Here is a 144,179-nt window from a genome sequence, read left to right on the forward strand (position 1 = left end):
TTAGTAGTCTTTCCTAAATTATTAATAGATTCACTTAGTCTTTATTGCTATATCTGATACTCCTTTCCTTACATAACTTTGTCTATTCTGTAATGTAGTTTTTGTTTCAGTTTTATTTGGTTTTAGACTTTATACTAAAGCAATAACAACTGCATAATATTTTTCAGATAATCTTCCAGCAAGGCTATATAAAGTGCCATAGTACCTCATGGGCTAATATTAGATTATAAACGTGTTTTCAATACTGTTGCTGTCTCTATCATCATGTCATGTTTCAAACTGTATCTTTAGTTTTTTATAATTCATTGAATCCTTTTTATTGTAACTTGCAATTTTTCAAAGTTTCCCTTCATTCATTTTGTTTAATCTTTTCTTCCATCTTCAGGATTAGGATTTAACAAGAAATAGGAGTTAATTACATTTTCTTACATGCAAGTAAGTATTATATTGATATGTCCAGGTCACTTGCAATGTGGATCTGTCTTATTTTGCATTTGTGGATTTACGTGTGCTGACGTGTTTCACATGTTATATTCAGTTGTCGTTAACTAATTGAATCAAAGTTGACTTTTTCTCCTGCCTGGATCAACAAAAAAATCAAATCACCTGCATTCCAAGACACTAACTCCAGAAAATAACATTTATTTTCCAGTCTTAGGAATTGCACAAGAATTATTATTCTATTGTGTGGAAGTGTTTTAACCCATAAACTCTATGTTGGCTCCTCATCCATCCCCAGGGAGATCATAGCCCTGCAGGCTCGCCCTCGTCTCTAATTCCTCCTGTTTATTCCCCATGCTGCGTGCATTTGTATAAAGGCATTTAAGCTGGGCCTCCAGTAAGGCTGCCTGACTAGCTGACCTGACCACCACACCACCTCTAGGCTCATCTGTAGTAAGCCTGGCTTTATCCCTCACCCCCTTCCAACCTAGGAAGAGTAGGAAGATTTCAGAGTCTATTTGTCTCTAAGTGCCTCAGTCTGAAAGGAGAGGACATTTTCCTAAAATCCTAAAATTTTTTTGTTATAAAAGCAGCAAGATATTTGAAGGAACTTCAGTGTTGTGACTTCTTGGCACTGTTAGGTTTTAAAATGAAAGAAAAACTTCCACTTTGTTCAAGCTTTGTCTCCAGTTTCAGTTTATGGTCAAAACAGTAACGTCATATTTGGGAAAGACAGATGCATAATGAAACAGAGTATTATTTAATCTACAATAATATACATCCGGAATCTTTCTACTAACTTCAGCATGGTACTTGATTTACTTTTGCCTTAAAGGTAGCTTGAAGGCTCATAGCGTTACCACATTGTTTGATGTCATACTTATGTGATAGATGTAGAAAAAATACAGTTTACATGTCTTTCCACATATGATAAGGACTTTTCTTGCATATCATGTAAGCAATACATGAGTGCTGCATAGAGTAGATTATTGGACAGAGTGTACATGAAAGACCACAGAAAACTTCAGACTGATGACATGAGACCTGGAAGTTAAGATAATTACTACTGTTATATACTGCTATTATTACCAGTTAAAGCACAGCTACTTGTTTAAGCAATTAATGTTAGTTCCTATTTTCTTCTTTTTCTTTCCCCTTCTTACTAATAAGAATGCCTTTATAATTATGTAAACATTACCCACAAACAGGACCCATTTTCTTTTTTGGCCTTTGCCCAGGAGCCAGATATTCTCTGCTTTTAGCCAATGCTTATTGATTTGATAGTCCTCCTCATCCCAGAGTGTGTGTGTGTGGGGGAGTTGAGAGGTCATGTGTCTGTTCCTTTTGTAATTATCTTGGCCCAAACCATGACATTAATGGCAAGCCAGGCAGGAGAAAGGGAGAAAAAAAGCCATGACAGTTAGCCACTGGAGGCAAGAGGGGAACTGCACCCTCCATACACACCCTGCTGATGCAAAATGCTGTACAAACTTCTGTGCCACACCCTTCTTACATGCCATGCCCCGTTTGTCCAGCCTGTTTGCTGTGCTCCTGGGTCGCTCGCGCTCCCTGACGGCTGCCCTCGTACATGAGTAGGGATGGGTCGCCATCACTCTGGTCTCTACCCACGCTGAGGCAGAGCTGTTTGCCATTGGTCAGGAGCTGTCTCTTCCCACTCAGGGGAAGGAGGCAGCCTCTCTCACTGTGCTTTTGTGTTCCACGGTTTCATCTGCCTCTGCAATGGTCCCACACTGGGGTCCTCCTGCCTTGGTGACTGTGCCTCAAATCAAGTCTGGTTTGCCCATGGCAGTAATTGGTGAGTGATCTCCCTGTCCTTGACTCATGAGCTTTTCCATTGTATTTCCTCCTCCTGTTCTGCTGAGGAGGAGTGATAGATTGGCTGTGTGGGCACCTGGTGGCCATCTGAGGTCAGCCCACCACATTTGTGTTGAACATTACTCCAAAGACACAAAGGCTTCATTTTTACATTAAGGTCAGAAGCCAAATTAAGTTGGAAATTGATTTTCTGAACAAGTTATGACTTCCTGGACTGTTCCATTTCATTGCTATTTCACCAAGACAATAAAATAAAATTTTTGATACTAAAATACCAACATAAGCACTTGCATTTTGTGACTGAAGTTCCAGTCTGCAATATGAATTTCAACTGTATCAAAGTGTAGAAGGATAAAAAATGTATTGTTTTTCATCTGTGAGACATCATATTTCCCATGTGATTTCCTGCTGATTGAAGGGTTCAGATTTTTTTTCCCAAATTACAGTTTTACAGAAATGTGTGAATTGCTGTATCAGACCCTAAGCTTGGGAATGAACCCAATAAAAATAACTTAAGATGAACAGTTCACACTTATTTGGCATTTTTAGCAAAAAAGTTGAAGGATATAAATAGTATTTTTAGCAGGGATAATAGGTTTTCCAAAGTCAGAGAAAATAATTTTCAAAATGGATCAGTTTTAGCTTATTTCTCCTTAACATAATGTACTGTATTAAACAAAGTGGAGGTGGTGGTTTTTTTTCCTTAAGTACGCAGTTACATATGACACATATGACGATATATGACTTAATGTAAAAAAGTCTTTTTCCTTTCAATGACTTTGTAGGTTTAAAAGCGTAATTAAAATAAAAACTAGGCAGAGATTTTAATCAACTTAAGCTTTATATATCAAGTGAATGATTACTTCTGCTAAAGTTACCTTGTGGCCTTTCTACTCAGACCAAAAGATCTTTGAAGTCATCTAAGACTTTTCTCATAACTACAAATAATTACAACACCTAAGTTTAACCTTCAGGCTGTGAATAAATGTCAGGATACACTGATTAACCTATACCTCTAAGTTATTAAATGACAGAGAAGATCAGCTACACTGAAGTTTGAAAAAGAGGTCATGATATGAAGAGCTCTGAGGACCACTAGCAATCAACACATAATTTCACTGATCTAGATCTTCAGTTGGTACAAATCAATATAATTCTAGTGAAGAAGAAGGCTGCTAAATTGATTTACCTCTTTTGTGAAGATAAGCACAGCGCTTGATTCAGCTCCCTATATAAAAAATAACTTTGGCACAATAAAGAAGAAAAGAAGAATTAAATTGTCCAAGAAGTTTCATTAATGCTGTCTTTTCTATAAATTGTAAAAGTTATTTTAAAGCTTCTGCAGCACACATGCAATGTTATTCAAATATAATTACAATTAAATTATTCCCATTAATATATTTTTATTTTAATTAGTTTGATGATGTATTTTTTTTGACAGACAATATTAATGGATAAAAAGTGAATTAATGAAGAACAAAACTTATGTTCACCTGGATTCTGTTACTCCATGTATGGAACACCAGAGATTTTTTTTTGAGAGTTTAATGCATGATTCACCAGAGCAGGAACACAGAGCAGGAACCTTTGGCATATCAGTAGTTTTATACTCCAGACAATTCACTTAGTCTTTCTTTAAATTTTTAGCTAAAAAAGTACTGCATGAGCTACTATAATATAAAATCCAATAAATCCCAGTTTCTCTGATGATCAGTAAGAAGCTTGGAAACAACATAGTTCTTTTTCACGGTGTTTTAAATAACAGTAAATCTATGTGAAGAGCTGTCTGTTGAATTGCATTACGTTTTGAATATCCCAGGGACATGTTCTACCAAGTGGCTGTTTTTCACAGACAGACATTTCTGTGAAAAATTGAAGTTAATTTACTAAAATATTTCTTCTCCAAGACCCGAGGTCCAAATTATAACCAGTAATTTGTTCAGACTGGGTCTTCATCTGAAAGGGATTTCAGGATTGGCTCAAAGAAAAATAAATAATAATCATGAAATAATTTTCAATTGAGTACAAACATGAAAGAAGTACCTTTGGAAGATTGTATCAGTTTCCAGTTCCCTGAGATTTGCCATTCCTCATAGAAAGGTCTGGTCTGATGCCACCTGAAATAAATGGCAAATCCATTGGCTGCAGGACATGTATGGTGGACTTTAAAGACATGAAGGGCAGTGAAAAGGTCTTTTCATCAAGGAGGAAAGAGAAAGAGGTTTATTTCAGGTTTGTCATCAAAGTATGTCTCTAGTTTATTGTATATAGAAAGGCTGACAGCAAAGGAGATGCCATGATTAATCAGCAGTTGGGTAATTCATGCCTCAGATAACAGAAAAAAACCCAAAACACCTACATATCTGAAATTATGGGAAAATATATTGTTAGACACTTGAAAAGATCTTATTGTGGTTTCCAACTTTCCCTCATTTTGGTTAAAAAATACCTGAACCATAAATGTTCCAATATTTTGCCCAAACACTATAATGATATGAAAGTCTTAGTCATAGTGTGAACATATTGCCATTGCTTCTGCAGCATGTGTGTTGTTTGTGTGGAAGTGCAAGCCAAGCCTGATACCTCTCAGGACCAGCAACAGCCGGGTTTGGAAAAGATCACATTTAAGCTTTACTTCTTACTGAGGAAAAAATGAATTAACTTTTGGAGTTAATGCTGTTAAATTAATGGCCAAATAGATTGTGTGACAGTCACATCTGACAGTTTCACAGGTAGTCGTTATGAGGGGGATTAGGTAAAATGAATTACTGCATTTAGTTTGTTTTCCTGGGTTACCAGAAAAGGTTTTGATTTAATTCATCCTATAGTCATAACTGAAGTAATGTTCAAACTGATACCTAGGTTTTACTACAAGATTCAAGGAAAATCTAAAGTTTATGTGGAAAAAGAGTATAAGACAAGGAGGTTTTATTTATTTATTATTTTATTTTATTTATCTAAATATTGCTTTCATAAAAATGTATTTCTGGTGAGATCTAATTTCATGTAACTGGAATATGAGTACTCTCATTCCAATGGGAATCACTTCTATCCTGCAACAGAAAACTTTGGACTTATTTGCTGTCAAAAAAATACCCTAGAACCTAAGTTTATTTTTATTTTTTCAATTTTTCATCATAATTGCCCTAAAAATGATCTCAAATAAAATTTCTTAAAAAATTTATAGGTATAGAAGTATTTAATAACTATATAAATTAGCATTTTCAGATGAAAAAGATTAGTCCAGTTCTAACTAGTGTGCTACTGCATTAATGAGATTTCTTGGTTTGAGATGCAGCATACCCTGTGAAATTCCTTGCATTCCACTTCTGCTAGTCAATGAAGAATAGAATGTGAATTATGATTAAGAATTAGTGTTACATCTTCTTCAAGATACTATCATTTCTTGAGAGCTGTTACAACTGGGTTCCCCTGAGGCACAACATACAGGACTAGACTTTTACCTCATATATGAGAAAATAGTTTAACATGAAGAATCAAGTGGGTAAGCCTATTCACAAGATCATCCAACCAGGACCATTTCATTTTACATCTGGTGAGAAGGCTTTCAATATTAAAACAAAACAAAACAAAAAAACTAAAACAAAACACAAAAAAACCCCAAAACCAAACCAACCAACCAAACAAGCCAAAAACAACAATAAAAAAGGACTCCATGTCGTGTCCTGAAAAATTACCAGATTCTGGCTGTTGACAGTATTGATATTTATTATTTTCAAGAGGTTTTTACTGGAAATATTTATTTCTGCTTTTATCTCTCTACTATGAACAGTAGAAGACAGCTTGTCTTCTAAGACATTTTATTCACAGTGGTGATTCATGGTACTCTTGTCAAGCAGCTCTATAAAGACAACTAACAATCACAGAATAATTTAAGTTGAAAAAGACCTCTGGTGGTCATCTGGCCCAAATCCCTGCTCCAGTCAGGTCCATCTTCAAAGTAAATCCGACAGAAGAATATTAAGGTCAATTATGGGAGTCCTTGTTTCTAGGATCTCCATGTGAGACCAGCTTAGTATACAACTTCATTCTTATCAACACACATATTTCAAAGTTCAAGTATAAGCATGAAGACATAAATATACACTACAGATCAGAATATTCCTCACTGCTCTCAAGTGTAATTTCCAGATATGAGATTCTTGTCTTTGATTGAATTTTCTCTAAAGGAAAGTTAATTAGCAATGCATTTCAGAGCAACTGGAAGAATCAACAGTTTGCTTTATCAGTATAAATGTATTATTTTACTAAATGTGATACAATTACTTGAGGAATGATCTCAGGAAATAAAATCGTTTCTGCAAAGACAATGAAATGCTGCAGCATATCCAGCATCTAGGGCAGACAACAATCCAGACTGAGAGACTAGAGGTGATAAAAGAAAACAATCAACTTACGTCGTTCAGATCCCATTTTAAGGATAGTGCTTCTGTGGTGGATACTTTAAGGTAAATTCTGATATATGTTGGTAGATATGAATATCTGATTTATTTTTATTTTTATTTTTTTCTCCTTAGTGTCTGGAAACAACTGACAACTCCTGAAATCATATCAGAATCATAATAAAAATCTTTGTGTGAGGATCCTCTTTCTTTTGGTGTGCAGAATTTGGTGTCCTTGTTTCACTGCCTTTTCTTCTTGCATTGGAACAGGTGACAAGCAGATAATCCCTGGACACTTTCTTTGTCTCTTTCACAATTCAATCTGATGGATATGAAGCCCAGAAGGCTTCTGTTATATCAGGTGCTATATAAGCATAAAAATACAAAAATACCCCATCCTTACTTATCACAGAGAAAAATATGCTGCAATCCAAATCACAAATATGTTTAGACTCAGATGCATGGGTTAATTTTGGGATGAACATTTTTTGTGCTTCAGAAAACAGTACGGGGCAGAGACAAGAGGGAGGTAATCCTCTAAAACCCACCAAACTGTTTTTTAAAGAATTCATGCAGCCGTTTCAAAATGCATATACTTTTCAGCCTAATTAAGCATATGCTTAAGCAATTATTGATTTGATGTGCTCACTCTAGGGCTCAGAAGGCAGAAAGTATTTTGTGACACTGGGAAATTTGTTGCTATGCAATTCTAAGAAAACTCTGGAGGCAGCTGAGTAGAGTTTATCTTACTCATGTTGTTTGTAAAAGCAGATTCTTTTCTATCAGATCTAGCAAGGGAAAGAGTCAGACCTAGACACGAGAGTATAGGTGTAGAATATAGACAGAAAAAAAGAACAGTACATAATACCTAAGCCATCCCCTATCCTCTCTGTAATATAGCTCTTACTCACTTGTACTCAATGACAGTTGAATCCATTGACCTCAAATCAAACTCAAATCAGGTTCCAACCATTTTTAATCTAATTTAAGATTCAGTTCTCTTTTGAATTCTCCTTTGCATGTGAAAAAGAGGTAGGCTTGACATTCCCAGGATCCTTTGGTTTTTGTTCTTTCTGGCTTGATGAAACATCCTCTTTATCATCTCTGAAGAAAGATTTGCAGAGGACGGATCCCATGAAGGGTGTACTGAAGAGGTGTCTTTTTCTTGCTGGACTGCTGAAATGAACCCATTTCTATATATTTGATCTATCTTTGGAAATGGAGTTTGGGTTTTTTCCTAACTAGATAGCATATTGACACAGTTTGACATATGTAAATTGTTTAAGATCGTACATTGCATGTGCCCAGAAAGCCCAGGTCATTTCTACATAAAACACTCATGAATACTTCATTTTTCAATGCTTAAAATTCCCATATGTTTTGCATTACTGTGAAAATAACAATAACAATAATAAGATCTTGTTTGAATACCAAATTTTAAATGTGATAGTACTGAGAACAGAAGGTTTTGAGAGACCAAGAGATGGTATGTTTACTTCATTTATGCAGTTTATGTTCTAATAATGTGCTGCCATGAATTCCTTGAGATATTTCTTGACGGATTGTAAATTTACACCAGTGATACCGTCTGGAACAGCAATTTCACGTCAGCTATTATCTGTGGAAACAGATTACAGCATCCCTGAAGCTTTTTTCCTTTACTTGGGCAGAATTTTCAATTCACTAATAACATTCAGAGAAGGGAAAGGAACAGCAACAGAAAATGAGCTGCAACCTATTTTCCTTTTCAAGCATACTCTGGCTTTTGATTATGGGCACCATACAGATCATAGTACAGTATTAATGGGCACTGTTTGGCAAAAATTTCTATCTCTCCTTAAGTATTGATTTTGGAGTCAGTGAAAAGGGAGGAGCATCAGCATCTGCTTTATCAGGATATCACATTACCGTTGCAGGTAACAGAGATTAAAATAAATACTCAACAAAGATGGTCAACTATATAGGCAACACCTTAAAAGTGCTATCATGAGCAGGGACCAAAACAGTCTAAAAGTTCTTTGTGTTTGTAAATACAGAGAAGTAAATTTTATTTTACTTTACATCTTCATTTTCATATTTTTTTCTTACCTAGTTTAAGAATATCAGGATGTACCAACACATAATCCTGCTTCTTCATGGGGATGCAGGGTGTTAAAGGCACATTGGGAATGAAGGGTTTTTTCTGTCCATCATTCTTCAAAGGCATAGACCTCCTAAACTAAATGCAGATTCTGGAGTGGGGCTCATAAGATTTATCAGATTTCAAAAGGGAATTTACAAAATACATTATGTGAGGTCATGCAGATGATAGGATCACTAAAGAAATCATACCAAAAGAAGTAGCTGAAGGAAGCAAGAAAGCTGGGGAGGACAGTGAAAGAGAGGATGCAAGGCTTCGGAAGAGAGAGATCTGACAGGTAGTAGGTGTAAGAAGATGTGGAAGCAGCTTAGAGGAGGATTAGCTCCTGTGGTTGAATGAGAGAAAATCCCATGAGTCGGTATCCTACAGCAAGACTGTTTTAAAACAGGAAGGAAAAAAATGTAACATTTAACTCCAGCAGCAGAATTTTTTCTTGTGTTTTTGCTTACATGATAAAGAAACAGAGATTGAACAGTGACTGACTCACCTCTGGGATGAAATAGAAGCCAAATAATTAGAATACATGTGAAATGACTAGGATGGGGAATAGGTTTTCAAGAACCAACCTCAGAAACAGAGAGACACACTTTGCATCACTGGCTGCCTGAAAGAATGTGTCAGGATATTTTGAGATGATGAAGCAAGCTGTCTGTGAGGGAAGGCCTTAAGCTCTGAAATATCCCAGAATGGACTAAAATGGCTTTTTGGCCACAAAGAGGACAAGTGTGACTTTTTAATTCCATATATCAGCTTCTAAAAAAACACCAGCTTTTAAAAATACTTACTTTGCAGATTAGCTCCAAGTTCTCTGGGCCTACTGATTTAAAAATATTTTCCCTTAGTAACTGCTGTCCAATAATCTTCACAGTTACAGAAGGTATTTCATGATCTTCACATGATTTGAGTACATAACAACTTTTTCAGCTATAGAATTTACATATTTTTTTAAAGATTTTTCCTTCTACATGCCCTATTGATGATTCTCATGAGCTGAAACAAGAAAAACATCCCATGATGACTCATTTAATCTCTTAATTTAGATTTCAAAGACATTTCGGAATCTCCTAAATCTCTGAATAAAAATAATCTAAAATCCTTGATCTTCTGGTAAGCTAAGGATAACTGGTACCAAAAAAAAAAACCAAACAAGCACTTCCTTTCTTAGTAGGATTTTACTGACTCCTAAAAAGCATTGTATTACAAAGTCATTAGCAGGAGACAACAGTTTACAACTGGATTCTCACCAAAGATGTGAACAAAAAAACTTCCTATATTCTCTCTCGAGTGCTCAAACTGTACCTCTAACAACATGGAATATGACTGGCTTTTTCTTAAGACCATTCTCCTAGTACACAATTTTCATAGCTGAGTCTAGGTAGCAACAGTATTTGTCCCAAGGTTGATTTTATTAATTTTAATTTTGCAGACTTTCTGCATTTCATCTCAGATGCCACACATTTATCTTTTAAAAATATTTTGATGCTGTCTTTCAAACTTTTATGTCTTGTGAGTGCTTATGTGCTTCATTTTTTTCTAACATTACTTCAAAATATGTTGCAACTGGTACTTTAAAATGTATTATATGGAGCTTTTATGTGTTTTTTCCCTTTTTTGGGGAAAAAACATGCACTTACTTTTGGATTTAGCTGCCTCACTAGTAACAATAGGAAGAAGTATATGTTAATAGGCATCAAGATTTCTCTTTCCATTATTATTAATATTATAATTTATAAATAAGAATGAAAGACCTATAATATACTCTTGAAATTGACCTATGATGTATCCTCTGCATTTGTATACATAAACCCAGGCACAAACAAGTCAATCCAATACTAAAGCAGCATTGATTGGAAGTCTTAGAATATGTTTCATGGAACTGTGCAGGCTAAGAAAAACAACAAATGTGTACAGGAAGTAATGTTGTATTACTCACTGGGCTGTAGATAACTCCTTATAAGAGTTCAAGTACAGTTAAATCTAGGAATTCTAGAGATATGGAAATATAAAATTGAAATAAAGCTGGTGAATTAGTTCTTCCGTAGACACTATGGTCTCCAGAGAAATAATCTCCTCTTCGGGAGAGGAGGGAAAAGCACCCCTTAAAAAGGGTTTCCGTGGCAAGACTTGCAGGAATCTCTTAAAACAAGAAAGCAGAGGTAGTATGATAGCTTTCTGCAAAGTGATTATTGCCAGTGAACAGGTTGCTATTTAACAACTCCAAGAAGAGGCAGTGTTTTTATTAATTTTCTTCCTGTTCTCCTTAATCAGTTTGAAAATGGCAGTGAACAGTAAAGAGTCTGTAGATGATACAAAATGTTCAGGACAGGGGGATCTAAAACTTCCAGTACAGAATGAATAGCAACAAAATGATGGATGTAACACTGTCAGGAATGCAAAGTAATGTCTAAGGGGAAAATCAACCTTAACTATGTTTACACATTGGCAGGCTCTAAATTAACTATTACCTCCTGGGAACAAGGTCTTTGAGTCACTGTGAATGCTTCCCTGAAAACATCTGTTCTCTGCACACTGAAAATGGCAGAGGTATTTCAAATCACTAGAAAAAAAAAAACTGAGACAAAACAGGTTCTTTTACTTTACTGCATAAATCTCTGAAGCACCTACAGCTAATCTAATGGTATTCAGTTCCAGTCAGTTAGTTTAAACCAATTAGAACACACGCAAGTTCTAACTTTCTATACAGGCAGTGAGGATACCAAGTAAAATAATTAGGGCACTATCTCTCATAAAAAGGGGAAGACTTTTTAAGTGAGGAGATTTTGATTTTGTTTGTTTTAATGTCTAGATGTTTTTTACATAATTATTTTGTGTTTCCTAATTAATATGGTGTTGCAGACTTCTGTGTAAACCAAAAGATCAGAAAGGGATGACATGCAGTCATGCCCATCTTGAAGACAAACTGCTCAGCATGGCAGTCCTCCTCTATCATATGACTAGAGCCTCAAAAGTGCTTTGTGCCAACTGAGATGCCTCAATAACCTTGGATTTCTGCATATATCTTAGGATTTCTTTACCATCTGTCATTATCACTGGAGAGTAAAACAGGAATTTCTGTTTTAGAAGTCTGATTCGGAATGAGGAAAATTGCATCGTAAATTTTGTGGCTATGGCAAGAGTCCAGACAGCTAGTTCTGATGCATATCTCTGCACTGTATATTAGTTAGCACAGGATGTTGAGGACCACAGGGGGTCTAGAAGGCCAAATATTCAGAAAAAGAATGTAATATATTCATAACAAGAAGACTCCTTAATGGCCTTCTCACGTTAGCATATCTAGAGCTGATAGTTACTTTTGATATTATATGTCCTACTAGTGATATCTGGGCAAATCGAGTAACAAATCTGATCATATATGGTTGTCATCTCTAGGTAAGCGAGGACTGAAGACAGAATTGGTTCTGAATATATTGCAGCACAAAATTACTGCTTTGTTACTTTCTATAAGGCAGATACCTAATGTGGAGACACAACACAGTTTTATGTTAGACAGATGTAGAAACACAATTTATGTGCCATATTGGGATGATGATCCTGTGGAATAATATTATTTTTATTCAGTAAGTGCAAGGGCTTCAAGGATAGGATCAAAGTTTGAAGGTTTCCTCTATAAAGAAACCTCAGAAAACAGCAACAGCCTTGTGCTTTTTATATCTATCTGTCCAATATCTTTCTTTCTCACTATGCAAACAACTTTCTTATCCATGCAATCCCAAGTTATAACTGAGGGTCTGCTGCTTTTTGGTTGTTAGAGACCCTGCATTCACTGCAATTCACCAGACAGATGTGTTCCCCTGACTTAGAACAGTCATCCTCTGCTACAAAATGACTTAGTGAGTTATGATAGAATGATAGGTCTTATCTACAGCTGAATGACTTTAATTTAATTAATAAGAATTCATGCTTAAAAATTACCTTGGGGGTTTTGTGGTTTATTTTGCATTACTTCTGGAATGATACCTTCACATAACCATTGACGTGTGTTATTTGTAGCATGTAAATGGCTTCCCTCCAGAAAACCGTCTCAGCTGTTTCTTCCAGCTCTTCCAGCCCTAACGGAAACTTTCCACAAGCAGGAGATTTCTTTCATTACTACAGAATTGCTTCACTGGGCTTTGGTGCCTTGTATATTAAAGTAGATTAGTGTGCTAAATTGAAATCTTAGCAAACAAAATTACTCAGGGTCTCCTTATTTATAGAATTGACTAGTGAGGAATTGAATTAAAATTCACATAAACATACATTTTGCTGAAGTTTACCATCGCCACCACCTTGCTAATTGTCTTTTTAAACATAATATATCCTATTACATCTTCAACATTGAGATATAGAGGGAAGTATTGTTCCTTCCTTTAAATACCCTGCTCTAGCAGCTTGGTTGTTTTGTTTGATTGGTTGTTTTTTGTTTGTTTGGTTGGTTTTTGTTGTTGTTGTTGATTTTAGGTTTTGTTTTGTGTTTGTTTTTGTGGGCTTTTTGCCTGTTTGTTTTGTCTTTGGTTTGTTTGTTCATTTGTTGTTTTTTTCATAAAAGGTCAGACTGAATCCTTGTGATCAAACCTGGCTCATGCAAACAGTCATCTTGAAACTGGTGAAAGTTCAGAAAGAACAAGCAAATTATTTCCCATTTTCTCATATTTTGAACAGTGACAAAATAACTGTTCCCAGCAACTGGATGAACTATAATAAACACAGTAAGTAGCAAATAGTGTACAAGATCCTGTCAGACACACAGCATAGAGAAATGAAGAGAATATTAAGAATTTAAAAATCGATGGTTTGAAACCTTACCTCTTTACACGTTTGTTAAACATTTTAATGGGCTACATCTTTTGATAAATATTTTATTCCTTCCTATTGGCAATTGAATTAAAAGTCTATCCTAATGTACTACAAATAAAAATATTTACATATGCAAATAAAAATATTTGCATAAGTCAAATGTATATTAATGTGGCACCTTTTGTCTCAGGCAGTAATCAAGTAAAGCAAGCATAACAGCAACACTGTATTCAAAATATGCATATGCAAGACTTCATAAGAATATATTTAAATGTTTTAATTTCAAACAATAACTGCTTTTATTTTTTAAGTCAGCATGATTACATTACAGTTTTTGTGGCTTTTCTCTATAACCTGAATGACAGGAGTATTTTCTGAAAGCTTAATTTAATTTGTTTCTGCTAATGAGAAACAAGACTAGAATGCTATTACTACTTATACAAAAAGAAACTATCAATGAAATCAGATGAAACCCTCATAATGATTAAATCTGGAGCTACACTGACATCTAATTTAGATTTAATATGCTAATAAGCTATAGTGTAAAAGAGTAAGATCGAAGTGCTGATGATAATTACTTTGAAAGTTTCAGCATCATATTGCATTCATTTAACTACTTTCATGGCCTGTAGATGACACTGGGAGATTTCTTCTGAAGCAATTTAAAGCTAAAATGATCGCCAAGGTTCATTCATTCATTAAATGAGACTAGACATGGAATAATGGTGTATATAGACTGCATATCATGTGTGATCAATAGCAAGAAAAAGGGCTTAAAATAAACTGAAAACTCTTATATGGAAGATTTGAATTTGGATTATATATTACTGTTCTTGCAGTAGGCACCAAAGCAAAAAAAAACAACGATCTTCACGTTTTGCTATACTGTTAAAGGTTTGTTCTTTTTCACAAAATAAAAATGGAAAATGCTGTACAGCCAAAGTAAAGGCACATCCTCTAAGCAGCAAATTCTCCCTTTAAATGGTCTTCACTGTAAAGAGACATCAGCAGTGATTCAGAGGAAGAGACAATCTGACGGGTCCACCATCTGCTTCATGAGACATAAAATTACAAATCTTCTGTCTCAGGGAATTTATTATCTCAGTTTGATAGTGCAGCAAATAAAAAATATAGACATTAATGCTTGTAGTGAGCAGCTTAAAGAGATAAAAAAGGTGAACGAGGTAGCTCTGAATGAAGAAACTAGAAAATTGTTTACATGTAGTTAAATTAGAAGACAGAATCTCTTTGTGTTGTTCCAATACACAACAAAATACTGCTTTAAGACACTAATTTGATCCTTTGAATAATAGAATGGTTTGGGTTTGGAAAGAATGCTAAAAAATATCTAGTTCCAATATCCCTGCATGGCCAGGGACACATTCCACTAGATCAGGTTGCTCAAAGCCCTGTCCAGCTTGGGCATGAACAGTTCCAGTGATGGGGCATCCACAACTTTCCTGGACAACCTGTTCCAGCGTCTCACCACCCTTAAAGTGAAGAATTTTCCCCTCATTTTCCCTAAGTTGGGGCTATTCAGCCTGGAGAAAAGAAGGCTCTGGGGAGACCTCATAGCAGCCTTCCAGTACCTGAAGGGAGCCTACAGGAAAGCTGGGGAGGGGCTTTTCATCAGAAAAAATAGTGATAGGACAAGGGGTAATGGTTTTAAACTGAAAGAGGGGAGATTTAGGTTAGACATCGCAATAAATTATTCGCCATGACAGTAGCAAGGTGCTGGAATAGGTCGCTTAGGGAAGTTGTAGATGCTCCCTTCGTGGAGGTGTTCAAGGCCAGGTTAAATGAGCAGCCTCCTCTGGTATGAGTTATCTCTGCTCGTATGAGGAAGTTTGGAACCTGATGATCTTTAAGGTCCCTTCCAACCTTCACCATTCTATGATTCTGTGGTTCTATGATTCTATGATGTCTAATCTAATCTACCTTTTTTTAGTTAAAAATCTTTATGCTTTGTCCTATTACTACATGCCCTCATAAAATGTCCCACCTTAGCTTTCTTGTAGTGCCCCTTCAGGTACTGGAAGGCCCTGTAAGTTCTTCCTGGAGCCTGACCTCCTTCAGGCTGAAAAACCCCAACTCTATCAGCTTGTCTTTATAGGAGAGGTGCTCCATCTCTCTGATCATCTTTGTGGCCCTTCTCTGGACTTGCTCCTATAGCTCTGTGCACTTCTTAAGTTGGGAGCTCCAGAACCAGACACAATACTCTAGGTGGGGTCTCACAAGAGCAGAATAGAGGGGGAGAATCATCTCCTTTGACCTCTGGTCATGTTTCTTTTGATACAGCCCAGGACATGGTTGGCTTGCTGGGCTTCAAGTGCACATTGCCAGCTCATGTTGAGCTTCTCATCAACCAACACCCCCAAGTCCTTTTCCTCAGGGCTGTTCTCAATTCATTCTCCACCCAGACTGCATTTGTGTTTGGGATTACATTGACGCAGGTAGAGGACCTTGCACTTTGCCTTATTGAACTTCATGAGATTGGCATGGGTCCACCTCTCAAGCCTGTAAAGGTCCCTCTGGATGTTTACCCTTTCCTTCAGTGTGTTGACCACACCACACAGTTGGGTGTTATCAGCAAACTTGCTGAGGGTGCACATAATTCCACTATCTATGTGAACTTGGAATGCAAGTTCCAAGTTTCAGATCACTTTTGTCGGGGTCTTTCTGTTAGTTTCAATTGAATTTTTATTTCGTGCTTTTGGAAAACTTGATTTTGAGATTGAAATTAATAAAATATATTTCAGACATGCAATTGCCTAAGCTGGAAAAGTATGCATCTGAGGTCCTATTAATACTTATTGAGTGTGATTCTGATTTTAGGTAGCATGAATTGGCTACTGAAGTGCCTGCCATTCTCCTTTCATTATAATGGGAACCAGTAATACCCATCTTTCCTACTTAAATGAGGGGAATGAACCTGGATCTGGAATCAGGACTGCAACTGCTTTTATGACACCATAGATTAAGATAAATTTAGTCAGACCACAGTGTCAAGGAAGACAGCAGAGAGCAGGATCCATGGGATCAGAGTTTTGCTCAAAGGTGGAAAAAACCCAAATGAATCTAATCTTTCTGGTGTGTCAGGTAAGTGGTGCAGAAAGTGAAAGAATCCACTATTGCTACAACCAAAGAGTAGTCTATTTGCAAGTGGGAGGGAATGCCTGTCTGTTAATTACTCACTTGCAAGGTTTTTTTATGTTTAGAGGTAATATATTATTATGTCTTTTGGTGTCCTGGAGCTGAAATGGTGGTGCATTACAGAGCATTTTTAGAGACAGAAATGTGTGCAGTATTGTCATAAGTGCCATGCTGCATCTCTCAACACGGCTTTATGTCTTGCCTTCATACACCTCTATAATTTGGCGAGAAAGATTGTACATAACAATTATGCAGGACTGTGCCTGTTACACTGTATATTTCTTCTGTGAAGTATCCTATTTCCTGTTTCAATAATGCTCCCAAGGATATGTCTACCCCAAGAAATAAAGAGCCATTCTGGTTCCATTTAAGCTTGACTAGTCCTGTATTCAGACCATTGCTCCATCCTGAAAGCCATAAGCCTGTATTAGCACAATTCAGTGCTCAAATACAGTATCAAACCATTTGCTTTCAGAGCTAGTTCAGATATGTCAGTGCTATTCTCCATGTGTTACATAGAAATGTTCCCAGATTTTCTATCTACTTCTCTGGGTATCAATAACTTTCCAAACCTTGTTTTCACAGAAGTCTTCTTCTCATATCTGAAGTGTTTGGATTTGTTTGGATCACTGAGGCTTTGATAATAGTGAGAAAATGCTCAACTTGTGAGTACAGGAAAGGAGTATGAGTTGAAAACCATTAAGCACATCAATAATGCAGCTTGTTTGTGTGGAAATAATCAGGGAATGTAACACAACACAATATTTGCTGCAAACTCAGGTCTCCAAATCACTTTTTCTGAAAGTGTTGTCCTTCATCCTTTTCTGCCGAATCTCTGTCACTGTATAAGAAACCTGAAATACTCACTTACAAAGGGATAGGGGAAGCATGCTTGGGGTTCAAGCTCTGCTGGGCTAGTTGTTTGTTTTCTTTGTACCTATTTCACTCAGCTGGACTGGGTCCAGAATTATGCGGTATTTAAGCTGAGTGAGAGCTAACTGGTTTATTTTCACTGGAGCAGGCTGGAGACTTCTCACAGGAGCAGGTCAGTGGGCAGATGTAAGAAGTCAATAGCCCCTGGCAATAGGGCAGTGATAAGCAAAAGGGTAATCTCTTCCTTGGCACTCTTACAGCTGGAAGAGGTTATGTCCACAGTTTGAAAGGAAAACCACCCCATTATACAGATGCCTAACCTCAGGAATCCAATCTGGCAGAAAAGAGCTTGGTACTTGTTTATTCCATATTTTCACATAAATATACCCAACACTTTAGTATGGACAAAAAAGAATAAAGAACCTTTAAAAATGTCATAATTTCTTGTGGTTTGTTTCTTTTTTTCCTTCCCCCACTCAAGATCCCTTATCCTTGGAGGCTATTTGTAACATGAGGGAAAAAAAAAAAAAAAGGAACAAACAAACAAACAAACAAACAAAAAAACACATTATTAATCTTACTCAAAAGTGCTCTCACGGAATCAGATACATTTATTTTTATATGATTTCAGGCAAGAATCTAACCTCTTATTTTTCTTATCTCTCACATACATTCATAATACATGAACAGTTTAAACTCCTCGGGCTTTGATTATTACAGTAGCAAGTCAGAGTAATTTAAAAAAAGCACGATATTGTATTATCTATGATCAGCATTATCTAAGTTTCTCTTTCATTCAACTGTAGATTAATACTATAGGTGTTTGTTGAGTCACAGTTCAAGGGGCAGGTTTGGGGTTGTTTCTACATTTTTGCGGGTGACATCATATCATGATAGTCATGCAAATCTTCTTCCTGGACAATGCAAAGTGAGGATCTCTTTGTATTTTGATTAATGTCCAATTACTTGTTTAAATCAGATTTTGAAGGAAGTTTTTTTATCATTCTGTTGCTGTCTTGTGCTTATTTTGGAAAAAAAAGAAAGGGAAGAAAGGGAAGAAAGGGAGGGAGGAAGGGAGGAAGGGAGGAAGGGAGGAAGGAAGGAAGGAAGGAAGGAAGGAAGGAAGGAAGGAAGGAAGGAAGGAAGGAAGGAAGGAAGGAAGGAAGGAAGGAAGGAAGGAAGGAAGGAAGGAAGGAAGGAAGGAAGGAAGGAAGGAAGGAAGGAAGGAAGGAAGGAAGGAAGGAAGGAAGGAAGGAAGGAAGGAAGGAAGAAAGAAAGAAAGAAAGAAAGGAAAGAAAGAAAGAAAGAAAGAAAGAAAGAAAGAAAGAAAGAAAGAAAGAAAGAAAGAAAGAAAGAAAGAAAGAAAGAAAGAAAGAAAGAAAGAAAGAAAGAAAGAAAGAAAGAAAGAAAGAAAGAAAGAAAGAAAGAAAGAAAGAAAGAAAGAAAGAAAGAAAGAAAGAAAGAAAGAAAGAGTCCTCTCTTTAATTTATTGTACCCTGTCTGAACTTTTGAAATCACATCCAAGTCCCAAGCTGTGGCTAGCAGCAAAACCATAATCCACAGGCTCATAATAAAAAGGATCTATATATATTCATGCATTTCTGTGAACTCAGAATAGCATAGCTCATCTCTGAAGTTTCAGGAACCCAGAGAAACATAAACAAGTCAAAGTCTCAAAGCTGAGCTACCCTTCACTGAAAATACGAGAAAGATTCCTATGGAGTCATACTAAATAAAGAGATTCTGTAGAAGCTTCACTAATCCTTTTATCTCTCTTCTGGGTTGACATGTGTAGGATATGATGTTAAGTGCTAAGTTAAGAGAAACTGGTGCCCCTGTTTCCAGCACTCACCTCTCAGGCTGGATGGCAAAATATTAGAAAATACACCTGTATTATCTTCTCTTTGTCCTCCTTCTCCAGGTAACAGATTAGGGGAGGTTAAAAAGAAAATAAATAGTCCCCCCTTAACAATATTGTGTTTACCAGTAGAGACTTGTTATTGACAAGGTGGGAGTGGGGTCGGGATAGCTGCAAGAGCATGTCACATGTAGTGACATAAAACCTAAAGTTAATTTTTTAAGGGGGCTATGTGTCTTGACTTCTGTCCAGAGATGTGTACTGCTACACACACAGGACACACGACAGTTAAGGTCCCTGCCAGAGGGTCAGGGTATGCCATTCACCCTTGAGGCACTGGAATGGGGCAGCATCCAACCATTTGGATGCCTGAGTCATGACAGAAGTCTTGTTGCAATGTATGGCCTTCCCATCCCAGGCTCAGCCTGCTGCAGGATGATGGACCTCTGTGGATGTATTCCCACTAAGGGACTACTCTTGTTTGTACTACAGTTGTTTTTTTGACTTAAATGATCAGCAACAACCAGCAATAACCTTGTTGGTCACATATCTCAAATCTCTTTGAATTGCACCCTGTCAAAGTCTATTAGCAGTGGCTGCCTGGGGTAGCATCATCTTCTGTTCTCCTGCCCAAAATTAATTGCCAGTATGTAATGTGGTTAACAACTTATCTCTGATTCTCTCCAGTGCACATGTAAACCATTACAAGAGGGCAGATGTAGATCAGATCTCATCTAGTAGTGCTTTCAGGAAAGCCTCCCTCATGACAATTATCTGTGCTGCTTTGTCTTTCGAGCGCATACCAGAATCACTGAATCAGTTGGAGCTGCGAAGATTTAAACCTTGTTTTATCTGAGCTGTGCATTCAGGAAGGTTTCACCCTGTGACAAGACTATTGACTTTTTAATGTAGCAAACTTTTCAAATTGATTAGTTCAGATACATCAACCTATAGATAACAAAAATTGTAGAGTCAGGGTCATTCTTGTTGTATCCAGGAACCAACTTTTTCTCTCTCTGTGTCTTGCTTTAGCAGGGAAAATTACAAGTAGAAGTGAGAGATCCATACCCTTGGATGCCACTTCAACTCAGTTTGTCAGTTCACTGACTTGATTTCCCAGTTCTTTCCACTCCTGTGCAAGCAGCATACAGAACACATTCATTCTGTCATATGCGGACCAATTTTGATACATTTAGAGAGTTTAGAGCAAAACAAAATGTATTTTATATAACTAAGACAGTTGATTCAGCTAGCCAGGGCAGAAAAATATTCCTGGAAAGATGTATAGAACTAGCTTCTCTTCTTTGTTTCTTTCAAACTTTGAATCCACCATTTAGATAATATCCCTGAAGAACTTTATGAATTTAAGATGTGCAGAGTAGACATCAAGATAGGTCAGAGGAAAATAAAGATGTCTACATCTAGATGTCTTGAGAGACTTAGGAAAGGAAGATCAAGATCTCTATGATAATCTGTGAACGACAGTTTTGTCCTTACAATCTAGGGAAACATTTGTTTGCACATCTTGTGAAATATTCTTAATATTATTATTATGTCATCTGTGCTGGTGCCAAAATAAATGCTGGTAGAAAACGTGTTGCAATGAACAATGTGAAATGTATCACATGGCTCTCCATCTGCTTCCAGTCTTACAACTACAAATCGTAATCATGCTTTTCATTTATCATTTCATATTGAGACTTGACGTTTCATCTTCATTAATGTTTGCTAAAACACATATTCTTATTCATATGAAATTGTATCTATTTATGGAAATGACACTTTTAAGATTTCAGAGTGAGAGAAAAATTAAGAAAAGGTTTCTGTTGAAGTTTTATCAGTTTTATGTCAAAAATAATTTGTGTTCAGTTCATCAGCATTCTTGTTTTTTTTTTTTTTTTTAAAATCTCAGAAGTATATAAGAATTTAGGTGACAGCACGTTTTGCTGTGCAGTGCTAAAATGTGTGTTACCTACTTTGGTACAGCTAACCTCTAATTGTGGTACTGCACAACTATCCATCTGTTGTGGCAGAAGAGAAGCAACAAGAAAAACAGCAGTGAATAAACAGGTGGAAGAGTATTGGTTTCATTTGACAAGGACATAAAATTCGGAATTCATCAGAGGTGCTACCACCACTGCTGATGAGCTTTGACTTGGCGAACGGTGGGTCTGCTTTGGAGAAAACTGGCATTGGTTCTATTGAATATTGGGAAAACTTCTGGCATCTTCTCACAGAAGCCATGTCTGTAGCCCCTCATTGCTGCCAAAAACCTAGCCATGTGAATCAAAGTAAAGCACCTCATCATATCTTCTCAATAGTTACAATGTGTTCCGCATCTTGTCAGTCTACGAGAGAGTACATAAATCTAGATTGTGTCACTGAGCAGTTGGCAAGTAGATGTGTGAGATTATGTTGAAGGTTAACTTCAGTGACAAATCACTGAGTTCTATGGAGTTTAAAGAAATGTTTACAGCACAGTGGAAGTGAATTGTATGAGGTTATTGGGATTTTCTGGGGGAAAGATTCTGCTAATGCTTAAATTGTTGACTGAAAGATGTGTGTCAGGATGGATTTCATCAATTTATTTTAATGTTATTTCAAATTGTCATACACCATGCATCAGATTTTTATTTACCATTTCTTTCTCATACAAAACCTTACCCATAAGATTATGCTTAGCATATACACCAAGTTATATTGACCAATGTCAGTTACAAGATTAATGTTGCAAGTTATTTATTAATGATTATCTGTAAGACAGAAGAACTCATATCACCATGAAAGCATAGGAGCATTCAAGACATCTTCTCCCAGATAGGAACACAGACAGTTCTGGGACTGAGATGCTGTACTGATGCTCTACAGCTCCTGAGATGCCTGATTTTGCTCTACATTCAACAAATTAGCACACAGCAAACCCCTCCCGTAGCTACTCTTCAACACAGTCACTAGCAGCTGAGGGGAAGTAGAGAGCTTTAGCCATCAATTCAGAAATCCTAGCTACATGTGTATGTCCTTTACCAGCATAAATTTTGATGTCCGACATTAATCCCAGATACCAGGCAGAAGGGACACACAAGTATCACCTGGTACTGTGTTTTGCCTCCATACTGTCAAGATTAATTGCATACATAGGGAAGTGCTTGTCACCACTCTGCCAGCAGCCTACATTGCAATAGAGTGAGGGAAAACATCTTGTTTATACAGGGACCGCAGGCAGGAAAAAGGGAACTAAGTAACACCAATAAATAGAAGTTTGGTTAGTGCTCTCTGCCCTAGCTGAAACAGGTGGATGTTGAAGGAGACACAATACTCATACCAGAGAGCATAGGGTCTTAGCTGGCATTTGACAGATAACAGTGGTGAAACATCAAAAAAGGATTTGTTAAACAGGTTGTAGTATGGGAGACTTCATTTTAGAACCCAGCCAAGCATGGAATTAAGATTTCAAACAAATCAAATTGATTTTAACTCACCTGCTTCTTTTGCTTAGGAATGCTCACATTATCAGTCACGGCTGAGAAGGGCTTTAGAAATCTGTTCCTTGCTGCCTGACAGCTCTTACTTGGCTGGTTATGTGAAAACTTGTATTCTTCCCATCCTACTTGGAGCTTTGGTTCAGTCTTTTCCTCTACACAGCAAATATGTTTTTTTAAAATCAGAGCTTGTGACCACTCTAGGTGTACAGTCCCTCTGCTGGTTCTTAACTTCCATTAACTGCATTAAAACATGCAGCAAAGGGATTTATATGGCTGTCAGAAGGCTGGTAATCTCAAAAACTTAATAAGCAATTTCTGAATCTATTGGTGCTGGGGCAAACTTCAAACAGTATTACATATTTTTTTCTGGACATTTGTATCCTCATTTTACAACAGGGTTTGGCAACAATATCTGATTAAGCAGACACTACCACTACTCTCACTAAAAGTAAAGTGTATTTCTCTTTCAGTATCCATATTATTCTTATCTACTAATTCCCTGCAACTACTGCATCTTGCCTTGCAAGTATTCAGTTGCAGCAATGGCATGAATGTTTTATAAGGCAGGCTGTTCATACCAAATAGTCATACAACTGGCTACACCTGTATCATTGTTTGTAGTGAAATATTGCCAAAATGGGTAACAAAATAATTAAACCAGAATTAAAATTTGATTAAACAGAAAAATATGAGGGGAAGAGGAAAATTAGGTCAGCAGACAGCATTCATAATTAACATTTATCTCTCCAACAACCATACAATTAAGATATGGCGGGAAGGTTCAGGAAAATCTAATGATTTCCCAAAAAGACAGGATCAGATGAAACAGCAAATTGCAGGTTCTTATTTGGGATCCAGATGAATACAGAAACTGTAGCCCTGAAAATCCCGGTTGAGGTGCCATGTAACCCTAACACAGGCATTTTATTTTACCATTTTAACCTGTAAAACTGTTTCGGTATTTTCAGTAGGCAGACACATAAGGGGAGAGAGTATCTCCCAAGTAATCCTCATGGCTGCATTGTGCAAATTTTAATACCTCAATTACCCTTGCAGTCTAGCCATATCAGTGCTTTATTGCATTCAAGATAATAAAGTGGAAATGCAGAGCTTTTTAACTGAAAAAGAATATCATACTATAACCAAGATAATGCAGCTAACACATTTAGCGAGTATTCTCTTCTGTGCTGAACTGTGCCACTGGCTTTTTAGAAATCTAAGTATCCATTAACTTGATCATCTTAGTATTCAATAAAAACCAATACAGAACAGAGTCACCTCAAGCTGGGTTCTGGGTTCTGCAACAGGGCTGGACACGTAAAAATTTGCCACTGTGCTCAGTGACCCAGAGAATACTTCCTAAAGGTGAGTGTAGAAGATGGGCAGAGGAAAAATATGAAGTTTGTGAAGCAAGAAGATGATATGGTAGAGTAACAGTGAGGAGGCATTTAGGTCTTTCGGAAGGTGGAGAGGTTAAACAGCATATGCTTTTTCATGGTCTTGATGAATAATCCCTTTACTTTATTATATGGTATTATATAGTATTATACTGTATTATGTAGCCTAATACCTACAATTCTATCCACATCTCTCCCACATTAGATGTTTACACACTTCTCCAAAGGCAGGTGCAGAGGCAATCCCAAGGTTATTGTCCATAGCAATGCATGAACGAGGAGCCTGAAGGAGTGCAGTATAAAGACATTCAATGAATCATCAAGACACCTTTACAGGGAAAAGTTATGTTAAAATCCTTCTCTAGCCTTTTCTTCTCTCTCAGCTGATTTTTTTGTGCTTTAAGGGGCTACAATGGCATTTCTCTGCTTTGCACAGGAGACCAGGCTAAATGTATTAAAATGCAAAATGTGTTTGGATTCTACAGTCATAAGGGCCATATGCTTAAATGAAAGAAGTGATAGAAGTTGAAGAGAGTCTGTAACACAAAAGGGCACTTGCAAATTTTGATAACTTGAGACAAGGACAAGTTATTGCAGTACCAGGGAGCACTCATTTAATAGAATAATGGAATCCCAGAATCATAGAATAGTTTGAGTTGGAAGGGACTTTCAAGATCATCTAGTTCCAACACTCCTACATGGGCAGGGACACCTCCCACTAGATCAGGTTGCTCCAATCCCCATTCAACCTGACCTTGAATGTCTCCAGGAACAGGGTCAAGACTGCCTCCTTAGGCAATCAGTTCCAGTGATCCACCACTCTCATATTAAAGAACTTTTTCCTAATCTCCAACCTAAATCTACCCTTTTCCAGCTTAAAACCATTACTTCTTGTCCTATTGTTACATGCCTTTGTGAGCAGGTCTTCCCCAGCCTTCTTATAGGCCCTTTTCAGGTATTGGAAGGTCGCTATAAGGTCCCCCCAGAGCCTTCTCTTCTTCAAGCTGAATAACTCCGAATCCCTCAGCCTGTCTTCATAAGACAGGTGCTCCAGCCTCTCATTTTCATTTTTGTGGCCCTTCTCTAGACACTCCCCAATGGGTCCCCATCCTTCTTGCGTTTGGGTCTCCAAAGATTGATACAGTACTCCAGGTGAGGTGTCACCACGGCAGAGTAGAGGGGCAGAATCACCGCTCTCAATCTGCTGGCCACACTTCTTTTGATGCAGCCCAGGATGCAGTTGGCCTTCTGGGTTACAATTGCACATTTGTGGCTCATGTCCAGCTTTTGTCCACTAGTACCCCCAGGCCTTTTTCCACAGGGCTGATCTCTAGCATGTCTTCCCCCAGCCTGTATTCGTATCTCCGGTTGCCCTGGCTCAGTTGCAGGACCCTGAACTTGGCCTTGTTGAACCTCATGAGGTTCACCTGGGCCCATTTTTCCAGCTTGTCCAGGTTCCTCTGGATGGCGTCCCATCCCTCTGGCATATTGACCACACCACCCAGCTTGGTGCCATTGCTGAGGAGTGTCTCAATGCCACTGTCAATATCATTAATGAAGATATTAAACAACACTGGTCTCAGTACGGACCCCTGAGAGACACCACTTGTCACTGTTTTCCATTTGGAAATTGAGCTATTGACCACTACCCTCTGGATGCGACCATGCAGCCAATTCCTTACCCATTGAACAGTCCACCTATCAAACCCATATTTCTCTAACTTAGAGAGAAGGATGTTGTGGGGGACTGTGTCAAAGGCCTTGCAGAAGTCCAGATAGGTGACATCCATAGGTCTTTCCTTGTCCATTGATGCAGTCAGTCCATTGCAGAAAGCCACTAGGTTGATCAGGCTGGGTTTGCCCCTGGTAAAGCCATGCTGGCTGTCCTGAATCACCTCCCTGTGTTCCATGTGCCTTAGCATGTCTTCTAGGAGGATCTGTTCTATGATCCTCCCAGGCAGAGGTGAGGGTGACAGGTTGGTAGTTTCCAGGGTCCTCCTTTTTACTGTTTTAAAAAATGGGTGTAATTTCCCAGTGCTTCTTCTCTTTTCAGTCCTGAATAAAGGAAATACATAAGATCACAGACTTTATCTTAAAGTATTTCTTTAAAAGGGGAGCAAGCCTCATTCATTTATTTATAATGGCAGGTGTAATTTTAATTCCATAATTTTTTTGTATGTTTTTCAACGTATTAATTCATCCTTCTTGTTATGTAGAGGTTGTATTTGGTTATTAAAACTTGAATGTGACAGACAAGTTGGTATTTCAGAGGGGTTTATTTCAATCTATGGGTCATTTTATTAGACTTTAGACTGCTTCAAGAAACTTGACACCATAAACTTCAAATTAAAAAGATTTTGGCTTTATGTAATACCAGTCTGATTTACTGTGAGGTCCTTCTTTTGAAAACTTGCTCTCAGCCATATATATAATATAGTGAAAAAAATGAGGGACTAGCTATTTAAATGTGTTTGGAGAACTTCAGTATGAACACAGAATTAAAAAAAAAAAAAAATAAATAGTTAAAACAGATGAGCTGAATGGGTACTTTACATTTCAAAGCCTTTGAAGAAGCATTATTGACACTTCTACTCTAATTGAGAGCTTTTATTTATACAGGTCCCTACATGCTAAGCAGAAGTTAGCATGCAACAGAATAGCATGTATTTTATTTGTTGCCATAATTTCTGTATTCCATATCCCACAAAAGCTAGTGCATTATCAACTAGCAGTGTATTATATTTCATTATTAACATCAATTATATTGTTGCTTCAACACAAAATAATTGTATTATACAACATGTTTCTCATGTCTTCATGGTCTGTTAACAGTCCCTCTGCCTTTGTACAGACTCATAAAAGCCACTGGACACTGGGGAGCAGTTTTTGTGTCTTCTGAAGTACAATTTTGATTTAAACTCTTCCACACTGCCTTTAGTGCTCTTACAGTAATATCACTTCTCTATAAATGGATCAATATAAGCCTTGTTGAAGGCTACACGTGTCATGGAATCGAATATGCAGAAACGCCTATTGCCATGCAGACTGAAAGAAAAATCAAGTATAAAAGAGGGCAATGTGTAAAAGGCAGGATAAATATTTGATGTCAAAATTGAGCACTGAAAGTACTTCATTTTTCCTCCCTCTCATGCGTGAAAATGTTGCTTGTCTAGGTGCTCTTAAGATTTGGCAGCATATAGAATAAAAGTGCAGATTGTGGTCTCTGGGTGCTACATTGTATACATGTTACAGTTTCACTGTCATGTTGTTAGATCGTAACTGCACTTGATTTCCCTTCCTGCTACGATAGTTTAAGATTATTTTTCAACAATGTAAATTCAACATTATATATATATATATATATATGCTAGCTATCTATAAATCATAATATAGAGAGCAAGCAACACCCATCAGCTTCATATATCAATGAAACTCTTGTTTGAATTAGTTCCAGTTCTGTGCAGTTTGTTGTTCACTTCTCGGCACAGAATAAATCAAAACAATTCCATAAGATTTCTTTCATTTCCTGGCACTCCAGTTATTGGATTAATGTTCTTAGTATTTGTGGAAACACACCCATACATTTCTCAGGGCTGTAGGAACACACAGGAGAATTTGGAAATGTTTTTCTAAATAATTTTCAAACATTATCTACCACAACTTGCTGCATTGGTCTGTTACCAAATGGTACCGGGTTACTAGGTAAGGGAGAATCAGAAGGGAAAAGGCACTAAAGAATTTTATACATTCTGGGAAAGTGACAGAAAGAACGTACTACAATTTACTATCTCATATCTCTTACACACTTTATAAAATGTATGGACTTATTCTAATGTTTATGTTTCCTTGCAGACAAAATAAATGCTTTCACAACCAGTAACCTCCTCAGAATTTTATTAGGGGCTAATGAAGCTCTGCAATAAATTAATGAACATCATCTGCAATGAAAAAAATCAGAATTCAATTCCTACTCTTCCACACATATCAGGAAGGATGCAGGAGGAGTGTGTTGCTTTCTTTAAAAATATTAGGATGCATGATACTTACACAGTAGGAAGTTCTAACAGGCCTTCTGTCTTTCAATAGCACCATCTCTTTCCACAAATGCCCAGCAGAAAAGGGATTCAGCCAAAGAGAGGTAATGGTTTCAAATGAAAAGAGGGCAGGTTTACAGAGTCACAGTGGTCAGAGTTGGAAGGGAACTCTGAAGATCATCCAGTCCAAGCCCTGTGCTACAGCATCATCACCTAGAGTAGATCACACAGAAACATGCCCAGATGGGTTTGGAATGTCTCCAGAGATGGGGACTCCACAACCTCTCTGGGCAGCCTGTTCCAGTGTTCTGTTACTCTCACAGTAAAGAAGTTTTCCTTATGTTTAGCTTGAACCTCCTATGCTCCAGTTTGTGCCCACTGCCCTTTGTCCTGTCTTTTGACAATGCTGAAAAGAAACTGGACCCATCCTTCTGACACCCACTTTTAAAATATTTATAAGCATTTATGAAAACCCCCCTCAGTCTCCTCTTCTGCAGGCTAAGCAGACCCAGCTCTCCCAGCCTTTTCTCATAGGGCAGATGCTCCATTCCTCTAATCATCTTTGTGGCTCGGTGCTGGACTCAGGTTGGACATAAGGAAGAAATTCTTTACAGTGAAGGTGGTGAGACACTGGAACACATTGCTCAGAGAAGTTGTGGATGCCTCATTCCTGAAAGTGTCCAAGTTCTTATGGTGAGGGCTTTGAGCGAGCTAGTGGAAAGTATCCCTTCCTGTGGAAAGGAAGTTGGAACGAGAACTTTAAAGGTCCCTTCCAACCTTTAAGTGAACAGGATATGATAGGATAGGATAGAATAGAATAGAATAGAATAGAATAGAATAGAATAGAACTATTTCAGTTGGAAGGGACCCACACCTGTCATCTTTTCCAACTACCTGGCCAATTCAGGACTGACTAGGTTAAAGCATGTTATTAAGGGTATTGTCAAAATTCTTCTTAACACACTGATGAGCTTGAGGCATCAACCACCTCTCTGGGAAGCTTGTTCCAGTGTTCACCCACCCTCTCAGTAAATAAATGCTCCCTAATATCCAGTCTGAGCCTTTCCTGACACAGCTTTGAACCTTTCCCATGCATGCTCTCACTGCAGCGAGAGAAAAAGCATCTCCCTCCAATTCTTCTTCTTAGGAAGCTGTAGAGAGCAATGAGGTTGCCTCAAAATAAATTGACCGTGATGTTTATTGTTCTGTTAGTAGGGGTACTACTTACGAAACTTTCCCTTACCCCATTCAAAACTAAATGGTTTATTTAGGTTAACAACTTTTATTAGCTAAATTATCCTATGGGTATAACAATGCCTCTCAGTTCACACTGGGAAAGTCTGTGAAGGAGAAGCGATGGTGTGGCCTTGGAAGCACAACCAACAATTAAATGGTAACATCAGCTAATGATATTCTTGTGTCTACGTGTCCTAATTTTGTTAAGAGTGTGCCCAGGTCCGAAGTCCCACAGTATGGGTTAAATGACATATATTGTGTGAACCAACTTATCCAGCGCACCAAACTAAACACAAAATGCAAGAATTACTTTTAATCATACTTGGGTGGGCGGGGGGGAGGTGAGGGATTGGATGTTTGGTAAGTAAATTCAAAGTATCAGCCGTAAAAGCTGTTTCATATTTAAGAATCACCTTCTCCAGGCCAAAGAGCGATGCATCTCAACTAAGAAGAAGACAGGTAAAAACATTAGGAGGTCAGTGTGGATGAATAAGTAGCTCCTAGAAAAGCTCAAACTTAAGAAGGAAGTATACTGAGGGTGGAAGGTAGGGCAGGGACCCTGGAAGGGATTACAGAGAGGTTGTCTGAGTAGCTAGGGATCAGGTAAGGAGACTCAAATCCCAGATAGAATTAAATCTAGCCAAGGATGTAAAGAGCAATAAGAAAAGCTTCTAAAGGTATGCTGGGGATAAAAGGACAACCAAGGATCATGTAGAACCTCTCCTGAAGGAAATGGGAGACCTAGCTGCCCAGGATATTGAGGAAGCTGAGTTTCTCAATTACTTCTTCGCAGCAGTCTTCTCTGACAAGTGCTTCAGCCTCATTGCAAAGGCCACAGCAGGTAAAAGCAGGGACTAGGAGAACAAAGCAATCCCCACTGTAGGAAAAGAGCAGGTTCATGACCATTTAAAGAACCTGAAGATATACAAGTTTATGGGACCTGATGGGGTCCATCCATGGGTCCTGAGGGACCTGGCAGATGCAGTTGCTAAGCTTTTGTTCATCTTACATGAGAGGTCATGGTGATCTGGTGAGGTTCCTGCTGATTGGAAAAAAGGTAATATAGCATCTCTTTTTAAAAAGGAGGAAAAGGACAACCTGGGGCACTACAGGCCAGTCAGTCTCACCTCTGTGCCCAGCAAGATCATGGAACAGATCCTCCTGTAAAATCTGCTAAGGCACATGGAAAACAAGGAGGTAATTGGTGACAGCCAACATGGCTTCTCTAAGGGCAAATCATGCCTGACCAATTTCGTGGCCTTCTATGACAAGGCTACAGAGATGGTGGACAGTGACAGAGCAACTGACATCATCTACCTGGATTTGTGCAAGACATTTGACACTGTCCCACATGACATCCTGGTCTCCAAACTGACAAGACATGGATTTGACAGATGAACCATTCCACTCAGTGGATAAGAGATTGGCTGGATGGCCACATCCAGAGAGTTGTGGTCAATGGTTCAGTGTCCAAATGGAGACAAATCACAAGTGGTGTTCCTCAGAGGTCAGTACTGGAACCCATGCTACTAAACATCTTTTTCAGAGACATGGACAGTGGGACTGAGTGTATCTTAAGCAACTATGCTGACCATACCAAGCTGTGTGGAGTAGTTGACACCCTAGAGGGAAGGGATGCCATCCAGAGGGACCCTGACAGACTGGAGAGATGGGCCAATGCCAACCTCATGAACTTCAACAAGGCCAAGTGCGAGATCCTGCACATGGGTCAGTGCAATCCTAGGCACAAATACAGGCTTTGGGGAGATGGCTGGAGAGCAGTCCCGAGGAGAAGGACTTGGGGGTGGTAGTAGATGACAAGCTCAACACAAGCAGCCAATGTGTGCTGAAGCCCAGAGAGCCAACTGCATCCTGGGCTGCATCAAAAGAAGTGTGGCCAGCAGGGCCAGGGAAGTCAGTCTGCCCCTCTGCTCTCATCTGGTGAGGCCAAACCTGGAGTGCTGTGTACAGCTCTGGTGACCTCAGCACAAGAAAGACGTGGAGCCGTTGGAGAGGGTCCACAGAAGGACCACAAAGATGATCAAAGAGCACCTTTGCTATGAAGACAGGCTGGAAGAATTGGGGCTGCTCAAGCTGGAGAAGAGAAGGCTCCAGGGGGTCATTATAGTGGCCTTCCAGTACTTGAAAAGGGCCAACAGGAAAACTAGGTAGGGGCTTTTCACCAGAGAGGGCAGTGATAACACTAAGGGTAATGGTTTACAAACTGAAAGAGGGGAGATTTAAGTTAGACATCAGGAAGAAATTCTTCACCATGGGGGTAGTAAGGTGCTGGACCAAGTTGCTTAGGGAGGTTGTGGATTCCCTTCCCCCGGAGGTGTTTAAGGCCAGGTTGCATGAGGCTTTGTGCAGCCTGGGCTGCTGTGAGGTGTCCCTGCTTATAGCAGGGAGGTTGGATCTTGATGGTCTTTAAAGTCCCTTCCTACCTGATTCTGTTCTACGATTCTAGACATTTACTTTGTGACACTGTATTTGCAAGAGGAAGAAAAAGCAAAAAATCATAAACTGAACAGTCAAAAACTGGCAAAAACTTTCAATTTTATTAACTGATTTTTTGGAAAAGAAGAATTTAGAGAATACTTTAGTACTTTATATTTATATACTATAAATACTTTAAGAATTCTTAAAGTAGACCCTCTTAGATCTAACTTATAACCAGTAGTAAAAAAGTGTAAACTGGCAGATTATTAAATGAGGTAAATTAGCCTAGTTTTATTGAATTAAACGAGCCACCTTAGGTGAAGGTCAAGACTTTAATCCATATGTGTAACTTAATACTTGTGAGAATCTTAACTTTAATAAGTTAATTCTGGGTAGTTCTTTCATTCTTTGAAGGTCCTTTTATTTCACACATGATTAAGTTATTTGCTACATTAAAATCCCAAAGAAAAATAATTAAATGTGGTCAGCTCAACAATGTATGGTATTTAGCACTTTCATTTCTAGAGAGTTCAATTCAGGCTGAAGAATCTCAGCATACGAAGGACCGATGCCTGGAAGTTAATGAGCTCATAATAATAAGGCATCCTATTTTGTGAATTATTTTAATTATGTTATTATCTTTAACATCATATGCATATATATTTTCTTTAATACCTCAATGAACTGTTTCACACACTGAGTTAGATTTCATGTCCTAGTATATGTTGATTTAAGAAGAGCTGTCACAGATATAATATTATGCAGTGAAAGAGACACTGACTCTATCACATTTCACTTGAAAATTCATATAAACTATCCTGCAGAGAACACAGACAATGGACCGAAATCTGAATAAAAGTCTATAACAAAAAGTAATGAAAATTAACGATGAAATAAGTAGATGGGAGGTATCTTATGCTGACTCTAGAGGCCAGAGTTCTGACCTCTATTTAATGTGCTCATTGATAAACTGGAAGAGAGATGAGAAAGTTAATAAAGCATGCAGATGGTATTAAATGAAAGGATCTAAAGTAACTATTCAAGATATATGCCAAATGTTCCTCAGTAAGTGGAAATAAGGAGACGAAATGTGGCTAACATACAGCTTAACCTTTGCAAACTGCTTGTTTGAACATATTCCAGTGATGGCTTTCTGCTGCTTTTACCTACTCTCTTAACAACTTATTGCCTTTGTACTGTCTCTTTCAGATTTGTCTTTATATAGATGCTTTTATGAATCTTCCTTGACTAGTTCCTGCAAGGACTCTACTGGTATTTTTTCAAAATTTACGTTTTGATGGTTTTTTTTCTAAAATTGGCCATTAATTTATAGCATAATAATCTCAAGAACTGTTAATGCATGAGCAGATAATATCAGACTCTATTTTACTCACTGTTTTCAGTGAGCAATAGACATACATTAGAAGGAACACATGAACCATCTAGAGAAAATTCCAGATATTACTAAAGGATAAGAATTTATTTCTCCAGAGTACCAAGAATGAGACATTAGCTGTGGATTTGAGAAGATACTAAAAATATCTCCTTAATTTATCTGAGTTTTTCTGTGCAAGCAGAAACTAAGAATTAGAAAACTGAGGAAAAGACCAGTTCTGTATTTTGAAGCTTTCAGTTCTTAACTTCTGCCATTGGATTGTTTCAAGATTCTTTTTTTTTTAACAACAATATTTTGTTTAGATGCTACTCTAGGTAACATTAAAAAAAAAAAAAGTGTCCTAGAACACCCAAAATAAGATAGTGATTCACCAAGCCAACAATAAATACAAACATCTGACTTTTTCATCTACTTTGCTCCTGTAATCAATGGTAAAAAATAGGCATCTCTGGGGTTTCATTTATCATATTTTAAACTAAGTGTTTAAAATAAGCCAGAAAAATTCTGGATTCCTAGTTCTCTCTTTTTCAAATAGAAAAAATATTCCATAAATATCAAAGCAGATTATTTTGACATTTTTACAGTATTTCTTTCAAGTTTTTTTTTTTAGTCAAATAAAATTTCATTAGAAAAAATGGTTTTATCTAAATAGTTGGCTCATCTCTGGGGAAAATAATTTTTATATACAATTTCCAAACCTTTCTGGTTATTTCTCATATACATAACTGTTTAAGGTAGAGTCATGGTGTTTCTAAATAATTTCTTCTAAATAATGTACTTGCATTCTAAACTATTATAAAGAAACACCAGTGTTGATTTCTATGTTGTTGTGCTTTGTGGTGTGAGTAGGAATTTGTAAAGATCTTGTATGATGTCTGGAATATCTTGTCTCAGACATTTTAGTCATTAGGCTTGTTGTTGCTGGACTTTTATTCACCAATATTTTCCTATTTTCAATAGGATGTTTAAGATGATAGCTTCAATACTGCCTGCTTGTGTTTATTGTTTTTTTTCTCCATTTAAATTCCTTTGCTCTCCAGAGTAACTAAAGTTCAAGCATTTATATGTTTATTGAATCTCTTGATGTTGATTCACTACTTGGTTCTTGGGTGGAAAATTGATTTGGTACACGGAAACAGAGTAATAAATCATTTTATCCCTTTTGTTTAATGTCTGGAAGCGTTTTTGTTCCTTTTTTACCTTTAACCAGAGGTCTTGATCAGTTGTAAAAAAAAAAATATATATATATAAGCATAATCAGAGCTTTCCACAGGCTTCATAGGTCCTTGAAAATTGGAGTGTGAATGATCAGACCCTCATTTTTCAGTTGCTGATGCACTGTTCTAAAAGACAAACAATTCTGAAATGTTGAATTATTTATAACACAAACAAAAATTTACAGGTACTCCATAATGTCCACATATTTAGATAAGGGATTTTGATGAACTTATAAAGATCTTGAAGAAATGCTATAAACAAGTAAAAAAACCTTTTTTCTGTCACTCTGTGTGTTTAAGGAAACTGTATGGTTCAAAATAAAATATCAGAAAGAGAAGACAAAATTTTATCTATTGTTAAAAAAAAAGGGGGGGAAAAAAAAAGGAAAAAAAAAAGAGAGGAATAATTCTTCCCCAAATCTAGCTATCTAAGATGTGATATTCTGATATGAGTTATTTTACTGGCTCTCTACAGAGAACAGTGAGCTTTGGAAGCATGCCTAGTATTTGTGGAATTAACTGTCTTCCAAATGCACTTATTTCTTTGATAAAAGAGGACATCAAGATGGTTAGGTTAGATTAGGCATTGAACTTGCAAATGAATATACAAAAGCCACCCAAAAAGATAATTTTGTTAGATTGCATCACAAATAAATTTGGTTGCAAATTCCTTTAATCTTATACTTCCTCAGGAAAGAGCAAAATGTATATGTCAAAAAGCATTCCTGAAATACCTAGTCATCTCCAGGGATAAAAAAAATACAGCAAGATCTGTATTTTATGGCTTTTGTGTATTCTCTCTCTTGTTCGGTCTGTTCTTGGCTGCTAGATACCGCAGATGGGAGTCATTGAATTACATGAAGACATATTCCATGAAGATTAGTGAACCAGCATTCAGGTGCACCCTGCATATCTCCGCGGCAAACGGAGAGGAACGGCCACTTCTAGTTTGTGATTAGTTTCATCCTAAAGCAGACTTCTTAAATAATATGAATTAATTGTAACCTATTTGCCTGCATTTGATTACAGTGTCAGATAGCTAGTTCAAATGCAGAGATTTATAGTAGAAGCATTTGTTAGGTAATCTTATTCCTCTCCTGTGAGATGTTGTATCTGATGAATGATTTATTTATGATATAGTAAAGATTTTATTATGTCTTGTCTACGTGCATCTAGGACAGGTGTAACCTGATTGTGTGAAATACTAATAGCTGTATTCCCATGGCATAGCAGACCTCATCAAAGAGCTATTTTCCCAACTTCTAAGGCTGGCCTTGAACCCGAGGCCTGATGTAAATGCTGGTTACCTAAAAGTTAGTCTCAGGAGTTTTAATCTTGTCTTAGGCTGCATGCTCACATAAAGCACTAAAGTTTGACAGTGGTTTGGGCATCATGCATTTTGGCAATTTTTGTTTCATGTGATCTTTCTAATAGCCAACCATTTCTAACCTTCTCTATCCAGGTTATTTGGCTTGAATACTGTCTGAGGCCTCCTAGGGTTATAAATTTTTTATTATTATTTTATTTTTTGCTAAAGCATTCTTTAGGAATAGAAGTAAAAATATTTTGTAAATAAGTGAATTGAAGACTATGTAGAAAGTATTTCTGCTGAGCTTCAAGACTGCAGAAACATTCTCCTTTGATGAACTTTGAACATTCGTAAGACTCTAACTAATTAACTGATATTCTTCTGCAACAGCAAGCAAAAAGTATTCTGGTGACAAGTTGAATTAAAAGAGTAATTTTGTGTATTTGAATAACTCATCTGAAGTGGACTCTTAAACCTTATATAGCATTTTAAAATGTAGCATATTAAAAATCCTAACTCTTTTACAATATTTATAAGCCTCCAAATATTTTGTTCTGAAAGAAACCTACCATACCAGTTAAATTTCACTGTGTCTAACTAAAAGTAAAAAATACAAGCAAGACTAGAAAAATCAAAGACAAAGCACATCATCTAGACTTATTTTGTGACAGAGTTTCCATGGGTTCAGTATCTAGGTGTTCTTGTATCTATTTCGAGATGTAGAAAGAGAGTGGAAAGTGCCAGAGGAATGTGGCTTATTTCCTATGCAGTACAAAGAACACCACTTAGTCTCTTCACTGAGGGAGAAAAAGCATCGGTGCACTTTTTCAGTTATTCATCTGAAGCTTGAATTGTTAATATTGTTCCGTCACTTGAAGTCAGAAACAGACTGCGCAGTGAAATGGTGTTGAATGTTCATTGCAAGCCCATGATCTTGCCACAGGAAAGCTTATAAAATCCCTAAAACAATTTTACCTTTTCAGAGACAAATCCTGTTCAGGCATGTTAAGTGTCCAAGTACAAACAAAAGTCATACATTTCCATATGTGTGAGACCACACAATCATACCTGGAAGTATTCAGCTCTTCCCTTGCACCAACTCTCAGCAATTAAATATAGAGGTCAGGTGGGAATGTTAGGGTTATAGTAAAGCTGTTGGTAATAAAGCTGTTGGCAGCAAGGTGTGTGGAATAAGAACTTCCTAGGCTGGTTACTTGGGTTGTGTGAATGAACATGTAAGTATCAATGTCTGAAGAACAGAGAAGCAACAGCAATAGTCTGTATTAATCATTTCCCTTTGTGTCACCATCCCTACATTCACTTGTCATCACGGAAGACAGATGGGAAAGTTCTGCAACTCTGAATATGTATACAGCTTTTATGAGCAAATGACAGTGGTGTAATGTATATCACAGACTCATATTCGGTCCATAGAGCTCTGAACATCTCTTTGTGGGTTTAATTGACTGTTCAAAAAGAATTATCTCATTAAATGCTATCTGCATAGGCCTTGGCTGCAGAGGGAAAAAAAACCCAAAAATAACCCAGGAATTATCACAAGGATCAAATCCCAAATCCATCTAGTTCAGAATACTAATTTTGTCAGGGACAACAGCCATTATCAGATCACGCAAAAAAGGCATAATCCTCTGACTCTAATGGCTAGAGATTGGCTTTCTGCTGTCTGTTGGTGATTCACTTTTTGACAAATGCTGCACTTTAATCCAATGTGGAGTGAGAGAAAGTCTTTCCTTTCCGTCATGAATTTCATATTATTCACAATTGGAAGGAAACTGGTTTATAAATGAAATTTAGAAATCTGCTGGCCAAACCATCTAAAAGCAAGCTTGCTCAAAAGTAGAGTATTATTATTCCAATAAGAATCTACCCTATTTTCTTTCTTTAATACATTAAGTTTAAGAAGGAATAAAACTGAACTCCACTATCTCTTTCTCTTTTTTCCCTGGTTCTACCAATATTGTTGTATCCACCCATCTTTTTATAATAATAAAGCTGAATTTCTTTACAACTTGAACATGATGAATTTTGGTTTAGCATTTGGGTGGCAGCCAAAGAAAATAGAAAAGTTATATTTGTATGTATTTGTTCTAGGGCACTTAAGCCTTGTCTTTTTTTTTTTTTTTTTTTTTCCCCTAGGATAGAGTTACAGCTTATAATTTTGCTGATTTAATTAATGCAAACATGTTTATAAAATGAATCAAACCAGCACATTCCTTTGTGGTGTAAGCATCTCCGTAGAGAATGGCTATGTATAACGTGTTAGAACTTTGAAATGCAGACAGCTGACATATGATTGTATTGTGTGTTTGGTTTCTTAGAAACAGAGTAATTTGATACTATGAATATGTTATTTTCTAGATTTGCCACCTGTAGTCTTAGAGAAGAAAGATACTTATAGTTACATGGATATAATTAGATTCCAGCAATGATAAATTTTCAGATCATATTTTTTTGTCCAAGATGAGTTCAATTTGCACCTAGTTGGTTGGGCTCCTATAATCTGAAACATTAGTCTTATCTTAAACAATGTGTTTTCTCTGCAACAGATTTTCTGTTCCATAAAAAGCTAAAAAATATTTTGCAAAATCCAGCTGATAACAAGAAATCATGAAAGTTCAGTTGAAAAACTTGAAGTCCAAACAGAAGAAAGATTGTGTATTAATTCTGTTATCTGCTCTTTCATTGCATTTGTTACTTTTTCTTTAAACTGAAAAAAAACACTAACCCTAATAAATTAGCAGCTACATTTGAAAATTTTAATTTTTTTTTAAATGTAGGAAAAATAGAGACACTTTTTGGTAGGATAGAGAATGACCAGTGAAAAATTCAATGAGTTCTGTTTCTTCCTCACCAACCACCAGCTCTCCTTTTCCAGCACAGCTCTTCTCCCTTAAGTCCTTCTCTGTTCAGGTGTCATATCAGTTCTTTCGTATGTTAATTGCTGAGGTGCATCTATTGTCCTTCTAATGGCTCCTTGGCTGGTTTTGGAGCAAGGGGAGCTTCTCAGCTTCTTACTGGAGCCACTTCTGTGGCCCTTGTCCTGCTACCAAAAATCCCACTAAATGAAACCAGAACAGTTGGTTGGTTTGTTTGGTTTTAGTTTGTCTGCTGGGTATCGTTGTAATTCCTCTATATTGAAACTTTTTATATTCAGAGCCTCAGGGAATTTATTTTTCTTACTGTTCCTGACAAACTAGGTAACAATGAATCAGCCACAAATGTATTAAACCATAAACCATGAAAACATACAAAGGCATCCAGAATTCTCTGTTCTACTGCCAGGTGACTGTTTTGAGGCAAAAGTCTGAAAGTCTAAGTCATCTTAAGAGAAGATATTAAAAGTTCAGCTGCATGAGTAGTTGAACTGGCCATGAGGCTTTTTTGAAGATGTTCAGAAGGAAGTTGTTTCTGCGAGTTGTTCTGCACCTTGCTGGGAGATGCAACACTGATTTTTTTTTACTAGCAGCAGACCAGTCACCTTTGTAAAAGCCAGGTTTCACACTTATCTTACTTTGCTCAGACACGATCTATTGAGATCCTCAAATCATTTGCTATCTTATTAGTATCCTACTCTTCAAAAATCAGAAGCAACAAGTACTCTAGATAGCTTCTATTTTATTTATAACTGGTATTCAGGTTGCAGGAGTTATTTTTTCTCTAACACAACAGTTTTGAAAAGTGAACCTGGGAATGAGAAACAGAAGTAACTAAATCAGACGCTCAGGACTGAATATGATTCTATGATTCTGTTTTTATAGAAGTATTATCTTTAGTTATAGAATCAAGTTAAAATGAATGCCAATATTTATTATATGAAAATAAATGAGTGATTATTATGAATACGACCACAACTACCATATAGGAAATTATACAAGAAATAAAATTTACCTGTTTCTCAAATGCCTCAGTGTAATAATTTTGAAAGGAGATACGTCCATAAACTAACAGGCTAATAAAGGAGTTGAGATTATGATTATGATATTGCCATGGAAAGGCATAGGGTGCTGGCTGGTACATGTGAAAACTACCAAGTTCTCAGCACAAATCTGAGGGGAAATAGCTGAGTATGAGGGCAGGTTGCACAGTGCTCAATGGTTAATGGATTTTTGTCTGGAGCTTCAGTTTTCACTGCCTGTGTCTTCATTAAATGAATTCCTTCAAAGATCGTGGATGTTGGTGACCCCCTCTAACTTCACAGGCATTGATTAAGCCCTGAATAAATCAGATGGCAGTTGTCCTGATGTGTTTGGCTGGAATAAGTGGGGAAGAAGGCAGAGCTGTGCTAAATCGCAGTGAATATACTGATGATTCACAGTCAATGTGTTTTGTACTTCACAACTGATTTAAGTTTCTGTCAGTGCAGCTCCTGCTCACATGTGATGTAGCCATCTAAGGTCTCATACACTACCATTATGCGGCCATGCCTTTATAACTCTCCTTCTTTCTGTTCTATCCATAATCAACAATATAGAAAAACTAGTTATTTTCTATTCCTGTTGCCCTGTATACAATGATCCATGTTCTCTGCTCCACCTGATAAATGGCAGTCAACTGGGAGAAGGAAAGGGCACAAATGTATTACTATAGAACTAGAGGTTATTTCCCCTTTCACCCTCCTGCCACACCAAATCCAGGCCTCTACCATATGATGGGTCTTTTTCATTCAATATGACAGTGAAACACAGTGCAGGATGGTGGAATAAAGTCAATGTCCTTTAACTTTATTCACAGACTAAAAAAAAACAGCCAAAAACAAACAAACAAAAAACCCAACAAACAAAACTTCAACAGTGTTTGCAGCTGTAAAAAGGCTAGTTTGGCTGGGACATACTCAGTTTCCCAGTCATCATGGAGAGTACAACATGCCCTGGTTCTAGTACACTGCATGCCAGCAAGTAGCAGCTGCCCAAAACAAGATAGTATTTTCCATCTTCCTGCATGTCCCATTGCCTGGATGGCCTTGGTGCCAGCAGCAGCTGGCTGCAGCTTTACACTGCGGTGACTTTCACTCAGCTGTTTAGGGATGAGGTTGGAATTGACTGCTGCAGAAAATAAGATATTCAGTAGGGAGCAGGAGAAGCAGCAGCAGACTGGCTGCTGGAAAGGAGCCTGCATGAGGCTAACATGGCATTCCCTGAAGGCCAGAAACAGCAATAGGAAGTAGGAAAGGCGAGGACATTCCTCAGATTTCATCTTACTCAGAGGCATTTCTGAATATTGGTGACTGTGAAAATTTAGGGTACATCATCTCTGTCAGTTCCTACCATTCCTTTTTGCAATAGTCTCCATGTTGAATTGTGTCCTGAAAGACAGAGAAGTGAACAGGGAGTTTGTACAGCTTAAAGACTTCAGTATCCAAAGATGAGGCTGGAGGAAGAGAAAGCCTTGGCATCACCTCATGAAATTGTCTCCAATATGAAATGAAGTTTGCCTGGGAGGTCTCTATTTTCTGGGGAGAAAAGCACTGCTAGGGGACAGGAAGGGTTCCTGGGACCTCCTACTCAGATATCCAGAGCTATCCCAACCAAAAGTTTAATAGTATCACATCAGTTGTAAATATGATCCTCCCTCTTGCTATTGTGAAAAATTAAAATAATAACTATCATCAATAATCTTCTTTGAGAGAGGGACAGACAAATAGTAACCGAAAGCGGCTAGTAAGTATGTAAAGGAATAAGAAGAGCCAGAGTAGAAAATAGTATACACATGCAAGAAACTCATCTTACTACTTTTAATAGCATAAAGTGACATACCTTGTGCATGCTGTTGTTGAAATTTAACATGATTAATGGAGTAGGTAGAGGCTACAGTTACTAGGGTGAAACTGTGGACACAATGGAAGAGGAGTAAGAACTTTGGGAATAGGAAGAAGTAAAAGAGCAGCTGGAACTTAATGAAGAACAGCTGCATTTCTGAAACTGCCGTTTTTGGACTAAACATTTCCAATTCTCTTGATGGTATAAATGTTATTTTAACAGTCAATGGCTGAACTTTAAATGATAAAGAAGAAATAAAAAGAAAAAAGTTGTTTTCCCTCATCCTACATGACACTTAAAGAACACAATATCCCCTCTATATGTCTTAATTGAGATTAGGAGGGAGAAGGAAAAATTAGTACAAGTAGAAGAAGCCTAACCTCTTATTTACATGTGTTATTGCAACATGTACGTGACTGTTTCGTCTTTCAGCAGACACTTGTCTAGTAATGCCACTGAATCCAAACTATGATGTGCTTAGGAATTCCTCCAGCAAAATTAGCTTTCCTTATTTTGGCAGTCTCTCAAGAAGGTAGCATAAATCCTTTCATTTGTATTTTTAACTTAATTTATAAGCTAGGGGAACTAATGATCGTCTCAATTGTTCATAAAATTCCTGATGCAGGCACTCATTGTTGACTGAAGTTTTATTTCAAATTATTCTGGCAAAATATCTGAATCCCTATATTATTCTCTCTTTATGTAAAATAAAGTCTGACACTTAACAATGGAGTTGGATAGAATACAATGATATTTTTTAAGTTGTACAGAATAATTAAATATTTCCTAATAAAAGTAAAACTTTTTTTATCTTCCACTGTTTTAATGAGAAGTTTAGATTTTCAACAATTTTTTTTACAGTATTTTTTGAAAACTGTGATAATAATTGATCTTGTGCTATAGCAACCACTTTTAAAAAGGAAGTTTGAAAACAATGGAATATGAAAATGGTTAAAAGAGGCATATATATAAATTCAGTTAGGAGCAGGCAAAAATTAGTAAGGTGCTGCCATTTATTGCATGAAATTCCACCTCACTGGGGACTAATATTTTCTCTCCAGGAATTTTTGGAGGGGTTGTAATAGCTTTATTTTGTAGAGAGAAGAAGTAATATTTTGAAAATAAAAATATGATAGCACTCTAGCAGATTTTCAAGATCACTGAATGTGAAGTTTATTCAGGATCTTTAGTGCATATTTACATACATGTCTCTTTTTATTAGGTATAGGTATAGCAAACCTGAAATAATGCATATATGAGCCAGAAACACCTGATAACCACCCTATTTGCCCACACACACAAAAAAATAAGATACCCAAGACCGTGCTTTTAGAGTAGGGTTGTAATTAATTTATAATTAGTATCTTAAATTTCTTTGAGACTGACTTTATTGCAGGATAATATTCCCATCAAGAGACATGATTCAGTTGTTGTCCATGCCTGGAGAAACTAAACATTCTGAAACAGTAAAGTTGTTTAAATTTACTTTTTATGAGGGAATTTATTTTGCTCTCCAAGACTCAAGAACCAGGTAGTAATGTGAAGTAGCATAACATTTGAAATGGATCACATAATTTCTTCAGGTTTGATTTTATTTAATAATTGTAGGAAAAAGAAAATTTTACATCTTCTAAAGTAAGCATTTTTGCCTTGAAGTAGTACTTCATAAGTGCCTCTCATCACTTCTTCATCCTCTCATTGATTCTTCACTTATCAGTGTTCACTAATTTCTGCCACATATCTGGAATTTGCTCTGAGCAAAACTTATCTGAATTGATTTTTTAGAGGACATCAAAGACAGAAACTACTGTTCCTGAAATTTGCCTGTATGACAGCAGTAGTGAGGAACTTTCCTTCTTCATCATCTTGCTCAATGTGGTTTTGCCCAATGTCATGTGAAAGAATAGACCCTAGTCTTCAAGACTGCAGATGAATCTGTTATCGCTGACTCTTCCACAAAAGGTAAAAGAGTGATCTTTCCAACTCCTAGACAAGACTTATCAGTAACACTGGAAGGACATACTTTTCCATACCTTTTAAAAGGCTTGGTTTTTGGTGTTTATTATTCTTCTTAAGTTTCAGTCAAGACCAAGTCATTGTGGTTGAAAAACAGTCCATTCTAACTGAAAAAATAAAACTGGCCTGTACACATTGTAAGTTGTATTCAAAGACACACTGGTCACAGGAAAAAAAAAAATGCATTAGAAGGAAGGGTTCCTCTAACAATGGATTCAGAATCACAGTAGTGCTTTAACAATATAATTATGGGTCTGGTGTATGGAAATAACAGCAAATTGAGGTTGATTGACATTATTATAAAAAATCACAAAATTGGATTATATGATTTTCTAGAAATACTAAATCAATAACCAACAATTTGTTATAACCAAATACAGAAGTTCAATTAAAGATTTAACAAAGTTTGTAAACTAAGTTGCTGGCATACACACACAGACAGAGATATAGAAGTTAACCTGTATTATGATGTTAAATTTTGGTAGCTTATGATCTTCAAACTGTGTGAAAAGAAGTTGCTATAAAATATATCACTGATTAATCCATGGGATCAAATGGTAGTAAATTAATATAATGTTATTTATTTGCCACATTAATGAGAAGTAGCAGACTACTTACTCTTTGCCATTAGATACATCAGCTTCCTTCCTAAGACACAGGATAGCAGTCTCCAGTGATCTCAGAGAGGGCCTAATTTCAGGACCAATATTTATAGGTTCACAAGATTATAGAATCATAGAATCATGATGATTGACTTTGGTCGGTATTTTTCCGCGATAGCCATGATTCTAATTAGGTCATCTTTGGGAACTTTCAGAGTGAGCTTGTGATCTGAGCAGGAGGGGTCTTGGAGACATTTCCCAGGCAACAGAGTTCCAGGCGCAGTTAGGGAGTGCCTGATCATCCTAACTCATTGTGTTTGCAGTAGGACCAGAAGGTACTCAATTGTTTCAACTCACTATGCCAGTAGGCAAGGTCAGAAAGTGCCAGATTGCCTGAGCCCACTGCACTTGTTATCGAGACAAGAACAATGTTGGGCACACTGCCCTTGAAACTAAAGCAAGAGCAATGTCAGCTGGTGTTGACATTGCAACATGGCTCAGTAAGTGAAGGGTCTGCACCACCACATTCCACTTTTCACTTACCTAGTCTTTACATTGGTTATGGAAGACTGTGTCAAAATCCTCACTAAGGTCAAAATAAACAACGTTCACTTCTCACACAGTGAGCAGCTCATCTGTATAAACTGCTGTGGATTTTTCTGCATCTCTGTTTTGATATCACTTCTATGGTTTCTTTAGGCATGATCTAGCAATGTAGTTCACAGATAACTCTCCAGAAGCATCCCTGTAGATATCTGGCTTAAGTTAAGCCTCATTTGTGTTTAATTCAAGTAAAACAATTTCTTTTCTAGATGGCAACTGGGAAAATACAACCCTGGTTCAACTACCAAAGTCTGTACAGCTGCACTGGGAATTTATTTGGCTCACTAACCTATTTTTATTGTTCTATGACATTTAACAATGCTGTCAGGTGTGCATTATAGCAAGAAATCTTTTCTTTTTTTTATGGTTCTACCTGGAGCAGTATATGAAGCTATCAACTATGGAAGCATCAAGACCAAACAATAACTTTTGTTAACTACTTTTCATACAGGTATTCTCTAAAGCTTTTAGTTAGTTGGAATACTTCCACCATCAAGTTTTGGGAAGAGATGCACCCCTACAACTCTCTGGGGTCTACTCAGATTCTTACCTTTGGCTCCGGTTATAGTTCCCAACCAGATGAACTTTAATGTGGAAAATAAAATCCCTTTCCTCTTTAAAAAATTTATTTCCTTTTAAGTTAAACTGTAAGAACATACTGGGACTACAGCAATAACTCCTTTAATTAGTACTTTTTTCCCTTTAACAATTAAGAAATTGTAATATTAAATACAGTAAGAGAAGATATAACAATTCTTGTGCACGTAAAAATGTTGCAGGTTTGGTACTCATGGTACTTTATCACTAAATATCTTTTAAAACATTTTCACTGCTAAATACAAGAACTTGCTGATTTTATTCTGAGGGTTTTATTTTTTGCTTCTTATATGTGTAACAAAATCACAGTTCTTATTCATTTTATTTCAAAAGGACACAAGACTGGCTTATATTTTTAATAACCCCTTGTGCTTTACCTGCCATGTCATAAATTGCAGGAGCAGACTTCAAAAATCTAAAAAAAAATTATTTCTAAATATATTTATTTTCAATATACTTTTTAAAATTTCCCTGTCCCTATAACTGAGGTGATGGTGTAAGAGGGACACGTGTAGCATTCATTACATTAAAACAATGCCAGCTTCAAGCTCTATTTTTTAATATGCTAGCTAAATATATTCTAAACTGCTTGTATCCTCCTGCCATCCTTGCACATTTTTAATGCCTCCTTAGCTGCTTGATTTATCTCCACACCTGCAAATTGCCTTTATAAGAATTCAAACTGACTGAAGTGATACTCATTCATGTGAGCAGAGCAGATAAACTGCAGGCCTCACTACTGTTGAACACAGAGCTGTGCTGATTATGATGCTACAGATTTTGTTTCCTTCCAGTAGGTGAAATAGAATCATAGAATCATAGAATCATAGAATCCTAGGGGTTGGAAGGGACCTCGAAAGATCATCTAGTCCAACCCCCCCGCCAGAGCAGGGTCACCTAGAGTACATCACACAGGAAGGCGTCCAGGCGGGTTTTGAATGTCTCCAGCGAAGGAGACTCCACAACCTCTCTGGGCAGCCTGTTCCAGTGCTCTGTCACTCTTACAGTAAAAAAATTTTTCCTGATATTCATCTTAAACCTCCTATGCTCCAACTTGTATCCATTACTCCTTGTCCTATCACTGGTCTTCACTGAAAAAAGCTTAACTCCATCGCCTTGACACTCACCCTTTACATATTTGTAAACATTGATGAGGTCCCCCCTCAGTCTCCTTTTCTCCAAACTAAAGAGACCCAGCTCCCTCAGCCTTTCCTCATAAGGGAGATGTTCCACTCCCTTAATCATCCTTGTGGCTCTGCGCTGGACTCTTTCAAGCACTTCCCTGTCCTTCTTGAACTGAGGGGCCCAGAACTGGACACAATATTCCAGATGTGGCCTCACCAATGCAGAATAGAGGGGGAGGAGAACCTCTCTTGACCTACTAACCACACCCTTTCTAATACACCCCAGGATGCCATTGGCCTTCTTAGCCACAAGGGCACACTGCTGACTCATGGTCATCCTCCTGTCTACCATGACCCCCAGGTCCCTTTCACCTACACTGCTCTCCAGCAGGTCAGCCCCCAACCTGTACTGGTGCATGGCGTTTTTCTTCCCCAAATGCAAAACTCTACACTTGCCCTTGTTAAACTTCATCAGGTTTTTCCCCGCCCAAGTCTCCAGCCTGTCTAAGTCTCTCTGAATGGCAGCACAGCCTTCTGGTGTGTCAGCCACTCCTCCCAGCTTGGTGTCATCAGCAAACTTGCTGAGGGTACATTCTGTGCCCTCATCCAGGTCGTTGATGAAGATATTGAACAACACCGGTCCAAGTACCGACCCCTGAGGGACTCCACTAGTCACAGGCCTCCAACTAGATTCTGCCCCATTGACTACAACTCTCTGACTTCTTCCTTTCAACCAGTTCTTGATCCACCTCACTGCCTGATCATCAAACCCATACTTGATCAACTTATCTACAAGGATGCTGTGGGAGACGGTGTCAAATGCTTTACTGAAATCAAGATAGACCACATCTACCGCTCTACCATCATCTATCCACCTAGTAATTTCCTCATAGAAGGCTATGAGGTTAGTCAAACATGACTTACCCTTGGTAAAACCATGTTGACTGCTCTTGATGACCCCCATCTCCTTGATATGTCTAGAGATAGTGCCAAGGACAAGTTGTTCCATCACCTTTCCAGGGATGGAGGTGAGGCTGACCGGTCTATAGTTACCCGGGTCCTCCTTCTTGCCCTTCTTGTAGACTGGAGTGACATTTGCTATCCTCCAGTCCTCAGGCACCTCTCCAGTTACCCATGACTTACCGAAGATGATGGAGAGTGGACTAGCAATGACCTCCGCCAGCTCCCTCAGCACCCTTGGATGCATTTCATCCGGACCCATCGATTTATGGATGTCCAGATTATGCAACTGATCCCTAACCCAATCCTCATCTACTATGTCCTCACCTATCTTTACTACTTCTGGGGTTATATGAATCTGGGGCTCATGGGAAAAGCCTGCAGGAGTAAAGACAGAGGCAAAGAAGGCATTCAGCACCTCTGCCTTCTTCATATCCTCTGTCACCAGGGCACCCACCTCATTCAGCAGTGGGCCTATATTGCCTCTGGTATTAGCTTTGTTGGCTATGTATTTGAAAAAGCCCTTTCTACTGTCCTTAACCCGACTTGCAAGGTTAAGTTCCAAGGAGGCCTTAGCTTTCCTAGTTGCCTCCCTACATTCCCTGACAACATTCCTATATTCCTCCCAAGTGACCAGCCCCTCCTTCCATGATCTATAGATTTTCCTCTTCCACTTGAGTTTCCCCAGCAGTTCTTTTTTTAACCACGCTGGTCTCCTAGCTCCCTTACTAGATTTTCTACCCATTGGGACACACTGATGCTGTGCTTGCAAGAAGTGGTCCTTGAATATTGTCCAGCTATCTTGAGCCCCTTTACCTTCTAGCACTCTGTCCCATGGGACTTCCCTTAACAATTGGTTGAGGAGGCCGAAGTTTGCTCTGTAGAAGTCCAGGGTTCTGGTCCTGCTGGAATTTCTGTTCCTCCCACACAGGATCCTGAACTCCACCATCTCATGGTCACTGCAGCCAAGGTTGCCATTGACCACCACTGCTTCAATAAGGCCCTCCTTGTTGGTGAGCACAAGATCCAGCAGCGCTCCTCTTCTAGTCGGCTCATCCACCATTTGCATTAAGAAGTTGTCATCAATGCATTGGAGGAACCTCCTAGACTGTGAAAGGCTGGCTGTATAAGTCTTCCAGCAGATATCGGGATAGTTAAAATCTCCCATGAGGACCAAAGACTGCAGTTGTGAGGCTGCTTTCAACTGCCTGTAGAAAGCCTCATCAACTTCCTCGTCTTGATCAGGAGGTCTGTAGTAGACCCCCACAACTGTGTCACCCATACTACCCTGTCCTTTAATTCTTACCCACAGAATTTCAACTCGCCCCTCATCAGCCCCTGTACAAAACTCAATACATTCTAGTTGCTCTCTCACATAAAGAGCAACTCCACCACCTCGCTTCACCGACCGATCCTTCCTAAAAAGCACATAGCCATCCATGGCCACATTCCAGTCGTGTGAGCTGTCCCACCATGTCTCTGTTATTGCTACCAGATCATAACCCTTAGACCGCACACAGACCTCTAACTCTTCCTGTTTATTCCCCATGCTGCGTGCATTGGTGTACAGGCATTTCAGGAAGCAAGTAGAGCACATCGGTGGGACTAAATCCTCCTTAGCCCATCCTCCTACAGGCCCTGGTATGTTCCTCTTGGGCTTGTCCCTAACAGACCCAGTTTTCTCCCCTTCCCCCTTCACATCTAGTTTAAAGCTCTCTCAATGAGCCCTGCTAAGTCCTGCCCCAAAAGCCTTTTCCCCCTCTGGGACAGGTGCATCCCACCTGCCACCATCAGGCCAGGTGTCTCATAGAGCAGCCCATGATCAAAAAAGCCAAAGCCCTGCCTTTGGCACCAGTCTCTTAGCCATTCGTTCATCATTAAACTCTTCCTGCTTATCTCTCCACCCATTCTTGCAGGAGGTATGGAGGCAAACACGACTTGTGCTCCAGACCCCCTAACTAGCCGTCCCAGGGCCCTGAAGTCTCTCTTCATTGCCCTTACATTTCTTGTAGTAATTTCGTCACTGCCAACCTGAAAAATCAGCAGTGGGTAGTAATCAGATGGATTTACCATACTAGAGAGTTTCCTTTTAACATCTCTAATGCGAGCCCCAGGGAGGCAGCAGACCTCCCTGTGGGATGGGTCAGGTCTACAGATGGGCCCTTCTGTTCCCCTCAGAAGGGAGTCACCCACCACAATTACCCTCCTTTCCTTCTTAGTTGAAGAAGTCCTAAGTCGTGGAGCTGAGCGACAAGTCATAGGCGGTTCACTAGACAAATCTGTCACTCCAGCTTCATTTTCCTTTCCCTGAAGTTCCAAGACCTCGTACCTATTCTTCAAGGGCAATTCGGAGGATGGATGGAGTTGGGAGGGTTTTTTCTTGCCTCTCCAATAGGCTTAGAAACATGTTTTTCCTTCATCCCTCAAAGGAACACATATTAGAGTGACTGAGATCCAAACCCTGGCTTTTCAAATGACAGTAAATCATTCTGAGTGGTTCCTATTTCATCTGACATATCTTGGTCTAGAAAGCTTTTGCCAAAATAACTTACTTTCAACCCTGAGAGACTTAGGCATCAAGTTTTTGTCTTTTTAGTGTAATGTTTAAAGCAACATTCCACATCCACCTGAATGGGTTCCCTGAACCACCCTGGGAAAGCATTTGTGGAAAAATAAATAAGTGTTGTAAAATTTAAATGAATTTTTGAGTAATAAAAACATAACAAACAATTTCATTGAAGATTAAAATAATGTAAGCATATGAAAGCAAATTATTCAAATTTGTCTCTGCTGCCTTGCAAAATAATTAATTTGCAACGATTCAGGGGCAGAGGGAAGAAGAGGAAACACACTTCACCTAGCTGCTACTACATCAGTGTCATGATATTGTAGCTCTATAGTGAATGGAGTTAAAAAAAATCTCTATGGTCACCCATAGAGAACAAATGTGTGTCTGTCTCTTTTTTTAGCTTCCTCCTCCACACACATTCATGCAAGTTTTCTGACTTCCATGCTGTCAGTGTTTCACACAAAAACTAAATTTGTACTTTGTGTCTCGAGTAATTAGCATAAAAAAAGAAAACAAGCTACATTTTTGAAAACCAAGTCACATTATCTCTTCCACATCTTTTCAGAGAGCTGTTAGAGAAGCTGAAAAAACTTGTATGCTGATCTTCACAGAATGACACAAAATCACAGAATGGTAGGGGTTGGAAGGGACCTCTGGAAATCATCTAGTCCAACCCCCCCTGCTAGAGCAGGATCCCCTTGAGCAGATTACACAAGAACACGTCCAGACGGGTTTTGAATGTCTCCAGGGATGGAGATTCCACAAGTTCCCTGGGCATCCTGTTCCAGTGCTCTGTTACCCCCAGAGGAAAGAATTATATTCTTATATTTAGGTTAAACCTCCTGTTTACTAGTTTGTGACCATTGTCCCTTGTTCTGTCACTGGACACCACTGAGAAGAGTCTGACCCCATCCTCCTGACACCCACCCTTTAGATATTTATAAGCATTAATGAGATCCTCTCTCAGCCTTCTTTTCTCTAAGATAAACACACCCAGCTCTCTCAGCCTTTCCTCATAGGGCAGAGGCTCCAGTCCTTTAATCATCTCAGTGGCCCTGTGCTGGACTCTCTCCAGTAGTTCCTTGTCCTTCCTGAACTGGGGAGCCCAGAACTGCAAACAGTACTCTAGGTGAGGCCTCATTAGGGCAGAAGAGAGTGAGATCTGCTGGCCACAACCTTCTTAATGCACCCCAGGATGACATTGGCTCTCTTGGCTGCGAGGGCACATTCTTGCCTCATAGTCAGCCAGTTCTCCACCATGACTTCTGGGACTTTTTCCCCAGAGCTGTTTTCCAGCAGGTCACCCCCTAACTTGTACTGGTATCTTCATCTAGCTCTTTTACTATGCCTAAGAAATGGAGAATGAGAAGAACAAATTAAGTTCTACTTGCTCAGAGAAATCAGAAGTAAGAAAGTGTTTAACATTTATATACCTTAAATACAGCAAAATATGGGCAGAGAATTTTATTTTAAACAGTGGGAGTTTTTATTGGCTTCATATAACTCTCATATAACAATGAAACATTCAACTGCTGCTACAACAAAGAAGACACAGAGGAAAAAAAAAACAAAACAAACAACACCCCACTATTCATTTGTCCTTTTTTCTAGAAAGAAATATTAACATTTAGAATCTGAGTTCAAGTCTGAAATGAGAATTTGATTAACTACAAGAAAGCGACCTGAAAATAAAAAATTGGAGCCAGCTGCTCAATTCCAGCCCTGCTTGCTACTCCTGTGGTTCAAGCACGCCTGCAAGGAGTCTCATAATACCCAGTAGCTTTACCTTTCAAGGGGAATTCCTAGGTGATATACAGTTAATATATACAGAGGTAAAAGAAAGCACCTGGGGGATAAGTTCATATTAGAGTATCTTCATAAGTCCATGGGAAGCCAACTGAAGTTCTTTTGAAAACCATGGTACTGCCTGTTCTTTTCCTCTTGGCTTATTACTGTTAACCTTTGTCCTTCTTATCATTGCTTAGGTCTAGCTGACATTTTGGGCAGCATTTTTACTGTCATATTGTAGGCCATGACAATATTGTTTGCTTCAAAACAACTCCCCACATGCACAGTACACTACAGACCTCTAACACAGTTAGTAATTTCTCCCTCCCCTAAGACCCCTGATATAATACTTTATAGAAAATACATGTATGCTGCAACTGAGGAGTATTCTGACATATGCAGAGTTTTAAAGCAGTCATGACTAATCACAGCTAAGCTTTTTTCACCCTTCAAAATAAACCTTTTTAATTTACAAAATTAAAGTGTTTCTTGTCCCTGATATGGATAATTTTCCTTTATATGTTATTATCTACTTCTGGTGCACTACAAACTTATTTGAATGAATGGTCTTCTAAATAATCTGTTTGATTCAGTCATTGGTTTATGTTGAAGTGTACAAAGTTTATTTTGATCACCTCGTTGACCAAATGGTAAAACAAGACACTGGAACAGTAGCCTATAAAATGGATTTCACTGCTGTTTAACTATGTGCCCATGCTTTTTATGTGTAACTGAGGAGACATTATTGTAAAGGAGAAAAGGCTCCCTTTTAAAAAGGAAGCTCCAGTCTTCAGATTTTTGTTTTCGGCTGTAGTGTTACCTTTCACTTTTTTTCTTTTCAAGTCTCCTTACAAAATTTCAGGAATGAAAGAAATGGATAGATCTTGTGTGGTAGGCTTGAACTCCTACAAAGTCTGTTTTCTGGGGTATACACGTGTATTTACAGGTACTACATAATCTTTTGAGAATTATGTGAATAGTATGATTAAACTTTTTTTAGGTAGGTTTTCCTTCCTTTGGAGAATATATCCACTGGTTATATTTTAATACTGATAATATTACCACCAGGGAAATATGCAACATGATAAGAAGGTACACACACACGAACACACACACACTCTCTCACTCTAACTTTCCTGCCGGGCTCAACTCCTACCCTTTCACTCCATTGATTTTACACTCATCCTCGGAGTGTGCCTTTAATAAGACCATAGTACCTTTGAATTCTTTTTCCAATATACACCTAGACAACCTCTCCTGAACCTTGATCCCTTAATTTGTGTTGACCCTTAATAAACTGATTAATTCATAAACTAAACATTGGTCTCAGTAGTAATTTGTGAGCGTGATGGGAGGGTATTCTAATCTACCCTGTAAACATGGTCCCGCAGTGGCCGTTCCTCTGTGAGAGGCGAACGCCACGTGTGACCCTCAGGCTCATTCACAAACCTCTCCACATTGGGGGGGGGGGAAGTCATGGAAACATCCTGACAACTGGTAGCCCCCCAATACCGGCCCGTGACTGCAGGGCCTGTAGCAATAGAACAAGGAGTAATGGTTTTAGGTGTTAAGAAGGTAGATTTAGATTGCACATTAGCAGTTTTTTTTTTTTTTTTTTTACAATGAAGGTGGTGAAACACTGGAATAGCTCAGAGATGTGGATGCCCTATCCGTGGAAATATCCAAGCTCGGTTTTGACAGGGCTCTGAGCATCCTGGTCTATTGAAGATGGCCCTGCTCACTTCAGGGGAGTTGGACTAAAGGAAGTTTAAAGTTCCCTTTCAATCCCAAATATTTTATGATTCTATGCTATTTCCTTCCAATGTAACTGTAAAGCTGAGGAGTAACTGTAAAGCTAGGTGAATCCTTTGCTTGTGGAGAAAAGCCAGCATCTCCAGAGAATGGCTCACCTAGTGTGTCAAGCACAATCCATTCCATAACTGACAATGTGGAAATCCCAAGCCATTGTGATACTAAAATTATCCCTTCTGTTAAGCTAAAGTTACAAATTACATGAGATAAATCAGAGTAAAACTGTTTTCTATCTTGCTGAAATTGGAATTATACTTCCCACTGAGGCTGACCCATCCTGTATAGAAACCCAGTTTTCAATTAATACCATGTTTAATGTTTAGATTCAAATTAAACTTCTGGTATCTTATTATAGCAGTGTCAGAAGATAATATTGTAATTTTCAAAATGTGTGGAAATACCCTGACATGAGTGAAAGACTCTTTTGGGGCTTAATTACTACAAAGATGTCTTCCATCATGTATTTTTAATTCACCTCTTTTTACCGGTGAAAAACCTAAAGTGTTTGTAAGTTACGTATACAATAAGAAAGCTGAATATGTTAACAGTGCAGTTTTTAATGGAAAATGTTGATGTTTCAATATTTGTGTTTTATTTTTTCAGGGACCACAACAAGTATTTTCCAAATGTCCTATAGCATGAAAATTTAAAATAATTAAATCTTTACATATCTTTGTTTTCAAAATATGATGTTGTATTTTAATTGAAGTTGAATGTTATGTTTTTCATTTATATTTATTTTTTTTTCATTATTTCATAGCTTGTTTGCATAGTAGTTAATTATAATACTGTAAATTATATGGACATTGTTTAGTGGTGGACTTGGCAGTGCTAGGTTAACAGCTGGACTCAATGACCTTAAAGTTCTTTTCCAACCAAAATTATGCTATGGTTCCATGATTTGATCAAATATCATAAACTTCTAGAATAATGAAAGGACATTATTTAATATTAACATAATCAGTAATATCTTTTATGTTTCAAGCAGTTTTCAACCCATTGTATGAAAGCAATAGGAATTAGAACAAAAAAAAATTATTTCTTGCTTGTTAAGCAGTGAAATTATTTCATTAAATCAAATATAATGACAGTCTGATGTAGGAAACCTAATACGTCCAACCTTTTTCCAGCAGAAGTTGCCCTTTATTATTTCTTCAGGTTTTCAAAAAAATAAAAATATTTAGTTACATATTGAGCGATAGCACAGAGTAATATAGGAATGCTATAGAAAAGTATCTAAATAAACACATATGCAAAGAAAAAAATAATACATATTTTCCATTCTTATGGTAAATTTAGTAAATATTTTTTTTTAATTCCAAAAAGATATTTTTCTGTTGGGCCCATTTTGGTTTTAGAGTACTTTACTGTGAAATGGTAAGTGTTCACAATATTGCTTCCACCTCACCACTTCTCCTCCAAAGAGCTGTATATGCCTGCAAACATCTGTGATTAAGCTACAAAAGTGTTATAACTAATTTTATCATTTGTAAACACTTCTGAAGAAAATTTTCACTTGGGTTGAACCATCCTGCATTTGAAGTAGCTAAATGTTTTCTTTGTGCTATCAATCATTTTCTCTCAACAGAAGGCTAAAGTATGAGATGTGTTCAAAGAGAACATTTTTGCCAGTATCATTTTTACTAGATCTCTGGAATTGCATTCAGTCAGGTCAGCAAAGGCACATACAACTTAAAAAATATGGAGGAGGTCATTATAACTATATTAATAGCAAGGTAGTATGAACAGATACAGAAGGGGTAGCAATGCAAAACTTTTTAAACTAGGAAGCTAGTTAATTCTCTTTAATTAGAACTAAATTTAGGACCTTATTTGGTATGGATTGCAAGCTCGATTTCCACTGACTTGCCTTGGAGACAGAATATCTGCAAAGAGGAATCAGAAATCTATATCCTGCTTTTTCCTAAAGGGCTCAGTGAAGAGGATTTCAAGCAATTTTAAGTCACAGCAATTCATAGACACCTTAAAACACCAGAAAAAATAGAAAAATAAAGTACTTCATTTGAGTGAAGAAGTGGAGCAGTTAAAATGTCTGAAGAGGTATGACATAAGTGAAGTGAGATATCATTACTGCGTAATGTAAAATTAATGTAGGTGAAATCATAGAATCATAGAATGGTTTCAGTTGGAAGGAACACTGAAGATCATCTAGTATCAACTCCCCTGCACGGGCAGGGACACCTCCCACTAGATCAGATTGCTCAGAGCCCCATTCAACCTGGCCTTGAACACTTCCACGGATGGGGCTTCCACAGCTTCCCTGGGCAACCTGTTCCTGTGTCTCACTACTCTCACACTACAGAATTTCTTCCTAATGTTTAACCAAAATCTCCCCTCTTTCAGTTTTACTCCATTATCCCTTGTCCTCTCACTACACACCCTTGTTAAAGCTTTCCTGTAGGCCCCCTTCAGGCACTGGAAGGCAGCTATAAGCTCTCCCCTGAGCCTTCTCTTCTCCAGGCTGAACAGACCCAGCTCTCCCAGCCTGTCTTTGTAGGAGAGGTGCTCCAGCCCTCGGGTCATCTTTGTGGCCCTCCTCTGGATTTTCCCCCTGAGCTTCATGTCCCTCTCATGCTGGGGGCTCCAGAACCCGACACAGTGCTCTAGGTGGGGTCTCATGAGAGCTGAGTAAAGGGGAAGAATCACCTCCTTTGACCTGCTGGCTATGTTTATTTTGATGCAGCCCAGGACACGGATGGCTTCCTGGGCTGTAAGCACACACTGCCGGCTCATGTTGAGCTTCTTGTCTACCATCACCCAAAGTCCTTCTCCTCCAGACTGTTTTCTATCCATTCTCCACCCAGCCTGTATTTGCGCTTGGGATTGCCCTGACACAGGTGCAATGAACTTGTCAAACCCCAGAATAAAATGTATAAAGAATGGAGGATGTAACTGGAAAAAAATCCATAATATTTTAAGAAAAAATACTGTTAAGCTAGATGTCTCCCAAATTAAAGGTCACATTAAGAAAGTATATCAAATGACAAGAAACATATGAACAAAGATGAGGGGAGTACAATTGACTGGAAACACCAAAAAGTATACAAAGGCAACACTTCAAGTTCATATCAGACATTTTTTCTGTATCTCTGATCTGGAAAGCAAGCTTGGGGATGACTCGACATTCTATGGGTTAGGCCACTCAGGGTGTAGGATGTCCAGATTCTACCTTCTCTCACTCTTCTACATTTCCTTACAGTTCCTGCATTGGTTTCAAATGCTGTATGCAAAGAGTCTGGCATCAGTGAAGAAGAATGAACCAGACCATGACTTAAACTAAAATGTTCTCCAAATAGGAGACTGTCAGATAATTCAGTTTGTTAGAAATTGGTGGCATAACATATTCTTTCCTGGCTCCCTAGAAATAAAAGGAGAATGATGGAGAACAATTTTTTAATATATATAAGTATTTGTTTTTAATTTATAACTTGGGAAAGTGGGCTTGTGCTCAAAATATATCTGTCTCCTGTAATGTTATTTGGTATTTTTACCACTCAGTAGAAAAAGGAAAGAAAAGAAGAAAAAGAAAAGCCACTTCAATTTAAATGTGTTGCACTGTTTTCCATCGGCCAGCTGCTGCAGAATGGTTATCATGTTGTTGTCATGCTATAGGCCTAATCTCATTACTCTTTTCCTCAGAGTCTTCCAACTTCAGCTGCCTTAATCTCCCTTCCTACGGTTGCAGATGGTGAGTCTCCTTAGCAAAATACCCTGGATTTCACTAATCATCCATTCCACAGCTTCAAGAAGTGCCAGTATAATTTTCTGAACCTTCCTCTGAACATTGGTCAGGAAGTTACAAACTCATGACACATCAGACCTCTATAAACAAGTACATTTAAACTATATTTAAATATATGTGTGTGAAAATATATCTGTATGTCCAGCTGCATAAATGTAGATATATGCACATATAGATGTTTAGATACAGATCTAGATTCATGCCCCCTGCAAGACAAAGAAATTAAGAATGAGTAATTCTAGCAACTTGCAATTCATGCCAAGGCCCAGGAGGGCCATGTGCCCTCATGCCTATAAGCAAGCATGTCATAGGACTGTGGTTGCACGAATATATATCTGAAAGAAAATCCTAAAACCCTGCAGAAAGAATGCCTCAACACATTCTGTCTCTGCCATTCCTCTGCAAATAGAAAGGCTGAGGTCTGAGCACCAGGATACATGCTTTAGTGCCCATCTTCATGACTCCAAGGGAGTCATGAAGAGCAACAACAGACAGAGGAACCCCAACAACCTCATCAGAGCATAGGGAGCTGCTGAGCTGGCTCCTTCCCAGGTGATTCCAGGAGAGCATCAGAATATTGCTCTGGTGTGACACTCACCAAGTTGAGCCAACAGCAAACACTCCCTCAATCTCCTTCCACTCTGGGGAGAGCTGGTGGGGTAGGGGTGTGAGAATTTTATGGGAAGAACATTTGGGGTTATACCAGACATTAAAGGGAGACTGACTAAAAGTAGGAGAAACAAGCATGACAAATAGAGGAAAAGAGGGCAAAAGTAGTAGGTCATGTGTAGATAGTTGCTAGACAGTGTATTTGGGTCACTGTCCACTGTTCCTAGTTAGTGCCGTTTGTCCTATTTAAACTCTATTTCTGTTTTATTGAGTGTGGGACTTATTATTCTGAGTGCATGTGTGTGTATATACAGGTCTAAGTACCAACAGCTAGAGGCCCATGAGTCTGGGATGTCAGTACCTGGAGAGACTAGAGTGCATGCCTACTGTGGGGCTGTGCATATTGGCATGTAACAGCTAGGAAACATCAAGCCAAACTAGCTTTCAAGTAGAACAAAAGGCTTGGGAGCCAAGTTTTGAAGCAGCCATAAGTCTGAATAGGATCCTGGAGAGACTGGAGGAGTCTGAGAGTTGGCTACTGGAGGGACTGGGAGCTTCAAGCCAGCTCCTGGAGAGACCACAAGGTCTGGGAGCTGGCTAGTGGTAAATCCAGAAGTTGAGACCAACTACAGAAAAAGGCATTTGTATGTATCTGTCCGTGCATAAGATGAGAGGGAGGTCCAGTGGCCACTGACAAGATAGACTCAGTGCCTACCCAGGACAGTTACTGGAGCAATGTACCTTGTGTATACGTTTATTTGGTGAGTGCCACTGCTTCTAGCAGTGAGAAATGGTCTGAGACTTGGGAAATACAGTTGCAGGCCTATCTCAGGTTTGGGGTTAGGTAATATGTACCTTGTAACTTTTTACTGAACCAAGACGAATTTTTGAAACAATCAACAAAGAGCAGAGGGCTAAACACACTGCTAAACACACACTGCTAATGATTAAAATGTCTTTCAGTGTTTCTTCTTTCCCTGCACCTGCAAATCAACCAGTGACATACCTCAAGTCACAAGCAACTGAGAGTCTTGGTTGTGTTTCTCATTAGAAAGACTTTTTTTTTTTTTTTTTTAAATATAAACATGGCAGCACAAGAGTGAGAAGGCAGAATTTTTATTTTATTTGAAATATGCTCTGTTAATAAATTTTTGTCACAAAGCACCCTTTACAGTAGCCTAACAAATAAAAAATGGAGTCCCAGAGCCAGTCACTAGTGGTGATCATTTATGATAAATGTTGGCAATGAGGGTTTATGAATATATAAATTTGTGGGTTTACACATATATATCTATATATACATATATAATATTATACATTGCAAAGATACATAATAGATATGAGGATGATTCTAAGCACTGTTTAACATTCATATTTATAGCACACACCTTTGTATTACAAAAAATACAGTATTATTAGAAAATGTTTAGAAACACCATTTCTATTTAAAATATTTTAAAATGTCTTCCTTTTTAAATGGTGGAACATTAAAATAAGGAACAAACCAGGAGTTACAATGTCTTTGTTTTAGATGGAGGCACTACCAGTTAGCCAAAAATTTATGAATTTGAATGTCATTTTCATATGACTAAAAGGCAAACAGAAGCTGACCTTTAATCTGCCCATTTGAAAAAGAACATCATAGCATGTGACCTAGTCACTGATCCTTGCTACAGTTTGGCAGCAAAATTAATTATTGGTAGTCTGAGATAAGCCAAAATTCAGTATTAAAAATGGAGATTAAAAATGAATAAAAGCAAAACAAGATAGAACAATAAGGAAAAACTAAAGATAAGCTAGGATAATTAAATGGAAATACTCCATTAAAAAGACAGGCATTTGTGTGATATACAGGGCTTGCGTAATAGATATTGGTTAATAGAAAATACATATAAGGAGGGGACAGATAATGCAGTATGCCCATTGCCAACAGAACTGTTACGTAAAGAACTGAGTAACAAACTCTTTGCTAAATTTGATGTCACAAGTAGTGTAGACATCTTTTCTGAGGTGCTCATTTCTTATCCTGACTGTTTTGATGTTCTGAAATAATCTTGTATCCTTTACAAACTTTTTCAACTCCATGCTCCTGTAGCTACTACCTTATATTTCACCCTTAGTTTTGCTTCAAAGCAGAGACCAATGGAAGTTGACAATGGATTACTTTTGTGTTTGGGTATTTGTGGGTTTTTTGCCTCTGAAAAAAAATAAAAAAAATAAAAAATTCTGGTAACATTTTTGAAAATCCTAGGATTTGTTAATTTTTATGTAGAGGGCTTTTTTAGCGAGCAGTGGATATGTGAGCAATCAAGTCTTTACTGTAAACATCGGGGCCCCTCCAAGGCCGTCGCCATGGATACCAAGTGAAGAAGTGAGCAGCGAAGTAAACAACTTCCGGATGTGCCAAAGAAGGAAGGGAGGCGGAGAGTCATGACTGCGCATGCGTGTGCCAGGAACCACTCACTGTTTAGGTCGTGGCAGGCTTTATGGCAACTGACCAATGCCAAGAGTGGTTTCAGACGCGTGTAGACAGCAAGGGGCTATATAAGGAAGGTTGGTGCGTAAAATAAATTGGCATTCACCTATAATCATATTGATTCCTGCGTGTCTGTCCATGATGACCTCTTGCATTTTTATATAAAAGTTTTCTGAATTTGACCACTGGTAAAACATTTTTTTTTCCCCTGCCTTTAAACCTTTAAACTGTACACAGTAACTTTTTTTATTATTATTTTTGAGGGGCGTATATGCAAGTAGAAGAGAAAAAAATATGTTTCTAAAATATTAAGACAGACTTACCTCAGTCTGCTGTACTCTGCTTTTCATCTTGAAGCTGTTACCTCTTCACATGAAGTACTAATCAGATCCTAAATAAAATTTAAATCAATGAGTAATTAACACAGAGATTTATTTTAATGCAGAAACTTCCTATTTAGTTTTTATTTTTCTAGTGGCTGCTATGACAGGGAGATGATTCTAAATCGGCTACTGTAACAAAGAAGGGGATTAATTACAGCAGTTCTGCACTGTTGTAAATTGATCAGTTTCATTAGGATGATACAGATAGAAATTAATGTAATTATGAGTCTCATGCATTCACCTAACTTTTGCCCAAAACAGGAATCTGACAAAACTGTTGCTCCCCGGGTATATGAGCAAAATATGTTGCATTTACTAGCTTTTCCTACCTCTTTTAGACTTCGATTGATTTTCTGTACACACTGGCTGTTGACTACAGTTGATAGAAAGCATTTTAAGCTTAACTAAATATAAAATAAATAATCCTACTAGTTTCAACGGGGTCCATCAAAAACTATAATACAATTTTTCAAACTGCTACATTTTGTTTGGAGTATAATACCAACATACAGTATTTCAGACAAAGATGCAGGAACCATTGGTATCAGACTGATTATCTCACTGGCAAAGCATAGACAGAAGTCTTGCAGGCACCATGAAATAGGCACCTATTTTATGAAGATGGCATTGCCCACCAGGTGAGATACTGAGACAGCCACGTCCTAGCTCCTGCTGAGGTTCTGAAGGCCAAGTTGTCACTCTTTTGGAGAGATGATAACTAGCCTTGACACACTGGCTCTCCTAGAGTTCAAAGCTGCAAAGACAGGAAGAGCTCCTTTGTTGAACCATTTCCCCAGTGTAAACCAGTGGTTCTTCCACACCAGGTGCACTCATAAAATACATGACATGTATAAGCAGTGAAAGAAAAATAAATAAATAAGAAAGAAATAAAAAAATCAGTTCTTGCTAGAAAGGTTGAGCTATAACAGGATAAGGAAGATTTATCTCACTTAATTGAAAACACTCCTGCTGTAATCGATTGAGAGAAACAAATAACTTTAGGGTATAATTGACTGAACCTCTTTCATCTGGGTGAGAGCAATAACTTCATAGAAGGATCTGTTTTTCTTTCTTTTGCAACTTGGATGACTAAATAAGATGTAAACATGAATATTTTATCAAATTAATAACAGTACTGGTATCTCAACCTGCCTACTTCAAATATTGTGTGACTGAGGATAACTACTGCTACCTAATTTTGTAATGACTTAGTAATATTAAACCATTGGTAAACAAATGATATGTTAATGTCTCACAAAGGCCCTGCAGAATTGCTACTGTCAGTAGGCAATTGGTGAGGGCTCTCTAGTATTTCAATGAGGTTTCAGCTGGGGACTCACATAATTCAGGTCATAGATAAACCTATTGAAAGCACATTTTGTGAATTACTCACAAAGCTGTTTCAGAGTTTCAGAGAATTACCACTGGTATCACCCATGCCATCGCTCTCTCTGTAGAGAAAAAGCAGAGTATCAGTCTCTGTAATTGTAATTGCAACAATATTCATTAATATTACAAAACCTAGTTGAATACTCATCTTTTCTCAGAATATTTTAATTAACAACTCTTTATTAACTGCAGTTAAAAAACACTGATTGAAAACAAATTGCAGTCCTGGCTTCATAGAATACAGTATAGTTCAACCAAAGAAGATGATTTCTTCTGATTACAGGCATAATAGGAAATAATGAAAAAGAATGGATCATGGGATTGCAACAATGTCTATTTTATGAGAGAGCTATGAAAGATTTATCACAAAACTCCCTGCTGGAGATATGGAAACTTTCTTACTCCTTTAATAAATAAATAAATAAATAAATAAATAAATATATATATATATATATATATATACACACACAATGTTTGGATCATGAACTGGTTGAAAGGAAGAAGTCAGAGAGTTGTGTTCAATGGGACAGAATCTAGTTGGACGTCTGTGACTAGTGGAGTCCCTCAGGGGTCGGTACTGGGACCAATACTATTCAATATTTTCATCAACGACCTGGATGAGGGAACAGAGTGTGCCCTCAGCAAGTTTGCTGACACTAAACTGGGAGGTGTGGCTGACACACCAGAAGGCTGTGCTGCCATTCAGAGAGACCTAGACAGGCTGGAGTTGGGCAGGGAGAAACTTGATGAAATTCAACAAGGGAAAGTATAGAATCTTGCATCAGGGAACAACAACCCCATGTACCAGTACAGGTTGGGGGCTGACCTGCTAGAGAGCAGTGTAGGAGAAAGGGACCTGGGGGTCCTGGTGGACAGGAGTGTGACCATGAGCCAGCAATGTGCCCTTGTAGCCAAGAAGGCCAATGCCATCCTGGGGTGCATTAGAAAGGGTGTGGCTAGTAGGTCAAGGGAGGTTCTCCTCCCCCTCTATTCTGCCTTGGTGAGGCCCCATCTGGAGTATCGTATCCAGTTCTGGGCCCCTCAGTTCAAGAAGGACAGGGAACTGCTTGAAAGAGTCCAGTGCAGAGCCACAAAGATGATGAAGGGAGTGGAACATCTCCCTTATGAGGAAAGACTGAGGGAGCTGGGTCTCTTTAGGTTGGAGGAGACTGAGGGGTGACCTCATCAATGTTTACAAATATGTTAAGGGTGAGTGTCAGGAGGATGGAGCCAGGCTTTTTTCAGTGATGTCCAGTGATAGGACAAGGAGCAATGGGTGCAAACTGGAACACAGGAAGTTCCACATAAACATCAGAAAAAACTTCTTTACTGTGAGAGTGACAGAGCACTGGAACAGGCTGCCCAGAGAGGTTGTGGAGTCTCCTTCTCTGGAGACATTCAAGAACCGCCTGGACGCCTTCCTGTGTGATGTGCTCTAGGTGACCCTGCTCTGGCAGGGAGGTTGGACTAGATGATCTTTCAAGGTGCCTTCCAACCCCTAAGATTCTGTGATTCTGTGAACGTTTATATTTAAAGGCTTAAAAGCACAATTACTCTTCCGTTGCGTATTAAGAAACTGATTGCTACTGAGAGGATTTCAAAAGGGTAAGTGGTCACTCTTGTCTCAGCAGATTGTGATTCAGATAACGAGGTTGAATTGTTACTGACATCAGAACTCTGCTTAACTTTCTGCAGAAAATTAGATGTGACTACTCGTGTGATTTTAAGATAGGTGTGTATGATAGTATATTTGCAGCACAACATGTTGAATTAATGACAGTGATTGCTCTTTGATGAACCCATCACACTATCAGACTTGGTATCCTGTGTCAGTGCCCCAGTACTGTCAGCAGTGGCTGAGGGTGGCCTCTGTGAGAGGAGAGGCTGGGGCTGCCCTAGGCCGAACACAGCTGGTTCCAGCTGGTTCCAGCCAGCTTCAACCCACCCACAGCAGGGCACAGCTGGGCCCCTCAGCCAAGGTGGCAGCACCTCTGGGGGTGCATATTTGAGAAAGGGCAAAAAAACATGAGAGAGGGAGAGAGAAGTAGGGAACAAAAAGAGTGATAAAAATCAGGGGGTGACTGAGGTCAGAGGAGGAGGTGGCACTCCAGGTGCCAGAGCAGTTAAGCAGTGCAGTTTGTGGAGCATAAGAATCTGTCATGTACTGATTTGTGTACCACGTGCACTGATCGTATACCACCACCCCCTGCTGCAATACTCACTGGGAGAGGGGTCTGGAGTGAAGAAGAAAAGTTTAGACAGGTAAAAGGGTTAGAAAAGGTGTTGCTTTAATGTTTTTCTTTTTTGTTTCTCACCACTCGAATCAGTATCTATTTTAACTGGCAATACATTAACTTAATTATCCCCAGGCTAAGTCTGCTTTGCCCATGATGGTAATTGGTAAGCAATTTCCCTGACTTTCTCTTGACCCATGAGCTATCTCACTCCTGATTGTCCTAACTTCTCCCCCTGTCCTGCAGGGAATGGGGGAGTGAGGAAGTGGCTGGGTGGGAGTTTTGGCCTCTTTGTGTTCGTTTCTTGAGAACTGTTTTGTAGGAGTGCTGCACAAGCAGCCTACTTCATAGTAACTCCACTCCTAACTTTTATTGCTTTTAGAGTCCTGTTATTACTTTTGCTTATTTATGGGAGCTCTGTATAAGATCTTAATAAAGATTTTATGAAGTGTTGGAAGAGGCTTTGTATTTTGTCCTCTGCTATAGTTTTCATGCTAAATTTTGCTTTTCTATGGTATGCCTCAGCTTTCCCCTTTTTTGGATAATTAGCATTGTTGCTCTACTCTGACTGGATGTAAATAAAAGATGCATATTTACACATGAAGATGCACAAATATTTACATGTGCTAGATTATCATTTTACTTGTTTTAAAATTCAGCATGAAATTTTGAAATGGGAAATGTTTCATCTTGTATAACTGTAATGCTGAATCAAATAATTTATTGGCCAGATGCATGGATTTCACTTTAAGTTGCATTGACCTTAGACTTATAGGAAATAGGCAAATAAAATTTCTGGATTATTTACTGACCTGTAGCCTTACCTGTCAATATTGTCTTGGCTTTGATATTCTCCTAAGTCTCTCAAGAGGAATCTACTGTATACTTTTAAATTGACTTCTTCACATCTGTTGACTTTCTGCTGGTGTGAAAACAGCAAGTGGAATCATTGGTCTCTATGTACAAGATGATACAAGACTGAAACCCACAGATATCCTACATATGTGTTTCAAGCCAGTAACTCCTGAAGCATAATATTTTAGAGTGAGGGTTTCCATTTTCTTTACATGTATAAGACAAGCTAAGGAACTGTCTTGATAATTGCTCTCTTAACAATATGTATTTTTTTAAAATATTGCAGAGTTCATGGAGTGAACATACGCTTCATTTCTTATAAATACAGAAGAGCTAAATCAACCATTCTGAGCAGTATGTAGCTGAGTGTGACAAAACATTCCTAATCTGCAGTTCCCAGTGTTTTCCCATCCACTTACCTTCAGTCTTCTCACATGTTTATAACTTCTTAAATGTTTAATCAGCAGAAAAAAAATTGGATTCTTGTTGCAGATATTGAACAGTTCTGCTGCTGTCAAAGCCAGAGAGGTTAATTGTTCTTTTTTCTTTCCTATTCTTTTTGTCAGTAGAAACAAATTATCCAGACACAATTAAGCTTACATCCTGGAAATATGTGTACGGGCTGTACAGACCTACCTTGAAAAAGTGTTTAAAAGTAATTATTATTAGAGCATAGTGAGTAGCTACACAAAGGAAAATTGCACGTGTACTACTCATTCATTATTTACAAGACTCCTGGATTTACTTGATGAAATGAACTGTGAACTTCACTCATTTCCCCCTTAAAAAAAATCCATATAAAACCACATAAATGAATCAACTGATTGAATTACAAATTGTGCAACTTCTCCACTTTCTCAGTGTAATCCAGAACTAAGACAACAATCACTTCAAGTGGCGATTCTGAGAATCATAATCTTGTTCATCATAGAATAAATGAAAAGTGGCTCCTAACAAAACTTTATTAATTTCAAAGCAACTTAATTTGTTTTATTTTTTTTCACCTTCGCTACAAATAAATTTTAAAACAGCCATAAGATTCAAAACTGTTTCTATATTTCTATCTGATGTTTCAATATGTCAAAATTATGTTTTAAGTTTTGAAACATTGACATTTTCAGAGGAAGAAAAACTGTACTGAAAGCTCTGATTTTCAATACCCTTTACTGTACTTACTGGTGTGTGTGTTAGTCTCCCACTGAATAGACCTACACTTGAATTAGACAATTTTCTTGCTCATGCTGGCACATTGACACTAAATTGGTGGGCAGCTAATTCTTCACTTTGCTTATCTTTCCCTTGCACAGACAAACACAGTGCTCAGAGGACCTTTGCTTGTGTGATTCAGGATGATTTTTGATCCTATAAAATGTTGAGGTTTTTACATATCCTTAGGATATTTTCATAATCTTTTTATTTTAGTGAATTTCAATCTTTATCTCTCTGTTTTCTTCTGCCCATATTGAGAAGGAAATAAAAATTCATCATTCCACATCAAGGTGTCAGTCAAATACAGAAAGGCTTTGAAGATATGTTGGCACCCTCATTCCACCATTGACAGATTTACTTAGAAATTCAGGCCTGAGTAATGAGGAAATTCACAGAAGTGGATAGATTATTAGAAAAAAAGGTTTACTTCTCATGAATCAGTGTTTTCCAAACAAAGAAATCCCTGTAAAACATTTATTGTTTTATATAGCCATTAAGACCTAAATATATCTTCATTTGGAAGAGAGAAAAGATTAAGTCTCCATTTGTATGACAAATATAAAACAAAGATACTTGTGATAGTAAACAGAGAGTCAATAAAATTAATTTTACTCTTAAAGAAGGTAAAAATACAAAGGTAAAGCATAATCCATAACATAAGATAGAAAAAGCAACTGCAATGTCATTTGTAATTAAGCATGAAATAAACAATAAAATAAATCTGTTGAAGAGAAATACTATGAATAAAAGAATCCAAACCTGTAGTGCTATACCTGCTCTATGCATCCATCTGAATAATAAGAAACATTCATTTGTACTTTTCTGGTTTATTACTATTTTTTTAATTGCAGGGAATATCTGTTATTACTGCATATTAGTGAAAAATATATTATTAACATCTCAAAAGTCATGAAAAACTGGCAAGTAAAATGTAGCATGTTTTAAAATTACGTTACTGTAATTTCAGAATTATGCATTAGCATTATATAAATCTGCTTCAAATTAAAATTATTATTGACTGAAAAAGTAATTTGCTTCTTTGTAGAAAAGTAACTCTCCACTTTCTTTTTTTGTTGTGTGTGTTGGGAAAACAAACAAACAAACAAACAAACAAACCAAACCCACAAAAAAACCCCACAAACTACTAATTAAGACACTAAAAATAAAAATCTTTTTTGATATTTAATATTGAGTTTGAAGTATGTTAATGTAGGAAGTATAATGTAAATATGAAGTTTAATGGGTGTGAAAGTATAAAATAAATAAGAAATTTAGTGTATGTGATGTCAATGCTTTCAAATATGAAGTTTAAAGTTGCGCCCTAGTCCTACAAATACTATTTAAAAAGCTAAAATAAGTTTGTGATGAAAAGTAAGATGCATTTTCTTGCCTCCTGAATAAATATCTAGTCTTACTGGTTTGTTTTTTTTAACTCAGTTACAAAGTTTTCCCTCCACAGATTAGGGGGCAGTCTTCAAGTTAAATTTTGGCCATAACCAGAAAATTATTTGATTTTATGGATCATATAGATGTCAACTAATTAAACTATCTGTATGTCAAACCTTGCCACTTTCTTAATGATAAGACCATGCTTTTTATTTAGAAAATATTTTACCACATAGAAATAATTCCAGAGGAACTGTAACTAGGCTAGAAACCAAAGTAGCAAGTTTTATTTGATCAGCTTTTTTAATTTTCAAAAAGGAGAAAAAAAAATTAATAGAACCTGTTAACTGAACAATTTTAACCATAATTCACCCTCATTCAGAGGTTTAATTTTTTGTTTTTTCCTGACAGTGCAAACTAGAGCTCTCTACATAGTCAATGCTCCTTAAGAAAATGCTACACAAATATTGTCTTAATTCCACACCATCCTAACTACTTTTGACTGCTTGTCTGCAAGAAGGAAAGAAAAGAGCTCAGCAGAAAGGAAATAATTTATGATTTACTGTTCATATGCTACCACAGTTGTACTTTTAGAATTACAGGCTGTGTGTTTTGTGTACTAACTACACCAGTGCCGGGCTCACTAGAAATTTCAAGTTAAATATCCTGCTGAGAAGAATAAATCACAAAAAATTCACACATTCTTTTGTGCCTTCAGAAACAGTATATTTTTGGATGAAGATCACGTATGTCTCTAATTAGGTCATTAGAGATTATCATAATTTTATAGCACTGTTTCTCCTACTGGCTGTGGTATACAGAATCTTTAGGCTGTAAATGTCATGTTTTGTAATTTGTATTTCTCCTTTTTGCTCCCCCTAACAAAAGTGTTCCAAATAGAAGGTCTAAATGATGTTATATCTTTCTAATAATTTGTCGCAATCAATAATTGGCTTGGAAGAAAATTCAAAATAAAGCATGCTAAAGGGTGTCTTGAGGGAAATAATGTCTATTTATGTACCTTAACAAAATAGAAATGTATAATTAGGTTACTAGTAACATTGGAAATACTGCTGGCTGCTCAAAGAGACTGCCTCCCTGAGGCCACGCCCAACCCCTCCCCTGCTCTGTAGTAGGTGCATTGTAATTTGTCTGTTATTTGATAGTAGTTGTTGAAGAATAAGCCTCTTCTAGCCTGTTCTATGTAAATACGTACTGTAGTGGTCAAATAGAAAGCATGTCCTTCCTTACCTGCCAATGGCAGTAAACACCCAATAGGATTACTCTGAACTGGACATATACGATGACAGAAGTCAGATGTGAGAGTCAAAATGGCTTGAAATCACTTTTGTATCCTTCTGTTGCTGTACTAATTTAACTCAGACTGGTCTAAGAATCAGCTTCAGTGCCTCTGGCTTTCTGGACCACAGAGCGCCTAAGGTAGACTTAATGTATCTACAGTCGATGTACAAAGAGGCCTAAGGAATCTCTGAGTGATTGAAGTGGGATACCAAAAGCAGCTTCCCTGTAATGGGTGGCTGTCTTCCTGAGTCAATTAATGCTGCTAAACTTTTTACTACATGCAGTGACTTTGAAGATATGGCAGCATGATTTTATGCCCAAGTCTTCAGTAATTATTTTTTCTGCCATATGAAACAGATAAACACCTTCTGACATTATCTGCCTGCATTTCTTAAACATCAGCTGTTGAAAAGAAGTGAAGTTCTAAGCCCACAGCACCTGACTTCCCTCTCGATAACAGGAGCTCACTTTTACTTAAAGTGGAAAAAAAGGAAAATATTGTAAGGAAAAAAACACATATTAGCATAAATGGGAAAAGGAAGGTTTTATATTTCTTCTAAAGCATATGGAAGAGGACAGCTTGAAAAGCAAGAAAGAAATTAAGTTCTCTGTTGCAGTAGTTGATGCAGTCTTCATGTGACAAAGGAGTCTAGAGAAGAGAAGACTGAGAGGACATCTTATTAATGTCTATAAATATCTGAAGGGTGGCTGACAAGAAGGAGGAGTCAATCTCTTTTCAGTCATGCCCTCTGATAGGACAAGGGCCAATGGATGCAAGCTGGAGCACAGGAAGTTTCCCCTCAAAATGAGGAGGAACTTCTTTATTGTAAGGGTGATGGATTACTGGAACAGGCTGCCCAGAGAGACTGTGGAGTCTCCTTCTCTGGAGACTTTTAAGACCTGTCTGGATGTATTTCTGAGTGACCTGCCCTAGATTCTGTGGTGGTCCTACTTTGGCAGGGGGGTTGGAATCTATGATCTCCAGAGGTCCCTTCCAATTCCTAACATTCTGTGATTCTGTAATGAAGTAACTCTAGTTCCCCTAAATCCTCCTGTGAAATCACAGAGGCCAAACACTTCCATTCAAAGCAGGAAGGAGGTGTATTTGCCTGTTGGACAACCCCAGAGGGGTTTGAACTTAAGAAGGTTCATTTGTCACCACCTTTCTGTAAGACTAACTGTGTGTGAATCCTGCCAAATATTTTACTCACTCAATTACTCAACCTTGTGCAGAGTTAAGTGTATCCAACTTGGCTTGTCTGACTTCATAAAAGTGTAGAGTTTTCTTGGAAAGCTTCAGCCTTTGGAAGATGAGTGCAAATGATGGTGTGACCCTTGTGAAATGGTCACATTGAACACTGACAAAATTCTCTGGAAATTCTCTAAATTGTATGAAAATGAATACGTTGAGGAAAATTATGGAATCACAGAATGTCTCAAATACTAAGGAACCCATAAGGATAATCGAGTCCAACTCCCTGTTTCTCGCAGAACTACCTAAAACTCAACAATAATGCTAAGAGCATCATCCAGACAGACACTCCTTGAACAATTACAGGTTTGGTGCCCTGACATCTTCCCTGGGGTAACCATTTCAGTGACTGACCACCATCTCAGTGAGGAACCTTTTCCTAATGTTAAATCTGAGCTTCTCCTGACTCACCTTCATTCCATTTCCATGTGTCCTTTTGCTGGTCCCCAGGGATGCAAAGAATAATGCATCAGAATTCTCTCCAGGCTGAGAAATGGCTTGTTGTCACTATTACCCAGACAGATACATTTTCAAGTCACCTACAGAATGGCACAAAGGAGGATTCACACCAATACACACTTATATGGAAAAAAATCCATTAATTGTGGGTTCAGAACCTGAGCCAGAACTGCTCTTTTAAATTTTAATTAAATTTCATTCATTTCAATTAACAGCTTTTTTTGACTGTTCTAAAGAAGTTTTTTTCTGATCTCCTTATTTCCACACACATGATCAGGAGATCCGGATTTCCTCTTTCTGAAGTGAATTCACCAACTCTTCTAGTTCTGTCCTCATCAACCTGATTCTTATTACCAGCTCTGTGTAATTAATATCTCGAGAGTTTTGCACTGTTACTGTACTTTCTGCCTTTCAAAAAGTCTTTCTACACACCTAGGAGTGAGTGGTACTGTGATTTCTTAAATAAAGTTGTGGTTGGTTATGATACCTTTTGTTCTGGTTGCTGTCTCAAATGAAACCAAAACTTGCTCTAAATCAGATTTACAGAGGAGTTTATCATCATTGGCATGAAGCAAAAGAACAGAAAGACGTTGGCTCTGATATCAACCTTTGCTTTATATAATGCTGTGCTTTCAGGACAGATTCAGCTAAATCATAGCTCAGCAAAGATCTAATCATTCACACTACCATATTATTAAGTCTTCCTGTTATGTCTGCACAGGCCCTGTGTAGATTCAATCCCTAGTAAACTTTTTTTCCCCTCAAAAGTGGTCATAACTACATTAATTTTTTTCAATCACTGAATCATTAATCACTTTCCCTAAAATTTTGACAAGTCAGGATAAAAAATGTTTTACCATTTTTTACGTTACTAATTAAATTCTATTAGACATCAACTTGCTTTCTAATCTTTGAAATTAGTATCCTAGAATTCTCATTATCTAATCTGTAAATACAGATATATAAAGCCTTGTTAAACAGTGCAATACAAGCTTTCCTTCTTATTTTTACACATGCGGCAGTATATAAAATAAATATTTAAATAATTCCATCAATATTATTTTCTGTTTAATTTCAAATTCTTTTATGATTTTATTGCATGGAAAATGAACATTTAAATAGGAAATAAAAATGTATTTCTCTCTTCAGAACACCTGAACAGAGTTCTGTTCTCTGTCGGTTCCCCAGCAAATAGCAAGGGATGTAAGAGAACAACTGCCAGTTTCCTGGGATCAGATTTGTTAACAGATACGAGCCAGAAATGAACAGACTCGAACCTTTTCACAGTCATTTATGTCTTGCATTAATTCTATACTACAAGATGATAAATTTTTGAGGTAGAGTTCACTAAGTAGAATCACCTATAGATAAATCTTCTTTGGAAGATGTTCATCTGTTGCCAAAGTATGGTAATTATGCAATAGACAAATGTGGGATGTTCAGCAGGAGTCTACAGTAAAGACAAGGACATGCAAATGACTTTTTTATTTGGAAAAAGTACTATGTCATCTGGAGCATTATCTATTTTTTCTGGTCAGCGTGATCACTCACTCAAGCAGGCATGTGTTTTTTATAAGTAATTAAACAACAAAGAGCTTTTTGTGACACAGAAGACACTTGTCTTCCCAACATACAAAAGCGAATGCAGAGCAAAGAATGCTGAAAAAATACACGTGATTTCAGCATATGCCTTAAGAAGTAACCTGAGGATTATGTTATATATTAATATATGTTACATATATTAATGTTGCATATAAATGTAAATTAAATATATACCAGCAAAATAGTAGAAGTATACAAAATGATGACACACAAATTTAATCAAGGACAGTGAAAAAAGGCTTTGACTTACTGAAGCAGAAAGGATCCATACTAGTGTTTCAGCAGGAAAAAAATGATACTTTCATTTTTAGATGGAGCACCAGACATTTATAAGAGAAATTATGTAACATACTGTTACAGGTAAGAAAAAGAACAGAAGTCATTGATCCAGAAGCTCTTTCAGTTTCACAGGTCCTGACAGTAAATACTGTTTCAGGGAGGTGTAGGCTGATGATCATTCTAAGCTCTGATGAATTTTTCTAATATTTGTATATTTGCGCCTCAATGAAGCAGAACAGATGAACTTCAGGACAAGAGCTGAGACTGGCACAAGTTATACAATACCAGACATATGTACCAAAACTGAAATCAGGTGATACCAGAATAAAGACTGTTTAAAAAAAATTCTTAATCTCTCCCTATTCAATATTGCCTATATTTTAATTTATAATTTCTCAGGATAACTAAATAAATGCATAAATCAATATTTCTAGTCTCTCTTGCCCAGTATTTTTTTTGGTCATCATAAGCAAATTTTTTGTGGTGATTTTTTTCAGGTTTTTATCCTTTCAATTTTTTCCTGGTTTGTTTTGACCTTTCCCTAACACGGAACATTAGATTTCTGGTTTTCACTGACTAGTTCCTGAAAAATGTGGAGTGCATGGATGGTGGTGTTTATCACACTGACAATACACAATCGCAGTCTTGTGGGCATAAAGTAAAGCAATACCAACAACATTATGGTAAACAATAATCTTGCTCACACACTCACCCTGTAGTCCTTCCATATACAGTGTCATAGCACTGCTCATCCATTTGCTACATTTGAAATCCATTCATTTCAAGAAAAACACCATATCCAAAAATAATCTGCACTCAGCTATAAAGTACTGAGTTGTGTTCAAGTGTGAGCAGAAGACAGAAAAATAATTCTATTTACAAAGCAAATATTTTATTGAAATAAAGTAATATACTAGAATAAGATAACTCGTTAAATATTTCATTTATCAGATTGTTAATGTAAAAGGTTCTCCTGCTGGTAGACAAGGCAAGATAATTCTTCCCCATCCTTACTGTCCTGAACACCGAAGTCTTCCTTCCAGACTTGTAGATGTCAGAAGTAGTCTTGTCTCACCATTGTTTCAGCAAATCTTTTTGATTTTTTTTTTTCTTTTCACAGAAACAATAACTACTGCATCTGTGCTCAAAGGGTTTCTGTAAAGTAACAGGCTGACTCACCCTCCCTATCAGGAAGCTTACAGTAAATTAAGAGGTTTCAGAGATTAGAAAGTTAATTTGAAATACAAAATCAGATGGAAATGCAAAGCCACATTTTGTACTTAGGTTTTTTAGAGGTTGACAATGTTTGCACTATTGTTGTCAATAAGGCAGTCTCGTGGGAGGAAGCATATATCCTGTATATTCTGATATAAAAACTGTTTGTCCATTGTTTTATCCACATAGTTTCCTATTCTGCTGCTAGTTCACATTAAGGGTTAACAATCACACAATTCACACAATTAGTTTATTTCACCCAGCAAGCAGTTAACATTTCAATGGCTAAACCCAGTGAAAATAGATGCTTTTCTGTCAGATCTGTGAAAAGCATATTTAGCATCAGCATTCTTCACACTAAGTTTTCTTGAAAGGATTGTTCCACATGATCTAGCTTTTCAGTAATCACTTTGTTCACCTACATGACGTGACAGTCAGGAAAAGGTACAGTTGTTTGGAAAAGCTGTATCTAAACAAGTGTTTGTTTAAGGACAGGTTTGGGGTTTTTTTACTAAACATTTTTCATTAGGGTGAATCATTCAGCAAATCAACTATTTAGTGAGTTATGTTTAATGTTGGTTTTTCCCCTTCCGCAAGTCAGGTGAGCAGTGCTGCCCCTTAAAGTGGCTGCTGTGGTATAGACATTCAAATAACATGTGCTGAGGTTTCACTGCAGTTCTGCACACAGACTGAGCACGACCAGATACCAGGGACAAGACTGGCCTTGCAGGGTGCAGCCTTGATCAAAAAAAGGATGCCAGGAAAGGCAAGTTTAACTTCTGTTCATTAAAATAAATAAATAAATAAAATATTTAAAAATAGGGATATTAAATAAATAGGGTAATTATTTCAATTCCTGGGCAGAGAATTTCTGTGAAATTAAAAAAGATTCCAGAAAAGCGGGACAGATTTTCTCACTAGTCTGTGACTGTGGAAAATAATTCAATAAACACGACAAAAGTCACAATGTAAGCTTAGCAAGACTATTAAAACATTTTAAAACATTTGCAGGGAAAAGGTCTTAAACCCTAAACCACTGTTTTCACCTTTGTCTTTTCAATTCAGCCTGCTCTAAACAAGATTTGTCACAGTAAGGACTTCACCCATAAAAAGATTGCTTTTAAAAATACAAAATCTGGAGTGTTTTTGGTTTGGGCGCATTATTTTTTTTTTGGGGGGGGGTGGGTGTTTTGTTTTGTTTTCTTTTGATTGGGTTTTTTTTGAGAGGGGAGAGGCACTTCAAGGGGAGAAAGATTTTATGTATTTATTTGACTATTATATTTTTATTTTTAAATCTGGTCTTGAAATCTGATCCACTCACCCACCCTTCCCTAGAGTTTGAAATCCAGAAGTGGTAAAACTGCCTGTCCTAGATTGTGACAGTCTCCAAGAGGTGGAAGTGATTTGAGGCCAAATTTTCCCTTGAAACTTCCTCAAAATAAGGATTAATGTATTATTTAAATGTTGCTTAATAAAAAAGTCCTCTGATGGCTTTTGGAGGGCATTAAAATTTTAAGTCTATTTATAAGAAAAGCAGAGTATGTGCATGGCATTATTGTGTATTATACACTTACAGAGTAAAAGAAATAATGACCAAAAAAAGCCTGGTTTGAAACTCAGGACCAGACAATACAGTTGATTTAATGTCTACCAAAAGGCTTTTTGTAGTTTCTTGGTGTGTAAAGTGTGTATCCATTACACAAAGCAATTGAAACATTAATTAATATTTGAAAAGGATGGTATTCCTTGGGTGGAAAATGTAACCACCACTTTCAACGCTCTCCTGAAAGCAATGTTTCACCAAGCCTTTAAAACACAGTGGGGTATCTGCTCTCATTTTATTATAGATCTCTCTTCCTGCAAGTTACTTATGGGCAATTAAAAACAATCTCATGAAGAAATGATAAAAAATTGCAGGTACTTTTCAGAAGCTTTTGTCAAATAAGCAAATTATTATTAAATCAGTAACACAGATATATGGAAAAATCCTTCTAGCTCTGTGTCCCCTGGCATTTATTTTTATGAGTAGAAATTAGTCTTACAACAAAATCTTTCATGGAAAATGTTAAGGCAGAATACTCACAGCAAGAGTTTTTATTGCATCATGAACCCTGCAGTCTTAATATTTGAACCAGTCCAATAATATTATTTCACTATCACACTATAAGCTCAGTGGTGCAGAAGTTATTCTGCTCCTTGTTTCTTCTTTTTTCTCACGTGCAAAGTAAGACAATGGTGGTGTTAGGCGTATGGGGGCAATTCACAACATTTCTGAAATGCCATATTGTTCTAAAAGTATACTAATAAAGGGTAAAGTCAGCTCACTGACTTTAAATAGCATTAATCAATGGATAATAACTGGAATTTAACAGTGTGCTTTCTAAGATATCAGCTGTTCCTCCTTATTAAACCAACATTATCATCACAATAATCTGCAGTAATGCTTTGAAGCAAATTGGTTTATGTTCACTTGTGGCAGTTGAGAAAACTAACGTTGAGTTCTTCTGACACACATTATGTTACCTGGGGTTTACTGTTACAGGTACTGTTGAGGATCCTCCCCTTTGTGTATGGAGTTGTACCAAATACTTGGATGATATTTGGGAAAGGACTATAGCCCTAGCACACAGTTCTTTCCACATTCCTTATAGCCAACCTCTAGTACAAGAATTTCAGACTAAATAAAAAATGTATTGCTTGCTACCTCTTACAAAGAAGTGCTGTACACATAAAACAGCATATATATGTCAAAGTGAGATTCCAGAAAAGTGGTGAAAGAGAAAAGGGGTGAATTCAAGTAGAATGTTTAGACATTTTATAATATGTGAAGGCTGTGTTAGAAATGTTGATTGCTTATTTTAAATGCTCCTAGGCTAGAGTAGCACTTTATTTTGAAAGTTTTGAAGTGTCCAACATAATTTTTATGCATTATTTAATTCTATATTTACATCAAAATGCTACTCCTACTGCAATAATGTATCCCCAACTGGGAGAAAAATAGCAGCAATAGAAGAAATGCATTCTAAAGATTCACAGGCCCCAAAGCAGGTAAATTACAACGTTAAATATTCAATATATTCACACTATTTCTCTAGGATTTCTACCAATCTATATTTTATAACTGTGTTCTTAAGTCTGTGGCTGGTGTCCTCATGCTTTGCTCTCTCTAGGAGGTGGAATGATCATAGGATACCCTATATCCTTTTTCTAATCTGTTGAAGAAAATAACTGATATTCCATGGAGGAGAGAAAATGGAATATTGGCAGCTTACTTTTCTGCTCCCTGTACATGGTACTACTGGTGCCTCAGAACTCAGACATCAGTGTGACCTTCCCCTGCCAATTCAGGTGTCTAAATGAGAAAAGTCTTGAGGGAGCAAAAGGAAAAGAAGAAATAGCCATGAATGTGATTTTAGTCAACTGATACATTTTTAGTAATGAGCTGAATAATCTTTCTCCTAGAGAACTACTTTACATCTTTTTCTACTCCATGATATTGATTACCTCTAGTGTAGGAAGTACGTTAGATATTAAGAGTGTAAAGTTTCTTCTTGTTTTTTTTCTAAACTCTTAGATTTACTCACTCAGTGAGATGTGATGAAATATGCTGGATATACTATAAATTTCTCACTAATTCACCAGAGGTCACCTTCCTTCAAACTGCTATTTTTACCAGGCTGGCTGTTCACTGCAAGGGTGTAAGACAGTACAATTTCATCGGCATTCAGGGTGAGTTGATGAAATTAATACCTGAGGGGAAAAAAGAGGCCTGGTACCAGTTTAACATGAGTAAATGTGGGAAACTACAGTTTGAAGTATGCTACTACACTTCTACACAGTGTGGTCTATAAATAATTAATTAAAAAATCAATACCAAGGTCAATCTGCAAATAAAAATGTATCTATTTCAGTCCTGTGTAGAGGGCTTTTTTAGCAAGCAGTGGACATGTGAGCAATCCAGCCTTTACTGAAAACATTGGGGCCCCGCCAAGGACGTTACAATGGATACCAACTGAAGAAGTGAACAGCGAAGTAAACAACTTCCGGATGTGCCAAAGAAGGAAGGGAGGCGGAGAGTCATGACTGTGCATGCGTGTGCCAGGAACCACTCACTGTTTAGGTCGTGGCAGGCTTTATGGCAACTGACCAATGCCAAGAGTGGTTTCGGACGCGTGTAGACAGCAAGGGGCTATATAAGGAAGGTTGGTGCGCAGAATAAATTTTCAGTCACCTAATCAAATTGATTCCTGCATGTCTGTCCGTGAATCCTCCCACAGTCCTGCATATTTGCATCAACCTTGCCCAGCTGAGAATCAGCAATCCCACAGCATGAAAGTGCCTCTTTCATATATATTTTCTCTGGTTACTGTAGTCTTCATTCATTCCTTTACTTGGATTAAAATATTCAAGCCTGGCCAAGTTAAGTTTTCCCTAGCTCTGTTCTGACAGACAGACAGATATGATGGATTACATCATACAAGATTTTTGGCCTCTTGCTATATGCTAATATGACACTATCTGCACACTACCCTGTTATAAACAATTTCAGTTTTGTTGCCACTGTCAATATTTATCTATCTATTTCAGCCTTCTACTCAGAAATAGCCCAACCATTGTGCATTGTGCAAAATGAAAAAGTCATGAAGTGAAACTCAGACTTTTCCACTCCATGAAATATTCCCAAAAATAAATGTATGTGGTTAGGATCTAAAACTGATATTCACAAATTCCTTAGAAGCAAAAAGAGAAAAAAAAAAAAAGAGTTCTTTAATTCAGAATGCAAGTACACAAAGATGGTTGTAGTGGTTCAGAACAAGGTACTTCTAGCCAGGACTTACTCATTCAACTGTGGTGTATGAATAGTCTAGAGAATAAGAAGAACATATATGATAGTTACCCCTCACATTTTCCAGACTGCTTCATAACTTTACTATGTCTACTTACTCTAAGGTCTGCCAGAGAGCAACAGTGAGGACATCTTCTTTCCTAAAAAAGTCAGATGTTGGATGATGCACAGATTTGAGAGCAGCAGACCTGCAAATATGCAGAAATTATATTAAATATATTTATATTTATTTTTATTTTTTGGTATAAAATGTATTAGAACATATGGTTTCATACATGTTACTACCAATTCAAGCAGAAGACAACAGTAAATCCAAGTGTTACAATCACTGACTGTTTAGGCCAAACAAGGACTAATATGACTAAGGTAATAGCAATATACATAAGTTGGTATAGTTTGATCCAGAGTGTATAATTCAGGGTTTAATAATACCTATATTCTCTGGGGAGTGGATCTAGACAAAAAATATAATTTAAAGGGACCACAGAGTTATATACACCAAATTTAAGTGTCAGAATTTCTATTACCTTATTCTTAGAGAAAACTGAATGAAAAATCACTATTAATGGTATCCTATTTTAGCAGTGATCAATTTTTGACAAAATTCCATTCTCAAAAGAACATTTGTGGCCATTCCAATGGGGAACAGAAACAATGTTTAAGGTTTTGCAAGTTCTTTTACTGCCAAGCTCTCTACAGTTTCTGATGATTTTTACTGAGAAGCATAATTTCCAAAATAATTTAACAGTTTATGGTTCAATGAAACCAGCTTCTTATGCTGTAGGTTGTCTCCTTACACAGAACTATATTTTGATACCTGTAACCAGGAACTAGAAAATAACAGAAAGTGAATAAAGAACAGAAGCTATTCCAGTGCTCCGTGACCCTCACAGTAGAGAAGTTTTTCCTCATGATGAGGTAGAACTTCATGTGTTCTGGTTTGCATCCATTGCCCCTTGTCCTATTACAGGGCACGACTGAAAAGAGACTGGCCTCTCCTTCTTGACACCCACCCTTCAGGTATTTGTAAATATTAATAAGATCCCATCTCAGTCTTCTGTTCTCCAGATTAAACAGCCCCAGGTGTTTCAGCCTGTCCTTATAAGACAGGTGTTTCAGTCTCTTAATTGTCCTTGTAACCCTCCATTGGACTCTTGCCAGCATAACTCTGTCCCTCTTGACCTGGGGACCCAGAACTGGACACAATACTCTAGATGTAGTCTCACTAGAGCAGAGCAAGGGGGAGGAGAACCTTCCTTGACCTGCTGGACACACTCTTCTTAATGCACCTCAGGATACCATTGGCCTTCTTAGCCACAACGGCACATTGCTGTCCCATGGATAGCTTATTGTCCACCAGGACTCCAAGGTCCTTCTCCATAGAGCTGCTTTCTAGCATGTCAGCTCCTAATCTGTACTGGTGCTTGTTGTTATTCCTCTCCAGGTGTAGGACTCTACACTTATTTTTGTTGAACCTCATTAGGTTCCTCTTTGCCCAGCTCCCCAGTCTGCCCAAATCTTGCTGAATGGCTGGACGGCCTTCGGGTGAATCAGCCAATTCTCCCAGTTTTGTATCACCAGCAAACTTGCTGAGGATACATTCTGTCCCCTCATCCCTCATCCAGTCGTTGATGAAGATACTGAACAGGACTAGACTCAACACTGAATCATGGGGAACTTCACTAGTTACAGGTCTTCAACTGGACTCTCCACTGTTGACCATGACCCTATGAGATCTTAATATACTCTCTGTTAACAAGGAAAACAGTATAATAATCCTCAGTCAGTGCTCCATTCTGGAGTTCTCTTCCAGGTGTACTGCAAAAAACTGGCAAAGCTTCACACATCGAGATTTATGTCAACTGTTACCTAGAAAATTATATAATCTAACATTTCTGAGAAAATATTCAGAAGGATATTTCACTTCAATATTGCAGTAAATGCTTTTGATGGCAAGATTCACATGGACCCTTACAGGTACATGGGATCTGATGCACTCTGCCCAAGTAAATTTAGCAAATTGAACAAGGTCCTTGCAAAGCCACTCTATCATTTTTCAGTGAGATGGGTGTGGAGATTGGGTAGGTCTTTGCTCACTGGAAGAAGGCAAATGTTTCACCCAGCCTCAGAAAAGGCAAATTGGCCAATCTGGGAATCCAGAGGCTGGTCAGTTTTACTTCAGTCCATGGGAAAATAATGGATTTATCAAAAGTAAATTGCATCTGATGAACCTGATTGCCTTCTATGATAAATGGACCAGAGCTGTGATTAAAGGCAGAGCAGGGCACGTCATTTACATCACATTAATAAGATTTTCAACACTGGCTCCTACAATATTCTTGTATCCAAGTTAGTATGGCCCATTCAGTGGGCCAGATTGATGGACCTGATAGGTTGCATAACCCATCTGTTTGGATGACTGGATTCAGAGGATAGTGGTTAGTGAGATCTACTCAGAGACCAGTAGCAAGTGTAGTAATGCAGGGGTCTACCCTGGGGGACTAGTCCTGTTTAGTAACTTCATAATTAATGAGGTGATGGAGTGTACTCTCATCAAGTTTGCAGATGACACCAAACTGGATAACTAGTCAATGTTCTATAGGGTAGAGCAGAGACTTCTGGAAAGGCTGGAAGAATGGGGCATGCAATATATCATTAAAAAAACAAGGACAAATTAAAATTACTCCACCTGGGAAGGAAGAGGTCCTTGAAATGGCACAGAGGACTGAAGGCTGAGGAGCAGCTCTGCAGAAAAGCTTCTGGGGCTCTGGCAGACAGAAAGAATGAGCCAGCAGTGTGCTCTGGCAGCAAGGAGAGCCAGCAGCCTCTTGGGCTGTATTAACAGGAACAGAACCAGCATGTAGAGGGATGTCATCCAGTTTTGGTCAGTTCAATGCAGGCAAGATATTGCTAAACAGGAAGAAGCTCAAAGTTAGAGGAAAATTCTAATGGCCTTAATTTAAAAAGTTTCAGCACCAGAAATAATACCACATGCTGTGCCTGACTTATTTTACTACTCCATACTCATTGCTTTATAGTGAGTGTAAGGCCCTAAGACTGATAAAGGTAAAATAATTCCATAAAACTATAGTCCTGAAAAAGCTAACGTTGTCTGGAAAATGGAACTAATGGGACTAATGAAGGAAATTTTTTTGTGAGAAATTCTTTGTGTTTTATTTCTAGGGGTACATTGGGACTTGACTGGGGCTTGTGGCATCACTTTATAAACTAACTCTTGGAAGTGTGTCAGACCCCTTCTCCAGCATGGGAGCTGCAGCAGCATCTGCAGGGCATCAGGTGCTGGCACAGCTGGCATGTTCAATCCTGCAGCCAGGCACAGGAGGATGGAAGGAAGGATTCCTCTGTACATATTGCTCTTAAGGACGATGTTTTGATGTGAATGTAGAGAGTAAGGATGAAGACTAGGCCTAAACAAAATACATACTGCCAGTGTAGTTCAGCTTCATGCAAGACAATGAGAAATTAATGAAAAACAAAAACAATATGAAAACTTATTATAGTGTAATTATGCTAATGCATAACTTCAAAGGACTGTTTGGAAGTTTATGTAGAATGGTTATGAAGTATGCAAAAATAAATGGGAAATTAGCTGCTTCTCTCTCTTTTCTGTGAATATGCTTGTTTCATTATCAACTTTTTCCCCCACAGCACATTTTATTGCCAATGTGTCATTGCATTAAGAATTTTAGCCTCATTTGCATAATGTTAGTAGCACAAAGGCAGGTTTCCTTAACTACCCATACAGGAACAGGATTGCTGCAGCCCTGGAAGAAATGGATCCACTTACTAAGAAAAAAAAGTAGCTAATGCTAAGCTGTCAGCCAGAAACTGATTTCACTGCTAATGCAAAGAGTTTTATTATCTCAACTAAGCAGACATGTGTCATTAACTCAAAAAGGAACATCCTAACAATCATCTACCTCACAATGCTCATATTGTGCGATGGAAATAATATAACAAGACCAGTCCACAGGAGACAAAAAAAACAAAGCTAGGACATATTGTATAGCATTGTTACATTTTTTCTTTTTTGAAGAAGAAATTAAAAAATCTTCTTTGGCCTCCAAAAAGTATTTTGAACAAACAAACAAACAAAGAAACAAATAAAAACATTTCCTTCAAAAAATTTATAAAATTGTTCTATTTACTAGAAAAAACATCCAAATTTATGACTTTATGATAGTGATAAAAACTATCCTGTAAGGGACAAAGAGAAATTTAATCAGATTAGGCACCTTCTTACCTATGAAAAAGAAAATATTTATTTGAAACTTGCTACATAGATTTTAGCAATTACTTGATATTTGGAAACAGAAATAGTATCAACATGACAAGCTACTATGGAGCTCTACAAAATATATAGCTATATTTACCACTGAGAAAATTCTGGTCATCCTACAGAGGATTTTTTTTTTTTAATTTTCTTCTATTTTCTCCACTTGGTGTTCATAGTTCCTAATAACTTTTTAGGAAAACAAAACAAAGCACACGTCCACTCTTTGTTCTCAGAAGTAGTACACATCAATACATCAATATATTGATATTATGAAAGCATATAGGATCTTCTTACAGGTGCACAAAAAGAGAGTTATACCATTAGTGGTCACAAAATAAATTTTCCTCTTTTAAAAAAGCATCTAATAATTCTGGACAGATTGTAAAGACCAATGAAACGTAAATTGTAAAAAGTGTTTATTGTCTTAAAATTATGGGATCAAATATACGCCATGGGTAAAAGGAAAGAAACATATGTAAAGATTGATATTGCTTAGCAAACAAGCATTATCTATGAACTGGTAACATAATGGGAGCTCAGAAATATTATATGGGAGCTTAGGAAAGAAAAGTTTCAAAAGCCAGTAGTCTCAGAAGAATTTCATAAAAGGAAGAATAAACATGCTGAATTAACAGTGCTTGTAGGAGAAAGTCTGTTCTTGTTTAAAACCATTTAACTTTCTTTTAATCAGAAATTACAAGAGAGATTAAAAAGAAAATGCATGGAATCTAATAACACCATGTGGTTCAGACCTGTCTGAATTAAAGGTATTTGCAGTGGTTAACTATCCAACTATGTTCAGATGTGTTTTATGTGCTGCCCTGGGCAAGAGAGAGAAAAGAGATGAGCAAATGGATTTCAAGCAGATATTCTTAGGGGTGTTGGGAGGCTTATACACTTCTAAAGTTTAAGAAATAAACACAAACAAAACCAAAATCCCACAACAACAAAAAATTTCAGTTAGAATCATAAGGCAGGGTTGAAAAAGGAGAAAGAAAGGGAAAAGCCGAGATAAGTAAATCATAAGAGCTGGAAATGGTGATGACTAGAACAGTAATGGCTAGGTAAAAAAAGTTAGAAATATAATTTATTAGATACCAGAAAGCACATCATCCATCTCCCTACTGCCTTTCCCCCTTTAGTGTTTCACTGTTAGTTATTGCTGGAGGCAGAGGTTCATTCTGGTTTTGCAATTGGTGATACAGTAGAGTCAATGTATGAGACTTTCTTCTAGGATAATAACTTGAAAATCACAGTGACTTAAGGATGAATTTGTCTATCTAATCCACTTGGCTTGAAACATGTTTTTGTATTATACATCCCCAAAACTGCAGATAAGAGGTGCTTGTTGAGATAAGGGATTACAATGGATTATTACAGGTGTTAAATGTTGTGCATTTACAGGATTTGAATCTATTGCTTCCAGTGCTGGAATCTGAAGGTTTTGCTCTTGAAAATGAATGTTCCTTATAATTTTTTGATAGATTGTTTTTTTTTGTTCTGTTATGGAAATTTTGTTTGATTCAGCAAAGTTTTTGAGAAGGAAATAACTGAGTTAATATCTCAGGATTCTGCTTGACAAGAAATACATGATTTTGCAAGGTAACAGGATGATTTAAACCTTTACATTAAAGTGGAATGAAGTTTGGCAAGCAAATCGTCTGGGCTAAAGTTCAAACATTTTGCAGTTCCAGCCTGAAGACTTCTATTCACTTGATTTAGTTGAATTTCTTGAGTATAGGAATGTTTTTTTGTCTGAGGTTACTTGAAAGGAAACATCTGTTTATTCAATAAAACAGTAGCAAGTAGAAAAACACCTGAAAGCATCTCTGTAGTGACACAGTTCAGTTATGACATAGTACCCAAACAGAATGACCAGAATCAACCATCTGTTGTTTTTCTGGATATCTATAAACAACAGACAAGTACTATTTGGCATTGCAGAATTATTTAGGAGATAACTCTAATGACTGAGAATGAGATCAAGAACAAAATAGGCTACTGTTGGAATAGAAAGTTAAAATCAGTTAAATCACTAAAAGAGGCTATCTAGGAGTCCTTTTCTTGGTGTATGAACCACATATTGAGGAAGCCATGTGCCACCAGCAATGTCATGCTTCTCTTTCCCTGAAACAATTTTAACTTTATTTCTTGTGCCATCAGCAATGTCAGAAAGTCCTAGAGGCAACAGTTTTATAGTTAAGTATAACCAGGAAGAAGTATAACTCAGAAGCAGCCTGTAGATTTTGAATTGTGCAATTGTAAAACTGACAATTTTCCAAATGTCATTAAGGGAATGTGGACATAACTGTTTGGGGTTAGCAAAGAGTGTTTAGAAACTTGTAAGTGTGAATTAAAGTTGCGAGTGTACAGTATTTAGGGGTTTGTTTGTTTGTTTGTTTGTTGGTAAGTGCATAGTTATCTGATTACCTGTTAATTACAGGCCATTAATAAATCAATACAACTCCTCAGAGGATTAAAGATATGAACTGATTATTTTTTTTCTCTGCAAGAACTAACATCTACAGCCTGGAGTCACTAGTGAGTGCACTGAAATACTGAATAGCCTGGTTGCCTGTTCTGTGAAATAGTGGCCAAAAAAACTGTATATTCAGAAAAAATGTTTATAGTAAAGCTTCCCACACATGAGCAAGGATTCTTGGGCTTCAGGTTTGAGGCATCCTCTTTCTGTTACGATCTTGACAGTTAATGCATTGATCCGTCTCGCACTTTGGAGAAAAATGTGTCAATAATCAGATCACATCTTGTTTCAGCCATGCTGGTCTCACATATGCCCAAAGATAGTTAAGTAACAGGAAATAATTGCATTTCCCAAAATCTAGAACATCTTCTAAAATAGGACATCTTTCCTCTTTACTTCATTGTAGTAGCTTGATTATTTCTGTTTTTTTACTGTATACATTTTATTTGTATTCCATTTCTAACAGATTGTCTATACGTTTTTATTAGATATTTGTGCTGAGTAACAAGAATGATGTGAGCAAGATCTGTCTCAAGAAATTAAAATATAGCTGTTGGTGAAGCAATATATCTAAGTCATTTAAAATTAAAGATTAAATGACTGGAAAGTTGAAAAGCAATCTACCAAATATAACTTACAATTTTTCATATCCTTAGAAAAAAAGGAGTGCTGAATTAACCTTTAGTCACTTGAATTGACCTTTAGTCAAGTCAGCTAAATATTGCCTACATAGAGAAAAAGACAAATCCTTAAATTATCCTAAATTGAAAATAGAGGTCTCTCATTTATATTTTAATTTACAACATAAGTGCTAGTCTAATAGCATTCCAAGTCTTTGCTGGGCACTTGAAATATGTACTTGAAATACACTTTATTTTCATATATTTTGAGAAATATTCTCCCTTTGGGCTAACAAGTTTCTGACAAACTATTTCCCACATAAGTTCACGTTTTTTATTTTTACAAGGGCTTCTAACAAAGGACGAAAATCATATAAAGAAATTTGGATTAGAACAGTCCACAGGTCCTCTCTAAGTCTCAATATCCAAATGCAACAAGATCAATACTAGGGAAAGCATATATTATTTGAGATCCATGATAAAAACTCGAGTTTCTAAACATTACACAGCTGGTGCTCATGCATCTTTCCAGGCTAAATGCAGAGCCGGCTTGATGGACAGAAGTGAGTATAATGCAGAAAACTGAAAATCTGTTTCCTCATCTATGCAAGACTCCAAAAATCTATCTTCTTTATAAAATCTGCTTCACAAAGTTTTTTTCTCAATGATGATACAATTGAGAGTCCGTACAAAGAGCTTGTTGATCTTTTCAGTGGGAACAATTAAATGAATAGACTTTCAGCTCTTCATAACTTACCATGCTTAATACAAGTAACCACTATGTTTAACTGGTTCATGAACTGTACTGTATGAATTTTTTTAGCAGTATTTGGATCCACTGTTGATATATCTATCTGAACAAGATTATCTCCAGCGGATCCTCAGGTATCATTTCAGTCTTGACTGGTCAAGAGCAATTTAAGCCAAGATTTCACCTACAGTTTGGAAAGTGCCAACTGACATTTTTGGCAGACTGATCTAATACATATGCTCTGATTCTAATTCTGAATAAAAAGTTTAATACTTTTTCAAGTATGAGAAATAAATGATTTTATGATTCTCATAAAAATTCTGGGTAATATTGTGGTGATACACAGAGCAGCACTGACCAGCCTGGGAAAGGTATTTTGCATGTTTGTTTTCTTATGTAAGTAATCTACAATTTCCAAATAAAAATATGTGAACTTTGTTTGAAGTTTGTAATTATTTTTTTTGTTATATGGCATAAAATATAAAGAAAAAAATAACACAAATTATACTGTTTTATTGTATTGTAATCAATGAAAAAAAAAGAGATTAAAAAAGAGAAAAACTAAATATAACATATCTCCAAAAGGCTGAAATTATTTTCTCTTCTCTTTATCATATGTTTAATTACTTTTACTTTCTAAAAGAAGCAATCTGAGAATCTGTGCCCTTATAAAAAAGTGAGTGTTTTCAGATAATCATCACTGATTCTGAAAGTTCTATCCGACTTGCACTTTGGGTCATCGTTACCCCAGTCATGTCTATCTGTCTCACAGGAGTTTTGCCTCTCTTGTACCATCTCTTACCCATGTTGTCTTCAGCCCAAGTATTCCCTATTGACAGGGCTAAAGTTTCGCATCTCTTGGGTGATGGCTGCTCATCAGAGCATCATTGGTGAAAAACCTTCACTTTGATCAGTCATTCACCGCTGTGTACACATCTCTGTGTTGTCAGAGTCTGACAGCCCCTTCCTTCTGCAACATCTGACCACAGTAAAACTTTGTAACCTCACATTACAGTGACAGTGCATAGTGGCTCAGAGCAGAGGGATTTTCCCTTCTGCAGCTTTTATTTTTCACTGCTCTTGATGCTTAGTGATAGCTTGTCTGCACCCAGCTCTTTTTTCTTTTTTCTTTTTTTTCCATAGAATTCCTGTATACTAAGACAGAGACTGGCTCAGAAGCCAGTATATAGCCAGAGACTGTCTAACCACCAATTTCTAGTAGAAAAAAAATTATTTACACACAGCTCTGCTGTTCTTTAAACACACCAATTTATACAACTTCAAGTTTTCTGAAGAGTAAATAGGTTTACAAGATATTCTTGGGATTTTTTTACCTCACCAACTTTGGTTTGCACTACCAGGGAGGTTTTCTGAAGTCCTTACTTAGAGTAGGTAACAGACATATTTCTTAGTTACCATGTTATCAAGATCATGACATAGTTTTCTGCTATTGTCAGTGTTTGCTGAGAAGATTTTACCTTTTAATCCAACAAAGCAATGTTCTTTCTGATAGCATTCAGATGCAGTATCACACAGATTTATTGGTGTGTCTCCTGAATTAAAATGCTTATGTTATTAAGAAAATGAGATTATAATAAACTGAGGTGCTTGTGACATGGATTGTTGTGCTACTGATCAATATTTCAGTCTTGTAGAAATTGCCACTCTTGAAGAAGATATTTGTACATGCCAATTACAACCTATTAAGGTGTCATTTCAAGCTAGTTTATTGTAAATTCATTAATATTAGTAATTTCAGGTATTTTAGTGTAAAAGGAGAGCTACACTAACTTCAAAAAATGAGATACTGAATCATGAGTTAAATAACATGTATGCAGCATAGGGTTAAAACAGAACAATTACATATTTTTGCTGATGGTTGAACAGCAATTTTTATTAAAGTCATGAGATTTATGCAGCATAGTTAACAAGAATACACATATATAGGCTATGTTGAGTTTGCAGAGAGAAACATACAAGCTTTTAAACTGAAGATTTTTTTTTCCTTTTCCAGGTCTCATTAGCAGGCTTTGGTTCTTTGGAGAAAGAAGGTCATGTTGTCACAAAATCCAGTTACTGGACTAGGTAGCAGAAACATCTGCAACAGCTGAGTTTATCGTATATGACTATTACAGAAAGTCTAGTAAGTTATTTCACAGAATTATTTCAAAGAGAATGTGGTTGGTTGATTAATGAATTTTATATACTTGAGAAATAATTTCATGTTGTAACACTCTTTTCCTTGGATATAAAATAACACTGTTCACATACAGTTGAATAGAATAGACTACATTAATACATTGGAGCATATTGTGCCAACCCTTTTATTTATTTTCCCTTCAGAACCATACAACCAGAAACAGCAGACAGAGACTGCTTATCAGTTTGGACAGAATTAACATTTATTGTCTTAAGCAATGAAAGTTTATATTTAAAGGCTGAAAACTTTTCTATTCAAACATAACAGGAAATAGATCAAATTAGGTTGTGACAACATTTTTTAAAAAGTCATCCCTTTAAATTACATATCTTTTATTTGAGAGTGTTTTTTTACAATTTTAAATCCATCTGTCCATCTATACAGCCAGCCAGCCTTTTTAAATACTATTCTTACTTCATCTTTTTCCTTTTACTATTTAAATGCTATAATTGTCCTGGCAAGTACCTCACCTGCCTGTTAGCTGAGATAATAGTACTCATAGCAAAATAGTTATGCATTGAATAGTTGTGTCTTTGCAATACTAAGATTAAATACCCCAGAAAGATTTTAACAATGAGTATGTATAAGAGACAGAGTTGAGAGAAAAGATGACAAACAAACAGATACACTGTGCAGGCTGAAATATAAGGCTTTGATTTTGGAGAACAGAGACTGTTTATAAACAATGGATAACTAATTGGGTTTTTACCATAATGCATTCTTATCTCCAAGCTATTTTGCAGGTTGATTTTACAATTTTATAGAGTGCCTTTATGGTTTAGTATTCATTACCCCTGTTAGACAAACATTTTAGCTGCATATGTTACATTCAGGTATATCTGACAATAGTGCCTCTCAGAAGTCCTTTGTAAAGTCTTCTTTCATTTCTGGAAGCTGAGTTTCCATTTGCTTTAGAAACCTTCAAACACTCTTACTCCTATGGATGATTTGTCAGAAGTTTTCCCTTCAATCTATCCTAAGTCTAAGCTGTATTTCTGTGTCTGCTTTTATTGATTTTATTTTAAGGCATCTTAGGATACTTGCATATCTAAAGTGCTATCTAAAAAATTATTGTATAGTATTGAAAAATTAACACTACTGTACTATACCCTTTTTTGCTCTGTTCTTCCTCTGTTCTCCGCTTTTTTGTGGCATTAATTCCTCAAATTCCTACTTCTGGCTAAATAGCAAATACTTGCTTCAACGTTTCTGTGTCAGATAGGTACAGAAAAATGCACAGGACTGCAGATTACAGAGCAAGTATACATTTCGATTGCCCTGGGGTGGGTTGAGAAAAGTAATCTATCAGAGTTTGAGACAGAATCTGCAGCACAGACTTACATGTTTTCATGCTCATTGCTCTCACTTTTATCTTCTCTCTTTTTCTAATTTCTTTTTTTTTTTCCTCATTTATCTATTGGTAGTTTTACTGTGCTGAATACCAACAAAACAGTATTTAATTAAATCTCAGAAGTCTTTGGAAGTGATGCATCAGCAACCTGGGTTATGCTGTTTTAAATGCTGACCCCAAAATATAGAGACTGAGAGCTAAAATTAAAAAGCACATCTTTTCTACTTCGGTCCTATTAAACTGATAATTTTTCTCACTCTCTGATATTCAGATGGCATCATTCAATCAAGTGTCTCAAGTTTAAGAGTGTATTCAGGATCAGCTTAAAGAACCATTCATAAAGATACACTCCCTCATCTGAATACTTTCTTTACATACCCTCGTTTTTCCAAAACACCAAAAGGTTTAACCAAGATTTTACGCAAGCATGCTGCCTTTCCATCCATAAACATTTTGACAGGTTTGATCCTTGTGGATCAAACTGACTTTTTCATTGTTTTGACTAACCAATTGTAGGAAATAATTCTGAGGCTCCGTTATTTCTGTTGACCGATACAGGATTATGAGAATATCTCCATGACATTTGCTAAATATAATGTGAAATCTTCTAATTAGTTATAAGTAGTCAATAGAGAATAAATCAGTTCTCTGGTTAAAGATGCCAGGGAAGGTCATGAATTAAACTCCAATGTTACTTGCTATGCCAAGGTATAAGACTATTAAGTAGATAAAAGTTAAATAGGTAAGAGTTAGCAGGAATATTCTAAGGTGTCACAAGAGCACACAGAGATATGAAGACATATATATGGGCACTGTATACACTTAAGTCTGTTTTGAGTTTACGCCAGATCTAACAACAGGCCCTACTTAGAAGAAATAGCCAAAAAAAGTGTTGTTGTAGTATCATAGAACAGTTTGGATGGGAAGAAACCTTCAAAGATCATCAAATCCAACCTCCCTGCCATGGGCAAGCATATCTGGCATCAGATCAAACCACTCAAAGCCCAAACAACTTTAATGTTTCCAATGATGGGGCATCCACAGCTTCTCTGGGCAACCTGTTCCAGTGTCTCACCACTTTCATAATAAAAATTTTCTTCCTTGTGTCAAAGCTAAAGCTACCTTTTTTCAGTTTAAAACTGTTGCCCCTTGTCCTCCAACTATGAACCTTGGTAAAAAGTCTCTTTCTGTCTTTCTTGTAAGGCGCCTTTAAGTATTGAAAGGCCACAATAAGATCTCCCTGTAGTCTTCTCTGTTCAGGCTGAACAACTCCCCCTCTCTCAGCCTTTCTTTGCAGGAGTGTTGTTCTATCCCTCTGAATCATTCTCCATCAGTCCAGCTCTCTAATAATTCCCCCTTGTTTAAACATATGTTTTGCAGTAACTATGCTTTTAAAAGTGTCTTTGAAGATAACTTTTCAGTGATGTGAAACGCCACCATGCTTTTCCAGCCAAGGAACCTGTAAACTAGAATAATGTATGTTGGTAGATGTCATTTGTCTTGGATTGTATTTAGTTTAATAATGATCCTTTTCCAGTGATCAAGTCTGAAAAAAACATGGAGGAATATTGCCTGTCCTTCTTTCCAGAAAGGTCCTCTGAATCACACAAACTTCTCATGGTCATACTATTTATGTGTTCACTTCAGTTCCTTGTCGTTCTATGTATGTGCTCGTTTCTATTTGGAAACATCTAGAAGTATCCTAATGACAATCTACATGAAATGTTGGCACTCAGAATCAGAACTGAGGTGGAAAAGATATTATTCCCTCCTCAATAATTTCTGTTTCCTTTTGCATTTCTTTAACAGGTTTCAGATTTGAGTAGCATAGCAATTTAAGCAATTTCATCAGTAGTCAATTCAGCATACCCATCTCTCTAGATATAGTTGTCATAGCATTCTGCTAAACAGTATACAGTACTAATTCTGCATCTGATACTGTTGCTCTTTTTCACAGTCACTCCAGAATATAACACTGGAGCCTAACAGTACTTCCTTCATAAGCTTTTCTTTCACATTCTCATATAAGGTATTAAAGCCGGCAGCATACTTGCCTTGCTGTGAAAGCGCTTTGTCCTGTTTGGTTATAGCTGTTGCAATGAGGACAAGGTTCTGCTGTGGGATTTTAGCAGCAGAGAGTTGCATTCTCTCTGAAAAATCTGTAGTGTTACAGCCTCTCTCTGAATGTAAAAGATAATAGAAGAGGAAATACTATGCTGTACTGGGAATGTACATTGATTAATATGGTGCCATGGCTGGAAGCAGAAGAGTAAAACTTGTTTTCTTCCTTTCTTTTCCCCCTGTTACCACTTTAACTTCTGAATAACATACTTGCAGCCAGGTCTATATGTGCAGGTGCTTTTCCTGGCATAGAAAGAATTCAGACCTGCCTGAAAAAGAAGAGAATGAGGTTTGGTAGCTTACATTCAGCAGATGGAAGAGGGAAATGAGACAGTGACACTAGGTTATAGAAGTAAGGCATGCAGTTTCTGACGTGTTCAGTTTGTTCACTCTTTTGCTCAGAGACTTGCCTCCTGTAGGTGTTACAGGTTGGTGGTGTTTGTACCAATGCTAGTGAATGTTTGTACTGATTGTTAATGAAGACCAGAATCTGTTTGGGGTCCAGGGGATCATACAGACCCTTGAGAATCTTATGCTTTTTATCTGAAGAACAATGTATTTCAGGAGCTTTATTCTTAATGTAAAAATACATATATGAGTGACAGCTCCAACTGCCCTGAGCAGCAAGGTTCTTAACTGTAAAATGGAAATATTCAGATCTAAAAATGGCCTATTAAAGTTGGAGATTCTTTTGATAACTTGTATCTGGATTTCAGAAAACAGACATCTACTTCTGTCTTCTGCATGACCTTGTGTTGGCATTTAGACATTAATCTCTTTGTTTTAAAGGTCTGTATGGCAGTTCTGAAGTTCTACAGTACAGCATAATGATTCCAATTAGCTGAACATACTGCATAGAAAAATATAATTAGACTTATTTTCTTGTTTAATTATTACTTGGATCTATTTATTTATTTATTCATAAGACATTTGCAGTTTGCAGTATGTCTACTGGTGGGTCACTGAAGGTTGAAAGTAGATATTCTTTTATTCTTGTATTAAAGGAATACTACTAAGCAGTGTCTGCGTGAGACTGAGCACCACAGCACAAATAACAAAAAGGAATAGTATGGCACAAGCCACTTTCTGAGAAGTCATCAAAACCTGATAATAAAACCCTGAAGAGTCGTTAAGTGTGGTTTGGTGTGGGTTCTGGTAGCGAGGGAGGGGCCCCATTGGTGGCTCCTGTAAGAAGCTGAAAAGCTGAAAAGCTCCCTCAGCTTCTATGGGCAGGGCCGAAAGACAAGGGTTGCACCTGTGTGATTAATATATGAAAAAACTGATATAAGAGCTGAAAGCAACAAGAGCAGAGGAAGAGCTGAATTGCAGAGGTGAAAGCAGTGCCAGAGCAGAGATCCCAAGGGAAGGAGGAGATCCAAGCTGGGGAGCAGAGGGAAGAGCAGTGCCAAAGCAGAGAAACAAAAAGGTCAGTGAGCAAGGAGGGGGAGGAGGTGCCCAAGTAGAAGTTCGTCTGCAGCCCACAGTGAGATGGCAGGCTGTGCCCCTGCAACCCATGGAGAAGAATGGTGCAGCATCCTCTGAAGGTGCATGGTGGAGCAGATGTGGACCTGCAGCCCATGGACCTGGACATGCAGCCTTGGAGGACCCCACACCATGGGCGGTGACTGTTCCTGAAGCAGCCCATGACTCTGTGGGAAGCCTGTGCTGGAGCAGTTTGCTCCTGAGGGACTGCACCTCATGGGAAGGACTCATCTCAGAGAGGGTTGTGAAGAACTCTCTCCTGTGGAAGGGACCCCATGGGGAAGCATGGGAGGACTGTAAGGAATCCTTTTCCTTGAGGAAAAAGGAGCAGCAGAAAACAACAGACCGTAAACTGATTCTAAAACCCATGCCCTTCCCCCTGTGGTGCTGGGCAGAGGGAGGTAGAGAAATCAGGAACAAAGTAACTTAGGCCCAGGAAGAAGGGAGGGGTTGGACAACACATTTAAGCTCTGGTTTTTGTTTTGTCTGTGACCTGTTTAATAAGTGATAAATTAATATTTTTTTTTTTCCCCCCAAGTTGAGTCTGTTTTGCCTGTGAGCATAATTGGTGAGTGAACCCTCCTTTTCTTTGTCTCAACCCACAAGCTTCTGATGAAATTATACATCCAGAAAACTAATTTGATCTAGTCGCTTGGCAAAGTGGATGCTATTTTACTTCTACTACTTAGTAATTTGATTTTTCTTATTTCTCTGATATTTTTTTTTTGCTTTTACTTTCTGTGTATCAGTCCTTTGTGTTTCAACTAATATTTTAGGCATCAGGAAACAGCTTTCTTTTTTTTCCCTGTTTTTGTAAAGTGCCTGCCATGATACGTCCTTATTCTAGGCAGTACACTATTGTCTTTACTACTGTCAGTTTCACTGTCGATGTGCTTTCTCACAGTATTGTTTGAATGGGAAGTCTTTACTCAGAAAATTAGAGAAGTGTTGACATTTTTTTCTTACACAGTAGCAAATAGCCTGCTCTCTAACGATTGTCTACTGTTACAGTAGTCACAGTTTGAAGTACCCTGATTTAGGAGCATAAGAGCCACAAGTTCGTGCCATTGCATAAAATGTGTCAAGGGCTTTTATTCTGATTGTGTCTCCTGCCAAGAGTTCTGTCTTCTCCCTGTAGCACAAGGCGCATCTGAGACACCTGAATGACTGACTGTGTTAACAGAGTCTGTTGTCTCTGGCCTTAACTTGGGACTGACCTTGACTGTATAGGCATGCATGCATGCCTGTATATTTGTTTGTAGTATGTTTCCATGTCCTTTACTTTCCTGTGATGTTCATCTTCACAGGCTTTCATGGAAGGGACCAGCACTGTATTTTTACACCATCTAGCTTAAAAATCAACCCAGTACAACTAAGACTGAGGATTCTGGGCCCCTGAACACTATTTCTATTTGAATGATAAATATGTATCTGGAGGAGTTTAGGTCTGATTATTTTGAAGCAGACTGTCAGACTTGCTATTCCTTGAAAAGGCACATTCTTAACAAAAACAGTAATGCAATGACAGATAATTACTTGTCTTCTGGAATAAAGATGTCAAAAATAAGAGACAAGAAGGGGATAGATATACATGGCTCTCTGTTATGCTAATTTTTTTTGTTTGAGAAGACAAGTAAAAAGATGCAAGGACATAAACTGTCAAACAAGAGTATTCCAGGAAGAATGATGAGGGGGAATACAACTACAGCTTCAAAATATTGAAGAGAAGTAATTAATATGGAAAACGGTAACACAGGAATAAATGTGGGGAACAAAACCTGGGGAAAAATCAAACAAACAAAAAATAAAAACACAACAAACCTGGCTTAAAGAAGATAAAGAATGCTGAAGGAAGTGGGGAAAAAGGACTGGATGTGAACAGAAGAGAACAGTGGCTCACAGAGAAACAGCCAGCAAAAAGACAGAAGTTTTGCATACTGTTTGAAGAAGATTTTCACAGTAAATACTAGAATGAAAAAGAAGAGAGTACAAAACAGTATCTTAGAAACAGTGGAAACGAAGGATGAAATATAAAGTCAGGAGGTTCCCAAAGGATCTGTATCAGGCACACAAAATGGAGGAGATAGTAGTTGCAATCACCTTTGAGGTGCCATGTTGAAAAGGGAGACCGGGTTATCACTTTGGTGATAAATTATGCTTGAGCAGTCAGTGAGAGAAAGGAACATTCATGATCTTTTTCTAGACAGATAGTTCAAACCCCACTGTGACATTTATTATTCTAATCTACAGATTTTTAATGTCTTTTTCAGAGTAGTTTTTGCTGGACTGCTTGATAAAACTTCTGCACATGATAAAGGCAAATGACTGATTGCACAAGCCAGACTGTCTTGTGGTTTCACCAAAGATGTGACTGTGCACACAAGTACTTCATATAGTTAACAAAGTTCCCATTCTTGGACAGTAAACTATGAAAAACTTGAGTATGGGAAACTGCCTGGAAAAATATTTGTGCTAGTGATACTTTCTCTTCAATATTAGATGTTGTTGTTTTGGGGGTTGTTTTGGTGGCTTTTTTGGACTGCATTACATCAGATCTTTCCTTCTTCATTTTATGTGGATCCTAATCCATTTGGTAATGACAATATAAGAAGATTTCAGTTTGGTCAGGAAGATGCAGACACTAATATGATGCATTTCTGTTGCTGAAGGGCTATCACATGATAGTCACCAATAAGTGATGTTTCCACTCTTGATATTGCGTATGTCAAATAATATGCATTTTTTAGGACATGGTTTAGTTGGTATCGTGGTATTGGGTTGAAGGTTGGACTTGAAGATCTTAGAGGTCTTCTCCAAAATTATTGATTCTATGATACTATGATTATCAGCTTGCAGATCATGACAGGGCACTTGTCTTGACTGTATATTTCCATCTCTGAGTGTCAAGAACTGTGGACAACACATGGTAATGAAGAACAAATTATTTTTTTACAACAAGAAAATAATCCCCTAAACTCCTCTTATTGAACATCTCGTCTACAATGCATGCATAATCATACCTCTCGTAAAAAATACACCTCATGCATGCACAAAGTGAACAAAACATCAGTCTAGCTAGAAAGCAGTTAGCCATTCTTTGTGAGGTTCTTCACAAATCACAGTATTGCAGAATTATTGGAGATGGAAGGGACTTCTAAAGATCGTCTTAGCCAACCCCTCTGCTCAAGCAGGGTCACCTAGAACCCATTGCCTAAGGCCATGTCCAGTTGGCTTTTATATATCTGCCAGGTTGGAGACTCCACAACTTCCCTGGGCAGCCTGTACCAGTACTCAGTCAGATTCACAGTCCTGATGTTCATGTTCAACCCACTGTGTCTCAGTTTGTGCCCATTGTCTCTGGTCCTATGACTGAAAAAAGCCCAGATGCATTTTTTTTACAACCTCCCTTCAGATATTCATACACATTCATCTGTATCCTTTAGGGAATCCATGCTGACTACTCTTGATGACCTTTTTATCCTTTTTTTTTTTTTTTTTTCCCCAGAAATGTCTTCCAGGATTAGTTGTTTCATCACCTTCCCAGAGACTGAGGTGAGGCTGAGCAGCCTGTAGTTCCCTGGGTCCTCCTTCCTGCCCTTTTTGAAGATAGGAGTGACATTTGCTTTCCTCCAGTCACAGGCACCTCTGTCAATCACCATGATGTCTCATAGATTATTTGGAATGGCCCTGAAGTAACATCAAACAGCTTCTTCAGCATTCAGAGTGCATGCTATCAGGAAGTGTTGACTTGCATAAGTTTATTTTGCTTGAGTATTCTCAGACCTGATCATCTCCCATCAGAGAGCATTTTCCTTCATTCAGATTTCCTCCTTGGTCTCCACCTTCAGTATACTTCCCTTTTATATTTGCATTTTGTCCAACTAAAACATAAGACCACCGACTCCTTGTTTATCCATGCAGGCCTTCTGGCATTTTTTGCCTGTGTGCTTTCAAGCTTGGAGGAGATGATCCTTGAATTTTAAGCAGCTTTCTTGCGCACTTCTTTCCTCCAGGGTCTTATTCCATTTGAATCTTCCAAGCAGCCTTTCATATTTTTCAAGGTTCCATTCTGTTGAAATAAGTCGACACATACAATTTTCTAAATATTGCTTTTATCTTGCTAAGTTGACTTCTAATTGCCTTCTTAACCAGGAATTCTGCAGGGGGTTTTGTTGCCTTTGTTTTGTGGAAGTTTTTTGTTTGTTTTCATGGTTTTCCTGTTGGTGGGCTTTGGTTGGTTGGGTTTTTAACCTGACTGCCCATATGTTACTAGTTTATATGTAACTTGCAAACTATCTTAGTCTAATCGTTATTAGTATCTGTCATTTGACTTCTTTTCAATATCAAATGAATCTAACTAGTGTATACATTTCAAAGATACCATTTCCAACAGATTTCTTAAAAGTCAGCAGCTGGTTAGAAAGGAAACCTTGTATTAACTTTTCTGTGGGGAAAAGGTCCAAAGAACTCACCAGTTATTCATTACAGGGTGGATGATTTGCTGATCTTTGGCAGAACACTAGCTGACCAGCAACTCACACACATCTCCATAAGAGCCATATCATGTTTTGTTGCCTCTGCTGAAATAAAGACAAAAATGGAAGTGAGACAAGTTATAGGAGTCAGGAAAAAGGGCAGAAGAGAAACTAATACTGGTTTGAAGGAGAGTGTGGAAAAAACATGTAAGAATAAGTCAGAGGTTTAAGAAAAAAATCTTACAGGAAGGAGCATGTGGATGTTGTGATCCAATGAGGTGGAAAAAGGTATGGCTAAATAAGTAATTTGGGCTTTACTAATTCAAATACCCATAGAAAACTTTCTCTACTCAACAAAATTGTATTCTAGACTCAGTTATCAGACACTGGGCATTTGGAAAATTCATGTCTACACATGATAAATTCAAATTTATATAGGACAAAAACATTTTATTGGTGATGACATTAACATTTTGTCCAAAATGTTAACGACTTACTTAACAGAAGTCTAAAAGTGAAAAATAGTTTTAAGTAGATCCTGGTATTAGTGTTAGCATTATATTACCATTAACTTGTCTTCCTCTATATAGAGATTGGAATGTCAGAGAAAATGAGGGTATAATGGAAGTATGAAATATCTTTTCATCAAGTTCATTTCAGTTGCTGCTTACTTAAAGAATTGCCTGTGCAGAGGAAAGGAGATAAATCTTTCGTGTTGAAATCTTCGCTTTATTTGAACAGTCTAGATATCTATAGATAGGACTGGAACCTTGAATTGAAATAGATTTCTCTCCATTGGGGGTTAGCTTTGCTTGTTCCAAAGAAAATTAGTTTTCATATGACCTAGTTAAAAGCCTCTGAAAATCAGGAAGCAAAGATGCTCATTTTATTTTAACTGGGCTTATAATGTGCATATTGAAAAAAAGGGTTAACTTTGCTTTCTTTTGCCACTGTTACTCTTTATATAATGATCGTTACTCTGTTTGTAGAGTAATTTAATTTCAACAGGATCTGTGATGAAGGACACTCCATTCCTTCACTACTGTATAGAGATAAAGTAGGACTCATAGTCCTGTGAGTAAGGAACTAAACTGCATTAGATATTGAACCAAGTCTTGGTAAAAATGGACACTTCCTGATTTAGGGGAAATCACTCAAAGAGATGCATCACAATTAACAATTAATGTCTAAAAGTAAGGCATCTAATCAAAGCTGTCTACAGTCAATGGAGAGAGAAAAGCATCTGAAAAGGGTGATTCATTATGTCTATATTAAAAGTTGACAATTTTTTCCTAGTTATAGCTCTAATAATTTAACTATGGATTATAATTCTCCCTTTTTTCTACCTCTTGTCTGCTTTTACTAGTCAGATTTTTAAACATTAGGGGGGAGATAACTCTAATGGCATTTTTTTAAAATGCTTTATGTCAACAAACCTTAACTGATAAATATGAGGAGATCATAAAATAACTGTACCCCTGTTGTGGTTCAACCCCAATTGGAAACTAAGCACCACACAGCCACTCACTCTCTCCTCTCACAGTGAGCTGGGGGAGAGAATAGGAAGATTAAAAAATTGAGAAAACACATCGATTGAAATAAAGACAGTATAACAGGTGAAGCAAAAGCTGCTAGCAGAAGGAAAGCAAAACAATGAATTAATTCACTAGTTCCCATCAGCAGGCAGGTATTCAGCCGTCTCCATGACAGCAGGGCCTAACATTTACTTAGGAAGACAAATTCCATTACTCTGAACATCCCCGCTTCCTTCTTCCTTGCATAGCTTTATATTGTTAAGCATGACGTTGTCTGGTATGGAATATCCCTTTGGTTCGTTGGGGTCACCTTTCCCAGCTGTGTTCTATCCCAGCTTCTTGTCCATTCCCAGACTGTTTGCTTGTGGGGAGGTGTGAGAAGCAGAAAAGATCTTGATTCTTTAAGCATCACTCAGTTATAAAGAAAGCATCTCTGCATTATCAACACTGTTTTCAGCATGAAAAACCCCAACATGGCTCCATACTAGCTTCTATGGAAATAATTAACTGTACCCCAGCCAAACCCAGCACAACCCCCCAGTCTTATACACAATCAGTTCAGGAGATTAGAAAAGCACAGAAAATCTATTTCAAAAAAGAACAATACATGAGTGCTTCACTTGAGAAATAACATCTGGTGATTTCATTGTGTGGTATTTTTCCCATAATGCATTCTGTGGTTTGCTGCATCACCTGACAGAAGGTGTACAATCATTTAATGAGAAATCAGAAAATAATGTTTTCTAAATTATTAATTTTCTAAATAGCAACAAAACAGTTTATCTTACAGTACATTAAAAATGGGATTTCTAGACTTGTTCATTGAGCAAGTATTTAAACAATCATTCATTTTGTAAAAATGTAGATGTAGTTTCTTCCTGCTTCTGGTAGTCGTTAGTATCAGTGTATAAAATCAACCAACACACTCTGCTTGTCCTGTACTGCTTCCTTTGACAACAGTAGTTTATAATTGTCACTTGCTCTCTTACATGGTGCTTAAAAGTTAAAACAAGAGTGTCTTTTTCTTGTTGACCACAACAGAGCTCAAAAGTTCAAAAGATAACAAGAACTTCTCACTATTAAGGAATTTAAAATGTATTAGCAAATATGTGTCTAATGGCAGTTGTCAGAAGCAATTAGTTTCAAATATGTTTAACAGTTTAATCACACTGAGAAATGCTTCTGAACTTTAAGGATCCAGAATAAATAATATGGGTACAATTTCCTATTAAAGAGAATGAAAAATACTGGAGGAAGATGAATTGACACAGATGAAACTAGTGTACAGTATTTATGTCTCATTAGTATTGTTTATAGTCTGACTCCTCAAAAGAGTATCAGATATTCATATAATGGCCCTATGTCCTAGGGTTTTCACTTAGAGAGCCTTTATTTTATGGGAGGCATGGGTCAACTAGTTATTGGTCAGACAAAAATAAATATATCCATCAGTGTCCACAGTGTTATAGATTCTGAGGTAATGCATTCTTTGATTTTTTTCCCTTATCCAGCAACCTGGCTGTTAAAAGTCAGAAATAACAGAACATGGGGAATTGTGTAGATTGCATGAGTTTAATGAAAAACAAAAGGAAGTAAAAATAAAAAAAACCCACCAGAGATGGGGGATAGAGGAAGACAAACTGACGTCATCTACCTGGATTTGTGCAAGGCATTTGCCCCTGTCCCACATGACATCCTGGTCTCCAAGCTGACAAGACATTAATTTAGCAGATAGACCACTCAGTGCATAAGTAATTGGCTGGATGGCCACACTCAGAGATTTGTGGTCAATGGCTCAGTGTCCAGGTGGAGGCAAGTGACAAGTGGTTTTCCTCAGGGGTCCGTACTGGAACCCATGCTATTAAACATCTTTTTTAGAGACATGGACAGTGGGACTGAGTGTATCTTCAGAAAGTTTGCTGATGATACCAAGCTGTGTGGAGTAGTTGACACCCAAGAGGGAAGGGATGCCATCCAGAGGAACCTTGAGAGGCTGGAGAGATGGGACAATGCCAACCTCATGAAGTACAGCAAGGAAAAGTGAATGCTTTCCTTCTTCCCAGGCTTAAATTTACTCCATTATGAAGAATTTAAGGAGTTTGCCCTATTCAGCTTACTGAAGAAAGTAAAGATAGAACAACTGATCATTGCAATTACTTATATGGTACATAAAACGGAGAAAAGGATTAAAAATAAAATTTCTAGAACTTCTAAAAGAGCCTAGAAATACTTAACTTCAAATCAAAGTGTAATTACCTAGCAAGGAAGTTGGTTAAACATTGAAATAATATATGAGGATGTTTTGCTTTGAAATATCCTTCCTAAATTTTCTGTACCTGGGCCAGGGCAACCCAGTGGTAAGTACAGACTAGGGAACAAGTGGCTGGAGAACAGCATGGCAAAGAGGAATCTGGGGGTCCTGGTTGATGGCAATCTGAATATGAGCTAGCAGTGTGTCCTGGCAGCCAGGAGGGCCAACTGTGTCCTGGGGTGCATCAAGCAGAGCGTTGCCAGCCAGTCAAGGGAGGTGATTGTCCTGCTCTGCTCTGCACTGGTGCGGCCTCACCTTGAGTGCTGGGCAACTTTGGGCACCACAATATAAAAAGGACATCAAGCTATTGGAGAGTGTTCAAATGAGAGCCAGGAGGGTGGTGAAGGCTCTTAAAGGGATGACTTATAAGGAACAGCTACGGTCACTTGGATTATTCAGCTTGGAGTAGAGGAGGTTGAGGGGTGACCTCCTTGCAGTCTATGCCTTCCTCAGGATGGGAAGAGATGGGGCAGGTACTGATCTCTTCACTCCCGTGACCAATGACAGGACTCGGGGAAATGGCAGGAAGCTGAATCAGGGGAGGTTTAGGTTAGACATCAGGAAAAGGTTTTTCACCCAGAGGGTGGTTGAGCACTGATACAAGCTCCCCAGGGAAGTGTTCACAGCACCAAGCCTGCCTGAGTTCAGGAAGCGTTTGGATGATACTCTTAGGCACATGATGTGATTCCTGGGGTGCCCTACACAGGGACAGGAGTTGGACGCGATGATCCTGATGGGTCCCTTCCAACTCAGCATATTCTATGATTCTATGATTCTATTATTCTAAATATAAAATACCTTGGACTAAACTTGAGTAAATTTTTTTATCTGTTTGTGTAAAGAAGGGTACCATGAAAACCAACTCACAATCTCTCTGAATTCTCCTGTGTATTCTCTTGCCTTTCAGACCCTGTTACGCTAGTAACACTCACAGGTGTTTCCAAAATCTGTGTTTAAGTAATGCCACTTTAGGGTTTCAGCTGCTCACATCAAGGTATTGGGAGATTTTCTTTACTGTGGGTTTAGCTTTGATTACTTGGGTTGTTTGGTTTTGGGGTTGGGTTGGTTCGGTTTAGTTTTGCTTCTTCTGGAAGAGGAAATATATTGTGTACCTAGAAATATGCTATTGAGGTCACTCTAGAATGGGCCCTTTTTCTGGTGCTTGTGTCTTGCTTACTTAAATTAAATCTAAAAATGCACTGAGATCAAGAGAAGATGCAAAGAAAGTATTAGTATGCACCATACCTACACTTTCTTATGTTTAAGCTTTCTAACAGTCTTCTGCGTTAGACCCTATCTGTTTATATCACACACCAAAAAGGTATACAAATGGCAACAGTAAATTAATTTCTGTTGTCACAGATGGTTCAAAATGTTTTCTTCTTGGCAAAATTCTTTCCTCAAAAGCACAAAAGCAACTAGCACAGAGCTCAGTGGGAGTTACATATCTCAAAGCACTACCTGCTTCAGATGTAATTTTAAAATATCACCAAGTTAGTTCCTGCTGTGGCCAGTTCTATCACACTGACAGGATTGATGAGACAAGTCAATGACAGTACTCATTTGCTTAGGAAACATAATCTAGACTGGAAATGTAGACAATTCATCTGTCATCAAAAATCTACATCATCCATCAACTTCATATTTCCTTAGGCAGCCTGAGTGCTTGATAGCCTGTTATGAATGTAAGGGTTTATTTTTTGCCTTAGTAGAGTTCAGTCATTCTGCTTGTGTGTAAATACAAAAGTGTTGAAAGCATAGCTGGTACCATCATATCCTTTGGAATTAATTTTGTTCTTCTATTTGGATTTGCTGGCACAAACTGAGAGACTTATTCAGGATTATGCTAACAACTTCCACTGGAAGTGTTGGTATATTTATATTAGCATTTTCTATATTTTAACCTATTTTTCCCTGGTCTTTTAAGGCAAAATATGTATTATCCTAACTTTTTAGCTCTAAATCTAATATAAAGAAATACTGAAGAATTCCCTAAAGTTGCATAAGAAGGTTGGAATTAGAGGGTGGTGGAGCCCTGGAATAGGCTTCCAGGGAAGCAGTAATGGCACCAAGCCTGACAATATTCAAGAAACATTTGGACAACACCCTCAGAGACATGTTGTAAACTTTGGGCTTGTCCTGTTCTGGGGTGGGAGTTGGATTTGGTAATCCAGGCTGTCTGAGGAGGTGGTTGAGCCACCATCCCTGGAGACATATAAAAAGACAGATGTGGTGCCAGGGGATAGGATAAGGTTTAGTGGTGGACGTGGCAGAGTTAGGGTAGTGGTTGGACTCAATGATCATGAAGGTCTTTTCAAACCAGAATGATACCATGATACTGTGATACTGTGATTCATATCTTCTAGCTTTAGTAAGAAGGTGATTAGCACCACTCTAAAATACATGTGTGTCACACAGAGAATGTCTTTTTCCTGGATCTAAGGCTTAGACAGTTTAGTAAACTACATGTATAACTTTTAGATGCCTAAAGCTGGATGAGGTTGATCTTTTGGAAGGTTGTGCCTTAGTCCCTGGGTTGTCTCATCATTCTTTTCTTCCTGGTTGCTGTTTGCTCAAACCAGAACATAAGGGTACAAATTAATAAGTATTTCCTTTTTATATATATATACTCTCATATTTGCCTTTCTCTTCATTAGAAAAGCATTACTTTGAAAAATAATTGTTGCTATAGAGGAATAGTCCTTCATGACACACATATCTTCTCTACCTGTGAGGCACATTTTTCTAAGAGATAATTTCATGTCCCTAAAGACAAAACCCTGTAACATCATAAAGGCTAAGCTGTTCTTGCTGATACTAAATTAAATTACTCTTGTAATCTTCAAAAGCAAAAAACTGTATTTGCTTAAGTAATATATATACTTAAAATTTGTTGGATTATTTATGTAATATAAGATATTAAAAATAGCAAATTATAGAATTAGACACCTTTCATATGGACTGTTAGATTATTCAGCTGAAATCAGTAATATATTACAATTTCAAAAGAGATGCAGAAGTTTCAGGTTTACTTGCATGCTATTTAACTTGAAACTGGCTTTAGGGATGATGTTTCATTCTCATCCCCAAATCCTTATTCTAAATTATTTTTTACAGTCTTGTCTTCAAGAAGAAGAAGAAGATGGGAGGAACCGCTGTTGGCCTTCTTGGCCACCTGAGCACACTGCTGACTCATGCTCAGCCAGCTGTCAATCAGCACTCCCAGGTCCTTCTCTGCTGGACAGCTCTCCCGCCACTCCTCCCCAAGCCTGTAGTGCTGCTGGGGATTGTTGTGGCCAAAGTGCAGGACCCAACATTTGGCCTCATTGAAACTCATACAATTGGCCTCAGCCCATTGATCAAGACTCTGCAGAGTCTCCCTACCCTCAAGCAGATCGACACTCCCACCCAATTTAGTGTCATCTGCAAACTTACTGAAGGTGCACTCTATCTGCACATCCAGATAATTAATAAAGGTGTTAAACAGAAGCGGCCCCAGCACTGAGCCCTGGGGAACACCACTCATGTTCAGCCCCCAACTGGATTTAACTCCATTGAACATAACTCTTTGGACCTGGTCATCCAATAAATTTTTTATCCAGCAAAGCGTATGGGCATCCAAGCCATGAGCAGCCAGCTTCTTAGGACAATGATGTGGCAAACCTTGTGAAAGACCTTGCTAAAGTCAAGGTAGACAACATCCATCATCCAAAAAGCAGGTCACCCTGTCATAGGAGATCAGGTTAGTCAAACAGGACCTGCCCTTCATGAAGCCATGGTGACTGGGCCTGATCACCTGGTTATTCTGCATGTACTGCATAATGGTACTCAGAATGACCTGTTCCATCAGCTTCCCTGGTACTGAAGTCAGACTAACAGGCCTGTCATTTTCTGGATCATCCTTCCATCCCGTCATATATATATGAGGTTACATTGGCTGATTTCCAATCTGCTGGTACCTCTCCAGTCAGCCAGGACTGCTGATAAATGATGGAAAGTGTCTTGGGGAGCACCCCTGCCAGCTCTTTCAGCACTCTTGAGAGCATCTCATCCAGTCCCATAGATCTGTGCACATCTACGTGGTGGAGCAGATCACTAACCATCTCCTCCTGCATTGTAGGGGGATTGTTCTGCTCCTGGTCCCTTTCGCCTGGTTTAGGGAGCTGGATTCCCTCAAACACCTCAACCTTTTCCTCATCATTCATCATCATGTTTTCTTCTGCATCTAATAGGTCTCCCTGGTCTTTCTGTTGTTGCTAACATATATATATATGGAAGCTTAGATATCTTTACTTCAGCCAGGCTTTTGATACTGTTTTTCTTAACACCCACATGGATAAACTGATGAAGTACAGGATAGGGTGGTGTACAGTGAAGTGGACTGAAAATTAGTCACTAGGGGTGTACCTCAGGAGTCAATACTGCATCCAGTCATGTTTGGTATCTTCATTAATGACCTCTTCCCTCAATGAATGATTCTGATGGGACAGAGTACACCCACAGAAGGCTTGCAGATGATATGAAACTGGGAGGAGTGGTTGATAGACCAGATACTTGGGCTGCTATTCAGAAAAACCCTACAGGCTAGACACATTTATTAATCCCCTCTCACATACCTCATCCTCACCTACTCATCAGTCAAAAGTGCATGATTTTTTTGCATACTATTTTCTTTCTTTGAGGAAAGCTCTTTCTATTGCAGTAAGTATCATCACAAATTTGTAATTTTCTTCCTCAAAACTACTGGTAGTGAAAGATTAGTTAAAACAATTGATTATAAATAACTGTTTACAGCCGTAAAAAATACCAAACATCAATATAAGATCAGTCCTAAGATCTGGTATGTTTTGTTTTCTATTAGAAACTAAAATTAGTTTCTCAGATTCAAATTTTAAATTGATTCATTGGCATGATGTTATTTAAAAGAAGTGAAAAGTCTCCATTAAAATATTTACTGAAATAAAATATTTTACTTTGATGTTTTTCAGTTTAATATTTTTCATATTTTAGGCTGAGGTTCTGACCAGTCAAATTTTAATTGCTACAGAAAGTCACATCAATGAAGAGAAAAAGCAGGCATTTCTGGATCTGAAATTAAAAAAGGAGTTACAAAGTAAAACTTTGTTATCAACTTACTAGCAGTGTCAGAGCTCTAATTCTTTAAGCTTAGTCAAAGAAAATGTTTAACAGATTTTAAAATGAATGCTTTCAAGAAAACTCTAAAGAGGAATTGCTAGAATTGCTTGTTCATACCCCATTGTAACCTTCATCATCTAATCCACACCTTCATTTAGATTTAGTTATAAAGTCTCAGAATAGGGTACCTTTGCATCTTATGCACTGTAATTTACATGTTAGATCAGATCAAAGTTCCAGTTAACATAGTATCCTACCTTCATCTGTAATCATTTTATGGTGCTTATCAAAAGAACATATAAAAAGCATAAGCATATAATGATACTTCTCTGGTATAACCTCACAGCTTTAAGCTGTTTGACTTCTTGAGTCAGAATTAATATCTTTGTGCTTAATAGCCCTTGATATATTTGTCTTTTATGAATTAATCTAATTTACATCACTTCTATATATGCATCCATCTTTAGGATCACAATGCCTTTATAAATATCTTGTCAAATTCTTCAGTGTCACAGTGACCTTAAAAATATGCAGTCACATTCCTTGATGTCAAAAACCTACAACCTCATAAATATGTTACCAGCATCTCCTTATCACTCACTGTCAAAACATCACTATTACTTATCACATTCACATTTTAATCCAATAAATTAACATATGACAAAGCCTTTTTTTGTCTAATAGATTGAGTAGATTTTGCTGTTGTTGGTTTTACAAGTTTCTTCTCTCTCTCTTGTGTGATCTAAAGTTAAGACTTTTAGATTATAAAATCCTTACAATTATTAGATTAAAGGAAATTAAAGTAAAATTAAATACTCAACATGGTAATTAAAGTAATATACCTCCCAGTAAGTGATAGAGCACCACTGCTCAGTCCCTGTGAAGCTGTCTTCTCTAGGTTAAACAAGCCCAGCTCCCTCAGCCTCTACTCATGTGATAAGTGCTCCAAAATAAAGCCATTGTGGTGACCCTACACTGAATTCTGTTCAGTTAACTGATGTTTGGTACTGAGAGCTCAAAAATGGAAGCAACAATTTGAGACACTGTACCAAGTGTGCTGAGTGGAGGAGGTTAATTTCTTCCCTTGATCTGCTCTGCTCCTGTTAACATCTCTTTGCTATCAGGCGAGTACTAGCTCATGTTCAGCTTACCATCTTCCAGAGTTTCAGGGGCTTTTCTGCAGAGCTGCTCCCCACTCTGTCAGGTGCCAGCCTGTGTCTGTTGAAAGGGGCTCTTCCTCCCCATGTACAGAGTTTTGTATCTGACCTTCCTGAATTTAATGAGCTTCTTGTTAGCCCATTCCTCCAGCCTATCTTGGTTCCTCTGGATGGCAGTACTACTCTCTTACATACCAGCTGCCTCCTCCAATTTGGTGCCATCTGCAGAGCTGACAGGAATACACTTCATCACCTCCTTCATTGATAAAGCTGCTAAGCAGAACGCTTCCCAGGATGGACCCCTAGATTACTCCACATGTTGCAGCCTGCAGGTAGATTATGACCAGTTAACCATGACCCACATCATCTAATTATCTTTTCCCCAACCCAGTTGCTCACCTATACAGACAGTAGTGTTCTAGCTTGGATGCAAGGAGTCAGTGTTGAAAGCCTTGCTGAAATCAAAGTGGATGCCGTCTCCTGCTTTCCCCACAATCACAGAACCTAGAGAGACTGGCTTATTTTAAATATAAGTGCAAGATTTGTTTTCTCCAATCATCAAGGAACACATCTGCTTTTCATGACCTTTCTAGGATGACAGAAGGCAACCTTGCAAGAACCATTTTGATCAGCTTCCTTGAATGCAGAATGTGGATGGGTATGGGTCAAGTAATTGATCTTATCCCATTGCTGTGTGTTCTCCTTTAACCCTGCTTCTAAGTACAGAAATTACAGAGGCCTGGGAGACCTCGCTGGTGAAGACAGACAAAGAAGGCAAGGAATACATCAGGTTTATCTGTATCTGCTGTCACTGTGTATACTCTGAAGCTGTCATGCTTTGATCTCAACATTTTAAAAGAATCTTGAAATCTGTTCCATCTTAGATGACCTCCTCTGAACTACCTAACTTTGAATAATATACGTTGAATGGTAGGCCATTCAACCAATATATAAAATTATTGAAAAACTATTTGTAACACATGAGTTCATAACAAAGCTCTAGATCTAATTTCTAATGCTAGATATTCCTGATTTATTTAGCACTGAAGTTTCTTCAGACTTTACAAAACTTACAGATTAATAATAACATACAGGTTTTTATTAGGAGATAATTAATCTTTCATAGCAGAGTTGTTTTTTTTTCTGAAGGCTTTAGTGTAATTTATTGTCTGGTGAACAAACTTTTTGAGAAGCAATTAAGAATTCAGCCATGTTCACTTGGCATTTACTGCTTTGTAGCTACAAAATCTATTTTCTCATCTTATTTCTTTTGGGTGCAATGTTGTGATAATTTTTTTCCACTCATGTGGAAAGCACAGCAGATTTCTTCAGTGTTACCTTCTTTATTACTTTCATTGTTAGAGGATAGGTTCTGTTTGTCCTGAAAAATAACACTTTAAAATCTCTTTCAACAGTGATCCAGCTGATACTGAAATTATTTGCTTGCTTGATAAGTTCCCACTAGCCAGAGGAGACTATATAAATATGCTGAAATGCCCCATTTTATTTTTTCCTGTTTATTTCTTGTATGTATTAGCAGATTCTGGGTACTGAGTTATCTAAGAGCCTATTCTGGAACTGGGACTGCACTAACACCATTATTAGTATAATTTACCATACCTTCCTCTGGCTTCCAGGGTCTTCTGTGCTATCCGGACTGGTAAACTCATATTCCCAGTCACCTCAGCAATATCATTATTCTTCAGGTTATTCTAAGACAGTCAAGGTCGTGTGCTGTAATGCAGTAGAACCTAGTAAACTACCCCCTGCGGCCCACAGGGTTCTGTCTTTACAACAAAAAGTTCTTTGATCAGACAAATGTGGAACTATCTCAGGTAAGTGTGAAATCAGAACTTCATAGTGGATTTTGAGATTTAGCCCCTCATCCTCTGTAGGTTTTGTAGAATTCCTGAGCGTTTTCAACTAGTCTTAACATAGATAATCTTAACATGGATAATAATAATAATAGTAATAATAATAATAATAATCCCACATGTGCACACTCAGACAAAAGGCAAAGCCTCCCCCTCAGGTACCCGGAATGCCTTGCCCAACAGGGACAAGGCTCACTCAAAGACAGATCTAGAAGAAAGATATCACTCACCAAAGATGAGGTCACTCCATCTTGAGAAGTCTCCTTAGGTGGTGTCCCGTCCTAAGGGAGAAGGCTTCCTGGCAGACCCCCTACTCCAAGGGAAAACCCAACCAACAGGGAGCTCTGCCTTACAAACTAAGCCAGATCTGACCTGCACCTTGGCCAAGACACCCCATTGGCTGGGGACCCTATTCATTGTCAGAGGGTTCCCCCCTGGCAATCCCCAGTTGCCCACGAAAACCAGGTGCCACCCTGTCTGCTGGCAGTTCCACAGCCCAGCAGGGGTTAAGACTAGAAACCTGTCTCAGTGCCATTCAGTCTGACCTAACAAAGGTGCACCCATCAGGCTGTCTTTTGCCATCTCTGGAGGGCTGAACAGATAGTATAACATTCCCCAGCACCGGTGGGGAGGGGGGGCACGAGTGCTCTGCTACAGAATGAAGGACGGGGGACTGGATCTGGGGTTGTATCAGAAAAAGTGTGCAAATGTAGCAACAGGGCTGAACCTCCCAGTTGGTGTGGTTGGACAGCTCAGCCCTTGTTGGTCGAGAAGACTGATGTTGGTTTGGATAAGCAGAAGGGTTTGGAATCTCAGGTTAAAGCAAACAAACAAAAAGCAGAACCCGTAGTTAATAAAATATGTCAGTAGCATTTGAATGAGGTGAAAAAGAAAAAAAAAAAAAAAAGAACAAAACAAAACAGAGAGGAAAAAACCCCACCAAAACCCAGTATTACCACTGGCAAAATTTTAAAAATTAAGAGGCTTGTGAAGTAGTGTTATGCACACTGGAAGATTTTTCCTTTAACTGAGCTTGTACTTTGGCAGATGGTTCTAATACCAATCTAAGATTGCCTTTCCACAATTCAAGACCATTACCACTTTTCTGTTCTGTGATTAATGAGTCTGTCATGAGATGTCCTTGTACATATTTCCAGGGACAGTTATCACAACTTCTGTCAGTTATCAATTTGGCAGAATATTGTTGGTTTTCTTGTACTTTCTACTTCAAAGGTTTTATATTCTAAAACTCTAACTATTTTTTTTCTCCCTGTATAGCAACGCTGGTTACTGATTCAATGTAATGTTTCACTTCAGGGCTGAAGTAGAGCAGTAAAATTGTTTTCTGTACATTATATTCACTTCTATTAAGAATAGCTATTGTGTCAGTTTCTTTTTTCTGAAGTAATTACACAAGTAACTCACACTCAGTCCTTTATCTGCTTTAATTTCCACCATTTGAAACAATTGCTTCTTCCTCATGAGCCAACTGCATTTTGAAAAAGAAATAATTGAACTTGTCTGTGTATCATTAATTTAATGAAGAAAAAATAAAGAAAAAAAATGATAAAACTTCTTGTTCTGGAAATGGGGAGAAACAGACATTTTTTAATGAGCAAGACCACTGATCTTTGCTCTGTTTTGATATTTCTGACCTGTGACTTCGTAGCTCAAGATAACTGCATCAAGAACCTTCGCATCTCATTTATTCATTTTTGTAATTAAGCTAATTCAGAGGCTGAATTTACCTTTTCTACCATTGCTTCTTATGTCATACTGTTTTGCCAACAGGTGTTGAAGCAATAAAGTTGGAAATACATCTGAAAATGATGCTACAGCAATTCTTTGTCTATATGAGCATTTTTGCCATTTCAGAGAGAAGAGGTCTTCTTTTCTGTAGCTCCTATCTGGAATGGCCTCCCTGTCTGTCAGCCTTGCTGAATGTTTATGCCACATTATCTTGTGACATAACTGCAGTCTGTATCTATGCTGTAGCAGAATTCTAACCAAATTATCTTTCTAACCTTCACAAATGTCTTTGTTCCATTTAATGTCCCTGACTAACGTCTGTGTTCCTTGCCATTATAATGAACTTTCCACACCTTCATACCCATGTCTGAGGCAGGGATGACCCCATAATTTATTTAACTGTGATTATAACTGTAGCACCAAATACAGTATGACAGAGCAACAAAGAAACCCATGAGATGGAATGAAGAAACTTCAGAAAATTCTAGGAGCACAGCTATGCCTGAAATCTCCATAATGCTGCAATGGATCAATGAGCTATTAGTGCTTTCAGCACTAAGCATCAGTGCTTTTAGCAGCTTTTGGATGTATAGCCAAAATTGTTAATGTCAGTAGGACATGAGAAGTTTGCCTCACTGTTCCTTCTCACTCAAGGCATGGAACATCTATCATTGCCCAAATTCAGACATCCTGACCTAGCTTTAAGTTCCAAGGAACTATTGCTTGAGTTGTGCTTGAATTATGCCTCCTGAATAAAGCTGAGATAATTGCAGAAGGCAAAATGCAAATAAAGTGTTTGCAACTGCATGAAATACTAAGAGATTCAGACTGTGTAGACAGTACAGCTTATTCACAGAAACATGGAATTGTCAGAGTTGGAAGAAATGTCAAGAGATCATCTCATCTGATAAAGCAGGATAACCTAGAGTACATTACTCAGGACTGCATCCAGGTGGGTTTTGATTATCACCAGAGAAGGGGAATCCACAACCTCCCTGGGCAGCCTGTTCCAGTGCTCTGTCACCCTCTTAATAAAGAAGTTTTAGTAATATTTAAATGGAACTTCCTATGATTCTGCTTGTGCCCATTGCCCCTCATCCTGTCACTGGGAGCTACTGAAAAGAATCTGTCTCCATCCTCCTTGAACCCACCATTCAGATACTTACAGGCATTGATGAGGTCTCCCCTCAGCCTTCTCTTCTCCAGGCTAAAGAGTCCCATCTCTCTCAGCCTTTCCTCATAAGATACACGCTCCAATCCCCAGTTGTCTTTGTTGCCCTCCACTGGACTCTCTCTAGAAGTTCCCTGTCTCTCTTGAACTGGGGAGCCCATAACTGGACACAGTATTCCTGATGTGGCCTCACTAGGGCTGAGTAGAGGGGGAGAATGACCTCCCTTGACCTACTGTCCCCACTCTTCCTTATGCATCCCAGGATTCCATTGGCCTTCTTGGCAGCAAAGGCACATTACTGGCTCATGGATAATTTACTTTCTACCAGGACTCTAAGATCCTTCTCCTTCAAAAGTGGTTTCCATCAGGTCCACCCCTAACCTATATTGGTGCATGGGGTTCTTCCTCCCCAGGTGCAGGACCCTACACTTTCCCTTGTTGAACCTCATTAGGTTTTTCTCTGCCCAGCACTCCAGCCTGTCCAGGTCATGCTGAATGGCAGCACAGCCCTCTGTAGTTTTGGCCACCCCTCCCAGTTTTGTGTCATCAACGAACTTGCTGAGGATACACATTGTCCCCTCGTGCAGGTCATAGATTAATACACTGAACAAGATCGGACTGAGCATTGACCGCTGGGGGACACTGCTAGTTACAGGCCTCCAGCTCAACCCTGCTCCATTGATCACAATCCTTTGAGTTCTGTCACACAGCCAGCTGTCAATCCATCTCACTGTCCACTCATCTAGTCCACACTTCTTGTGTTTCCTAATGAGGATGATACGAGATAGAGTGTCAAAAGCCTTGCTAAGGTCAAGGTAGACTAAATCCACTGGTCTCCCTGCATCTACCCATTCAGTCACAACATCATAGAAGGCTATCAGATTATTCAAACATGATGTCCCCTTGGTAAATCCATGCCGGCTACTCCAGACAACCTTCTTCTCTTCCATGTCCTTAGAGATGACTGCTAGAATGAGCTGCTCCAACATTTTTCCAGGGATGGAGGTGAGGCTGATTGGTCTCTAGTTTCCTGCATCATCCTTCTTGCCCTTTTTGAAGACTGTAGTGACATTGGCTTTCATCCAGTCCTCAGGCACCTTTCCTCTTCTCCATGACTTGTGGATGCATGCCATTAAGGCCCATGGATTTATGGAATCCCAGTTTGGTTAAGTGGCCTTTAACCTGGTCCTCCTCTACTGACGGGAAGTCTTCTTCTCTCTAGACTTTATCTCTGTCCTCCAGGTTCCAGAATTGAAGAGGGCCAGCTTTTGCAGTGAAGACTAAAGCAAAGAAGGCATTCAGTAACTCTGCCTTCTCTGTGTCTTCTGCCACTAGGGCACCTACCTCATTCATCAGAGGGTTTTATTAACTATAAACTCCAGTATCCTTTTTAGAAAAGTAAGGGAAAAACACTACAAACCTCATTAATTTAAGTTAACAAGCACATGAAAAGAAAACAGAAGCTTGATTCAGGAATCCATATAATCACTAATTAGTTTTCAAGTGCAAGGACAGGACTTTAAATTCACAAAGTTAACTAGCTGTTTCATGATTCCATAATGTTTTGTGCATTTATTAGGTTCACAAACAAGTCTTTCTATTAGAAATTGGTGGGTGTTGAAATAGTTGCATGGCAGAAGTAGATCACACTGAAAAGGTGAGGACTGGAATCACAGGTACAGCTAACCCATGTATGCAGGCAAATCTTCATCATGACTGATTCATTTGTAGGACAACCTGGCTTTTAACAGACCAAACAGGCTGACAAAGAAGCTGATAAATAGAGTCACTGTTAAGCATAACACACAATACTTAAAAAAATAAATATTAAAAAGCCACAAACAAAACAATTAATACTTATGCACTTAATAATAAATAAGTCTTATTTTTAATGCAAATTTATATCCTGTTTTGGATAATTTGGATGAAACCCAAATTATTTTCCATTTAAAACTGTCTCTCCATTGAAAGGTCTTTTCATATTTGCTGTCTTCCTTCTGAACATTCATTAAATGGCTATACCCTGCAGTGTCTGGCTACTCACTCCTTTCTATGTCAAAGTTATTCCAGTTTAATAGTCCTTCCAAATTCACATTGGATTCTACCACTGATTAAATGAATTGTAGCTATTCTTTTCCTTTAATTTTACAGTAAGCAACTGCCAGATAAACATCAGAAGTAATTGTGGCAGCAGAGACAAGAACCAGGACTCCATTTTGCCATTTGGACTCCCAAGCTAGAGGATCCTACTGATGCTCTTTCCTTTCCATCTGTGAATCACGCTTTCCTTTCTAAACAACACAGCAATTTTAACAAGGTTACAAAGCATATTCTACTATTATGTGGTGTTGGGATGTTCTCTTTCCCCCAGGACATGTGTTGACCCTGAGGGTGAGAATGACTAAGTACAGATACTTCCTTCTCCAATGGTTGCTGTGAGGGTTTCTGTTAAGGTATCTAAGGAAATCTAGAATCTGTTCTCCTGTGTCTCCACTGACAGTAAACACAGGAAGATGACAAAGAAATAAACATTACAATTACAGCTGTGAAAACACTGTGTTTTTTACCATGACAAGCCATTAGATATGTTAAACTTCAAGATCTCTTTGCTAAAAGAGTATATGCTTCAGATTAAAATACTCTTGATTTTTATACCAAACTGATCTTAAATAATTGCTGAGAGCACCTACAATAGAGTCCTTAAAAATCTCACAATCTGCACAGGCTAATCCTTAGCATAAAATATTACTAGTTTTGTGCCCAGGAGCCTTGATGCATAAATTATTGGTGAATGTGTGTGTCAGCGCCTTCCTTATTTAATTGGAGTATCTGGACACAAAAGTATATCAATCACAGATTAGTTGAGATAGCAGTTACTAAAGGTGTATCTTTTTCCTTGTCTACAGTTTTGCACTGTAGTAGATTTTGATAGAGATGGATATATAATACACTGAAGAGGTGCTAAGACATCAGGATGAATTTCAGAAAGCAAAATGTGTCACTGTCACACACAAAAAATTCCTGATGTATCTTCCTGTAATGTTTCTTGTTAAATAGTTTAGGTAAGAATGAGTGTTTTTTCCTTTCTCAAATGATATTTGTACGTGTACATAACTAAATATGTGCACGTTTCTTATGGATGTATGCATATCAATGAATAAGCATGAGAAATACATGCATGTGTACACACACACACCCCTACTCACTGAGTCTTCACATATTCTATTCTTGTATCTGAATTGTTGTATCTGAATTGTTGTGTCTTTCATATCAAAAGACAATGTAGGGCACAGGTACCCCTTAGCTTTGGTAAAGCACTCAAAATTTGATACTCTTAGCCATGCTGTGCTTGCTTATTTACAAATAAGAAAAAAGCTGGCTCATTTAGCACGAAAAGCTGTTTTCCTAACTAATTTGAAAGAACAGGTCTCCTTGTGACAATTGTAGTTCAGCTTAATTAGGCAAAATTGTCACTGAGTGTAGAACAGACAGCAGGCATCATTTCTGTAGAATCAGGAGATTTAAAGGTATGCTCATGGTGATTATTTCTTCACTCCTTACAGGTTCAAGCACTGCCTTCCTACTTACATCTAGTTCAAATAAAAGTGTGATCCAAACAAGATAACAGGATTCCAGAAGTGTTTAAAAGTCCAAATTTTGGAGCAATATGATGTATTTTGAAGGACCTGGATAATTAAATTTGACAAATGCCTGCAGCCTCTTTATCTGCCCTTTCTTCAATTGTTGCCACTTCTGTTTTTATTCCTTTCTTACTGTTTCAAGATGTGACATTTCCTTTGCTCATTTTTTGTGCATTTTTATGTATTAGTTTGGGTGTCAATTAGAACTGTATTAGTTCTCTATTAGTAGCTGTAAGTTTATTCTGAATTAGCAGCTATTAGATAAAATAATTAACCTTCACATTAGAAAAGAACCTTTATAACATTTATGAAAATAAATATTTCTACCGTATGTGTCATACATATAGTGAAATGGCAGGTCTACCCAAATTGTTATTTGCTGTTTATTACTCACTAGCCATTTACAGATACACTATGCTTATTTAGAGATTTTCCTGTCTTTTTCCTATATTTATGTGTTATAAATATGCAATACAAGCAATAAGTATAGAAGCTTAACTGATATAGACAAGCAAAACACAGCTTTTTAAGGGAACGGGAAATTCACAAGTAAGAAGTACTCAATGCAATGAAAAAAGAAAGATTGTGTCCATCCGTATGAGGAAGAGCCCAGCACTCCCTGTGACCATGTTCTAGGTCAGATATTACTTTACTCTGGTTCAGAAGCAATATAAGCTCTACTTAGGCATAATTTGCCTGAGCTTCCTCAGAAGTTTATCAATTTTTGTGACTTGTAGATTGGTGTCAATTCATGGGAGGTTGATTTGGAACAGACAGAAGACACATTAGTGTCTGAATCTTTTCATAGAGGTAAATGCTCAGTTAACCAAATGCTTTACATGTTTTATAGCACTTAAATACTTAGGTACACTAATGGAATTCCAGACTTTGAACTTGCTGTCTTGGTAATACCAGTGAAGCATAAGGTGATTTAAAAAAACCAAAATAATATAAAGAAAGTTTGCCTTCTATGAAGTACCCTAGAACTAACCAACAGAGTTGTATTAAAATCTATGTGTTAAGAACAGGAATATTTCAATAAAGCTGCAGATCATTGTCTCTATACACATGACAGTAATACCCATAATCTTTCCTCAATATCATTTCACTGAGCAGCTACGTGCAGCTCATGCTTTTTATTGGTGTTCATAGCTGAGTGGGAGAAACCATGCAATGGCCAGGTTTTATATAGTGCCTCAGTGGTTAAGGCATTCAGTTCAGCAATATTTCTTCCAGTGTAAGAAAATTATAGTGTATATATTTTACTTTTCTGGGAAGAACAAATCACCTGTCACAGACTATTCTATGTGATGGAGCCATTCTTATCTCCTGTTAACTGTGGACCACACTACAGAAATAACTCAAGATGTAATGTGTCCCAAAAAACTATACTAGAGGAAATGTATTCTAAAGTTTGATAATTAAGACATTCAAAGGAGGGTAGACCATTTCATTCTTCCAAATAGCTTATATTTCTCTGTATATCACTTTTATATTTTACATAGTGATTTTATTTGACATTGAATTAAGCTGCCCAAAACAAAACCAAAAAAAGCTGCAACAAAGTTTGTTCATATCTTCAGGATAATGGTGCCCATTATAAATCTGAATAATTTATTAATTTTTTTTCTCAGTGTCTTTTGGCAGTGACATGCAGTGATAACATAATGCAATGGAGATTTAAGGGAACAAGATTGTTTAAAACAAATATTTTATAGGTTATTTATTCTCCAGATAACACTAAAAACAAGAGAATAGTTAGTTTCTGTACCTATGAAACTGGAAAAATGTATTTTCCTCTTGTAAAGGACCTTGTAACTTTTGTGAACCTTTTGCCATAATCTTATATTGCCACTTGCCTGTTGCAAATATTTAGCAAAATCTCCTCTGAATTACAGCCTGTCATAAGGTACAGTTTGCAACAGGTTGCCATAGTTTTTGTTTTGCTTTTTTCACCAACACATGAACACATGACAGGGTTCTTGTGAACCCTGCTTTTGCAGTAGCTCTCTGTGGTGATTTTGCCAGCTATCACCAAGTACTGAACATATGCATGATTACACATGAGAACACAGGCAGATGTTTTCACAGAAATCACAGAATACTTAATATTGGCAGGAAGCTCTAGAGATTTTCTAGTCCAGCCTCTATGTTCAGAGCAGGGTCATCTGGAAGAGGTTGCTGAGACTTGCATCCAGTTATGTGTTGAACAGCTGCAAGAAAGGAGACTCCCAAAGTCAAACTTCTGAACCCCTCTGAACAACTTATTTCAGTGTTTGACCACCCTTAAAGCTTTTTGAACCTTTGCTTCTTGTTCTTTCACTGGACACCACTGAGAAAAGTCTGAGTCCACCTTCTTTGCTGCCCCCGAATCAACCATTCATATAGATGGGTGAGTCATGGCAGCCACCGTCTCTGTTGCTGTTGGGCTCTCTCCCCTGCCTCCCACACCTTTTATTTACTTTGGTGAATAAAACTCCTCCTCCAGTATCCACTGATTAAATTATTTTATATGTATGTGTTTTTATCACATATTTGGAAGCAAATGGCAGTTTTATTTTCCTTATGAAATCTAAGTAAAACAGACTGCAATTGAACAAATTGTCTTTGTTTGCAGAGTAAAGGTTTTTTCCTGTTGTTGTGTGTACACATGAACTATTGCTCTGCTTTCAAAACCTCTTGAATTTTGAGGAAACATTTTTGTATTTTTCTGTTGTGAAATCAATGTAGGCTATTTGTCCACCTCAATTTGACAAGCTCAGTAATCCTTCAAACTAAGCCCAATGAAATTGCTCTGGTGTTTTAGCAAAGCATTAAAAAAAAGAAAGAAATTAAATTTCATTCAGCATGCTCAGGTCAAGTTGGGACTGTGTAGTGAAGCTTAGCAGCTGCTGTGAAAACCATTGGCAGACACATAGAATCATACAATCATAAAATGATAGAATGGTAGAGGTTGGAAGGGACCTCGAAAGATCATCGAGCCCAACCCCCTGCTACAGCAGGAACACTTAGGGCAGATCACACATAAAACACATCCAGACAGGTCTTACAAGTCTCCAGAGAAGGAGACTCCACAACCTCTCTGGGCAGCCTGTTTCGGTGCTCTGTTACCCTCACAGTAAAGTTTTTCCTCATGTTGAGGTGGAACTTCCTGTGTTATTAACTTGGTGCTGTTTCCCCTCATCCTATCACAGGGCACCACTGAAAAGAGACTGGCCTGTTCTTGATATTCACCCTTCAGATATTTATAGACATTAATAAGGTCCCGTCTTACTCTTATCTTCTCAAGACTAAACAGCCCCAGGTCTCTTTGCCTTTCCTCGTATGACAGATGTTCCAGTCCCTTAATCATCCTTGTAGCTCTCTGCTGGACTCTTTCCAGTATATCCTTATCCTTCTCGAACTGGGAAGCTCAGAACTGGACACAATACTCCAGATACCTTGAAAAATATTTCCACCAGAAATAATTATTGGAGAAATATAAAGTTTTCTTCATTAAATTTTACATTAAAATAAGGATAAAAAAAAATAGTACATATTGAATATAAATACATAAACTTATGGATGAAATTTTAAAAGAGAAAGCAACATGATGAAATATTTAAATTATGTGAGAGAAAGCAGACAGCTAATCTCAGAGTCTGATATACAATGATTGGAAATTCAGAAATGAAAACCCTGAGAACAGGATAAGTATCTCAAGCTAAGCAGATGATACAGAGTAGCAAGTATTAATGTAATGAAAAGAACAAAAACATTGATGAGTGAAGAAGTGTTAGAATTCCTGTGGAGTCTAACTTCATTGTAAAGCACACAAAAAAGCTTGTTGTCAAGCCAGTAGTCCGTCTTAACATAAACTGTTAGTCTGCAGTACTGTGACCTTCAGTACCAGAGAAGCACCATTTCCAAAATCTCACAGGGTTTATATCCACCTGCAATGTGCTGCACAGGACTGCCCCAGCTTTTCATTTCCTTCCTCTGAGTTTGCACTACACTTCATCTGGTTTCAAACTGATTTTCTTGGATCAGAGTAAAATCCTCTCATGCTACCAGTAATTCTAGGACTGGAAGTTCTAATTGAGGTCAGGGTGGGATGTCGAACATTCAGAGAGTTCCTGCTATTGTACAGAAATATTAAGAATGTAGTATTCTACTGCAGTGTGATATAGTAGGCAAAAAACTCTTCAAATATTGCCTTTTAATAAGGAAATATAATTACAGTCTGTTTCAACTGAATTTTCCTGTCTCTAAAAAAAAAAAAAAAGAAAAAGAAAAAGAAAAAAAGAGTGCAAACTAGTAGAAGCCCCTCCTTTGCCAGTATAGAAACAGAAACAAGCTTTCTGGCTGTCAGCACCTTCCACAAGCTGCCAGACTACAGTACTGTGGTACCTATTACTCCTTCAGAAGCCAGGAAGATCTGTGTCTCCTCCAAAGTTGTGGTCAAGTTGCAGATAGCTCAGCACTCTGGCAACTTAAATTCCTCTTGCAATTTTGCTTTAATGCATTATTCACCACCTTCCATTTCTACAACTTGTTCTGTAATGCTGTTACTAAAAAATTGACTGAGTACATTTCAGCAGGATGAACTAGACCTTAAAGTGAATTATGATCTCACTAACTGCAGCAATATATAAATCCAGGATAGACAGTTATGTCTGAAAAGATAATTCCAACCTCTTCCCAATATTTTTAAAAGGATTACAGAATTTGCTGTCATTAAAGCTTGGATGTTCTTGTGTTTCATTATCTTTGAAATGGGCAACAAATTGGTCCTCAGCAAGGTCTTTCCTCTGAGAAGAATATCTTCTTCTAGGAAAATCACTATTTCTAGGGGCTCCCTGTGACAAGCAGTGGTCATCCCTCTCCCACCGTCAGAACAAAAGGAGGGTGTGATTTGTGGACTCTTGGTACCACCTGCTTCAGTAGGTCCTATCTAGAGGGGTACCTGAAAACTAGTGGGTGCTCAGAGTGTACTTCAGCAACTTTTAAAAATACAGACAAATAGAGAGTCTTCCAGTATCTGAAGGGGGCCTACAAGAAAGCGGGAGAGGGACATTTATGAGGGATTGTAGCAAGAGGACAAGGGGTAATGGATTAAAACTCGAAGAGGCGAGATTTAGACATTAGGAGGAATTTCTTCCCTATGAGGGTGGTGAGACACTGGAACAGGCTGCCCAAGGAAGTTGTGGATGCTCCATCCCTGGAAGTGTTCTAGGCCAGGTTGGATGGGGCATTGAGCAGCTAGTAGGAGGTGTCTCTGCCAATGCAGGGGAGTTGGATCTAGACCATCTTTAAAGTCTCTTTAAGGTCTTCTGTGATTCTATGATTCTTTTCTATAAATTAGTGTGCAATCAGACTTTATTAATTGTGTATTTTGATTTAAATTCAAAAATATGGAAAGAGATATTTAAATACATATTTAGAATTTTGCCTAAAATTTTAGCAAAAGTGTACTGGAAGAAACTGGCAATCTAAATTTTTCCCTCTTTAGAGGAGATGTTCTTAAACACAGTAAAGCGCATGAGTATCTTGACTCAGATCAGTGAGGGCAAAGAGAATCAGTAAGATCTTTTTGTTTTCTTGGCAAATCTACAAAGGCTTTTTCCTTCCCTCCATACGAGGCAACTGCATCCTCTTTTATTTCATCCAGAACACAGCACTTGCAGTGCTCACTAAAACTTTCACATTGTTTTATATGAGAAGGTTTTTTCTCCCACTTAGAGCTATGTAAAATCATTGTATGCTAACTAAGAAACATGGGAATTTTCTTGAAACATTATGATGACTTTTTTTGTGCCTGCGTATGCTGAGATAAATACCCATGTGCCCTTGCTATCTCAAAATAGTAGGGAAACAAGACCTTTGGATTTGTTCAGATCACTTAGGGACCTGCTGCGAATAAAGAAAGGAAAAAAAAGGGACACTTTTCTACTCACAGGGCGAGAAAAAAGCATTTCTTTGTATTGTGCCTCCATCAAGAATACTGCATCCAGCTGAGCCTATTGAAACAGAGAGAAATATGTGTCAGTGTTTGTGTGCAGAACACACACACACTCCAAGACACAGTATGAGACATAAGGCCTGCTGTCAGACTTTCTTCCCTGTAGTATTTTTTAAAATCTATTTTATTGCATGCATATTTTTTTAGTGATTTTTAATTTACTTTTTTCCTAAGTGAACACAACTAGTCATGTTTCAGAGATCATCAAACTGGCAAGGCTTGCTTTCTCTTTCAGGGACAAAGCAGAAAGATGACAGCCAGGAGACAGTTATTTCCTTTCCCTATCTCTGTTGTCAGTTGAGTGTGTTACCTTGGAGAATTCACCATCTCTCTCTGGGCTTCATTTTTAACATCAAAAGCTGAAAATAGCACAAGAAAATGCAACATGGCTATTAGCAGACACTTATGTGAGATATTGAAAAGAAAATGAAAACACAACTAGGTTGTTCCATGGTCTCCTGCAGTTTCCAGTGATGTGCAATGCTCAGTAACAGGAGATGACTAAGCCTATTCTGAACAAGATGGAAATCTGTTTTATACACTCAATTGTTTTACTTTGATCCTTTGAATTCACTAAGTCCACACTTGAACCCATGAAAGTTTCGAACATCAAAAATATTCTATGCCAAAGACAAACCCTGAAGAAAAGATTCCAAGATCCTTCTATGCCAAGAGACTTTACTAATTCTGATGTGGATTTTATTGTATTGATTATCTCCCAGTGACTTCTCTTGGAGCTGTTCCACTCTGTATAAACAATTAACTGAGGGAAAGATTTAAATATTCAAGGCAGCACCTTCATTTTACCCTGGGAATGACTAATTATTTGTACAAAGTAAAATAGTTCCAAAGGAAACAAGACAGACAGAAAGGAGGTTACTTTTCATAGGATTCCTCCATATTCAACAGAAAGAAATTTGTGGAAAGGACTACCTGAGGTGCCCTAAATTTGTCTCCACTGGCTATTAAGGACACTTTACTTCCAGTATGAACACTCTCTTGATTCAGCTCAGTGAACAGAACATTTATCCAAGCATTTAGAGGGGTAACATAGGGATTCCAAAAAGAGGAATTTACCATTATTCAAGGTAAATTCCCTGGTTACTAGGAAAGTCACCCATTTAAGAAAAAGTTTTTTTCTTTCTCTGTTTTGGGTGATATACTCTTTACTTAATCCAAGAAACTTTTCCTGATTAAAATTGTAGGCTATTAAATTATCTGTTGTTACTTCACAAAAAATATGTATAGAATAGTAAGAAAGTAAATGAGCAGGTGAAAAACAGCTCCTCTGGAGCTAAAAGGGAAATTAGATATCGTAACTGTGAAAAATTAAAGGGTTAAAACAAAACAAGCTCAGCATTCCATCTGAAATTTTAAGACTACTTACAGCCACTGATGAGGGAAACTTAGCCTTACATTTAAGTGTTTGGGTTTTGTTTCTATGTTTTAGGTTGGATTCACACTAAAGTCTTAGTAATAAATGCAGTGCCAACCCAGGGCATCAGGCACCTCTTGGGACCTCATTCTGGGATGTTGGCCTGCAGGTGGTTGTGGCTCAACAGAGTCAATGAACAGACACGTGGCTGCAGGTGACAAGAGGTGAAGCTCTGGCAGGACCAAGGTGAGAGCCTCAGCTGAAAGCATCTCCCTGGGCCAGGGTTCAGCCTCATGGCAGTTGGGAGACTTTACCCAGGGTCACAACAGGGAAAAGATTATTCTTGTCTGCACTGGCTCTGAGCTGGCCCAGAGCCGACAACCAAACCTCCAGGAGCTCTCTTCTACTCAAAAACATCCTAAGTAGGTAGCAGAGGTCACTGTAATTGTATTTGAGATAGACTTTAATGTATGCAAAATATTCTGAGATTGTCTACAAAGTGAAGTTCATTAAATGTCATGTAGAAGGACGAACTAATTTCTAAGTAGTCATTGGGCACTGATGTAGTTTAGGCATGGATCAGTTTAAAACTGTCCAAACTGAAGTTTATCTTGGCAGCCTCACAAACAGAACTTCAAGTATGAAGAAATGCTGATGTTGAAAATGCAAAGAATGAAAGATTTTCGATGATTTGGAGTGAAGCAGTAGATGAGACAGAATGGGAATGCTGTCATAGCTGAGAAATTAACACTTGCTCATGGAGTTTTGCATCTCTACTTTATTTCTGCCACCAGCAAAGTTGCATTCTTTGTTATGTGACAGCAGCTTTCAAGAGTTTGAGAAAGAAGAGTAGGTATTTCCAGACTCAACTGCTCAGCAGCTGATGTTTGCTGTCAGGAAGGAGAGCTGTCAGGCTGAGATGAGTACTGAGATGTGGTTGCTCAGCATCCTGGAGAGGTCATGTCCTCCTCGCCTGACTGTATAACAAAAAAGAAGCTGGTTACTATTGTTTAGGGGATTTTTGTCACATCAATATAGACAGAATTTACCTTGCCCAACTTCATGTATATAAAGTTTTAGCATGAGTAAGACAGAGTAACCAACACACTGTAGTGAAGCTGGACACCGAGATTTCTTTAAGAGCTTTCAATGCTAGAGCTTTACCCTTTTTGATTACCTCACACACTCACTCACTTAATCTACAAAGCACTGTGTCCACTAGGTTTCAATTTCCCTTCGCCACCAGGAAGGTCAGACAGAAAGTTGTGTCACTTTGTGCTGCACAGCTGCTTGCAGCTACCAGTTCCAGCCAAAGTCCCTGGGCATCCCCCCAACAATCACCTCCACTTAGCTCTTTGATCTCCAGGATAATCCCCCATTTCCAGTATCTTTCCTCCAGTCAGGACATTTACCACCTTCTTTCCAGACCCTCTTTTTCTTTCTGAGACCATTTCTCAGGAGCCCTTCTTTTGAACACTAACTTTCCTTCCAGAAAACCAAATCCCAGGCTTTCCCACTGAAATAGTGTATGTGCACATTCTTAACTTTCTAATTGGTGGTTCACTGCTCTCTCATGTCTCTCTTTTAATTGTAGGACTCAGGATGTATCACCTTTGTTCAGTCTAAGTGTTACCAGAATTTATGACCGGTCCATGTTAGCTGGAGCTAGCAAATAAAAAGTTTCTGTTTGGAAATGCAAAAAGCATGTCAGAGATTTGCCCATATACACACAAATATACCGAATTACCTACCTGCCTTTAAAATTTGAGCTAATTTTATCACCTGCAACAGGTTTAGACAGCTACGTCTATACTAATCATAACGGAGTGCCTTTAAAGGCAGTGGAGAGGAAAAGACATTTTTAGGGTATCTCATCTACTTTAAAGGTGCCATTTGAAGATGTCATAGACTGAGCCATTGAAATGCCAGTTGCCTTCATCTGTAAAGTGAAGGAAACGCTGGGGGCTGACCTGCAGCTCACTTGATCAGGTTGCTCCTACTTTTCACAGCTGACTGCAGTTTAAAGATGTAAGTATCATTCTGCCTAGTTTTTGAAGAGAAAGTGTTAGAGTTTGAGCAGGTCTGATCAGGTCTGAACACAGTGCAGAACTGCAGGTGCCAAGAGAATGGTGAGGTAAAGAGGGAAGCATCCTAAGTGGTTTAGGCTTCACTGCAGTCAGACAACAGCTAAGAGAGATTGTTCTGGATTTCTGTTTTACATTTGAGCATGTGAGATCCTTAATAAATTCCTCTTTGCCCTTAAATCACTTTTCAGAACTAGCTAACCTGTTGGGTTTGTGCTAGTTTTTTTTTTTTTCTCTGCTGTTTTGAGTTCTTATATAGCAAAAAAACATGACAACAGAATTAAAACAAGAAAAAGCACACATTTTATATTATTTTTAGTTAGGCCCTTAATTCATGACTGTTGTGTTTATGCGTAACTATATTAAGCTGGACATTTTCTTTTTTCTTCTAAACTTTCACATTAGTACCGACAGTGAATAATTTGTGTTATATATATGTAATGCAACATAATGAACTGGAGAGTTTAAATAATCCTTTTAGAACAATGGACTTAGACAAATAATTGCAGCTATGCCTTCAGCAGGTATTTTTATGTATAAAGAGATAAGGATACATACACTCTAGGTATTTTGCTATTCCTGATGACATTCATATTAAACACTAAAGTAGTTTATATTCAGACTGAACTTTTCTATTGGCTTTAGGGAATGACATATGTACTTTTCTTTTTCCATTTTTCTTCTTTAGCTACTAGTCAGAAGTCTATGCATTTAAAATTCAAGGTGCATTTACTAATTATTGCCAGAGTCACTGTAATATTAATAGGTCACAATAGGTCATATATGTCATACTGTTTTATATGCAACCAGGAATCTCATTACAGTACATAAAAATGAGGTTAATGAGATTTTTGTTATATGTCAGATTTGATAACAGGTAAATTTGTTTACACCTATGACTTAAAATTAGAACGTGTCACATGGAAGCCCTATGTGAGCCTGTTAGTGTAAGGGATTGAGGTCTTGAATAGCAATCCTGAGGGAACAGTTTAGTATTTTCTTTTCCTGTGCTTAGCATATGACTTAAATCAACTTCAGTCTATTTAAATAGGGATTTTGTGTCTGAGATTTCATTTTCTTAATGTTTTTTGGGCAGCCTGGTTTTAGAATATGAGAAACAATAAGAAAAATAAATGACAAAATTATACTTATTATAACTGCTGTAAAATTATCACTTGGGAAGGACAACTGAGAAAGCAAAGTGTCACGCAATTTTTGAACTACATAAAATGTATTAATCTGCTTGTGTTGCCAGCATAAGACACAGTCACTGTTTCTATGCAAAGAATAAAGCTAATTTTCTGGAACAAATGGAAGAGTCTAGCTCTCACATTAGCATTTCTGGGGAAAACTGTGTACTCCAAATCAGCTAAAGGGACTCATGGGGGAGGACAGTACTTGCTTTCTTAAGACTATTTCACATGCTTAATGCAAATGCATTTTAGAGTTTGAAAGATGGGATACTTGTGAATTTGGGAGCAGATGCTCCTGACACAGAGTGACATGTGCCAGGGCTATGATTTCAGCCTCCTTCTTCCTTGCTCTTTTCCATATGAATGGCCCCAGTTCCTAGGGAGGGAAGCAATGGCATTTGCTGTGGGTAGTAGGAAGTTCCTGAGTAGTAAGCACATGAGAAATGCAGTCTGGCTACATAAAGACCAATTTTATGTGCCTGGCAAAATACACGTTACTTTGAAAAGGTGACCTGTGAAATTGTCCTTGCACAACTTCAAAGATAGCGCTGTTTAAAGAAAAGATCTCTGTATATATGGGCAACAACACACTCCTCTGGGTTTTATTGTTAAAAGTAGTTACCATGTTGACTAAAATGTTTCAGAAATCTGCTCTGACTCTGGGTCCACAGACCATTAGTGTGTGCTTCAAAAAACTGCACACCAGAGACAATTTTATTTTTCCATTTTGCAGAATCTTAGAAGGGAGGAATCATGTTAGGTCATCCAGAAAATATTTCTTCCGAAGCAGGAACTCTTCCACTTAGCTTTCCAACTCTCATATGCAGTCTACATCCTCTCCTCTCTTAAATGTTTCAAGAGACAGTTTCTACTTACATTCTAATCTATGTCACATTCTCACCTCAGCTTGTAATGGCAGTGTGCAGTGAAGAGAAATCCCACAAAAGTCTGAAAAAATTCTTTTTTTCTGAGGACAGAATAAATTTAATTTTTCCTAATTCACTATTGGGTATATTGGCTTAGTGAAAAGGGCATATTTAAAAAATATTTTTAAATGAAATTTTTTTTTAAGTGGATTTTTATTTTTAGGCAGGTTATTTAATAAAAAACTTGCAAGATTCTGGAGGTAATGAATTTTTCTCTGTTCATGCTATTATTCCTTTATAAAAAACACCTTAAAACCCCTTAATTACTTCTGGTACTAGATAAATAATTCAATTGTCAAAGATTAAAAACCTAGATAATCTACTCTTTTATTGAATGGAAAAGGAACTAAAGAAAAAAAAGATGTATTGCAAAAGGCAAAAGTTGTAAAAAGAAAAAGACGGAAATACCTCCGGGAAAGCTTTAGAAATTTAAAATATGGTAAGTGGTTCTCTGTTTAAAAACTGAAACTGTTTTGAAATTCATTTACCTGCAGCTACTGAGAACTGTTTCACTGCTCCATACTGTGGTATAGAAATAGGAACAGAGTCTGCTTATTGCAGCATAGTAGACTTCTGCCACCCTGGGATGTTCAACATTCCTGCACGTGAAATCCACATAGTTTCTTCTCACTTCAACTCTCCAATGTAGTTTTGTTGAGCACAGACTTTTACTCACCGTGCACTAAAAAATAAATTAATTATAGTATAAGTCTAAACACTTTTATTACCCCTTTACTGCTATTAACCCAAATTATATCCCTGGCTATGCCAGTGTAACTGGCTTCAGCTCTGTACAAGCAGTCAAAATTGGGCTTGTGCAAATGAGTGGATTTTGGCCCAAACACCTCAAAGAAAAGGGACTGATGAAAGTATCAGTATTTGCATAACTAACAAAAGTGGCTTTTGGTTGCTGCTAATGTACTTTACTACTAGAGATACACTCTACCATTGCTTCAGTGGCTGCTTTCCCTTGATTTTTAAGTCTCTACTTCCAGTTCCTCCTGAAAACTCCATAATGTTGCCATTTTAAAGCTGGGATTTTACCCATTTTTATATCCATTCCTGGTCACGACAGTAAATGATGTTGATTGTTTCATTCTTTATTTTGATGATATGAATTTAAATTTTTATTATTAATATTAAATCAGTTCCAATTTGAATGCTTTGCACCAATTTAACTTTACAGTGTGTCACTACAGCAAAAAGCTATTCTTTTCCTTAAAAAAATGTTTGAAACACCCTTTCTATTTTGATACTTGTGTTTTTAGGATTTGTTCCTTTTTCCAGGGCAAGGCAATATTTTGCAGTTATTAGCCGAAAGATTTTTAAAAAATTGGAAATATTATGTGGAAAATAGTTGACAGACTACATTAGTCTATCAAGAACTGAATAGCCCATATTATCTGAAATGCTGGGCCCACTTTTCCTTACTTTCCCCATTTTCCTCACTTTTCTATTAAATTAGAGGTCTAATAGCCTGCTTCAAGAATCATTAGTCAGTATAGCTTTAATTTATAACTCACGCAGGATACAATGGCAATCCTGACTATATCGTTTATAAGTCTGTCACAGTGGCTGCTTGCTAAACAGAGCATAAAATTTAAACTTTTCCTTCTTGTTTTAAAATTCCTTTATATAATTTTTTAATTACTATTTATTGGGCAGAGAAAGCTATTTTCAACCTAAGAAATAGTCACAGTTATTAAAAATATTACATTCAGCAAGTTTCTTACAGGTCACCTACCTTGAGACCTTTGATCCCACTGACTGCTGTCAGACTAGCTCTCTTACAGACCTTAAACCAGGCAACCAAAATTATTTTAGTATGGCTTTGTTTCATTCTGAGAGGTTCCCACTGAGTGTTGTTGAAGGACTAAGTTAAATGGTTTAGGTCTATTCACAGTGAAAAGGACCACACTGCTGCTCTGATCAACAATCTGAATAGATCACTTAGAGAGCTGCCAGAAATACTTGACCTTATGAATCATGTGTGGACAGTTAACTTACTTAACTTATTCACATCAGCTGAATTAATAAAGCAACAAGTAATCAAAATAATGCCTTATAAGACCTGGAATGGAACTGTATATTTTGCAATAGAGGGCACAGAAAAGGTCATTTAACCTGTTAGAGATCCAGAGAAGCAAGCCAGCAAGTTCTTATGAGGCAACAGAGCCTTGTGCAAGTGTAAAGCTCACATACAAGGCCAGAGTGGAGCCAGTTTTTAAACTGAACCAAGCCATTTCTGGATGTACACTGATGCAAAGCTGTCCCATGTCCCTGTACTATATCCATTGGTGATTCTAGTCCTACATTTAATTTGGAACAGTCAATACAGGTATCTCAGCATCTGCCATACGAAACAGTTAAGTATAGGAAGAGTTGCACATATTTGGTTAATTTCATTGCATTAGACAAGATCAGACCCCAAGCAACCACATCAGAGGATAAAGGACTCATCTGGCTTGCTTTAAGGGCTCTACAAGGCTGTAAGGATAACCTGAGCTCAGCCTGCAAAAGCTGCCTACTTTGATAATGAATAATACCAGGTGTTGCTTAGAAAGGTTTGTCAGACTACTCTGTCTGACACTGGGTCCATAACATTTGGCATTGTTGCATAATGATAGATGAGACACACAAGCCCTTTATAAGTATACACCAAGATCTGTGTAAAAAAGATCTTGTTATTTTTCTATTTTATTATCAAATACTATCTGAGTGGCTTCTTTTTGCACAGCATGGATTGGGGGAAATTTACACTTGTTAGAACACAACACAGAATAAGACTGATGCTCTATCCAGTCCAATACATTGTGGGAACACTGAGCAGAGCAATCATTGCTGGCAATGATGGAACCTTTGCAACAGGCAATTACAGTGTCAATTCCTTTTCAAAAATCTTAAGCTTTAAAGCTTTTGGAAGTCCTCACTATAAGGGATTTGCAGCTATTGTTATTGTTCTGTATAGAATTCCTAATAGAAAATATTAATTACACCAAAACCCGCATATATTTATATCTGATATTTCCCTCTGTTTCCTTATTAGTATCAAGTGTACTTTAGAATTATATGTGTATGGTCTTAAACTGCGTGTGATATTTCCTTCCACAGACACTCAATCTTTAAATCTTTCTTCCCTGTTTTTCTGTCTGTCTCCAACAGGCAATTTCTTGAAGCTTTGTTTGGTCTTATTTTATTTGGAAATATTCCTTTTCCTCATAAGGAAAGGAATTTTGAATAAGAATACAGTAAGACAGAGTTAGAAGACATAAAAGAAAGAATAGTGAATTAAAATAACATTATATGTTCATAGATTCTCTAAACCAATGCATGTGGAATAATTAGTTTCCTTAAAGAGAACTGTCTAATTTATTATAATTTACATTAAAATATAATGAGTTGACCACTATTATGAAAGTAAAGCTATATATCTTTAGAAATTATTCTAATTTGTATTATTGTATTACTTTTTTATTACTTTTTTTAGCTTTTGAAAATTATTTTCTTCTATAAGTAAGTGACATAGATTCCTCCATATTGTTAGGAAAGGCACTGCTTACATAATTTCTGCTTAAGGAAGTTTACGAATAAGCCCCCTGTGTAACCCTCTTTAGCCTGGCCATTTTATTTCTTAATCATTCCCTGTGTGCTTTTTTAAAACTAAATTTTAAAAATGTCGTTGGTATCTTGTTATATACAAATACATTTATGTCCCCAAATCTAAGTACTTTAATTCCATTTTGCAGCTTCAAAGGCAGTGAATTAAGTGAGTAATAAGCCCCTCTGCACTTGAGATCTCTGAATCTCACACAGTGGGATTAACATGAGCCTCAAAACAGATGGCCATTAAACATTACCATGCATAAAGGCATCAAGGGTCATCATCTGCTAATTTAATACATTTGCTGAATTAACAGTTCTGTGGAGCTGCAGTTTGTAGTGTAGGTAGAATCACCTCGTTCATTCACTAGCACTGTATGAGAACTCATTATCTGGTTTAAGTCATAGAGTCATCAGGGCTGGAAAGGACCTCTGAAGATCATCTAGTCCATCCCCCCTTACTAGAGCAAGGTTATCTACAGTGAATCACACAGGAACATGTCCAGACAGGGTTTGAATGTCTCTAGAGAAGGAAGTGCACTCAGTGCTGCACTCAGTGCAGCCTATTCCAGTCCTCTCTTACTCTCACAGTAAAGAAGCTTTTCCTTATGTTTAACTTGAATCTCCTATGCTCCAGCTTGTGCTCATTGGCTCCTGTCCTGTCAATGGACACTGTGGAAAAGAGAGTGGATCCATTCTCCTGACACCCACCCTTTACATATTTATAAGCATTTATGACATCCCCCCTGTCTCCTCTTCTCCAGGCTAAACAGACTCAGCTCTCTCAGCATTTTCTCAAAGGGCAGATGCTCCATTCCTCTAATCATCTTTGTAGCACTGAGCTAGACTCTTTCTAGTAGTTCCTTTACGAATTGGGGAGCCCAGAACTGGATGCAATACTCCAGATGTGGCCTCACCTACTCCACAAAGTTCTCCCCTAAACCATATCCACCAACACCACATCCAAATGACCCTTAAACACATCCAGGGATGGTGACTCAACCACCTCCCTGGGCAGCCTATTCCAGTGTTTAACCCCTCTTTCTGTGAAAAAAAATTTCCTAATGTCTAGTCTAAACCTACCCTAAACCTGTGGTTAGCCTGATGCCTCACCACTCTTTCAGGAAATAATTTTTTCCTAATATCCAACCTAAACCTTCCCTAGCACAACTTAAACCCATTTCCTCTCATCCTATTGCTAGTTACTTGGAAGGAGTGACCAACACTGGCCTCCCTACAACCTCCCTGGAGATCTTCTAGATCTCCAACATAACCGTGTGTATACCAGCTTTTTGGTTGTGACAAAATGATTAAAACTGATTTAAATATTGTGAAATTAGGATTTACTGACATAGCTAATTCTGACAGAATGAATTTGGGAAAAAAACTCTTCACTTTGACATATCTGCAAGAATAGTAAACTCTGTCAGTGAGGCGTGGTTGAACAGCTGTCAGTGTATTGAGGACAGTAATGGTTTTCTTCCAACTCAACAGCAGCCAAAACAGCTTGTCAGAGTGTAGCTTCAAACAATGAACAATTTCTGAATGACAAAAACAGACAACTGAAAGTAGAAGCAATTTACTTCATTCTGGAGGATCATCTTTTGGTAGCACTAAAGATTCTTTACATTCAGATAATGGAATTTTGTCTTGATATTTTCTTCAAAAGATTATGATTGAGTTCTTCTAAGACTACCACAGTCTTCCAAGTAATAGACTAAGAGGTAAGAAACATGGCAACCATAGATCCATGCAGTTAAATATCCTGTCCCTGGTAGTGATCAATACGACTCAAATTGTTACATCTAACTGTGTTTATTATTGGTGGAATTCTGTACTATTAATATACATAACCCCTTTTCTGAGTTCATTTGTTCTTTTGGCATTCACTGATATTTAAAGGTAAGGAATTACTCAGCTTAAGTACGCACCTCCTTTTATGAGTCTGCACTAAAAAGTTTCTTTTGACAACCTCTTAAAGACTGTGAGAAACTAAGAACAATCATTGTATATTCGTCTTCTTGTTTACTCTGATTTTTGTACCATTACCATTTGATGTATCATTTATCCTTTTTGCAGAGTAAAGAATGTCAACAAATTTCTAGAACACACAAATCCATGCACAACAATGATAATTTTTAAATACTTTTTCCCCATGTTTTTATCTATTTCTACTGAAGATTTGTGGGTGGCCACTCTCTAAAGGTGTTCAAGGCCAGGTTGGATGGGGCTTTAAGTAATCTAGTAGATGGTGTTTGTAGCAGGGGGGTTGGAATAATAAAATCATAGAATCATAGTAATATTCAGGTTGGAGAAGACCCTTGAGATCACTGAGTCCAGTCATCATCCCTACTCTACAAAGTTCTCCCCTAAACCATATCCACCAACACCACATCCAAATGACCCTCAAACACATCCAGGGATGGTGACTCAACCACCTCCCTGGGCAGCCTATTCCAGTGTCTAACCACTCTTTCTGTGAAAAAAAAATTCCAATGTCCAGTCTAAACCTACCTTGTTGCAACTTGAAGCCATTCCCTCTTGTTCTGTTGCTCATTACCTGTGAAAAGAGACCAGCACCAACCTCTCTACAATGACCTTTCAGGTAGTTGTAGAAACTGATCAGGTCTCCCCTCAGCCTCCTCTTTCTCAAAATAAATATTTCCAGATCCTTCAAGTGTTCTTCGTGAGATTTATTCTCTAGGCCCTTCACCAGCTTCGTTGCCCTCCTCTGTACTCGCTCCAGCACCTCAGTATCTCTCTTGAATTGAGGCACCCCAAACTGGACACAATACTCCAGGTGTGGCCTCACCAGTGCTGAGTACAGAGGGACAATCACCACTCTACTTCTGCTGGTCACATTGTTTCAAATACAAGCCAGGATGCCATTGGCTTTCTTGGCCACCTGGGCACACTGCTGGCTCATATTCAGCTGCTTGTCAACTAGAACCCTCAGGTCCTTTTCTGCCAGACACTTTCCAGCCACACTTCCCCCAGCCTGTAGCATTGCATGGGGTTGTTGTGATCTTTAAGGTGATCTTTAAGGTCCCTTCCAATCCAAACTATTCTACGATTTTATGATTTCGGATTGAGGAAGCAGAACTGTGCATAGCATTTAAGATGCAGATAGTCCAGAGATTTAGAAAGTATCATACTTTCTGCTTTGTGCTCTATTTTCTTGTTAATAATTCCCAATCATAAGATTTATGCTGAACATTGATTAGTTTGTCATTAAACAATCAGAAATTACCAAAGAAAACCCTCCTGAACTGAACTAGTTTTAGTCAGAGTGCATCACAAAGCAGCATACTTAGTACTATTTTGTGGTTTTCTTTGGTTTGTTTTTCCCCATGTACACATCTTACATTTCCACTGCGATTTTATTTCCCATTCTTGCAATGTTGTGAGATCAACTACAATCAAAGCCTCCTACCAAGTTGTGGCAGAGCCCCCTCCTCCCCACCTGTCCCCAGACTCCTGCTCCATCCCCCCAACCCCCCTCGCCGCCAGTGCTGGGGAATGTTATACTATCTGTTCAGCCCTCCGGAGACGGCAAAAGACGGCCTGACGGGCGCACCTTTGTTAGGTCAGACTGAATGGCACTGAGACAGGTTTCTAGTCTTAACCCCTGCTGGGCTGTGGAACTGCCAGCAGACAGGGTGGCACCTGGTTTTCGTGGGCAACTGGGGATTGCCAGGGGGGAACCCTCTGACAATGAATAGGGTCCCCAGCCAATGGGGTGTCTTGGCCAAGGTGCAGGTCAGATCTGGCTTAGTTTGTAAGGCAGAGCTCCCTGCTGGTTGGGTTTTCCCTTGGAGTAGGGGGTCTGCCAGGAAGCCTTCTCCCTTAGGACGGGACACCACCTAAGGAGACTTCTCGAGATGGAGTGACCTCATCTTGGGTGAGTGATATCTTTCTTCTAGATCTGTCTTTGAGTGAGCCTTGTCCCTATTGGGCAAGGCATTCCGGGTACCTGAGGGGGAGGCTTTGCCTTTTGTCTGAGTGAGTGTGCACATGTGGGATTATTATTATTATTATTATTTATTATTATTATTATTATTATTATTATTATTAATTAATTATTATTATAATCCATGTTAAGATTATCTATGCTAAGACTAGTCAAAAAAGGTCAGGATTTCTTAAGTAGTTGTGGTGTAGTGCATTAATATTCCCGACCAGCATCTGAATCTGTGGCATTATTTTTTATTTCTTGGAGGGCTAAATAGTGTTGCTTGGAATAAATATCAATTCCTAATAATCTCCTGTGTGTATTTTTATGCCTCTGTCACACAAGTCTGTATGATCAAGCTTTTATTTTAGATGTCTGAATATTTTTTTGTCACTATTATTCTCACCTTCACTAATTAAACTCTTCCCATGTTATTTCAAGAACAGCATTATATTGAGGGGAAATTCTGTGTCAGTTCTGTAAATGCATCATTAAGTAAAAAATAAGTACCAGCAACTTTGGTACATCAGTAGTAGGGATGTGTAGCTTCCTTTTTTAAAAGAAATGAAATTGATTTAAGAGGGGCATTTTGTATACCATAAAACAGCAATGTAAGGCAAACCAAACAGCAGGGATTTGATGGAGCTATGAAAACTTACTCTGACTTGGTATCTGCTTGAGATTTCTGTATTTTACTTCTCATTTCAACAAAACCCAGGAAAACCAAATAAAAGTGGAAGTTTTTTTAAAAAAAAGATGGAGGTTCAGGCCTGCATTTTCAGCTCCACAAGACATCATATATTAAGAAACGCTGATCCATATGAGGGATAAGAACTGGCTCACAGTACAGCAAAAGGCAAACACAAGAAGAACAGCATACATAATCAAGGAACATTGGTTAGGATGATAGCAGCTTCGCAGATAAAAAACTAAATTGCGGATGTACATTGCCAGAGTAACCTGACCTCAGAAATCAGACAGCATGAAGAAGGAATGTAAAGAAGAAGAAGAAGAAAACACTCAAGGGAATGTAACTACGTTTATTATCATGATTCACTGTAAAATTAATTCTTCACTGAGTTCAGATCAAAAGATAAACAATTTTATAGATGCACATGGTATCTCAGAAATACATGAGTCTCACTAAAACCCATCCTAACACATGCACACAATAAGTTAAGAGCAAGTAATTTTAGGTATGTGAGCTTCCTAATAATTATCATTTTAAGGGCCTTATCTTCAAGTGCAATCAGTGAGTCCAACATTTTTATTTAAAAATACGTGTTTTAGGCTGCAGACGTGGTGCAGGTCTGAGTTCCCAGAGTTGTTAGTAGCTTCAGTTGCTGGTGTATATGAACAAACATCAGTGAACGAGCAGTGGTTTTGTTAGTTATTCTGCAGTGTTAGGTATTGCATATTACAAATGCCTTGTGTACTTCCTTGACAATAACAAAGGTGAAGATTTTCTTGTTTTCTGCCTGATAACTACTAGTTTAGGAGTGTTGTTTGGGATGTTCCAGAAGGCAAGAGACAGGAACACAGCATGTTTGTTATAAACAAGGATAGACTTTTTGCATGAACAGAAGATAAATATTAAACACCTTTTTGTCTAATTCTCAATTTACACTAAAAAGAAACCAAACAAAAATATGAAAGAAAAAAATCTGCTCCATATCTAAGCCCTGAATAAGCAAACAATTTGAGGGAAGCTGGAGCTCTGTTATTTAATTAAATGTAACTTCTTAATTAAATACAACTTTTCTTTAATAATGTGAGACAGTCGATCCTCCTTGCAATAACAATTCTGACTGCTATACTAAAAAGGAAATTTAAAAGTCATGCATTTAGTACAGGCTACTGGTAATGAACTAGCCATGTAGGCAATTGAAAACCTTTACAATTAAGTGTTTAAGAGAAAATTAAGCCAAAAAAATAAATATATATATATTTTTTTTTTTCAACATTATAATGCTTCTCCCCCTTCCTCTATCTTTCCCCAAGAAACTGGGTGATCACACCCTAGGAAGCCAGTCATGTACATAAAATAGTAAATTAAGTATATAGGCTCCATATTCTCTTATCCAGTTGTTGGGACACATTAATCCTTCCTCTCTTGCCACTGTAATGTCTTCTATCAGGGTAACTGTCAGAAAACATTATTTTCCCCCAGGAAGTCAATTTTAACAAAACCAAAACTGTCTCCAGTCTGAAATAAAGGCAAAATTCAACACATTGAAATTAACAGATTCTAAATGCAATTTTATATGTCTCTCTCATCTGAACAATCTAATTAAATCTCAAGAGGACTGTAAAACATACCTAGAGGTTCATGAAGTTCTCAGTTCAGATTATTGCTGTATGAAAATGAATGCAGTTCTAACAGTTCATACATAGTTGTTTTCTAGATTTCTCCTGAATGTCTTGGAAAATTCCTGGGTAAAAACCAAGGCTGAATGCTGTTCTGTTGTATTTCCCACCTATGTACTTCATAATAACAAACAAGTAAATCAAGCAAGATAGCAAGCAGAAAAAAAACCAAAACAACAATTATAGACAGATGATAGATAATGCATAGCAGATAACAGAAAGCAGAAAAATCTCCTATGAAAAAAGAATATATTAAGATCAGACCTTTACTCTGCTATGTAAGATGCTCCATTCTATAACTCCAAAACCATCTGGGCCAAAAGACCACTTGGGTTTATTCTCACAAACTGCCTCATAAACCCAGAATTTTTACCTAAAGTCATCCTGGTAGTCTTTAAAGAGAATACATTATGAGGACAGGAGCCAAATTCAAGTCATTGTTCTTCAGTTGTTATAAACTTTTCTGTAGAGAATTCAAACACCATGCCTCCTTTCCTCTTTTTCACCCACATAAAGACTATTTCCTTTTTCTTGTTCCCTCTTTGTACTACTGTTGTGTCTTTCATCTACAGAGTATTTTATATAATACATTTTCATCACTTCTGATAGCTGAGCTGACAAGAACAAATCTGATGTTTGATTTTGTGTGTCCAGTACTTAAGTGAATCACTGCTATTGGGTGGTAGATTCTGCTTCTGAGTGACAGGAAACATGACATTATTTCTCCTTTGTAATTATGACACATACTAATTTACTTTTATATTTGTTGCTAGCTAGCTCCTTGGCAAAATCTCCCATCATAAATTTCTTCTTGTCAGAAGCAACAGACTGGCCTAAGGCTTATGGTAAATGCCAGCAAATTGTCCCCCCTATCGTAATGGCTTGGAAAAGTAATTCTGAACAATTGGATTTGCTCGTGTGGCTTCCAAATGGAAACAGCAACACCATTTTTTTAGCTGAAGCACAATTCTGGATAAATCTTTCACAAAAACAAAGCCTACACTAGACTAGAGGAAATGCAAAAACTGGTTTAGTGAAAGTCTCATGTCTGTGCTGCCATGTCTTTATAAGACCAACTTTAGATCAGATTTATTAAGCAGGAATGTTTCTGTAACATTAGTACATTATGATCATCTGCTGTATTGTGAAGGCAAATTCAATGTACTGAAATGGATTTCAGGTATTACTAGTTTGCTATTATAGTTCAGATCTATTAAGTAATCTCTCATTTTGATAGAATTTTCTATTTTAATAACTTTTTTCTACCTCTGTAATCCACTCAAAATGTTATTTTGCAGAATGTCAAACCATTATTTATTTATCTGCTGCTTATACAGATAACTTAGTATCATTTTAAGTTATAAAAAATATAACAAAATCGGGTTGCTCCAGACACCTTCCTGGTACTCCATTTGTTCCAGAGCCTTGATACTGTTTTACAGAACATTGATCTGTGAGTTTTTTCATTAGTCTACCTTTCTCTTTTGCCTTCCCTCTATGTGGTTGTCTTCAAGTATGCCAGATTTAAGAATACAACTATTTGCAATACTTTTGCAAATACTTACAATTTCTAGAAGTGCTTCCAAAGGAGGCATTATTAAGTATTCTTTTATCAAAGGCATCATAGAATCTGGGAATAGTTTTATACTTGCACGTGAAAGGTGATGTTCATCTTTGACTGACTGCTGAGTGTGGAGAGTAAACTGATTTTAATTGTGAGGTATTGTGGGGTTTTTTCCTCACCCTTACATTCAATTGCTATTCTATAACCTGCTTTGATTTTGAAGGGCTTTTCCCACATTCTTATCAAAGATGTGGCACTTCATCCATGCAATGAAGGTGTGAAAGTGTGAATTTCAAAAAAAAAAGGGCTGCTAAATGCTAATGAGGATAGGTTTACATGATTTCAGGCATAACAAGTTAAAAAGAACTTTCATTAGAGTTAAAAAAAGTGATCACATCTAGGGAAATGCTCCTATAACAAAATTAATTATACGCACTCAAAGCATCAAAGCAGGTTCTGAATTAACTAGACAGGAATAAACTCAAGTAAATGTCCTAAAAAAAAAATACTGACAAAAAAAAATCTTTGTTTTTCTGAAATCTGTTGAAAGACTTGACTCAGTTGCTCTATGTATGTTTATGAGGCCATAAACTTGGACTCCCAATATAGACTTTTGTTATATAAGGGTTATTTGGGATGTCGGATTAAGTTTCATGTGTTTGTTTCATTGTCGGTTTAAAATTATTATTATTATTATTTATTATTATTATTAATTATTATTATTATTATTATTATTATTATTGTTATTATTATTTCTATTCAGCTTCCTTTCTGTGCAGATTTTGGATAAGCTGGATAGAAGTTAAAAAAAATACAAAGATATGGTTCATTGTCTTCTTGAGTTTTACATTTGATTTTCTGGATATTAGCCAGTTCTCTAGGACACAAGTTCATCTAGTTTGATGATGCTTTCTCTCGTATTTATTTATTTATTTATTTATTTGTCAGCTAGCATTTATCTGCCTACAGACCAACACAAGCATGATTGTATGAATAGTACCTATTGGATGCTCAGTATTACTTTGACATGTATTTTATATCCCTTGTGCTATTTCAGTATTTTATATTTATAGCAACACTTTAGATGCTTCTACCACAAATTCTGTAAAGTTCAGAGCAACAGACTACCAACAGCTTAAGGGATTTTTATCGTCTTTTTCTCATGCACAAGGTGAATAATATTGTTCTCTGAATCTGTGAAGAGCAGTACAAAAACTTTCATTCTTATTGCATCAGCATGAAATGCAGCATAATGTCCAGCTTATGAATTTCCAGGTCACTGCTCATCTATGTTGTTGACCAATTTCTTTCCAACAATAAAATGTCTCTGAGAACTCAGAGCACCAAAGATAAATGTTAGCACAATGCAGCATTGCGTTTTGAACATCACAAAATTTTACTCTTTTATAAAGTTCGATTAACTGATCCAGATTTTATATTCTGGTAGTGATTTAGCTTTACTATGAAATAATATAAAGTTGCTTTTTCTTAATACCTTTTTTTTTTATAATGTAACGAAGGTAGAAGCAGTACAGCTCTTGATGTCTTTGAAACGTGGTTAACTAGTAGCCAGAGGTCAGTGAAAGCAGAATCTAGTGGAGCCTTTATGGCACTTAGCATGATTATCAACATCTCTGTGATTGAACACAAGTGTTTTCTAATTAAAATTATCTTCACTGATACTCCCTACACTTTGAGCACTGTAATGTATGTCAGAATTTTCTGAATCTTCAGTGTTACTAGCATTTTATTTCTTGCTGAAATAATCTTTTTGGCACTGAGCAAACAAAATTCTGGTAGTAAACTTTACCCAAACCATATTGTTCAATGACAAGCATTTTTGTTTATTTGTAAAAAAAATATGTGTAAAGAACTTTTCCTATTGCCTTGAATGACAGGTCTTATTCTTGTGTCAGTGATAAATAAAAGATAGATTTCATGAAGATGGCAGGAGATCAATACAGGAACACATCAAGGAAACCAGACAAACCATATAATCTCTCATTGAGGGCTCTACACAGATACCTATGAACATTTGTGGGCTTTAAGGACAGAGGATTTAAAAAAATAGATAATAATACTTTATCAGTCTGAATATAGATACCCAAGACATCTACATGTTATGCTGGCTGTCTAGCAATCCTTTACATTTCAGTGAAAAGAAACAGAAACCTCTAGGATGTAAGTAATGTCATTTTACAATAGATGTTGTCCTTCAGAGAGTTTATTTTTCTCTTGACTCTAAATTGAATTTAAGACTGTTTAGTTCAAATCTAGAGTTAAGTATGGAGAGCTAATATTACATGACCTAACTACGTTATAGGTCTGAAGAAAAGTTCTTAGGGGGTTGTTGTTTAATTGTTTTGTTTTTGTGTGTGTGTGTTGTAGACATCTTCTCTGAACACCATGTAGAAAATTCTCCACTGAGAGTTGAATCTTTTTATGTTTCAGAACGTAGATTTACAAATATATGGTCAGCACAACTCAGGTTAAATATATAATGGTAGTGTATTTTAATAAACTGATTACCCTTAGAATCCTTGCCTCCTTGGAAATGTAGTTTCTAGACCATGACTTGTTAGATAATTTCGCAATACCACATATCTAGTATTTTGAGATGCAACTTCACAGTCTTTCTTACTGAAAAAAGCAAAATTATTTTTAGGAATTTCGTCAGTGTTGAAACTTTATTGAAAAAAAGAGACAATTTCAATCAAGAAGCTTTAGTATGAGCGAAAAATATATGCTTAAAGCAAAATTTTGTAGTAAATGCTGATAAATGCTGATACCATCTGAAGATGAGATAACCTTTCTGATGCAATTATTACTGTATCTTCTTATAAAATCTTGCTAAAAATACAATATATTATTTGCAATAGATGAAACATGAAACCAAACACTGACAAAAGTAAACACATTTTTCTAGGGATCTTTTTGTATGCTCTTTTTTTTTCTACATTTTGTTCGTAGGTTAAGAGTACTTGTTCATTCTCCCTTCCTCCAAAATTTCCTCCATTTTCATTAATTTGCTTCAGCCATTTGTAGCAATGCCTACTACTTCAACACTCACTGAAAATAAAAAATATGTCCAAAGTTTTAAATCCTCAGAATTTCTTACAAACATGAAGCAAGGAAAACTTCAAAAAGGAACATTTGAAAATTAAATAATGTAGCCATTCTCATCAACTATGTCTCCTCTCTTCATTCAAATTTTACACCAAATAAACAAAATGTTGGCCTTTTATTTGGGACATTAATGTAGAAACTAGAGACACCATAAAATGAATGTGACTGTAAATCTTTTGCTTTACATTTTCATGAGGATCAAGTAAATTAAAATAAGCTAGTTTTCAGAGAAACAAGAAAACAGTGTATCAAGCTACATCACAGACAAATCATAGGACAGTTCTGCAGGCAACTCCAAAGCTGTTACACTATTTCCTTGGGAATATGCCAAGGAACCAAATGCTAAAAGCTGGAAAGGATTTGTACAGCTTAACATATGGCCTTCATTATGGCCAAATAAAAGCTTCTGAGTGTCCTCAGGTGCTGCACCTTCTGCAATAAAGGGAGGAATAGAAGGGACTCATGGCAAAAAAAAAGAATGGCTTATTTCATTATGATGTAAAGCCACTCAAAAAAACTC

The sequence above is a fragment of the Apus apus genome, chromosome 1, assembly GCF_020740795.1.
Source record: "Apus apus isolate bApuApu2 chromosome 1, bApuApu2.pri.cur, whole genome shotgun sequence".
NCBI classification, from domain to species: Eukaryota; Metazoa; Chordata; class Aves; order Apodiformes; family Apodidae; genus Apus; species Apus apus.